At 42.6% G+C, this 143,585-nt stretch overlaps 6 protein-coding genes across 13 annotated transcripts in view; all 6 read left to right on the top strand.

Annotated features, from left to right (window-relative positions):
- Positions 1 to 1,479, top strand: part of ap2a1 (adaptor related protein complex 2 subunit alpha 1) — a 38,392-nt gene extending 36,913 nt beyond the window's left edge. For both annotated transcript variants that reach the window (XM_076882810.1, XM_004573110.6), the window contains one exon: positions 1 to 1,479. This exon is cut by the window's left edge and continues 562 nt beyond it. The gene's annotated coding sequence lies outside the window, so the exon portion shown is untranslated.
- A 110-nt stretch (positions 1,480 to 1,589) lies between these two features.
- si:ch211-195b15.8 (uncharacterized) lies at positions 1,590 to 7,295 on the top strand. Of its 2 annotated transcripts, none has more exons than XM_004573104.5 (5): positions 1,590 to 3,965; positions 4,112 to 4,206; positions 4,685 to 4,844; positions 5,217 to 5,340; positions 6,220 to 7,295. In XM_004573104.5, the coding sequence occupies exons 2-5, from the start codon at positions 4,114 to 4,116 to the stop codon at positions 6,992 to 6,994; spliced, it is 1,152 nt and encodes a 383-aa protein (XP_004573161.1). In that variant the 5' UTR covers positions 1,590 to 3,965; positions 4,112 to 4,113; the 3' UTR covers positions 6,995 to 7,295. The 2 variants fall into 2 exon arrangements, with proteins under 2 accessions (XP_004573161.1, XP_004573160.1); XM_004573103.5 differs by having other exon boundaries at positions 4,047 to 4,206.
- A 660-nt stretch (positions 7,296 to 7,955) lies between these two features.
- On the top strand, positions 7,956 to 21,138 carry rras (RAS related). Of its 3 annotated transcripts, none has more exons than XM_076882811.1 (7): positions 7,956 to 8,252; positions 8,412 to 8,582; positions 9,711 to 9,798; positions 13,098 to 13,200; positions 14,625 to 14,733; positions 18,337 to 18,455; positions 20,088 to 21,138. In XM_076882811.1, the coding sequence occupies exons 2-7, from the start codon at positions 8,496 to 8,498 to the stop codon at positions 20,170 to 20,172; spliced, it is 591 nt and encodes a 196-aa protein (XP_076738926.1). In that variant the 5' UTR covers positions 7,956 to 8,252; positions 8,412 to 8,495; the 3' UTR covers positions 20,173 to 21,138. The 3 variants fall into 3 exon arrangements, with proteins under 3 accessions (XP_076738926.1, XP_012780739.1, XP_004573164.2); XM_012925285.3 differs by having other exon boundaries at positions 7,956 to 8,337; XM_004573107.3 differs by lacking the exons at positions 7,956 to 8,252; positions 8,412 to 8,582 and adding an exon at positions 8,614 to 9,353.
- A 2,134-nt stretch (positions 21,139 to 23,272) lies between these two features.
- On the top strand, positions 23,273 to 30,012 carry prrg2 (proline rich Gla (G-carboxyglutamic acid) 2). 2 transcript variants are annotated; one of them, XM_076882806.1, is made up of 7 exons: positions 23,273 to 23,644; positions 23,727 to 23,823; positions 25,658 to 25,853; positions 26,077 to 26,107; positions 26,410 to 26,542; positions 27,923 to 28,069; positions 29,731 to 30,012. In XM_076882806.1, exons 1-7 carry the CDS (start codon positions 23,623 to 23,625, stop codon positions 29,771 to 29,773), a joined length of 669 nt encoding a protein of 222 aa, XP_076738921.1. In that variant the 5' UTR covers positions 23,273 to 23,622; the 3' UTR covers positions 29,774 to 30,012. The 2 variants fall into 2 exon arrangements, with proteins under 2 accessions (XP_076738921.1, XP_076738922.1); XM_076882807.1 differs by having other exon boundaries at positions 23,289 to 23,644; positions 25,681 to 25,853.
- A 143-nt stretch (positions 30,013 to 30,155) lies between these two features.
- On the top strand, positions 30,156 to 92,332 carry prr12b (proline rich 12b). 2 transcript variants are annotated; one of them, XM_076882804.1, is made up of 16 exons: positions 30,156 to 30,677; positions 54,393 to 54,541; positions 57,250 to 57,411; positions 57,683 to 62,079; positions 62,181 to 62,393; positions 65,062 to 65,145; positions 66,606 to 67,419; positions 70,510 to 71,111; positions 71,203 to 71,319; positions 71,581 to 71,714; positions 71,969 to 72,771; positions 72,880 to 72,999; positions 85,365 to 85,462; positions 85,677 to 85,808; positions 90,325 to 90,420; positions 90,930 to 92,332. In XM_076882804.1, the coding sequence occupies exons 1-16, from the start codon at positions 30,595 to 30,597 to the stop codon at positions 91,062 to 91,064; spliced, it is 8,139 nt and encodes a 2,712-aa protein (XP_076738919.1). In that variant the 5' UTR covers positions 30,156 to 30,594; the 3' UTR covers positions 91,065 to 92,332. The 2 variants fall into 2 exon arrangements, with proteins under 2 accessions (XP_076738919.1, XP_076738920.1); XM_076882805.1 differs by lacking the exon at positions 65,062 to 65,145.
- A 308-nt stretch (positions 92,333 to 92,640) lies between these two features.
- On the top strand, positions 92,641 to 115,881 carry si:ch211-195b15.7 (chaperone Ric-8A). Of its 2 annotated transcripts, none has more exons than XM_014411574.3 (14): positions 92,641 to 92,727; positions 93,091 to 93,189; positions 94,016 to 94,063; positions 94,784 to 94,801; positions 95,999 to 96,088; positions 96,274 to 96,824; positions 97,172 to 97,307; positions 97,934 to 98,122; positions 100,080 to 100,174; positions 100,300 to 100,450; positions 107,061 to 107,156; positions 107,235 to 107,379; positions 111,246 to 111,516; positions 111,602 to 115,881. In XM_014411574.3, exons 2-14 carry the CDS (start codon positions 93,100 to 93,102, stop codon positions 111,747 to 111,749), a joined length of 2,028 nt encoding a protein of 675 aa, XP_014267060.1. In that variant the 5' UTR covers positions 92,641 to 92,727; positions 93,091 to 93,099; the 3' UTR covers positions 111,750 to 115,881. The 2 variants fall into 2 exon arrangements, with proteins under 2 accessions (XP_014267060.1, XP_004573157.1); XM_004573100.5 differs by having other exon boundaries at positions 92,650 to 92,727; positions 93,047 to 93,189.
- Positions 115,882 to 143,585: the final 27,704 nt, after the last annotated feature.

Below are 143,585 nucleotides of genomic sequence, written 5' to 3'. Positions count from 1 at the left end.
AGAAGCACTTGAAGTGTTGGGGATGGCCTTTGAGGCACAGGCTCCTCCCCTCCGATTCCTCCCCCGTTCGTTTTCCACACACAATGTTCTCATTGAACTTATGTGTCGGTAAATGAATTGAATGCTTCCCAGACATTCCCATCAGCTTGTTTAGATGCTGATCATTTCATCCATCGTGAACAAAGTGAAGACTGCAGATAATCGGTGACCAGACCAGCAGCGACCCATCCATCGCCTTGAACGTGGTTCAGGTTTTGATTGAAAGCTTGGGGAGGCCAGCAGCCTGCCAGGTGTGCACAGTTTTCATTTGACTCCTGTACGACTGAAGCTTGTTTTTTCAAAGCTCGTCTCAAAGTAAAATCACGCCCCCACAGATGAGACCAAATCTTTTTCAAAAGGTGTTTGAACACCACGCTTTAGTTTTCCAAGACAGAACTGGCTACCTGTCTCCCCACCGCTGAAGAAGCGCCGTGCAACGGTGGGCTTATGGATAAGACCAGTCCAAACAGGGACTGTGGTGTGGGCTGCTGCAGCCGTGCCGCTTTGGCTTTCTTTTGTTTTATTCTCCAGAGAAATGCACCGCCTTAATTGGGATTGAAGTAAACATACATGGTTGCATCAAATTTACCTCGTGGATCCCAAAGTTTGTGCTGGGACAGAGAAGCTCTCTACACACCTAGCAACATCCCAGCTGTGACACAGATTTCAGTCTGGTCAGCCTAACGTTACAGAATAAATCTGGTGTTTACACAAACAGCTGATATTCAGAAGTTGCTCATATCCAGCTGTGGATCTGAAATTTATCCACAACTCGTCCTGGCTGTTGTGTCATAATCAGCACTGATGTTCCCGGAGTACAGAATGTTAGACACCCAGATGTCCAACACAACTGGTGTGTGTGTGCGTGTGTGTGTGCGTGCGTGTGTGTGCGTGTGTGTGTGTGTGCGTGCGCGTGCGTGTGTGTGTGTGTGTGTGTGTGTGCGTGCGTGTGTGTGCGCGTGTGTGCGTGTGTGTGTGCGTGCATGTGTGTGTGTGTGTGTGTGTGTGCGCGTGTGTGTGCGTGCGCGTGTGTGTGCGTGCGCGTGTGTGTGCGTGCGTGTGTGTGTGCGCGCGCGTGCGTGTGTGTGTGTGTGTGTGTGTGTGCGTGCGTGTGTGTGCGTGTGTGTGTGTGTGTGCGTGCGTGCGTGTGTGTGTAACCAGGTAAGAAAAAGAGCCTGCAGACATTTCTAATACATGGTCACATAATCTTCTGTGGCTGCGCAGCAATCACAGGACATAGAACTTTGTAGTGGAAAACGTAGTGATTTTGTCATTCTGTGCGTGTGTGTACATGAGTTTGTGTGCGTGTCTATGCAGTATCCACTAGCTAATGCAGCCTCATATATTGGTGTTAGGAACCTGTCCAATACCTGTGTTAGATTACAAGATTTACTCTGTAATGAAAAAATGTGAAGTAAAATTATGCCATATATATCCAAACTGATGCTTCCTGTCTCGTCACACTGACACAGTCTTCCTATATGAATGGCAGCCAGGCACAGGGGGCCACAAGCCAGTGCACTGCTAGTGTCTGCACATGCCCGGATAAATGGGGAGGGTCCTGATGTAACATGCAGATCAGCTTGTTTTGTTTTTTAAACGCCTGAACGCTCTCTAGCATTCACACTCTGCATCAGAAAGCAACCTGGGATTCAGACTGGAGTGGGATTAAAGTGATGATGAGATCACCTGATCTACCTGCCTGAGCTGCAGCCAATCAACAATCACCTGTGGTGCTGCTGGCCAACAGTGCACATGCAGAGATGGGACAAAGTACTGACGGCTGTATGAGACTGGACACTGAGGTGGGAGAGAAGGACGTATCTTTATACACTGATTGCAGACATGATGGAAATGTCAAGAAAACGGAAGGATTACTTCATCTTCTTCATGCTCATTCATCCAGCTAAGTAAATCCCCAACAGCTGATTCTGGCTGTGAGCTCAGTTCCTTGATCATTAACATGCAAAGGAACTGAGCTCACATTGTTCAGTGGGCTGGTTTCAGTCATTGTGCAAATGTCCCGTTTCTAAGGTTGAAACCTGCAGTCAGCTGAGACTGAAGAAGCCACCTGATGATGATGATGATGAAATGTTTCTCCACTGAAAGCGTCCAGATGAACAGAATCAACTTTTGGGGATTACTTCCATCATCTTCCTCCGTTCATGAGGAGCAGCTCATGAATGGACGTCCAGAGTAAGCAAGAAGTCTGGGTGGAAAGCCAACTGGTCCAAATCCATATGGAGGTAGAGGGATTTCTGAGTGAGAAGGCAGTGGGCTTTGTAGCCAGACTCATCCCTGAGACTGAAGCCATACCCAAGCCATGGAGAAGGAACCAGGGCATTTGTGTGATTGTCTCAGTCCTCAGGAATGTTTTCCCTAAATTCTTGGGGATCAACATATTTATTCTTTTTATTTTTTGGCAGATGTGAGAGAAGCTTTTGCATCGATTTTGGTCAGCAGTGATTTTCACCTTGAACCTCTCCTGTCGATGGTAGAAAGTTCCACAAGTCACCCGTAACTGCTATTCTGCAAAGGTGTCAGTCCCCTCATCACACAATCACGATTATTGGCCAGGTGTATGCGCAAACACAAGGAGTTTGGTTCTGATCGATGGTGTCTCTCAAGCACAACAATGTAAAACAATATGTAAACGACACGGTACACACACGCAAATATACAGGATTACAGAAATGAATACCACGGAGTCTGCATTAAGTGCAGTTGCAGTCTAGCAGTGTGACAGTTTAACTGTTTAGGAGGGAGATGGTGAGGGGAAAGAAACTTCCTGTGTCGGGGGGTCCTGGTCTGCAGGCTTCTGCACCGTCTGCCAGCAGGTCAAAGAGTCTGTGTCCAGGGTGTGAGGGGTCTGTGATGGTCTGCCCGTTTCCTGGTTACTGAGAGGTCACCCCAAAGAGCTGATAAACCTACTCTGTACATGTTTGACATCGAGCTCATTAACAGCAGTAACTTACTTACCCTGGGTCTACGTGCAGAAATGTTCGGCAAAGCAAGGAAATGGGATCCAGGCTGGAGGATTAGAGTTGCCAGAAGCAAAAGTAAGTGGGTATACAGGACAGCTACAAGTACCCGAGTATCTTGCAGGGCAATCACGATGAAGATGATGACAGACGGGAGAAGTGCCTGACATCAAGAAATCTTATCAGTAGCTAGAAAAGGTAGATCTACAGCACGGAGGCTGTCAACAGGATCCACGTTTCAGGCTGGTTGTGCAAAGGATGCTCCAGAGACGGTTCAGTGTAGTAATAGGATGCAAGCTGGGATACCTTTCACAACGTGAGGAGATCTTAGGTCTTAGTAGTATTAGGAACCTGCACATCTTCAGGGCACAGAGTGCAGACCAGGAACAGCTAAGATGCTGTGCAGAACCATCAAATGCTGCAAACCAATCCGCATGGTTTAAATTAGCATAGAAAGGTGGTAAAGAGTAGAAGAATGCAGGTTAACACCAGAGGGGGAGCAGTTAGCAGCATGCGGACAGGCAAACCTCGGCTGGTTATCCGCCATCAAAGCCTCTCAGTCTCATGTGCAGTGAGATGTTGGACTGTCAGGATACTTTGTTCATCCTCAGGGACATCATGTGGGTCACGGTTGCTCCACTACAGCAGCAGTAACACAAACAGGAGGTCAAAGCCGCTACTGCAGTAAGTACACAGGCCAGATGTGACTGGAGTGAACGTCATGTGCTGCAGCACTCACACTGGTGTCTGTACTGCTGAGGCGGCCCCACGGACAGCTGCGTCTGCGCGTGTGAAAGTGCGGCGGCGCAGTGATTGGCTGAAAATGACATCATCCAGTCCAGATCTATTGTTGGAAAGTTGATGAGCTCATCGTTGAGAATCCAGTGTGAGGAACACAGTGAGGAGGAAGGAGGACCTCGCTGCAGCGCAGCAGCTGACACCTCAGTAAGTACGGCGTGGATACAGCACGGATGCACCGTCGTGCAAAAGAGGAAACGCACACTGTTTGAATGTTTGTCTTCTAAGAACTGGTCACAGGACGTTTCACGCAGCGGAATTCTTTCCTACGGGTGTCGCCTGTGGTGCTGCAGGTATGGTCTTGTCTCGGGACAGAGAAATGGAGCGGCCCCCGCTGTCCGTCATCCTACCGCAGCTCTACCTCGGAGCAGAGAGCGACGTGACGCAGGTAGGAAGAGGACCCGTGCTGTCGCTATCAAAGACATAATAATGTCGCAATAACAGCTCCTGTGCAATGCTCTCACACAGCACAGCAGCACACGCGTGGCTGATGTGGACATTAAATAACATGAACTTACAGCTGCGCATGCTCACGTAAATCTGTTGCCTACTGAGCAGATCATTACTTCATGTGCAATATTATTATATTACCTTATTTTTAAACAATTCAAATATTTCACAAATTACGTGTGAAATATTTTTCTTGAGCACTTTGAGTGATTCTTTAATTTGTAACAAATAAAAAAATAGTGAAGTATAAAGTTAAAAGTGCTCTAAACAATTACCAACATAAATATGTACACAGAGACGATCACAGTTTATATGTGAGGTAGAGCACAGACAGCCAAGTTTCACTGTGAACTCTTGTACAGCAGAAACAAAGCGTGTGTGTGTGTGTGTGTGTGTGTGTGTGTGTGTGTGTGTAGGACCAGCTGGCCTCGCTGGGTATCTCCTATGTGCTGAGTGTGAGTCGCTGTAGCCCCCAGCCCTCCTTCCTGCCTGGTTCCAGGTATCTCCGCATTCCTATTGATGACTCTCTGTGGGATAACCTGCTGCCCTGGATCCCACAGGCTCTGCATTTCATTGGTAAGGCCTCACTCTCACATTACAGCAATAGAACAAGATTACCTCAGATTTCTAATGTACATGATCACTAAACACTCACCATGTTGTCATCATTGTGTTTGAACAATGCTTTACTTCTGTGACAGTGCAAGACGTTTGCATTCACGGCTCTATGCAGTCGGTTGAGTTAGCAGTGGCAATACGATAGAAGCTGCAGGCTATGAACCCTCATGCACAAGTCATGACGTTGTTTTTTAGATTTATTTTCAATTTTTAAATATTTATTATTGAATTTTTGTTTTCAAAAATGTAATTTGCAGTGTGGTTAGCTTTAGCCAATACAGCAGCTCTGTGTCCCGCTCGGCTGACTGTCACTATGCACTGTGTGTTCAGACGTAGCCATGTCGTCGGGGGCTTCGGTGCTGGTGCACTGTGCAGCAGGAATCTCTCGCTCCCCAGCTCTGGCTGTTGCCTATGTCATGTACAGTCTGGAAATGGACCTGGACCATGCTTACAGGTATGGCTAGTAGCACAAATTCATCCTGCAGAGGGGACTGAGCTCGACTTTGTCAAATAACATAAGAACACTGAAGAAGCCTTATTGATTTCCTTTCTAAAGCTGAGCATGAGTTGTTTAACTTACAGCTATCAGAGGTTTTCTGGCACTTTCACCACTCCGGTGAAATGAAGTTAACTCTGCTTATGAGTTTAAATATTTGTGGTCTTGACAGTTGGAGACTTTTACCCATGAAAGACTTTCTCTAAACAGTCCACAGCACATGGTATTCACACTTTTCTCTACAACAGTCAACAACTCCAGAGAACAATGGATGCACACCTTTGTAAAGGAACCAGTATACATAAGTCATGTTTTAGGACTTCTCCTCTCAAAGACCCATGTTTTGATATACATCAGAGGATCCAGATATTCCTGCCTTAACAAAGTATTTACATGCAGTTGTTGGAAATGTTTATCTTGCAGGCTGCAGTTGTTTCCTTCCCAGCTGTGTAAATCTGCACCTGTCTTAATCTTGACAGATCTCCTTTGTCCCACTGTTCTGAGTCTCGATGCATTTAGGCTTGTCAGAGGAAACGAGCAGATGTAGTCAGTCCTGATCAATAACAAGAAGGCTTTGTGAAGTTACAAGACATTATAGCAGCTTGAACACTTGCTAAACCTCTCAGTTAGTGTATGTATGCACTCTATATAAGCATTATCGAGACATTCAGTACACTCCAATGAGCATCTATTCACCTGTTATTCCTGTTTATTGTCGTACAGCCTGTAATACTGTGGTAACTGTCCCTGTAGCTCATTGCAGAGTACTACCTAGACTCAGTGTGACGTGTGAAATACTAGCAACAATAACCCACATCCTTTCTGTCCCCTTATAAGGTTTGTGAAAGAGCGTCGGCCCTCCATTTCCCCAAACTTCAACTTCCTGGGTCAGCTGCAGCACTTGCAGGGTGCTCTGAGCCAAAAGTCGCGTGGCCACGACCTCCTCATCCAGCAGCTGGCCAGTTGCCTGCCACCTGCTAACGACAGTGTGAACCTCTCTCACAGCAGTCAGAACAGTAACTGTCAAGCTAAGAGCGTCACCGCAGACTCAGCTCAGCACAAAGACAAAGCCCAGCAGAGACGCTGGCTGTCAGAGAGCGCTGACAACAAGCAGCAGCAACTGCGGACTCCTGAGTTGCCTCCCCGTCGTGACCTGCAGCCTGTGCAGAAACCATCGGAGGTTTCAGCTTCCCGTCCCTGTGAGCCCATCAACCCAACGCTAAAGGCCACCCAACTACAACTCCCATCAGGCTCTGCTTCTCTCTTAGAGAAACGTAAAAGCCTTACCCTCTCTTTGACCCCTTTGGGAATATGCCCTTCCTCCACAGCAAACGAGAGGCAACAAGAAAAAATGGTCGAGAGCAGGAAGACTGGCGAGCGCGCCGAGGTGAAGAGTTACCCTGACTCCTACAGACAGGCAGAGGCTATCCACAGGAAGCAGCGTCTCTCTGTCAGCCAGCACAGCAGAGCTGAGGTCAAGGAAAAGGGCCTGCTCTCACCTTTCAGCGTCACTCTCAACAAGCTGCTGGGTTGGGGGGAAAGGATACTGCTAGGAGGTGTTTTTGTGCACCCTGTGCAGATGGGACAGCCCGCACTGCCTTACAGGTGCTGAGGATACAAGGAAGCAGGTGGAAGGAGTTATCTGTGCATGTTTGTCAGAAGAAACCAAACTACACAGCTGATGTGCACGTGTAGTGAAAGAACCAATGTCTATTTATTTATTTATTTGTTGCAGAGTTTAATCTAAATGAGCTGAAAAGACAAAAAGCACCCGTTTATCATATTGTTGTTTATCATATTGTTTATCATTGCACAGCGATCCCTGTTTCTGTTGTTTTTAAATGTAGTTGTTGAAAGGCTTTTGCCACAATGGTTTGTAATGTATTTACTGACGAATAAAGAGGACATTTTAACCATGTGTGTTTGCCTGTTTCTCAGTGTGAAGGGACTCGCCAGCCTCTCCACCCAGTAAGCAGAGGGTTGCATAGAAACACAAGCATGCAGTGCTTTGAAGTGCCACAGTGAGCCAAGACTGGAGGTTTGCTAAAAAACTATTTGGACAAATATTCGTGTCAAAGCAGATCGGACCACAGTGGGTTTAAAAGCAAGTATGTGGATAAAGGGCAGACTTTCAGCTTGCATTCGAGGGCTTTAACAAAAGTGTAGTGTGAACAGGAACTGCATCCACTTTTATACAAGTTCCCACTTTGAGAGGCTCACAAATAACTGGGCGAACTAACATAGTGCAAATCCGTTTCCTGCCAGGTCTTTACCTCAGCTGTTGCTTCTTTGTGCATCTTTAACAACACTGCAACCATTGAGCATGTCCTATTTAGTTGTGTTGCTGCTTTGCTTCAGGCCGTTTTCATTGTGAGGCTGCAGCAGTATCACTTCACTGCGTGTTTACTTTGCCGTAACACACCTTCGGGATTTCTGAAGTATTCCACGCTGGAATTTCAGACGCTTCATTGTGTTATTAAAGCAGTTTGGTTCCGTTTCAAAGGGCGAATAACATCTTGTACAAAGTTTCACATCCGTTTAATCAGTGTCGTAAGTTCTCACGCTGCACGGGCACGTCCGTAGGAATGATGATGTCACGGATGCTCCGGTGACCGAATAAGGAAGCTGACACCCGAAAGATTAGTTTCAGAGTAGTTTTTAATTTGCAGCAGACGAAGGCTGCCGTGTGTTTGTCCTCGCGTGGGGAAAGTCACCGCCGCCTCTGACATCAGTGTGATGTAGTTGCTGCTGTAGTTTCTTGAGGAAAGAGAAAAGAGGAAGCAGTTCCGCCCAGAAGCTGACTGGAGGCCGACGAGAAAAGAGGCGAAAGAAGAAAAGAAAAGGCGACGGCGATCTGCTACAGTCCCGCTGTAAGGCCCAACTCAAAGCAGACCCGTCGGTGCGTGTTATTGTGCTGCGTGGACAGTGGGACTCCGTCAGGACTTTGCTTTACAGGTGTGGCCCCGAGTCCGTCGTTCGCACACCAAACTTCAGTTTTGAAAACCGTCCATGTTGGTGTCTCCTTACAGTTAGCAGGCTTGCTGCGAGACCGGGATTTAACGCGCCCCTGAGGTCCTGCGGTGAGCTCGGAGAGGTTCTGGTCCGGACTGAAAATGAGTGGAGACGAGGAAAGATTCAAACTGGTGGTTGTGGGGGGAGGAGGAGTGGGAAAGAGCGCCCTTACCATCCAGTTCATCCAGGTACTGACTCCACGACACGTGTAGAACACACTGTGGACCTGTCTGTAGGTTAATGCGTCGATCCACTGGTGGTCGATCCACTGGTGGGTCGTTATTGAGCGGTTATTTCCACGAACTCAACCTTGTCAAGGTTCAACAAGTGACCTGCATTTGGAACAGATGAGCTGTTGGTTAATGGTTCACCACTAAAGTCTTATTCAGCTGTTGAACAGCAGTCAAACTAAAACAAACACCAGCAGGCTTCTCCCTCCAGATGAAGTCATTCATTGTTAGAATCACAATAAAAGCAGTCAAGAGCTTAGTTACGCATCTGAAACCACCTCGGCCCAGCTGCTCATATTTAACTTGTATATCTATACTTGATGGTGCTTGACTGCTGCAACAGTGTTTAGCCTGGTGTTGGTAAACTGATGTACTGAGGGAGGAAACAGAAGGATGTAAACTTTCCTGGGTATAAACGACAGGTTACTGTTAGATGACTGCTGGGGAACATCGTGATGTCACAACCTCCAGGGACAAAGTTGAGCAGGAGTGCCAAGTTTAGGTTGCTCAGTTCCTGATCATACAGGAGAGTAGGTGGAGAAAGAAACAGGGGTTATCTATGAAACACAGTATAGTGTGACAGTAGATTTCCATTTGAAATATTTTTAAATACTTAAACTCTAAACATGTTAGCAGTGCACTTCAGTAAGTTGGGTACCTTCCACCCCGGTTCTGTTAATGTGTCGCTGGGAATTGTTCCGTTCTGAGTCGGTGCTTCCACACTGTATGGTAAGTTTCTTCATTACCTCGGGCAAGCTTTTGTTGCACTCTGTTTAACACAGAAAGGTCTGCATTAAACTGGCTGCCTAATGAACGGCTGTAGTACAGTCACCGAGCACTGTAGCAGTAAATAGTGGATTATAGAACACTGAAGGAGAAGTACTGACGTGGTTACATATTCAGTCTAAACGTAATAATTCTCTGGGCACTTTTCATCATTTTTGCTGCCTCACTTTTGTTCTCGCCAGCTGTGAGTAATATAAATAAATGCCTGTTAGGCACTGGGCTTGGTTATGAGAGGTGTAAAACAAGCCAAGCTGTTCACAGTGTAGTGTTGATGTTAATAACTCGGAGTGTGTTCCACAGTCGTACTTTGTGTCCGACTACGACCCCACCATTGAAGACTCCTACACCAAGATCTGTACCGTGGATGGAAAGGAGACCCGGCTTGACAGTAAGACATTACACTGGAGATATACATGTCCTAATTCACACAGTGTCAGAGTAATTGCAGGGTTTGGAAAAAGCTTTGTGTGAAAACAAAGGGTGTGTTACATTGTGATGTGATACAGGCAGTGTGTTTGCTCTCTGGATGTTTCATTTCCCTTGTTAGGACTTGTTAGTGGGCTGGTGCTGTCAGGGTGGTGTGCTGGGCCACACTGTTCTTTCACCACTTATTTGTGAATCATCAGACGCAGCAGAGGTGCTGTTTGTAAGACTCTTCCTCACCCTTCACAAACATCACACTTACCCTAATTGATACAGTTTAGTGATTTTTTTTGGTGAATGCAACAGTAGAGAATCGGTTTTAGTGAAACCACTAAGAAAAACACTTGTTTCCTTAGTGGGTGATTTTTATGACACAGAACAAGTGAAACTTCAGCTTAATGTTACAGATGTTCTGTTAGCAGTACAGGTCACCATGTATACACTATATTTGGAAAAGGTTGATTCTGTTCATCTGGACGTTTTCAGTGGTGGTTTTCATCCAGGTGTTTATAAGGTTGGAAACCTGCCGTCAGCTGGATGATGACGAAACGTTTCTCACACTGAAAACATCCAGATGAACAGAATCAACCTTTTCAGACTTATTTACCTGGATGATTGAGCGTGCATCAAGACATGTGTACACTATATTAGCAAAATTATTTGCTAGTCTGTCTACATATGTGTACGAAGTTGGGTGACATCCTATTCCTAATCCATGGCTTTAATATGATGTCGGCTCACCGTTAGCGGCTACAGGAAGGCTTTCCACAAGGGTTAGGAGTGTGTTCATGGGAATCTTTGACCGTTGCTCCTGAAGCACATTTGTGAGGTCAGACACTGATGTTGGCTCACAGTCTCTGCTAATTCATCCCAAAGGTGTTCCCTCGCATTGAGGTCAGGACTCTTTGCAGGCCAGTCACGTTCTTCCATCCGTGTAATGCAATAACTTGCTTTGTGACTGGTGCATAGTCATCTTGGAATGGGGAGGGGCTAGGGCTGTTCGATATGACGATATATATCTGACGATATAAAAACATCTATCCTTTCATTTTACGCTATCGTTTGTTTCGTGGTGTCGCAAAATAAACTGTTTACGGCAATATTCATGGTTCTGATGGTCACTGTAGTTATTATTAATTTTCTCTCTCTCTTATATTTAATATAACCACACTACGGACGGACAAGCGCCTGTTTTTATGCGTTGTCGTTAGCAACAATGACGGTAAAACCATCGCATGTCCGCTTGTTTATTTTCTACATAAACCTTTCACAATAAAGCTCAAGATCCTGTTGAGACTTTTCAAAATAAACGCAATCACATGAAAAAGTATGCAGAGTGTTTACGGATGAGAAGTAAAAAAAGAGTCGCCAGGTGCTAAAAAGTAAACCTTAGACTCAAACGTTAGAACAGGCTTTTCCCCGCAGCACGCCGTGTAATGAATACAAAGAAAACGGCGCCGTTACAACCTGTGTCTAAAAATGTGTCGCTTCATGCATCGGTTAAAACACTCGACTCCGGGTACACGGCGCCCAGCTGGAAACACTTCACCTACCCGAAATTCACAGAATTTACAGAAAATATTATTTTTTTGTGATTTATATCGTTACCGGGACGATGGAGGTTTTATATCGGGATATGAGATTTTGGTCATGTCGCACAGCCCTGGGAGGGGCCATTGTCACCTGTTCCCACAAAGTTGCGAGCATGAAGTTGTCCAAAATGTCTTGGTATGCTGAAGGATTAAGATCACTGGAACGAAGGGGCTGAGCCCAGCTTCTAAAAACAACCCTACACTATAGTCCACCGAACTTTGCATGTGGCACAATGCAGTCTAAGTAATGCTCTCCTGGTAACCACCAAACCAGGACTTATTCATACGTTTGCCAGATTAGTCATTGCAGAGAACATGTCTCCGCTGCTCTAGAGTCCAGTAGTGGCGTGCTTTAATACCACTGCATCCCACGTTTTGTAATGTGCTTGGTGATGTAAGGCTTGGATGCAGTTGCTCACCCGTTCCATGAAGCTCTGTATGTGCTGTTCTTGAGCTAATCTGAAGGCCACATGAAGTTTGGAGGTCTGTAGCAGTTGGGCCTCATCTGCTGACCCTGCTCTGACTCACCACTTTGTGTGAGTTGCTGACCTTCCTAAATGAGACACAGGTGAAACTTAAATAGTGGCTGATCAGCCCACAAAACGCAAAAAGGGGTAGAACACACAAATACCCAACTGAAACTAACATAACAAATCTCATCCCCCCCCATGAGGGGGGCAGGTCAGCCACTTATCAGAAGGTCGGTGGTTCGATCCCAGGCTGCCTCCTGGCTGCATGCCAAATATCCTTGGGCAAGATACTAACCCCGTGTTTGCCTACTGGTGGTGGTCAGAGGGCCCGGTGGCGCCTGTGTCCGGCAGCCTCGCCTCTGTCAGTGCGCCCCAGGGCAGCTGTGGCTACAATGTAGCTGCCATCACCAGTGTGTGAATGTGTGTGTGTGAATGGGTGTGTGAATGGGTGAATGACTGAATGTAGTGTGAAGCGCTTTGGGGTCCTTAGGGACTAGAAAAGCGCTATACAAATGCAGGCCATTTACCATTTTCCACCTATTAGCTCATCACTGAGGGACTGGGAGCAGCTGAGGTAACTGAGCAAACAAAGACAGATTAAATCATAAAGACACAACAGTGTAAACTAGACTGTGCACACTTGTTTTAGAATGCAGTGTTCTGTATGTACATTAGTTCTAAATCAAAACAAATTCTTTATTATCCTGTAAATTAAATCCTGTATTTAAAGAAAGAAAAGTGTAGGTGTAGTGTTACGTGTAAGCCTCTACACTGTTTGGCAGATATTCCCACGTGTGGCTGTAACTGCAGCATCACACTATAATACCACGTCACTGTAGAACATTTAGCAGCCAGAAAGTTTCACCACTGCAGTTCAGTTCAATGTCTTTTCTATAGCGCCATATATATATATATATATATATATATATATATATATATATATAAAATAAATAACAGTTGCTTCAAAGTGCTTAAATCACGGTGAAATTCAGTGAACTCCTGAGAGCAACCCATCCTTTCACAAAGTGTCCGTAGAAGTGCTCAGCATGTTGGGTTTTATACACCTGAGGCTGTAGAAGTGATTGTACCAATGATTTGGATGGGTGAGTGAATACTTTTGGCAATAATATAGTGTATGTCTGTGAATACTATGTATGTTTTGTATTTATGTGCATATGTGATCATGTCTCTGTGTGCATCAGTCTTGGATACAGCAGGTCAGGAGGAGTTTGGTGCAATGAGGGAGCAGTACATGCGGTCTGGAGAAGGCTTTTTACTGGTGTTTGCACTCAATGACCGTGGCAGGTACGTGTGTGATGTTTGTTTGTATGTCGCTTGTATAGAGTGCTATAAAGTTATACTCTAAAGCTATGTACACACGATGTAGCGATGTGGCAGCTAGAGACCACAGGAAGCAAGTGACTGAAGTGACTGCGAGTCAGCATTAACAATAGAATAGCCTTTTATTGTCATTGTACATGTACAAAGAAATTATGGGTGCGCCACAAACCCGCCGGGGCCGCGCGCCTGGGAGTGGAAAAAAAAATAGTAGAGATATCAGGAATAAAGCGCAACCAAAAGACGTATATACAGTCTAGAGAAATACAGTATATAGCCAACAACAGAAAGGGACATGTTGGAGAGCAAAGTGCTTGATTGGAGGTAGCACAAAGGAAAGACTTGGTCTGCATAGAGTCCGTCTGTGGTTGGCCTGAAACATGAGGGTAACTGAGACCATGGCCCAGGGTACGCAGCTGTTAGTGAGTCTGGGGCTGTGGGACCCAGACTGAAGACCACTGAATACCATCGATTGAGATGTGACCTGGTAGGAAATATCTTAGAGGCTCAACTGGAACCTGGAATCTCTTCAACCAGTCATCATCTTCAAAGTGATGTGCGATGAGCAGGCTGGTTCCTGTGTAGATGCAGTTTCATTTCTAGTAATATTTCCTTAGAGAAGGATGTATAACATGACAAGTCCAGCTCTGTGAAACCAATTCTTGTGTACAGAAAGGTCCTGGTTTCCATTAGTAAGTTGTTCCTGGGTCAGGTTTCACTTCATCTTTTTTCTTCTGTTTTGGGTGCTTTTCCTCCTGGGCACTCTTATGGTCCAGCTTTTGGTTTCTAATGTATTACTTCATATAAAAGACTGTCCCCATTCTCAGGAGGAGGAGAGAACCACAACTTTAGAGTGTGATGTAAAAGCCACATTTTATTCATCTGAAACTCAATTATGGACAAGAAAGACACAAATGTAATCTTTTTGTAATAATCTGGTCCTGTGTTATCTTTTGCCCATTTACTCTCAGAGCACCTGCACACTACACTGCAGAACAGGGGGGCGTGGAGTCCTCCAGCCTGCATGTCAAAGTATCTTTGAGCAGATGGTGCACACAGTTGCCGCCAGTGCGTCACAGTGTGTGTGAATGTTATATGACTTGTAATAGAAAGTGCTTCAAGTACTTAATTAGAACAGAAAAGCTGCATCTGTAAGTCCAACACTTCAGAAGAAACTCACCGTAGCCTCTGCTGTTTGGTAATGAATCTTTTTCAGCTTCAGCCGAGGGTTGAACCAGGAACAACCACACAGTAACAAAAACAGACTATTTAACAACACAGTATGTTAATATATAAGGAATAAGGAAGACTTTGTCTGGAACTATTAAAATGGATATGAAGGGCTATTTTAATCTGTGACTGGTAATGATTTCTGTCCTTCCAACTCTCAGCTATCATGAAGTCCAGAAGTTCCACACCCAGATCCTGAGAGTGAAAGACAGAGATGATTTTCCCATGGTGCTGGTTGGAAACAAGGCAGACCTGGAACAGCAAAGAGTGGTAACTAACAACAACCGATACTCCTCTATAATGTCATTTTTCTTCTATTCCAGATCTACTGCAGAAGGGAAGTTCTGGAATCTCAACAGTTTAGGAGATATCTGCAGTTTTATAAACAACTTTTCTGGCTTAGTCTCATTTATTCCACAAATTATTATACAAGCAGAATCAACTCCTGTAACTCAGGAGCTCCAGGCATCCACTTATCAAATGTCCAAGGTTCCAATTCCTGTAATCTGACAGTTAAAGTGTGCCTGTGACAGATGAACCTGCACCCCAAATTACTAAAAATAATATAGAGGAAGATTGGAAAATACAGATGCCAGTCCATTTACTCTATTAATAATTGGACCACTGGTTCAGAGACAGGTCCTGAAAGGACTGGAAAACCACAGCTCAACAACGTACAGACGTGGACAAAACTGTTGGGACCCTTCAGTCAATGAAAGAAAAACTCATAATGCTCTCACAGAAATAACGTTAATCTGACAAAAGTACAAATAAATACAAATTCGATGAATGTTAACCAATGAAAGTCAGACCATGCTTCAACAGAATTATTTAAAAAATAAATGCAGGGAGCTAGGGCTGCCACAAACAATTATTTTTGCGATTAGTCGACTAATCGGATCATCATCCATTGGACGTAAAAGTACAGCTTATTGCACCAGCAGCATCTGCTCGTATATAACTATCATTATCTTACAGCTTTAAGTGTTTCAGGTTTGTGCTAACTAAAAGTAAAGACAAGATGATGGTTTGTTGAATTTAAATGAAATCTGCAGATTGTTTCGGTGAAGTTTAATAAACTCCTTGCTATCTAAAATATAACAGGACACCGGAGTAAATTCTCCAGCATCTCACACTTCTGATAATCAGCTGTCTGCTTGACGTTTATTCAGCTGTGTAAAAACTTTAATCTCAGCCAAACCGATTTACTCAGGAACAAATAAAACACTGAAAAAAGCCAAACAACAACATTTTTAAGTTATCTAAGTGACTCATATATCATGTTTAACCTGAGTAGCGAAAGACGGCGGTGGGTTTGAAAACGATTGGCCGGGAGTCCGGTGTTCTCACGGCGCTACTGAGCCTAGCCCCCGGCTAGCTATCGAGCTAGTGGGTGAGAGAGAGAGAGAGAGAGAGAGAGAGGGGGAGAGAGAGGGGGAGAGATGTGCGTGAAGTGTCTTTTTTTTTTTTTTTATAATCCTGGTGGAAGCAAAACAGCGACAGTCAGAGTGAATTCATGACGATGTTTACGTGAAGCGTAGTTTGGATCTTCTTTTGCTGCTGGTTTACTCAATATTGTTTAGAGAGATAAAACTAACAGCTGTAGAATCGGCGCAAAAAGGGCATGAACACAAAGCGTGGAGCCGCCGAAACATCAGAATCAGCGAGCTGTCGGCTTTCAGCCCCGACCGTGTCCGTGCCGTCGGGTGAGAAAGCCACATCTGACTGATTCTGATCCATCGGTGGGTCCACGCTTTGTGTTTACATCTTTGTGCAGAGGCCGTGTTGCTGCTCTCATTTACTGTTTTACTGTTTGGTGGTTGTTGAAATTTTGTGAGGTTTCACCTGAGATTCTGGCGTTTAGGGCAAAATACATTTATATAAAAAAATCGATTCAGGATCTTAATCAGAATCAGAATACTTTATTGATCCCTGGGGGAAATTATTTTTTGTTACAGTGCTCCATTATAAACCAACATTAAGACAAGACAGACAATACGCTAACTAAGAATAGTACAATATATACATATATATACATACATACATACATAAGTCACTTATAAATAAATAGTTGGAAAAGAAACATGTGTAGTTGTAGCAGCAAACAGTGTGTTAAGTGGATGCGTTGTACAGGGAGATGGCCACAGGCAGGAAAGATTTCCTGTGTCGTTCAGTGGTGCTTTTCGGTAATCTCAGTCTCTCACTGAACGAGCTCCTGTGACTGACCAACATGTCATGGAGTGGGTGGGAGGTGTTATCCAACATTGTCTTTATCTTGGACAGCATCCGCCTCTCCGACACCACCTTGAGGGAGTCCAGCTCCATCCCCACAACATTGCTGGCCTTACGGATCAGTTTATTAAGTCTGTTGGCATCTGCGACCCTCAGCCTGCTCCCCCAGCATGCAACAGCATAGAGGATCGCACTGGCCACCACAGACTCATAGAAAATCCTCAGCATTTTCTGGCAGATGTTGAAGGACCTCAGTCGCCTCAAAAAATAGAGACGAATCTGGCCCTTCCTGTAAAGTGCTGTGGTGTTTTTAGCCCAGTCCAGTTTATTGTCAATGTGTACTCCAAGGTATTTATAGTCCTCCACAATGTCAACACTGACCCCCTGGATTGAAACAGGGGTCAAGTGTTTCCTGGTCTTCCTGAAGTCCACGATCAGTTCCTTGGTCTTTGCCACGTTGAGCTGCAGATGATTCTGCTCACACCACGTGACAAAGGAGTCGACCACAGCCCGGTACTCTGTCTCATCATCCCTGCTGATGCATCCAACCACCGCAGAGTCATCAGAAAACTTCTGAAGATGGCGGTCTCTGTGCAGTGGCTGAAGTCTGTGGTGTAGAGGGTGAAGAGGAAGGGGGAGAGGACAGTCCCCTGTGGTGCCCCTGTGTTGCTGATCACCTTGTCAGACACACACTGTGGGAGACGTACATATTGTGGTCTTCCTGTCAGGTAATCAACAATCCAGGACACCAGAGAAGCATCCACCTGCATCGCTGCTAACTTATCACCCAGGAGGGTCGGCCTGATGGTGTTGAAAGCACTGGAAAAGTCAAAAAACATGACCCTCACAGTGCTCGCCGGCTGGTCCAGATGGGTGTAGACACGATTGAGCAGGTAGATGATGGCGTCCTCTGTTCCGAGACGAGGCTGATAAGCGAACTGAAGGGGATCCAGATGTGGTCTTACTATGGGTCGCAGCTGGTCCAGGATGAGCCTTTCCAGGGTCTTCATGATGTGGGAGGTCAGTGCCACAGGCCTGTAATCCTGGGGGCCACGGGGACGTGGCGTCTTTGGTACAGGGACGAGGCATGATGTCTTCCACATCACCGGGACCCTCTGCAGACTCAGACTCAGCATAAACAGTTTATGAAAGACTCCACACAGCTGGGGGGCACAGGTCTTGAGGACGAGGGGACTCACTCCGTCTGGTCCAGCAGACTTGCCTGAGTGAAGTCTCCTCATTTGCATCTCAACCTGGTATTGAGTGAAGGTGATGGGTGGGGGAGGGGTGTCAGGACTCTCACAGGAGGCAACAGCGCCATGTGAATCGATATCACGTTATCCAAGCCAGAATCGATTTTAATCGATGAATCGATTATTAAAACCCACCCCTCTGTTCAGATACTTCCAACAGGTGTATCTACTAAAAATCTCAGAATCTGTGACCTTGACCTCAGTGTCCCCAGTGTTTTGGGTTTTTTGTCTTGTCCCACAGGATTTTTAAGTCTTCTGCTTGTTGAGATTCCTTACCTTCATTTTTTTCAGGACAAAGTGACAACAGTGACAAGTTTTCTGCATATTTTTACAGGATGACAAGAACAGCACTGGATCTCAGACGTGATATTGTTTATTGTGTCTGCAGATACCCAAGGAGGACGCACAGGCGTTTGCCAGAGAGAACAGGATCCACTACATGGAGGCCTCGGCGAAGAATCGCTTCAATGTTGATGAAGCCTTCTTGGAGCTTGTGCATATTATTAGGTACAGCCCTTATTTATGAAAGTTTGTTTTAGTTCACGTCCCTGCTGGGACTAACGTCGTTTGAAGCTTTGTAAGATCACAAAAGACGCAGGAATAAGTAGCAGGATTTAAGAGTGTAATAACGGACTGAAACAGAAGATGGCAGCACTGCATGTACAGCTCAGTTTCCAACAATGGCGGCAGCTAGCTAGTTTTAATGTTACTCTTATTATTCTTTCTGGGTCACAAAATAAACGTTTAACATATTTTCAGGCGAGAATGTAGCTGTGTAAACATCAAATATCTGCTCAGTTTATCAAGACACCGCATATTTTCAAAAGCGCTCCGACGTTTTCGGAGACGTCTGTTACCCACTAGCTCGATAGTTAGCTGGGGGCTAGGCTCACTAGCACCGTGAGAACACCGGACTCCCGGCCAATCGTTTTCAAACCCACCGCCGTCTTTCTCTCAGGTTAAACATGATATATGAGTCACTTAGATAACTTAAAATGTTATTGTTTGGCTTTTTTCAGTGTTTTATTTGTTCCTGAGTAAATCGGTTTGGCTGAGATTAAAGTTTTTACACAGCTGAATAAACGTCAAGCAGACAGCTGATTATCAGAAGTGTGAGATGCTCCAGAATTTACTCCGGTGTCCTGTTATATTTTAGAAAGCAAGGAGTTTATTAAACTTCACCGAAACAATCTGCAAACTTCATTTAAATTCAATAAACTATCATCTTGTCTTTATTTTTAGTTAGCACCTGAAACACTTAAAGCTGTAAGCTAATGATAGTTCTATAAGAGCAGATGCTGCTGGTGCAACAAGCTGTACCTGTACGTCCAATGGATGATTATCTGATTAGTTGACTAATCATAAAAATAATCGGTGACTATGCTGTAGGAAGTAGTGGTCACTCTTATTACAGCAGTGTTTCCCAGGACTAATCAGGTGGAACCAGATAATCTAACACGGCACACCGAAGCCACCGGCGTGCGTAACGGGTAGCAATGACATTCTCTTCCACTAGAGGGCAGTACAACCACCTGCTCTAATAAATGTGTTGCCAACTAAGTAAAACAGAAGAGGACAAAGAAGAACTTAAATAACAGTCATGCTGTGAGACTATGCAGCGCATAACAGCAATAGATAAATTTAAAAAGAAAAAGTGTTCAGTCTGACCTGGTCCTGGAGAAAACGCGACCCAGATGAAGGCCCTAGCATGAGTAGTGGTCAGAAGGAAGCAACAAAGGTATACTGGGACAAACCGAGCCAGTTCTGCTATATTTGGTGGAAGAATGATCCGTATGGTTTTTGACATTTCTGTTTAGTGGAGTGCTGCGGGATTTTTCTAATGTGAAATATGAACTGTGCCTCTAAAGCCTGAGAAACACTGTATTACAGCACCATTACCAACTTGGGTTTAGTATTCATATTTTGGCACTGGGCAAATGTTGGCATGGCATTTTATAACCAAAGCTAACAAATTGTGTCAAAACCTGTGACAACAGATACATCGTTGGATTTCGTGACCAAGAATTTTTCTTACATTATTCAAGCCAGCATCATATATGGTTGATACTGAATCGCCTCTGTGAATAGGAGCAAAGTGTGAGGATGATTAATCCCTTTATCTGTTCTCCTGCTTTACAGACAGTTTCAGGAGATGGAGAGCCCTCCTCCAACTCATCACACAGGGAAGGAGAAAAGTCGTGGCTGTCCCTGTGTCATCCTTTAAGCACTATTATTACGAATACCAAAGCCTCATTCCTCTGCAGAAAGGTGTTTTTGTGTGTACATATGAGTGTGTATGTGCGCAAGAGAGAAGGTGGATCAGTTTCTTTCCAGATGATTACATTTGCACTTTTGTTAAAAGCAACATTTAATTTGGTTTAATTTTAAATAGAGAACTGAAAGGAAGAGGTGTGATCAGCAGCAGGGCGGCACTTGTGACGCAGATTAATAATAACGTTACAACACAAATCATAATTTGTGTCCACAAATAGAAATATCACCAAAAAATGTAGTATATAATTCACTCTTCAGTGATGCTATTTTAAACAAATCCAGATACCAGCATCTGCAACACCACGGCATCCATAACTGTCTGAAGAAATGACATTAAATGTGCTATGTGCAAAAATTAGCATGTCATAAATGGACAAGTGCTGATTTTCCCCTTAGCATGGTTAAGTCGTAAGGGCCAAAGCGATGCCATTTTCCATGCCCTCCTGCAAAGGGGCAGGAGAGCTCCAAAGAAGTATTATTATTCAAGACAAAAAGAAGAATCATAGCAGAAGCTGGAGTCAGTCTCAAAAGACGAACAATATTGAATACATCCATGAATAACATGTCATTTAAGATCCTGATCAAATGACAGTATTGGCCATGTGTTGTGCGATGGCTGCATCGTTGCATCGTGGTACTCTATACTATGTATTTGGGGGGTTTTGTACTTTTTCTTTGTATTTCTCTACTTTATCATCGTAATTGTGAAAATGCAGTATAAGCGTTTTGAGTGCTCCAGTGTAGTAGAAAGTGCTACAGAAGAACCTGTCCATATACTGGAAGGGTGTGGTCACAACTTCGTGGGTCTCCAGGTGGCGAGAAGCTTGATGTCCTAAGAACAGTTAAGATACTGAACAGAACCCGAAAATATATTGAATTAAGTCACTTTTATAAACTATTAAAACATTTATCTGAACTTTATTTTTCTTTTGTCTTTTCTCATAAATGTCTCACTGTAAACTTTGTTGTGTCACCTTTTACTGTCAGTCTATGAATTTCAGAGAATTTACACCACCATCTACGAACTGTTGTGTCTGTGTGCTGACACACAACAGTAGCAGTGTGTCTGTGAAGGTGCTCATCCAGGTCATTGTAATCTAAGGAGCTTGAAAAGAAAAGCGTCTGGACTTCTTTAAGTTGCTTGAAGACGATTCCCCTCTCATCCGAGAAGCTTCTTCAGTTCTAAGGTCAAATGGTGGAGAGTCCCAGATATAAACCTAGTGGGAGTGTCCCCCCACAGAGGGACAAAAGGACCCCCTGATGATCCTCTAATCGCCTGAGCCAAGGTGTGAAACTGGGTGTGGGTCCCAATCAGCCAGAGTTTCGGGTGTGTTCATTGTGAAACCTGGCCCCACCTTATCATGCGAATTCCTGAGGTCAGATGGCCCAGGATGTGAGTGGGCGTTAAGGCGTCTGGGAAGGATCTCAAAACTGGATTATAGATGGCAGAGAGTTGGTGTCGTAAACCCCGCCTCTGTTCAAAGATGGTCGCTCACAGTGGACATAGATGGCTTCTTTCACTCCTCTTTCAAACCATCTGTCCTCTCTGTCCAAAATGTGAACATTGGCATCCTCAAAGAGTGTCCTTTATCCTTAAGATACAGATGGACTGCTGAGTCTTGTCCTGTGGAGGTGGCTCTTCTGTGTTGTGCCATGCGCTTGTGAAGTGGCTGTTTGGTCTCTCCGATGTAGAGGTCTGGGCATTCCTCGCTGCACTGTACAGCATACACCACATTGTTAAGTCTGTGTTTTGGCGTTTTGTCTTTCGGGTGAACCAGTTTCTGTCTGAGGTATTGTTGTCACTGAGGAGTGTAGTGATCTTTGTGTGGTAATCTGTTGTGTTTGGAACAACAGTGCACCTTCCCTTGCCAGCTGGTAATATGGTGATGTTGTGGTCTTTGCTCAGGGAAGCGATGGCCTTCTTCTCTTGTATTGTGAGGTTACATGGAGGGACTTTAGCACTGGGGAGGGAGGCTGAAACTTTCAGCTCTGTTTCTGTTTGTGACCATTTATTAATCCTTGTGGTGGTTTCTGTGGCTGTGATGAGGTCCACTATGGGCAACTGTTGAGGAGAAATGGCAAAATTAAGTCCTTTGTCTAACACTTTCTTTTCAGGTTCAGTGAGATTCCTGAAGAGGATCATTAAGGGGTCCTTTGTCCCTCTTGGGGGGACACTCTCATAGGGCTTAAATTTGGGACTTTCCACCATTTGACCTTAGAACTGAAGAAGCTTCTCGGATGAGAGGTGAAATGTCTTCAAGCAACTTAAAGAAGTCCAGACGCTTTTCCCTCCAAGCTCCTTAGACCAGCGCTGCCCAACCCCCGGGCCACGGACTGGTACCGGGCCGCGAGAGTTGAGGCTCTGGTGTGAAATGTATGGTTTTCAGGGTTTTTATCGTTAACTCTGTTCCCCTGGGTTTTTCCGTGTTGTAGTTGTGTGTCTTATTTTGAAAGAAATATGCACGCGTTACCATAGCGACCAGAGAGCATTAAGGGGCAGAGAGGAGGACGTTACTCAGTGTTGTTGACGCATTTCAGGAGGAAGCTGCTAATAAAGTTACACAATTACACAGTGAATTCACGTCTATTATGATATTTACAAAATACCAGAGTTTTTGTCTCGGTCGTATCATTTTGTTGTATTTATCCGCCTTAAAGGCCGGTCCGTGAAAATATTGTCTGACATTATTTGGTATTTAAAATATTTATATGGTTGTTAATTAATCTAACGCCCATAGACAGGTGACGTCACCCTGTGGTTTTTGCCGTGGCGTTTTGGAGCTGATGTTACAAGCGATGACTGGAGCTGCATGTTGTTGGTTAACAACTTAAGTGATGATCACATATGTAAAATATGGACAAACAAGACGCGTTTCTATAGACGAACACGGGGGTTTACTCGCTGAGAGTCCACGCAGACGTCCGTCCTCGGTTTGTTGAAATGATCCACATGAAAACAATAAATGTATCATTTCCTGCCGTGACGTACCGACACTAGTGTTTCACTGTTTCAGTAAAACTTCACACTTCGTGTGGATCCGCGCTCCCTGCCCTGTGCGCACTCCCGACGCAGGGGATGGGGGGATACCCTAGCTTGGCACGGCAGGTTAAAGGCTGTTTCTACACTCGCTTCTATAGTTACAAGGCAGACGTGTGTTGCTTGTGTATTGGACATGTTGACATAGACAGCATATTGTGAGTAAACAGTGAAACCAGTTTGTGGAGGTTCCTCCCTTCAGGTGCAATGCTGTCCGACAGGTTTGTTGTTTCCTGATCGTCTCAGCGCAATAAAGTGCGCAATGAAGTGGAGTAACTATTAGCTCTGTTTTTGGTGAAACCAAGAGAAATACGTTTGTTTTTCTTCAAGAAAGCTTTGACAGATGGAACAAACTGGAGCCAAATGGAGCAGCTGTGTTGGACAGGTCAGTGTTGGAGGAGCATCTTCATACTCGGGCTTCTAACTACAAGTGTTCTCACAGGTGCTCTTGCACTTTTTCTGTGTAGCTTTGTGCTTCGACAGCCGCGTTATTGTTGCTGTGGATGAACGGACTGTCCCTCGTGCAGATGGCCCACTGCTCCGTCACGTACAGACACCAACCAGGTAACCCACACCTGTCTCCTGTCACTTCATAAAAATTAGCTTTATAATTTGTGGTAATGCTTCAGTTACACAAACGTGCCTTGCAACAACAGCACGACTAGAGGAAAACCAAACTGCTCTTCTGTGAATCTGAGTAGTTTATTGCCATTAAACATCAGATGTTAAGTGAAATTAGAAGCAGCTCCTTGGTAGCAGGATTTAGAATAAATAACAATAAAAACAAATTCTATATAGCACCACTGGCTTTCCTATGAAGGAGTATTAGGGTGCCATTAAGAAAAAAGCAAAACAAAACATTGTTGTGAGAATAAAGTCAAAATTTTGAAATGTGTAGATTACAGCTGTTTCAAGACAAACGGCCACGGCTGCTATACCATCTACAAACATATATATATATATATGGTGTATATACATTCTGCTTTGTGTAGATGAGCTGGTGAAGTTGTACTTCAGAATCAGTTTTCATTACAAGGAAGTGATTTCTCTTTAAGCACATAAACACAGTGGTGATGAGCAGGGCGCCATGAGGAGGAGAAAGGCAACCAGTCCTAATGCTCCATCCTACCTCTCTGTATGACCCACGTTAGGTTGATCTTTCTAGTACGCTGGGCCTGCACAGCTCACTTGGATTGTTTGTGGTACAGATTGAAAAAAGTACTGGAAACATTAGCATCACACAGTTGTTCATCCACATATACACAATACAAATGTCTCATTCCCCCACATCGCTAAGATGCTCCTCTGGAGTGAGATGTGACTGTGGTTGTCAGCATGAATCTCCAGGTAGGCTGTGCGTGAAACTAAACGTTGGTCAGCTGGAACTAACAGTCCCACAGCACCGAGCACCACAGGAAGCAGAATCCTGAAAGGATCTTTCACAGATACCTTAATACCACGCTACCATCTGAATGTTGCAGCAGAAATCAAGACTTATCACAGCAGGCAGCATTTTCTAATCTTCTGTGGTCTAATTTTGGTGAGCGTGTGTGTGAATTATACCTTCATTAGATCAGAAGTGTCAGAAATACTCAGCAACAACAACGTTATTATTAATAACAATAATTACAATTATAATTCATAATATACATTTTTAGAAGTTGATAGGGAGACTGCTACCACACTGAAAATCTCCCGTTGGCATTAAAGCAGGTCCATGATGGACCTCCACAGAAAATTAGCATTCAAATGTAAATAATCCAGTTTTGTCCAGTTTCAGCCACCAGACACTCTCAGCTTTCACAGTTTGTTTTTTGTGATTTTGTGTGAAATCATAACACAACGTTGTTGCTGACGGATATTTTTTTTAACATTTACATATGTGTGTGCAAGAAAATGCCGCTTCACTGTAAATGTGTTGGAACCGATTGTCAGAGATGTGAATTTGGGAGCTCCGGAAATGCACTTATAAGTACTTGTTTACTGAAGTCAAAGCTTTGTTTGTGGAGAGCACAAGAGTTTTTAAGGATTACAATTTGAATCACCATTACTAGACTAAGCACGCACAGGAATACAAGAACTAACGAAGAGCAGAAATGGACATCTGAGCTCGAAAGCAACAAGGACTTTTTGCCAAGTTACTCATCCAGCGATGGAGCAGTCAAAACCAGCTTTGTGATTTTAAACAGAATCACAGAAAACCCCAGTATCCCACTGTCTGAGGAGGTTTTAGTGGGGTCTGATGGCTGAAGCTCCCTGAGTACATTTGAGAATGCATCCCTCGCCACATGAACCATAAAAAGAGGGGTCAGAGATACTACGGGAAATCTGGAGCTTAGACAACAGACTAGAGAGTTTGACTTTTGATGTCCGTATGAGTTATGTTTTTGATTATCAGTGACAGTGAACTACACCCTGTAGGAGATCCAGTGTTGGTGGATGAGACAGAAGCTGCATCCTTCCTGTCCCGTTCACTGCTCTATAACAGCTGGGACTTTGAGCTGGTTGTGCCTGGTGATGTGGAGAGGGAGTGCATGGAAGAGATTTGCAACTACGAGGAAGCCAGAGAGATTTTTGAGGACACTGCGAAGACGGTGACTCTTCTTTGACTGTAGAACCTGTTTTTAATCTGGAGTCTTAGAATGAAAAACTATCAGTTTAATTTAACAATTATTTACACGTTTATCACCTAAATATACATGTTTTTTTTATTTTAATATTTAAAATACAAAACCTTTTCTCTTAGTATTTGAGCAATTTGACTTAACTTATTCAAGGTGACCTCTTCATTTAATCTTCATTTGCTTCCATTTCTAGGAAAATTTTTGGAAAACGTACACCAATCAAGGTAATACTTTAGCATCACTATGCTAACCTTTTCATTTCATTGTTCAAATGTGCATACTAATGACGAATGTATTTTTTGTAGTAGTTGGGATGACACTTTCTTTTTTCCATATTGCTATTTTTTGTCGATTGTATATTTTGTATATTTTCTAATTTTGCTGTTTTATCTACGTCTTCAAACCTCCAACAGTATCACGACTGAAGTCATTGCTGTAGTGATTGGCTACAGATTGTCTGACTGAGTAACAGGAGAACTATTGAAGAAACATTTTTTGAGTGGGGTGATGATGTTTGTCTTTGAAGGTAGTGCAAACAGACTGGACGTGTCAGGTCTGGTGGCAGGGATCCTGGCTGTACTAGTGTCTGCTGTAATTGCCACGGTGCTGGGAGTGTACTGCTACAAAGCCAAGAAAAAGGGTGCACGGAGGTCTGGCCGGTACGTTTGCTCCGATGTGGATCATCTGGTAACAGAGAAATGTGGAACAAAGTGACACCCTAACCGACACCAGTAACATTTCCCAGTAATGTCTTTTAAAAACCAGTAGACCATTAAAAAAAATACAAAGTAGACAAGAAGACAATATTAATCCCTTAATCTTAATCCATAGTTTGTGCAAATTTATAATTCTTTATTGTTATTTTTCCCTTAAAGGTCCAGGGGATGTGGGAAAGTAACACAAAGTGTCCGGGTTGAAAAAAGGAGACATGAGGGCAGAATTGTTTATTAAAGTTTATTAATATTTTTATTAGTAATTAAACCAAAAGAGACGGACAAACCACTGTCACCTTAAAAAATGAAAGAACAAAACCCAGGTATGGCTCACTAAAAATTGAAGCAAGTCAAAAAACTTTAAATGACAGAAAAATACAGAACTCACAGTCGTAGCATGGATGCATCAGAGAGCAACTTGGGGTTAGTATCTTGTCCAAGGATATGTGGCTATGTGTCGACCAGAGAAACCAGGGCTTGAACCACCAACCTTCTGATTACTAGATGACTTGCTCTACCGCCTGAGCCACAGTCACCCCATCAAGGCTCACTGGGACTAGAACTCTCCTTTTTTGGACCTAAGTACTTTTGCTTTAATGGTGAGTAGAGTCAGCTGTACCAGAATCACAGCAAAGATTTCTGGCACAACTTCATCTGCTTCCAAGGTGCATGGAGAAGATGAAAGAATTCACAAAGCAGGAACTCCAGCAACACTTAAGGGAAGATGAACAACTTTAATAATTGACCAACGCGTTTTGGCTTGTGGCCTTCATCAGGGTCACAAGCTGAAACGCGTCGGTCAATTATTAAAGTTGTTCATCTTCCATCCAGAATCAGAAAACTTTATTGATCACTAAGGAAATGATGTAGGTTACAGTTGCTCCAAGACACTAACAGACTAAAAAATTAAACAATACAATTTGTCACAGATTTTACAAATTTAAGAAATAGCACTAATTTATGCAAATCACTCAGTTATACCTATAAGGATTAGGAATAGGTGGCACCTAAGGCAGGGCACATGCTTAGTGTCTGACCTCACAGATGTGCTTCAGGAAAAATGGTCGAAACCTCCTGAACCTTCTCTGGAAAACCTTCCCAGAAGAGTTGAAGCTGTTATAGCTGCTAACGGTGGGCCGACATCATATTAAACCCATGGATTAGAAATGGGATTTTAGCCCAGTTTACATGACCAAATACAGGCAGACGACTAAATACTTTTGGCAATATAGTGTATAAACATTTTCACGTTTTTATGTTTGTTTATTAGCAATACAGCAACTAAAGGGGTTTAAAATTGGCGTGTTGTGCTGTGTGCTGTTCCAGACCTCCAGTACAAATTGCAGTAGATGGGCATACATCAGCTCCGGAGACGGTGCCCCTAGGTGGGATCACTGCACCCGGTCTGCCTAGCTACAACGATGCCCTGAACCACAGTGGGCAGCACGATGCTCCACCACCACCATATTCAGGGTAAGTGGAAGGCAAAGCGTGCACACACAAGGAACACTGGAAAGACTGACTACCAAGAGTACTAAGACATTCTGGTGAGAGAAGCACAACACATGTTGTGTATTTATACACGGGAAGGTGACTAATTGGAAACAGGTGTAACAAATTCAACACAAGTGAAACTGATTGAGTAAAGACACAATTACAAAGAAGGGAAAGCAAGCAGGTTGCAGATGAGTGTTTAATTTAACTGTCAAATGTACTCATGTTTGCAGTAAATGAAATGGCATACAAATTTGAAATATTTGTATAGATATTGGCACTCGGTGTCCCAGGCAATGTCTAAATAACTTTGGTCCACTTATCTAGAAGATGAAGAACATGGAACCATCCATATATGCACTACACTGATTATAGTATGATAATCAATGACAATCATGATGCGAGAAAGTCTATATGAGTGGTGTAAAGTGGTGTATGCAGTGGTGTTTGCAAGTGTATGGTATGTGTTGTATGTGCACATCGAAAATGAAATGATACTTCAAACAATACCAAATGTGTGTGATGGCATGAAGAAAGCAATCACACATTCAATTCAATTCAATCCAATTTTATTTATACAGCTCAAAATCACAACAACAGTCATATTGTGCAGTAGATCGTACAATAATACATAGAGAAAAACCCAAAAATCATATGACCCCCTATGAGCAAGCACTTTGGCGACAGTGGGAAGGAAAAACTCCCTCTTAACAGGAAGAAACCTCCAGCAGAACCAGGCTCAGGGAGGGGCGGGGCCATCTGCTTTGATTGGTTGGGGTGAGAGAAGGAAGACAGGATAAAGACATGCTGTGGAAGAGAGACAGAGATTAATAACAGATATGATTCAATGCAGAGAGGTCTGTTAACACATAGTGAGTGAGAAAGGTGACTGGAAAGGAAAAACTCAATGCATCATGGGAATCCCCGGCAGCCTACGTCTATTGCAGCATAACTAAGGGAGGATTCAGGGTCACCTGGTCCATCCCTAACTATATGCTTTAGCAAAAAGGAAAGTTTGAAGCCTAATCTTGAAAGTAGAGATAGTGTCTGTCTCCTGAATCCAAACTGGAAGCTGGTTCCACAGAAGAGGGGCCTGAAAACTGAAGGCTCTGCCTCCCATTCTACTTTTAAATACTCTAGGAACAACAAGTAGGCCTGCAGAGTGAGAGCGAAGTGCTCTAATAGGGTGATATGGTACTACAAGGTCATTAAGATAAGATGGGGCCTGATTATTTAAGACCTTGTATGTGAGGAGCAGGATTTTGAATTCTGGATTTAACAGGAAGCCAAAACAGGAGAAATCTGCTCTCTCTTTCTAGTCCCTGTCAGGACTCTTGCTGCAGCATTTTGGATCAGCTGAAGGCTTTTCAGGGAGTTTTTAGGACTTCCTGATAATAATGAATTACAGTCGTCCAGCCTGGAAGTAATAAATGCATGAACTAGTTTTTCAGCGTCACTCTGAGACAGGATATTTCTAACTTTAGAGATGTTGCACAAATAGTTCAGTTCTCTTATTTGCTTTCAAACTAACTGCACCCCCGTCTTTCTAAAAACCTTTTTTTAAATAGGAACGGAAACAGCTGGACGTTCATTGATCATGCTGCTATTCACAAAGTTTTTCTTCCTGTCTTTGACCACAGGGGTGCGCCGTCGGTATCTGCTGATCCAGGTGACAATGAATGAAAGCCCTGCAGGTCACTGTGTGAAACCTTGACACTGATGGTTTGGGGAAAATTTCTGGTTGTTTTTTAAAATATACATATTTTCCTTAGGAGTGCAGTTCAAAGACAGTCCCAAAGTGGACCGTAGCTAATCATTTGTCACTAGTCTGATCACTTAAGACTTCGTTTTTGTGCTGTGTTTGTGCATTTGTGTTCAAGAAAAACCAAGATGCATTTTATATAATAAATCATGTAACAATTTCACACGCCTCCAGTCATTGTATAACTTGTTGTGACTTGCAAAGCCAGCAAATAAGCATGCAAGTAGTAGATTAAATTAGAATCAAGAGGAAGTTCTTCTGGACATGTTTGCAGCCTTTGTGCTGTTTGTCATAGAAAGGTAAAACTGCTGTAGAAGCTTAGTTTTTGTTTTGTGTTTACAATGGTCTACAGCACACTGCGAAGGCGTGCATGCTTGTAAGAGAGAAGGCGATCACGCCAGCCAAGTCATTCTTCTTAAAAATGGCGTCATGTGAACAAAACGCAAAAAGAGCGAGTAAGCTGCAGCTATCGGAGCAGCGTGAATATAATTTCTCTTACTAAAGCTGCGACGTGGAGCATCTGTTCGGCTTAACACGAGAGACAATAGACAGTTAAATATACGGGGAGAGGAGGGGGGAGGAGGTGCTCCTGTCCGCCGCGGCTCCCCACACCGCCCCCGATCCCCACTCAGTCTACAGGCTTGTCAAGCAGAGGAATAAACAGAATCGGGCGCTGGAAGTGAAGATATCCCTCCCTCCCTCCCGCTCACTATCTGTGCATCTTCATCCAGCTCTTTCTTTCATGGAGAGGAATTATCCCGCTTCGGGCTTCGGAGATCTGGGGACTGGGACGGGATGGAGTTACGAGAGATCGGCCAAAGCAAGGTAAGCTTCGGTGGCCGAAGCATGGGGAGCGCTGTTTTCTGACTGCCGGTAAGCTTAAGAGGCTCTGACAATGCCGTGGCATAGCGCTGACTGCGCCGAGTATTTAGCCCGGCTGCACGGCCACCAGGCTCAGGTACAGCCAGCCGTCATTTCATTGGGGGGAAGGTTAACAGTGATGCGAAGACGGACAGGGGTGAACCGCGGGTTGGTAGAGGACGGTTTCGTTATTGAACAAACCAAAACAGTCCCCCCACATACACACACATGTATGAGTACATCAGTGTTCATTACTGCATTGTCTCCGCTGCACACGAACACAAGCATGACAGCCACGGTCACCGGGCATAGTCCACACATGAAAGCGTGTATGCAAACGAAACACTGTGCCAAACACAGCGCAGTCATGGATACACGAGCCTTTATTCAGTGAAACTAACGCACTATTGCCAGTTCTCTGTAAAAGAGAAACTAATTCATTAACAATAGAACCCAGTGCGGTTGTTTGACTACAACACACAGGCTGGCAGCTACTATTAAGCTGACATTAGCCGCTATCATTAGGCATCTTGAGCATTACCCAGTGTCTGACAGCACATTTCTCCGGAGCAGACAGCCTGTCCCCGTCATAGACACATTACCAACCTGCCCAATAAGGCGGTGACTTCAATCGTAAATAAGAAAAAGCAAAGAAATTCCGCTGCAGGCAGTGATCAGCTGATTCCTTATATGGCTGTGCTGTTGTATAAAACAGGTCTTATTAAAGTTAGCAAGCTCCTGTTAGCCTAGCTGCACATTAGTGGTTGCCTTGGCAACAACAACAGTCTCAGAGCGCTTCTCTGTTAGCAACGGCTCTTATTAAGTCTGGCAGTATGACTGTGATTCCAATAGATTAGTTACAGATTTATAAAAACAAGGCAAAGACTGATTCTTATGCCATCATGTGTATAATATTTGTCTTCATATTTTAAATGTAACGACATGAAGTCAGAAGTAAAGTCTTGGTCAGATGTTCATGTAACGTACACAGCAGCCTTTCAGTGTCTCGCAGTGTAAACATTACATCAGACAACTCTTGTTCCCAGTGTCTTTTCAGTGAATCCCTTCAGTGAAATTAAAAAAAATCACTCTCCGTTGAAAAGCACTTATTCTTGATTCCCCCGAGATGCTGCATTTGACTCCTCTCTCAGTGTTAGTCTCCTCCTGGGACTAGAGTGAAATGGGTGCATGCAGCACCTCCTTGTTTGCCTGCCACTCATAATAGACACGTAATAAGACATCTGTTGACTGGAGCTCATGACTAATGTTTCTTCACTAGTCTGTAAATGGACTGCTTCTTATAGAGCATAATAGACACATTTTTACTCTGAGCATACAACTAATTCATTCACCCAAGAACTTTTTCTAACATTCATACACATTCACACTCCAAAGGATGCATTGCTCAAGGACACTTGACATGCAGATTGGTGGAGCCTGGGATCGAACCACCAACCTTCCAGTTAGTAGCTGACCTGCTCTACCACCTGAGTTACAGCCACCCACCCCGCAAGTCTGTATTGGGCTGAGCTGTGTTTTAGCTCAGTGAGATGAGCAGCCGTTCTGAGACTGGGAGGCTGGAGTTCAAATCCCGCTTATGGCAACATTTCTTTCAGTTCACAGTTAAACTTTTTAAACTATTTTCAGCACAAATCCCAGCTTTTTCAGCTGTTTTCAGCAAAAACCTCTTTCCAGCAAAAATTCTGCTGATTCACCTCTTTTCAGCAGAATTTTAAATCTGGGACTCTCCACCATTTGACCCTTAGAACTGAAGAAGCTTCTCGGATGAGAGGTGAAACGTCTTCAAGCAACTCAAAGAAGTCCAGACGCTTTTCTTTCCAAGCTCCTTAGTCTCTCATTCCTTATATCAAGACTGGAGATCACACTACTGATTTCAGTTCATTTAATATGTGAGTGCACAGATTCATTCTCAACTGGACATAAACGATGATCAAAGGTTGTATATACTGTATGATGAAGTCATCCAATCCCAGCCTCCAACACAGTGCGCTGAATCTTAGCTTTGAATGTCCAGTATATTCCAATCAGTGCAATTTCAGCATTCACTGAACCTACAGTATCTACACCTGTGTGGCAAATGTCTGGTAAAGACACAGATAATGAAATTTAATTATTAATACAATATACATCATGAAAAATGAAAGCTGAAATTGATTCAGTTTAGTACTTTTCTCTGTGTGCTCTGTGATTATATTCAGCACTTTCCACTTCTCCCCCAAAACATGCCTTCCTTCTAAAGTTGTCATTTCAAGAATATTTTCTGTGTTGAGCTGTGCATGACTTGATGTTTGTCACACGAGTCACGGTCATCCTAGTGGGCCCTGGTACTGTCATTATTATGTTCTCTGCAGACAGTTTTGGCTGATGCATATTTGTGCCATGATACGCTGTGTCCAGGCAGGAATTGGACCCAAATGCCTGTGTCTGCCACCGGCTCACTCCTTGGTGGCTGCTTATCGGGGCCTGGAGCCTGGGGCTCGCTCGGGCACCTTCGGAGGTGGGGTGCCCCCGGCCTCTCGGCCTGGGGCTCGGTCACTCAGGCACGGCTGGCTGCCAGCGGAGCTCACGGGCGCGTCACTGCAACTCCCCCTGGCTTCTGCTCCGCGGCTGCTGAGTGAGCCCTCATCTGGGACTCTCCTCAGCTCTTTCTGGGACAGTGGCGCGGCTGCCCCTCTGTTGGTCTTCCTTGGTCTCTTGTGTTCTGGGGGCCTCTGGATGTCTGGAGTTTTGATCTCCTCCATACCTGCTTCATGCCCTGGAGGACGGGGCTGTGGCCCCCCCACACCCTCTAGCAGATCATTACATGAAGGAACCTTTTAAATACAAGCGCGTCCATGCTCACAGGTGTGCACACGGGTGATCACACCCACAAACTACACCCTTTTTGGCTCCTACCTCAAAGCACACTGTGTTCTGTTGATCTTATGAGCTGCACAATAATGTTTAATATTTAGTATTTACTGTTACATTCCCATAGATCATCGTGATGTTGTTTATTGTATTGCTCTCTTTTTCTTCTTTCTTTCTCAACAGGTGATCCAGGTGATTGATAGATGCATTTTTTGTCTGCTTATTTTGTTGGTTTTTGTTTTTTGCCCTTTATCCCCATCCCTCTTCCCCGCTGTTTTTCTTTCCCTTTCTTTCTCCCCTTTGTTTTCCCCACTCAAGTCTGTCCCGTATTTAACAAGTGGAATAAAAAAAAAGGTGAATCAAATAGACCATTACGGCAAGGCCGGGATGGTCCATTTGGTAAAGTAAATCCGTTGGGCATCTTTCTTCGCCTTTAGACAATAATTCTGATGCAAAAGAACCAAACGGGACAGGCAAGAAAAAAAAAAAAAAGGAATTGGACCCAAATGCAAGCTCACGGAGCTGGGAAATACTAACTCGGAGAGACACAGGGAAAGTCACACAGTTTGAGGAAGGACGTGACACAGAACTGAGGGAGACACAGACATAAATACACAGAAGGATAACGAGGGACGTGGGAGCACATGGGGAGCACAGGTGACACTGATAATCTTAATGAGACAGGGCAGGCGCAAACACAACGTGACGTACACTGACGGGAGACTATCAAAGTAAAACAGGAAGTACACAGAGACACAGACAGGAAGGGAAGAGAGAACACAGGGAGAGCACAGACATAGCAGGCTGGGGAAAACACAAGGAGGAGAAATGAGGCATGGGAACTCACAGATACACGGAGGGGGGACACAGGGGGTAAGGAAACGAGGGGCAATCTAATATGCAACATCTAAACAGAATAACCTAGTGACTCAGCTACGCTCCAATCCCTCCATATTGTGGCCAATCAGATGCCAGGATATAGGATAATATCATTATGTGAAAAACAGAGAGGGTGAGAGACGCGACAGTCAAGTGGAGCGTGCGTCTGTCCTCTCAGTGAATGAGTGAGACAGTAGACAGCGGTGAGGAGGGCTGTGCGAGAGCAAAAACACATAAATGTGCCTGACACCCGTAAACGAAGCAGCAGCTGGCTGCAGTTTAAAGACTTTTTTTGTCTCTGTCTTGGTCTCGATACCCTCTGGTCTTGGTATTGTCCTGGTCTTGGTTTAGGCGGTCTTGACTACAGGTCTAAAGTGAAGACATGGCTGTGCATTGCAAAGTCATTAATTGCACATGAGTTCCAGCGCGTCATGGACTAAAGTAAAACAGTATGTTGGATGTGCCACGCAATGCTCAATTACTTTGGTGGGAACTAGTGTGTTAGCGCAGTTAGCTCGTTAACGTGTTGGCCATCTAGCCCCATGCACGGGGCGATCAGGGGTAGCTCGTTAACGGAGATTTGCCGTGTTGTGGCGTTAACGTCATTTCAACGAGATTTACGCTGACAGCACTAGTGGGAACACAACGAATATGACTGCACATTTACTCCGACATCATCCTAGTGCAAAGACAAAAACAACAAGCATGCTACTAACTTTAGCCGAGTCATTTAGACAGCTGTTAGCACATGATTCTCCTTATGCTGCTGAGAATATAGCCCAGAAGAAGCGGATAGTATAGCTTTTATTTTGGAAAGAGCCATTTCTCTGTAATAAACTCTCTTTTCCAAAGATGAGTGATTCCTCAATCAGATACAGGGCTTGCAATATCGCTAGCCCGACGTCCCGGGGCTAGTGATTTTTCCAGTCGGGCTACCAAAATCTATCTCTTCCCTGCCCGTCGGCCTATCGTAGGAAGGAAAAATATATGTCAATGCTTTTGCATTCTTTCGGAAATGTAGCTGGGTAATTATGTCATTGGCATTGGTGAGCCACTGTCAATATGTGACATATTGAAGTCGCGTTTGAATTTGCGCTTGTTTTTTGCTTTCACTTTGCAATCGCGTGAACTGTGTATAGAGAGCGACAGCACTGATCTGTGAGTGATGATAATTTGTGCACCAATTCCTCTGACATCGTCTTATTAATCGTTAGCTTACTATGCAAACATGACAAGTGAAATCTCCCACAGCTTAAACATGTGAGAGGTTGATCGCGCAGAGAATCGCTGAGCTTATGTGAGTCCGTGTGTAAAAGCAGCAGGATATATATTTCAGTTCTGCTGAGCCAAATAAGACAGGTCAGGGTGAAGAAGTGACAGCCAAAGAAAAGCTTACCACAAAACGGAGAAGTTATGACAAATCAGACTACAAGGTAGACCCTACAATAATACATAGAGAAAAAAGAAGAAAAATGTTTTGATTTTCTTCACTGACCTGGGTGACACTTTTAGAGAATTGACCCTGTAGCGAGATCTGGTCAGCAGCAAGTGGCTAAATTCCAACGATTCAAAGGGAATTGCAATTCCCGGTGTAGAATTTCAACCAGAGACAAGAGGATGTCGCCAATGTCTTCACCGGGTGGTGATGTTGTTTTCGGGGAGTCTTCTGGGCAATTTCTCTGAACATGGTGTCTCGTTCTTGGAAAGAGGAACTCTGTGCCTTCTTAACATCGAAGCACTAGTCAGTGTATTCCTGGAGAGCATCCAAATTGTCCTCGCTGGCCTTCAGAGTGTTGGAAATGATTATGCAGATGTGTTATCTGTCAATTGTTTGGTGTATTTTAAGCTTGAAAAATATGTGTTTAATTCTGAGCCACCATTCATTTTTTCCCCCACCATGTCTCTGCTTACTCTGGATGGCATTATATTGGGCTCCAGTAATACTTTGTGGAGTCTTCCTGTTTTTATCTTGGTAATTCTTGTTCACTGTGTCTTATGTTTAGTTTTACTTCAGCGACACAAGGACACGTACACATACACAGTGTTGCGGAGTTGGAGATGTTTCATTTAGAGCTTTCTTTAGTGAGATTACTGGTGCAGCTTTTCTGCTATCCAACTCCTGGGACGGCTTTCCCTCCTGTGCCACTGACTTCCTGATAAAGGGAGTGTCTGATTGTCCGATCACCACCAGCTGCCCTGCCAGCCTTTGAGTTTATCTTTTGTCTTCCGAGCCCTGCATTTGGGTCCAGATCCTGCCTGCCACACAATGGTACCATGACTGGTGTCCTCTGTTAAGAGTATTCAAGTACTAAGACTGAGCTTGAAATGAAAACAGTTTTCTGTGATCCAAGCTTTCCAATCTGTTAATGAACTTTGTTTTTCCAAACTAGCTGTGTTTTGTGTTCACAGCCTGGTGACTGTGAAAACGAGCTGGGTATCTTTGAGTCCAACATGAAAATTCAGGCTTTATTTTCTAAGCCAGTCTGTGTTAATTCTGAGTTTTGTTGTTAAAAACTGTTTTCTGCTCCTGAGCTGGCGAAATCAGAGACTGTTTCTCTGTGTTGGGGTCTCGATAAAAACTGTACCTCAACTGGTATCTCCAGCGACCTCCAAGTGTACTTGGAGTATCCCGTTTGCTTGAGTTGGCTGCATGTCCTGCTCCAGCACCCTTGAGTATCTTGAGTATCCTGCATCCTCAGAGTGTCCCGAGTATCCAGAGCCCACGTTGCCAGAACCTGTGGTTTCAACACTGCCAGAGCACAAGGATTTGCGCCTCAATGACAGGCCATTTACCAAGATTCTGGAGGGGTTCTGCCTCCTCCATCATCACCACACTCCTTCCAAATCATCTGTTTCCTTGTCGCCGTCATCAGCTGCCAGCTAAGGCACGGTGCCCCATCACCTCTGCTGATGTCAGTCCCTAGCCAAGCCTCCAGAGGGTCTTCTTTGACATAGTTCCTGGTCTCCAGAGGTCCTGGACCAGAGGGTCTTTTATGATGCAGTTGCTCGACCATCAGATGAGTTCCACCTCAGCCTCTCCTCTCTGGTCTATCCTCCTGAGGGGTCCCATCTTTGGTGCTGGCCTCTTTCACACTGCCCGCCAGCCAAGCCTTCTGAGGGGGTCCATCTCTGCTTTTGCCAGTGTCCCGTCTGGCTTCCACTTTCACTGGCCTCCTAAGCATCCCCTTCACTCCTGGGGCACCCTGTGAGGATCCAGCTTCCTGTCAACCTCAGACTTCAGACGTTTTGTCAAGATAGTGTAGATAGTTTGTCTACTTTACTTGAAGAACTTCTGAAAGGGAAGACTTTGCTGAAAGGAAGTCTTCAGTAAGATCTCCGATCTGTGCCACACAAGTTGATGGCTGAAAAGTTTGCTACATGTTTCGTAGTAGACTGGAAGGTACGGGAATAGTTGACTCACCCTTTTAATCTTATTTGCCTTTCTATTGTTTTGTATATATTCCTCTAGACTGTATATATTGCTTTTGTTGGCTATTTATTTTTGATGTCTTTTTAAAAAAATATTATTCTTGCACCGTTGGTGTGGAGCACCTATAATTTTGTTATACATGTACAGTCACATTAAAGGGCTATTCTATTCTATTCTATTCTATTCTTTGTTATCATTACCATTATTTTTTGTTCTTCTGATTTTTTTTTAAAGATAAACACTGTGTGGATTTGTTGACTGTGTAGTAGGCCTCATGGGTGGGCAGGTAGGGATGGGAACATTCTTTGTACAACAACTTTCATATAGCCATTCTGAATACCTGGTCCATGCTTGAATTACTTATAAGCTTGCAATTCGTTATTACCAAACTATTTAAAAAGCCCCCTGAAAAGTATTTTGAAGAAGACATTTTGAAATGAAGAAATTTTATATTTCGAGAATATACTTTTTTTTAAAAAGTATATTATATATACAGATTAAATGTAGCAATTTTATGAATTTTACTGATGTAATCAAATGTTTTGGTGTACAACAATAGAATCAAATTAAACTGTTAATACACTTATACTTGTCATGTCATGAATATTATTGGGGTCTTTACTAAAACAAACAAACAAACAGTAATTTCATTCACATTACTTGTTAGTTTTCCTAAAAGTAATGCAGCATGTTACTGAATTTCTCACTGGAGAAAGTAGTGTACTTATTACATTACTTATTACATTACTTTCACGTTATTTTGTAAGATAACCTGCAGTGCATTATCACATAATAGACCTTTTTCACATTTTTTTTTTATCGGAAGTTGCTCATAACAAGCAGCAGGACATCCTAATATGTAGTGATAAGTAGATAGTAGATTTCTTCTTTGCAGGTCAGAAGAAATGGCACCGTGTAAATATCAAAGTTTTGCAGCATGCCAGGCTGTTCTTGTTGTACACAAAAACAGCCCTACTTATCTTTTCATTCATTCCTGGTTGGGACAGCCGTTAAGAAGAAATAGATACAAGTGATCAGAAGACAGGAGGTGCTGAATTTGCACTTATGCAATAGACATAAATGCAATAAGCAAAGAAGATTATTTCAGTGGCTGCACAATCAGTTGTCAAAAAAGCAGTGTTGTCCCAAGCCTTTTCTCTTAAAAAAGTTCTACTCCACCACTGAAAAGCAGTCATTATATGAAATGACGAATAAACGTCAATCTGCGTCATCTTAGCCTGGTGAAGGTAGCGATATGGCTGCTACTGCTGTGAAGCTGGATCATGACTGCGTGATACACCCATCCGCTGGTAAGCTTTTGCCTCATGGATATTAGGTTGTTCAATGTGTATGGTAATGTTATATGTACTGTTAAATAATTTACTGTTAAATGCCTCTCAGCCCAAACAACAACTCATCTGTTACATAACTTGTTCACAAAATTCACGTAGCAGTATCTAGCAGTACGTTTGTAACTAGCCTGTTCGGAGTCTTCCATGTTAATTAGGTAATATGCATGCACTCACAGATTTTAATCAATCCACATACATATTTCAGTGACATTCACTTGTCAAGTATTGTAAATATGTTATCTTAGTAGTATTTTAGGATCTTTATCTTGCAATATAAAGTGCCTTGAAGCAACTGTTGGGATTTGGCGCTAGCTGAAAAAAACAAACAAACCCAAACTGAATTGAAGTGAATTATCAGTTTCATCAGTTTACTGCATTGTAACAGCTGCTTTCTAGCTGTTGGGGATTCTGGGAGTGGAATCTGCAGGCATGTTGTTAACGAGATGTTTTGGTTATGATTGCTCTTCTGTGGTCTGTTCACAGGTAGTGGAAATATGCCAAGACTATTATTTTATTGTATTTAATTTCTTTATCTCCACAGGTGCGGATGAGGCTGGGAATCTAAGACCTGGAAACCAGGTTGGAAGACGTAGTTCTGCCATCTCCTGCCCTGTTCAGCCAATAGTATGCATCAGATGGACAAATAAAACTCTGCACTAAATTTCCATCCAAGTGTCTTTAGGATCTTTTGCATAATCTACTTCTCAACTAGTGTACTGGACCAAAACAAAGAAGGTAGGTGAGAAAGCCTGCCTGACCCTAACCCTTCCCCAAAGCATAACATGAACCGATGAGTTTCTGATATACTCCATGAAGGGTACTGCTGATATTAAGGAGCAACTCCTTGTTTACATGTTTAAACTGTGCATTGCCACAGTCAGGAGAAATACCATTACCTGGGCCAATTATCTTTGCATTGTGTTCATTCTCACTTCATATCTAGAGAAGCAGGGAAAAAGTCAAGCCCGCCATGTCCCTGAAATTCTAGGTGTGCCAATGTCAGGTTCATGTTGGACTGCACAGAGATCACCCTGGAGACAACCTCTTCCCTGACCTTACAGTGACGAGCATTCTTTAATTTACAAAAACAGGACAACATTGAAATGGCTGATTGTAGTGTCTTTAGCAAATAACCACATGGGAAAAGGTGAGAGGTTATAAAGGCAAGAGCTTAGTTCAATTTAGTGCAAAGTACAAATGCATGAGTGTGTTATAATAGTACAGGTCTAAGTTAGCCTTCAATTCAACAATAAATACTTCATCAAACTCTTTCCACAGTTAAGCTTGTTTCGGGTATCAGTGACAAGGTTGTGTCATACCAGTCCTATAATTGCCATTCTGGCCTGAACTCGCCAGTAGTGGTCAAGTAGAGGATCCAAATGCAAACTCTTGGAGACAAAGGCAGACTGACATAATATATACACAGGAGGGTGATTACGTGAGTGGAGTCAGCTGGGAGTTAGACAAAACGACAGATGGGAAGCAAACTGAACATAAAGCACACATGACAAGAGACTATCAAAATAAAACAGCAAACAGAAACACTGACAGACTAAGAAACATAAGCTTGACACAGACAACAGGTAAACAAAGAAAGAGATGACGGACTTGGAAGATACGAAATGACAAAATACAGAGGTCACTGTAAGAGGACAGGAGGGAGACACTAAAGCAGTGGTTCTTAAGCTGGGTTCGATCGAACCCTAGGGGTTCGGTGAGTCGGTCTCAGGGGTTCGGCAGAGCCTCCGCTGTGACATGCACGGCTCATTTTGCGCACCAGTAAAAAGCATGAATGTCTTGAATTTGAAAAAAATCATATTTTATTTTTCACTAAAGAGGGGTTCAGTGGCTGCATGAAACTGGTGGGGTTCAGTACCTCCAACTAGGGCTGGGCCATATTATACCGTTCACGGTAATACCGGTATAATGTTAGGCAACGATAGGAAAATGAAATATCGCGATAGAATGGGAGTAAAACGCGCATGTGCAGTGCCTTTGTTTTCATACGCACATGGCCGATTGTTGAGTGAAACAGATGAACCAGAATTGGTTTGTAAAAATGGTGCAACTTCAGTGATGTGGAACTGGTTTGGTGTTTGTCCGTCAGATACACAACAAAGCACATTTTTTTGCAGAACATGCAAGCGGCCGTTGTCATTGTCATATTTGTCGGACTAAGATGCTCTTAAATCTGGGAGTAATCTGGGTCCTAAACTCCGTATGCTTCAGGTCAAACAACACTGCAGCATCACTTAGAGTTAAAAACTGTCTAAATTCTTTCATCTTTAATAAAACGATCAGCATTGCTGCTTTACCAGGTGTAACTATAAAGTTTAACTTCCAGGCATCCATGAAAACAAAAGTTATTACATTTAACGGAGTTAGAAGTTAGCAGGAAGCTAGCGGAAGTTAGCTCGCTAGTTTCGCTAGTTACCTAAGCATGATATTGCATGTTCTGACGGAGAGATTTCTGAAAAAAATCAAACGTACAGCTCTGCTATCACTTCCAACATAAATGAAGACAGGAAACTAAACAGCAGTGACGTTTGTAGGGTTACTGAAGTTGGGCTAGCTGGTATATAATGATGTGCTACGTAATCGCTAGCGACACAGCTATGTTAGCATAACATAAACAGTGAAGCTGGAGGACGAACACTAACACTTTTCCACTTATAAAAGTTAACGTGAAGGTTCTTCATGGTTAGAGACAAATGCAATCGCATGGCAGGATACTGTAAACGGACCAAACTTCAGTCAGGAGAACAACTGAGATAATCCATCCACAATACGAGGTTAGTCATTAATATACTGCAACAACATGGGAATAGAGCAGCTGCCAGAGAATTCAACATTAATGAATCAATGGTACAGAAGTGGAGGAAGCAAGAAGAATGAGTTTAATAAAGTTTGATTTATCTGACTGCTTTGTTTCGCTTAATGTGCCTTATAATCCCGTGCACCTTATGGTGCGAAAAATACGTACTGCACACTGCAGTTTAATGTTGCAAAGCACCTCTTTTTAACTTCAGTGGATATTATACATGGTTATGCTCAGGATATGTCAGCCCATTTCTACTGGAAATGCCTTTTGGTTAAACTTTCAGCAAGGAATTTGCATTTGCACTGTTACATTTTTATAAAGCTTTAATGTACATAAAAACCAGCTTCTTGTTTAAGTGAAAATAAATGGAAGGTTGTCTTTTTGCGCTAGTAATGTTGTGGAGTTGTATTTTGTCTCGCATCAATTATATCGTCGGTTATATCGTTATCGCAAATTTTCAAATATATATCGTGATAAATATTTTTGGCCATATCGCCCTGCTCTACCTCCAACAAGGTTAAGAACCACTGCGCTAAAGGGAACTGATAAATGTAAGACATTTAAACTAGACATACATAATACACAGCGAAAACAATATGGAATAAGCATAACTCATAAACACAGGGAAACCAAGGTATAAAACTAAAACCAAGGAACATAAATAATTTTTTCAAAACTCAGAACAATAAAGAATTAACAAGGTTTAAAAGCTCTAAACACAAAGCAGTGGGTCAAAGACCCAGAACCATGACAGTAGTCCTTGTGTGAATGGCACAGAGTGGCATAGCCATTCTGTATGTTGACGTGAGCTTCCTGGACACGTCATGTTTTAAATACTGCTCTTCACCTCAACAAGCCCAAACAGAGGCGACTATAAAGGAATTTAACACGCTAAAGCTGGTGGGCCTGAATGTCACACCAGAAGGTCTGAATCAGAGCCCAGGGCAAAGACACTGAGCAAGTCTAATCAAACAAATTTATTCCCATTTTAAAAAATTAAACAATAAAACAAATGTTCTTTTAAAACTAAAATCCAACACAAACCCTCAATAAAATTGTCCTGAAAAACCCCTGGCCTGGCTAATCTCCATAGGAGCCCTCACCACCAATAGGGCTGCAGCCAGCGAATGACAAACAGTACTCACAGACACAGGTACAGGTTTACCTCTGCCCTGGTGTCGATCGTTGTTTCCCACTGCTCGATGGCTGTGCCGTGTTGGTGGCCTTTTCACCTGGTGATCAGGCAGCATGTCCTTCTCTCTCTCTCACCTGGCTTATACGTGCTCCTACTTTCTAGAGTCTGGGCCCTCATCCCTTTTTTGTGCTCGGACAGTTTTTTTAACAGGTCCTTTCAGCAGCTGATAGGCCACCTCAGGGCACACCCACACCTCAACAGGTGTTAACCAGTTTGTCCGTTGTCCACCCAGTCCACAGTGGATTAAAACACTACAAAACAAATATTAAAAATACAAATCATGCAAATAAAATCAAAACACACATCTCAGCAGCTGGGGTCTTTACTGCAGAATCCTGCTCCTCATACCCCTTGTGGCAACAGCATAGCTCCTGAAAATGACTGGAAGTCAGCCATGCTTTGCGTTGCCGTGCCCATACAAGACATACAGACTGCTGCCTGGTTCCCTTCTGAATTTCCCAGGACATTTGTAGTCAAACTTGAAGGGAGTAGAGAAGCATAAACAGATGTAAACTTGGGCAAAATGGACCTCTGAAAAAGTGCTGCATCAAAGAAAAGTCTAGGAACTGTGGAGCCATGTGGTACAGGATGAGGTCACTGGACATATGGATGGACAGTGGTACGTCATGGGGGAACCACGTGGGACAGTCCCAGGATGAGACAGAATCAGTTCCTTCTCAGACTGGCTTAATTTGGTTCCAGATACCATCATCTCAGGGTCAGAAATCTGTCCTAGAACAAAAGAGTGAAGACATATACAAGGCATATGTAGTTCATATTTAGTTACTGATCACACAGAGGGAATGTTCTAACACTTCACACACAATAGTGAAAATATTAGTGTTAAACATTACTAGTGGTTAGTCACAACCATATGAACCTCTTTAAACAATAATGAAGCTTATGATTAAGTTCAATAAGGAAGATCTGTAATCACTCATCTACCTGCTTTCCTGGGTGTTTGACTGCTTTTCGGTTTACACCTCTACTGCTTTCCCACACTGTCGATCTCAATACTGACATCATCACTCTGGTCCAATCATCAATCAAACTCGCTTTGCAAGGTTTAAATCTGGGCTCCGCACATTCTCCCCTTCAAACACCTCAGCTAGAGCTCTATTCAAGCCTCTATCTTCTTCGTCTCAAACAACAGCGTTCTTGACTCCGGAGGGTCCTGTACTAAATCACTGCTGGGATTCCATCCATCTTCATCCATCTTCATCCGCTTTGTCCGGGGCCGGGTCGCGGGGGCAGCAGCCTAAGCAAAGAGGCCCAGACCTCCCTCTCCCCAGCCACCTCCTCCAGCTTATCCGGGGGAATACCAAGGCGTTCCCAGGCCAGCCGAGAGATATAATCTCTCCAGCGTGTCCTGGGTCTTGCCCGGGGCCTCCTCCCGGTGGGACATGCCTGGAACACCTCACCCAGGAGGCGCCCAGGGGGCATCCTTGTCAGATGCCCGAACCACCTCAGCTGGCTCCTTTCCATGTGGAGCAGCAGCTGCTCTACTCTGAGCCCCTCCCAGATGGCCGAACTTCTCACCCTATCTCTAAGGGAGAGGCCAGCAACCCTTCGGAGGAAGCTCATTTCTGCCGCTTGTATCCGCGATCTCGTTCTTTCGGTCACTACCCACAGCTCGTGGCCATAGGTGAGGGTAGGGACGTAGATCGACCGGTAAATTGAGAGCTTCGCTTTTACACTCAGCTCCCTCTTCACCACGACGGACCGGTGCAGCGTCCGCATTACTGCAGCTGCAGCCCCAATCCGTCTGTCGATCTTCGGCTCCCTTCTCCCATCACTCGCGAACAAGACCCCGAGATACTTGAACTCCTCCACTTGGGGCAGGAACTCATCCCCGACCCGGAGTGGGCACTCCACCCTTTTCCGGCTGAGAACCATGGCCTCAGATTTGGAGGGGCTGATCCTCATTCCCGCTGCTTCACACTTGGCTGCGAACCGTTCCAGTGCGAGCTGGAGGCCCTCACCCGATGAAGCCAACAGAACCACATCATCTGCAAAAATCAGAGATGAGATTCTGAGGCCACCAAAGCGAAAGCCCTCCGCCACTTGGCTGCGCCTAGAAATCCTGTCCATAAAAATTATGAACAGAACCGGAGACAAAGGGCAGCCCTGGCGAAGCCCATCACCCACCGGGAACGAGTCCGACTTATTGCCGGCAATGCGAACCAAGCTCTTGCAACGGTTGTATAGGGATCAAATGGCCCGTAGCAATGGGCCAGACACCCCATATTCCCGCAACACCTCCCACAGGACACCCCGAGGGACACTGTCGAATGCCTTCTCCAAGTCCACAAAACACATGTAGACTGGTTGGGCAAACTCCCATGCACCCTCAAGTATCCTGGAGAGGATAAAGAGCTGGTCCAGTGTTCCGCGACCAGGATGAAAACCGCATTGCTCCTCCTGTATCCGAGGTTCGACTAACGGACGAACTCTCCTTTCCAGCACCCTGGCATAGACTTTCCCAGGGAGGCTGAGGAGTGTGATCCCCCTGTAGTTGGAACACACCCTCCGGTCCCCTTTCTTGAAGATGGGGACCACCACCCCGGTCTGCCAGTCCACAGGTACTGCCCCTGATCTCCACGCAACATTGCAGAGGCGTGTCAACCAGGACAGCCCTACAACGTCCAGAGCCTTCAGGAACTCGGGGCGGACCTCATCAACACCAGGGGCTCTGCCACCAAGGAGTTGTTTAACTGCCTCAGTGACCTCGCCCCCGGAAATTGGCGGGTCATTCCCCTCATCCCCAGACTCTGCTTCCTCCTCAGAAGACGTGTCAGTGGGATTAAGGAGGTCCTCGAAGTATTCCTTCCACCGCCTGACAATTTTCTCAGTCGACGTCAGCAGCGCTCCGCCAGCACTATACACAGTGCAGGTAGAGCACCGCTTTCCCCTCCTGAGACGTCTGACGGTTTGCCAGAATCTCTTCGAGGCAGTCCGAAAGTCTTTTTCCATGGCCTCTCCGAACTCCTCCCACACCCGAGTTTTTGCTTCAGCCACTGCCCGAGCCGCATTCCGCTTGGCCTGTCGATACCTATCGGCTGCCTCCGGAGTCCCACAGGCTAACCAAGCCCGATAGGACTCCTTCTTCAGCCTGGTGGCTCCCTTCACCTCTGGTGTCCACCATTTGGTTCGGGGATTACCACCACGGCAGGCACCAACCACCTTGCGGCCGCAGCTCAATGCAGCAGCTTCGGCAATGGAGACGCTGAACATGGTCCATTCGGACTCAATGTCCCCAGTCTCCCTTGGAATGCTGTTGAAGCTCTGCCGGAGGTGTGCGTTGAAGATCTCGCGGACTGGGGCCTCTGCTAGACGTTCCCAGCACACCCTCACTACGCGTTTAGGTGCACCAGGTCTGTACAGCGTCCTCCCCCGCCACCTGATCCAACTCACCACCAGGTGGTGATCAGTTGACAGCTCAGCCCCTCTCTTTACCTGAGTGTCCAGAACATGGTCGCAGGTCTGCTGATACGATTACAAAATCGATCATCGACCTACGGCCTAGAGTGTCCTGGTGCCACGTGCACTTATGGACACTCTTATGTTCGAACAGGGTGTTCGTTATGGCCAAACTGTGATTAGCACAGAAGTCCAATAACAGAGCACCGCTCGGGTTCAGATCAGGGAGGCCGTTCCTCCCAATCACGCCCCTCCAGGTCTCGCCGTCATTACCCACGTGAGCATTGAAGTCTCCCAGCAGGACAACAGAGTCTCCAGGTGGAGCACCCTCCAGCACCCCCCCCCCCCCCCCCCCCCCAGGGACTCTAAGAAGGCTGGGTACTCTGAACTGCCACTCGGCGCATAAGCGCAGATGACAGTCAGGACCCGTTCCCCGACCCTAAGGCGCAGGGAACAAACCCTCTTGTCCACCGGGAAAAACCCCAACGTACCGGCAGCAAGCCGAGGGGATATTAGAATACCCACCCCAGCCCGCCGCCTCTCACCAGGGGCAACTCCAGACTGAGACAGAGTCCAGCCCCTCTCCAGGAGACTGGTTCCAGAGCCCAAGCCATGTGTAGAGGTGAGCCCGACTATATCTAGCCGGTACCGCTCAACCTCACGCACTAACTCAGGCTCCTTCCCCACCAGAGAGGTGACATTCCATGTCCCTATTGCCAGTCTTGGCAGCCGGGGGTCAGTCCGCCAGGGCCTCCGCTCCTGGCCGCCACCCGGCACACAATGCACCCGACCCCTATGGCGCCTCCTGCGGGTGGTGGGCCTGCGGGAGGATGGGCCCATGTCTCCTCTTCGGGCTGTGCCCGGCCGGGCCCCATTGCTGGGATTCCGTCTAAATGAATTTCTCAATCTCAATAAATCACATTAAATTCTTCCAAGTGATCTTTCCTTTTACAGTGTAAACCTCAGACTGTTTTTGGCCACTGTTTGGTTTTTGCACCATAAACTCACCGACAGGTTCAGGATGGATTTTATTAAAAAGTGAAGAAAAAAGCAGGTAGTCTCCAATCCATTGTAGCTGTAGGTATGCATGTGTCCCTCAGTAATGCTGACATTCTAATTGTAAATTGTAACTATCATTGTTAGAATTTTACTCTGATATGTTTTAACCTTGCCAACCTGTGTTCTTAGTCAGTGTCATCTTTGTAAGCCACTTGTGCAAGGTGGAGGTGGTGAAACACATGGAACTGGGAATAATGTATGATCTGCTACAGGAGTGCAACTATGTGGTCGCGAAACCCGTTAATGGGTACACAGCTTCATGACATGTGACATCAAGGCAAGTAGTCTGAAGTTATTAAGGCCGGAAGGGATGGCTTTCTTTGGTGCCAGCACTAAACATGATGTCTTCCGTAGCATTGGTACCTTTTCCAGCAGCAGACTCGGGGGGGGGGGGGGGGGGTTCAGTACTAAACCTATTGAAAACCTATTGTTGCATATTAAATACGCGATGCTTGACTGGGTTGCTATGACAATAACTATGTACATTAGGTGGTACTTAACTGTAATAGAAAACCAGTCGATCTAAGTCGAGTCGTGGTGAGCCGTGGTGAGTCGATTCGAGTAAGAACTAATAAAGAAGGGGCTATACAGAGGTGTTGACAGGACCAGGTTGTGATCTCATCTACCTAGTGGGGAGAAGGGTAGTGGCTCTGTATGGATCCTGCATGTTTACATACACAAGGTCCAGATATTCACTAGAGATGGACCGATCCGATATTACGTATCGGTATCGGTCCGATACTGACCTAAATTACTGGATCGGATATCGGAGAAAAATAAAAAATGTAATCCGATCCATTAAATATCACGAAAGCACCTCACAAAACTTGCAACACGCCGTAACTCACCTCAGAACGTATGCATCACGTGATAGAGCAGCTGTGGCATGCAGGACCTGTCGGTGGTCTGGATAGCATGTGGAGCTTCGCTAGCAACCTGGCATTTCATCTCCGACAAAGTTATCCCCGAGAGAAGTAAAGCAAGTGTGTAAGTCCATCTCTGAATGTTTGTAAAGCATTCCCACGTTAAGCTTAACAAGCGACTGCCTCTCGCTCTCCGGCTGCTACTTCAATCGTGAAACTGCTTAAATCAGCTGATCGGCTTTTCTGTCGCGAGTCTGTCTCTCGTTTGTTTTTGGTCCACTTTGCGCCAGAAAGAGCAAACCAGCGGCTGAACAACAGCAGCACGTTTAAGCTTGATAAGCTGTTGTTAGAATTTATTTAATATTAATTTCTACACCAGGATCTTTTTCTAAGTAGCTGACGGCTGGTAACTGTGCAGGGGCGGATCTAGCAAAGTTTAGCCAGGGGGGCCGATAGGGCATTAACTGGGAAAAGGGGGCACAAAGACATACTTTTCTTTCTTATTCTCATTTAAAATGTCTAGCTTTTAATAAATAATTATCTGACACCCAAAGTTTTAATTTGATGTAAAATGAATAGAAGTCAATTACTGTATATAGTGACTATTAAGTCTAATATATATACCCTAGTAAGCTATAGTACTTTTTACTTTGGGAAGGTACCATCTGTGCAGTCTGCAATTTTGTTGAAGAAAGATGTTGAATCTATTTAATATTTCTTGAAAAATAATTGATTTCTGTGCATTTTTTTTCACACTGCATCAAATTAAGGTTGATTACGTCGATTAAGCATCATGAGGTGGCGCGTGAGGGGTGGTTCCCTATTTTTTATTTATTTAATTTTGTTGTTGCTGGGAGTTGGAACCCTATTAGTTAGGTTGCTTAATATTTACGCTAAGTACTCTTTAAAATACCAGAATAGGGAGGATGGTGTAGGTCTAAGTTTATTAGATTGATCAGTATTGCTGAACTATGAAATATTTTTTTTGTATACAGGTATAACAGAATAGCTTTAGTGTAGTTGTTGTTTTAAACTTGAGTATGAACTTGCAGACTTGCAAAATGCAGCAAGATATTTTAAAAAACAGTTTTGTTGATTAAAAAACACTATATCGGATTCATATCGGTATCGGCAGATATCCAAATTTATGATATCGGTATCGGTATCGGACATAAAAAAGTGGTATCGCGCCATCTCTAATATTCACTTATAATTATGACACATTAACAATTGTAGTTGCATGTCTTAGTGCTCCTGGTACACTGCACAACTTGGATCTCACGCTTATCTTAGTTGTAGCTATGTGGCAGCATAGCTAGAATCAAACAGCATTTATAAACTTTAAAAAAAAATTGCAATGCAACAATGTGATAGTGACTGGATGCTATAATTGTACTTCAGGCACACATTCAGCTGCCACCCCAGTACAGACTGCAGGGCTGTTTAAACTTAGGTAATGGAAACAACATCTTTATCTTTTTAGACAAAGCAGTGTGATCATGACTGGGTACACCTCGGCCACACTAGAGTCACTGTGGCTCCCTCTGACCGTTGTCAGCGGAGATCAAAGACACTACAAACTCCTGTACCTGCTGCTGTACTAGTCCACGAAGTGTTGTAATGAAACGTGCCAAAATAAATGACATAAAACGACTTCACGTCTGATGGACTTTTATTTTTACCATTCATAATGAAATAACAAGGTAGAGCATGTCCACAAGTGTCCCAGGAGGAAGGAAACTGAATTCCTCAGAAGGAAGGATATTTTGGGTCTTATATAAAACTCTGGGTCAGGACCGGGACAAAGTCTCTTTTACACTGCTGGAATTGCAGCCACTGGAAAACAGAGCACACATCACTATCTATCAGTCAATAAAAATTATTCACTGAAATCTGCCAACATACTAAAGTGCATAATATTTAGTGTTTAAACAAATCCAACTTAAAGTTTCAGAGCTGTTTGATCACTTTGAAATAAACAGCAACACAGAGAGTGCACTCAGCTGAAATGATTAACTTGAAATAAAATGCGTAATTTTTTTTATTATTATTTTTTTAAATTGACATTTAGGAATCACTGTACCATACCATCAACTTCAACAATTTGTCACTACATGTATTTTTCTTTTTTCTGTATTTAAACAACTAAAATATCCATACAAAAGGAATGAAAGAAAGAAAGAAAGAAAGAAAGAAAGAAAGAAAGAAAGAAAGAAGCAAAGCAAAAAGCAAGTAGGGAGTGTGTTTTTGTTTCCATTAATATAACTAATATTTCCTCTAGTGTTCTAGTAGTTAACACCGTCAAAATCAAAAACTGGCCTGCGTTTTCTAATGTAGTCCATCCATTTCTTCCATCATGATACAAACAGGTCGCTCTTGTAGTTCACATCTGCTGTCATTTTCTCCATTCTGTAAATGTCCAGTGTGATGTTCATCCACGTGTTCATAGTTGGGCTCTCTGAAGAAAGCCATTTTTTGTGATGGCTTTTTTTCCTGCTGCCAGTAAAATATTAAACAAGTATTTATCGTTCTTTGTCCATCCTGCTGGCATAAGTCCAAAACATAGTTTTACTTTCCAAAAGTAAATATCTTCCAAATGTCTCGTGTATCGCTGCATGTATTCCCTTCCAATAAGTTTTAATAACATGACAGTCCCAGAAAATATGATAGTGATTTGCATTTGTATTTCCACAATTTCTCCAGCAAGCGGGAGGGTTGCCTTCATAGTGAGATTTTTGGTGAGGTGTAATAAAATATCTTATCAGGCATTTCCACCCAAATTCCCGCCAGCTCTGTGAGCTGCTACATTTCCATTGATATGCCCATATTGTTGTCCACTCTTCCTCCTTTATCTCTATTCCTCCCTTCATTTCCCATTTTGTTTTAATATATAAAGTCAAGTGTAATTTCATATTTGTCAATCCTTTATAGAGGTCACCTATAATACCTCTGTTTTTATTTGAACTGCCCTTTTAAATACGTCTAGCAGCTGTTTACTTAGTTCAGCCTTAGCTTTTATCTTTTTGTTCACAAAATGCCTCATCTGTAGACATCTATAAAAATCCTGTGTTTCTAATGAATATTTATCTTTCATTTGATCAAAACTAATTAGTCTGCCTTCCTCCATTACCATACATAAAGCTGTTAATCCTTTATTTGTCCAATCTTTGAATCTGGTGTCCAATTTATTTGGAGCGAAATGTGTGTCATATGCACACCACTTAAGAACTGCTATATCCTCTTCTAGTTTATATTCTTTTATTACTGTTTCCCAAATTTTAAAAGTCAACTTGATCCATGGATTTTCAATAGTTTTTATTAAATCTTGCAGGCTGCTGTCTGCTATAATAGCTTGTATGGGGATGGAGGTCAGATTCTCCTCAATAACTTTCCATTGAGCGTCATATGAAGGATTACATCAGCATATCATAGGCCTTAATTGTGCTGCCCAATAATAATCCCTAAGAGAAGGTAAGCCCCACCCCCCTTTTCCTTTGTTAAGTTGTAAGGTTTTGAATCTAATTCGGGGCCTTTTTCCTTGCCATATGTATCTTGACAAAGTTTTATCCCATTCATTAACCAGTAGCACTGCCAGGCTTCTACCTTTCTACCTTTAAAACCCGGAGAGCAGCCAAATGGCTGGTAGGCTTTTAGCTAAGCTTTAGCTTCAGCCAAGTGGAAGCTAAATTGGCTAGTCATTCATATGTATATTAGGTTGTTACCTGGGAATTCTGGAGGGAGGGGAGTGGGGGTGTGTCAATGAGGGGGTGGGGGAGCTGCTAAAAGCTGTGAACTTCCTTTTGTGTTCGTCTGATGCATTCTCAATCATCCAGGGAAATAAATCTCCAAAAGTCACCAACTTGGAGTGTTTCAGTTTGCCATCTTAGGGAGAAATCAACACACATGGGTGTAGGTCCTTTGTTGCTGAGATTTATTGATAAAAACAGTACAAAAAACCAACCATTTGTACACATATTTACAAATGGCCTGCTGAGTGGTGCACGGAGCATGTTCATTGGTTCATGGACCTCCCTGAACTAATGGCATTTATTGCAATTGTCATCTTGCGGGGGGTTAACAGGGTTCCATCTCTAAATGACTGCTGGTCAGCAAACCTGGGAAACCCACAGATAATTGGAACTATGGCACGAAACCGCTTCCAAGACATCATGCAACACCTACGCTTTGATGACAAGTCCACCCGCAGTGATCGAGCAAAGACTGATAAGTTCGCTGCAATTTCCAGTGTGTGGGGATCATTTGTCACCAACTGCATCACGTGCTACAACCCTGGTCTACATATCACCGTTGATGAACAGCTTTTCCCATCAAAGACTCGGTGCTGTTTCCTGCAGTATATTGCAAGTAAACCTGACAAGTTTGGGATCAAGTTTTGGGTGGCTTGCGACCTAAAATCCAAGTACATTTGGAGGATGGTGGTTTTCCGTCTAAGAAGTTTTTGCGCAAGTGAAAGCGATGTGAAGAAATTGTCCGTGGTAACATTTCTGCCCTTGTCTAGGAATGGTTCCATCAGCCTCATTACTACATTTTCAGAAAGTCTCTCCCCAGTAGGACGATTGGGGTCCTTGCCAAGATATGGGAAGACATTGCAAATGTACTTGGATTTTAGGTCGCAAGCCACCCAAAACTTGATCCCAAACTTGTCAGGTTTACTTGCAATATACTGCAGGAAACAGCACCGAGTCTTTGATGGGAAAAGCTGTTCATCAACGGTGATATGTAGACCAGGGTTGTAGCACGTGATGCAGTTGGTGACAAATGATCCCCACACACTGGAAATTGCAGCGAACTTATCAGTCTTTGCTCGATCACTGCGGGTGGACTTGTCATCAAAGCGTAGGTGTTGCATGATGTCTTGGAAGCGGTTTCGTGCCATAGTTCCAATTATCTGTGGGTTTCCCAGGTTTGCTGACCAGCAGTCATTTAGAGATGGAACCCTGTTAACCCCCCGCAAGATGACAATTGCAATAAATGCCATTAGTTCAGGGAGGTCCATAAACCAATGAACATGCTCCGTGCACCACTCAGCAGGCCATTTGTAAATATGTGTACAAATGGTTGGTTTTTTGTACTGTTTTTATCAATAAATCTCAGCAACAGAGGACATACACCCATGTGTGTTGATTTCTCCCTAAGATGGCAAACTGAAACACTCCAAGTTGGTGACTTTTGGAGATTTATTTCCCTGGATGATTTAGAATGCATCAGACGAACACAAAAGGAAGTTCACAGCTTTTAGCAGCTCCCCCACCCCCTCATTGACACACTCCCCTCCCTCCAGAATTCCCAGGTAACAACCTAATATACATATGAATGACTAGCCAATTTAGCTTCCACTTGGCTGAAGCTAAAGCTTAGCTAAAAGCCATTTGGCTGCTCTCCGGGTTTTAAAGGTAGAAAAGCCAAATGGCTGCTCTCCGGGGATTTAATTAAATTGTTTCTGGTTAATTTCTGTTGGTAATGTTTGAAATAAATATAACAATTTAGGAAGTATATTAATTTTAATTGAATCTATTCTCGAATATAAACTTAAATATGGAATTAGATTCCATCTCGCTATATCTTCCTTAATTGTCTTTTGTATTGGTGAGTAATTTCGTTCTAATAGTTCTGCAAGATCCTTAGGTATTATGACTCCAAGATATTTAAAGCACTCTGTTTGCCATGCTAATTGGTACTTACTTTTAATTTCTTCTGATGGAATATAGTTGTACTTAAGCAATTGTGTTTAAGTTTTAAGTCAAATTCAGTAACCATGTGCTCCCCAGCCTCGTGTATGGGAGCCGCTCATACCACCCAGAGTCAGAACTACTCCACCGTCAAACCTATGGCACCCCACACCCACTTCAAGGCTATGCAGCAAGTCATCACCCAGGGAGCTCAAGACGGGGTGGAGCTTGGGGTGGACGAACACTAGGTAAGGATTTGGTTGTGCATTGTATAAATGCAAGTTTTAAATATTATATTCGAGTGAACTATACAGTGTTATTTCTATCATCATATGAACAAAACTGTAAATAGAAATAACCCACACAAAAAGAAACGTGAAATAAATGTCTGAACTGGAAAGGGAGGGGAAGTAATTATAGGATATTGTAGGAGGGAAGTGTGTATTGTAGGATCTTTACCTTATAATATAACATGCATTGAGGTGACCATTGTTGTGATTTTGCACTATATAAATAAAATTGAATTGAAAATTGAAATATATTGAACTGATATGCAAACCATAACGTACAAATGCAGAGTGGTTTATATAAATAAATCTTAGTATTTTATGGTATGTTACAGTTTTGATATGACTCCTATATTTTGACTACCATATTGGATTTATTGTTTTGATTCCGTCCATAGGGTATAGTGTTTTTTTTTCAGCACACAGATGGTAGGCACTAAGAAGGTAGACTACTAGACAGATTGGACTAGGACTATAAGGAACAAAGGAGTACAAATGTACATGCCAAACGGAAAAGGAGAAAAAAATCAAACTGTTTTCTTTCTTTGGAATAAAAAACAAAACTCAAGGGCAAAAGATGGAGATAGAGAAGTAGTATTATTTTCTAAAAGGTGAAGAAAAGCAGGCTATGTATGGAAATACAAATTCATAACCATATCTGTGTAATGCTTCTCAGTTTTATTTTACAACAGCTAAGCTCCATGGCCTATGTTGTATATCCCACAAAAATCAGTAATCAGTACACTGTTTTTGATATTTTTCGGTTTTAAATCTCGCTGCAATTAGCCGTAAATTGTATCTCACAAACACTGTATGCTTGTGTCACAAACACAAGAAATTCAAATCAGTTTGGGTGTTTAAATAGTCTCTGATAGGTTTGTAGCTTGAACCTATTCGCTGGAACGTTAAGGACAATCTGCTACGCAGCAAAAAGCAAGACCCAAGGCACCAAAGTTCTTTCTGTTACTCATACATGAGGGAGACCTGCCTGGAGCCAAGTGTCGTTCCACCACTTGACCTCTGTCAGACTCTCAGCCAGGCTCCCCATAGCACTCCTTTTATTGTGGTTACATGAATATGCATAGGGTCATTAACATATAACATCTTACATAGGTACACATGTGAACAAAGAATACTGTGTGTGTGTGTGTGTGTGTGTGTGTGTGTGTGTGTGTGTGTGTGTGTGTGTGATTTGTGTGAGGTCAAGATGTGACCCTGTGAAGACTCCCCAAAGCTGGTGCCAGGAGTCCAATGGGTCCATCTAAACAAAAGGCTCTTCTACTTAAAGAAATATACGTGTGTTTGCTATACCATAAATCAATAAAGAGAAGATAGGATCTCTCCCATGTTTCCAGGCTGTGGGTGTGCATTCTAGTATGGAATACACACCAAGGCTTTGTAGTCTGTTAAAGATCACACAGCCTACCACTACACAACTGATTATAAACCTCTAAGCATACATGGTTAAATATTTCTAAGCATAAATGACAATCAACAATACAAAACCTATCAGTCTCCTCCTTGTATTTTGGGCCTTGAGAAAGACAGTTTTCTGCAGAGTTCTCACATCTTCAAACATAGCATAATTGGTATGGCCCGGATCTGACCCACACAATGTGCTTACACATGGCCCACATACCGCAAAGAATGATGGTCCTTTGGTCGCCCAGATCTGGTCTGCCAGAGGTGGCCCACACATGAGCCAGCACAAGGCCAGTTGCAGAACAGTTTCAGCTCTGGCCCCAGATGTCAGCCTAATGTGTACCTTAATCAAGCCATGTAATAACAACATGTGCTGGAACATAATAGTGCAAAAGTAACATGACGAAACTCTGCTCAGACAGTGAATGGGCTGATTCTTCTATAGCACTTTTCTACTCTCCCAGATTACTCAAAGTGCTCTATACAAAATGCCACATTCACCCAACCACACACTTTATCTAAACTGAGTGCTTCCTAACTTTATTCATAGTCTTGACTTGCAGACTGGAGGAGCCAGGGATCAAACCACTAACCTTCCGATCAGTAGGTGACCTGCTCTGCCTCCTGAGCTACAGCCACCCAGTGGTAAACATGAGTCAACCCTCACTAGGTTTTGGATAAAGTGTACACTCACAAACCTGTCAAACCTGCATTTGAAACATTGGCTACCGTAGCAGTATAGTATTGCAACAAGGCATTTGGGTCTTCTAACTAAAATGGGAAAATAGGAACATAAATAGTGCCATCATTGCCAGACCTGGCCCACATCTGGTTGACATACACCCTACCATGACATCAGTCAGTCAGAAGTGCCAGTGTGACGCCAGATCTGGGCCAGACCTGTTTTCTATAAGCCTTGGCCACATAAACCAAACCACAATCAAGACAGATGTGGCAAGCCATCACATAGACAGTGGCATCATTGCCAGGCCTGGCCCATATCTGGATGACATATGTCTTTACATGCCAGAAGTCAGCCAGCAGTGCCGACTTGACACCAGATCCGGGCCAGACCTGCTTTCTGTGTGGGTTTTTGTAAATACCATCAGTATTTTTATTTTTATTTTTTTATGCCAAAACCCAGTTTGCTCTTGTGCGATACGTTGGTAGCTCAAAGTCTGAAGATTTTCTAAACTGTTTATATCATCTATGATATCAAGTAACTGAGGTTTGTATTTTGTTGCAAGGTCTGTCAGGGCTGTTTGACTCCAGTCTCCATCATGCCAGCCCCTCAGGTCCCGACCCCTCTGTCATGAATCTGATTTCAGTTCTGGATTCACGGCCTCCACAGCCCTCACCCTCTGCTTCCTCCCTTCTCTCTCAGTTCCGCACATCCTCTTGGCAGACTGGTGAGTGTCAGCCTGTTGTAGGAACAACATTTAAAAAAAAAATAAAAACAAACTATTGTCAGTCCCAGTTCTTAAACTTAAAATAAAACGAAGTCAAATTTCAGTCCTAAAAGTATTTTCTCTGATTCTATAAGCAAAAAGTAAAATTTCTGTAGTCTCAAAATAAAAGTAAAACAAATGACAATTTTTCAAAAATGAACTTTTGAAAGAAGTTCATTTTTTCAATGACTTAGACTGACCAACACTTTCTATGTAATATTGTGTCCTGTAGCCATGCATACACCGGCCCCAACGGACCTCTTTATTTCAGGGGCACTTCCAGGTTCAAGCTCCTTTCCCTCCTCCTCAGCCCTTTCTGCATACCAGAATCCTAGCATTTTTTCTGGACGATCATTCACTCCCTCATTATCCCTGCAGGATACAACTACATTTAGCCGAACTTCTAACGGCTTGATATCCCCACATGATCCCTTGGTACATATCAAAAGATCCTCTCAGTCCAGCTTGGGCTTTGATCACTTGCTGTCTTCCCAGAGCACTGCCTTCCGGGGCTCCCAGGAATCTGCAACTCCCCAGACCCAAGACCCTTCCACTTCCTCCAATTGCCACCTGTCCCCTCCCCACTTTAATCTGTTGCCCTCTCAGCTTCATAACTCATCCTCTCAACTATATAATGCTTCGATGTCCTCATCGATGGCAGCCCTGCCACCTGCAGTTCTTCCTGAACCTCAGCCACTTCCACAGACAGCAATTTCCCGCCATGATAGTGTGATCAAGCATTACCCTCGCTCATCTTCAGCCCACACCACAACCCTACAATCACAATCCTATGCCAGCTCTGGTGGTTCATCTGGCTACCACCAGCTAGTCAGCCATTATCAGCATTCTGGTGTGTCCTGCAGTCCACTGGGGAAACTGAGCCTATCCTCTGACCCCAAGACCTCACCACAGATGGAATCCCAGATATATCAACCTGTCATCCAAACAGCCTATACCTCATCATTATCCAGCTCCTCAACTCCCTCCTCCTCTTCAGCTACTACTAAAGGTGCCAAAAGTTCCTGCTCCACAAGTAACTATTCGTCTTCTTCCTATACCCCACAAACTCCACCATTAACCTCCTCCACCACCTCCTTATCCTCTTCTAGCTCAAAGACCAGAACTATTTCTCTGTCTGCTCCCTCTCTTCAGCAACCCACACCTCAGTCAGCACTAGTACCACCTCTTCTCCCAGTGGTGTCATCATCCCTTGTACAACAAGCAGCAGCCAGTCAATATCTGTCCACCTATGGCTCTCAATCTGTGACCAAACCTAGCACGAGCTTGCCAAACCAGACCCCTCCCCAGAAACACATTCAGTCGTATTCCCCCAACCTGCCACCATCTACACACATGAATGTGCATTATGATGGCTTCAACTCACCCCATGTCCGGGATTTGAGCACTGGAGCAAGGAGCAGTGGGGGGAAAGACTTCATGGGTGTAGGCTCTGGTGAACGCTCCTTCTCTGCAGAGATAATTGCTCAAGACTCAAGTTTTGTCTCAACATCTCTCAGAAAACCACACACTCCATCCACTGAATATGGGAGTGGATCAGCTGGGAGTGGACCTAGTATTCACAGTGTAGTAGGCTCTGCGGTAACTGGGAACGGGGCTGCTGGTAATGAAGGCAGTAGCGCCTATCACCTGACTGAGTCTAGTACATCACCTTCAACCAATTCTACTATCAGTTATTCAGGATTGCACTCTCCTGTAGCTGCTCGACCTGTACAGTCCCCTGGAGGCTCAGGGGCAAATAAATACTTTTCTTCGATCCCAGCTCCTACTTTTATGTCCTCACCACAAGGTTTCCCTGATAACCGACAAGCTCGGAACCAGTTGTACCAGTCAACACCCCCGAACGCCAAAACAGAGGCCACAAACATGCTGGGGGCTGAGGAATCCCAAGACGAAGGAAACAGTGAAGATTTCCTTATCCACCACTTACTACGTCCCCAAAGCTCAAATTCCCACTTTTCCCAACATCACCCACATTCTGAGCAACTGTCTCAACCAATCCTTCATGGGGAGAGCAAGGGAATGACACACGATCTTAACAAGACATCAGAAGAGCTCTACCAGCTTCAGAGTGTCATTTGTACCAATAACATTACCAGCAATTCTGGTCTTGGAATGGCAATTAATGATACAGTGAGCTTAGACAGACCGTTAGAAATATCACAGAAGAAACAGCAGGCCAGGTCAGACACGATCATGTCAAAGTCAAATACTTCAGGGGTGCGAAGAATATCTGATTCTCATTCTCATGCCATCCACTCGCATCATCAGCAAAATGAGTTAATGGGTTCTGCGGTCCATTATGGAAGAGGTGATCCCTACATACAGCACCCAAACTCCCAGCATCCTCATAGCACTTCACATGTGTCCACACACTCTCAGCACTACACTCAGCACTCTCAAATCTCCCAGCACTCTCTGCACACTCAGCATACACATCACTCTCAACATTCTCAGCATAGTCATCGTAATTCCCTCCCACAAAGCCATTCTCATATAGAGATTAAGAAGCCTTCAGATGCAAATGACAATGCCTACTATGCACCAGATGTACAGCAAACTCGACAAAGCCATGTCTCTGTCACTCTGATGAATATGTCACCAGACCATCCCAAGCAAACTCACATGTTACAGTCTGTCCCTTCTCACACTATCCAAAACAAGCTGGATTCCCAACAAGCCCCACAGCAGCAACAGAAGCACCACCACCAACAGCAGCAACACCAGCAAGCTATGATGGGTTCAGTTAGAAGAGCAGGGTCTGCTGGGTTGGAATCCCATGTACAGAACCGGTCCTCACAGAGTCTAGATACCCACTACAGTGGAACCCATCCAACATATCAAACACGAGCCAGTCAGAGTTCAGTATCTCCACTACAGATGCTAGATCAATCACTTTCTCAGGCCAATGGTACAGACAGTGGAAAATCTCTGGACAGAAGTGGAGCTGATATGACTGTGACAGGACAGGAAAGAGATAGAGGAGACAGACATACACAACAGCACAGACTTAACACCCACCAGCATCCTCAACAAACAAAATCGGATCTTCATGACTTCCTTTCTGAACAAGATTTGGACTTATACACCCCTTCACACTTGAGCCATCTCAACCAACCTCAGACCCACCCCCACACCCATGCTCTGCAACACACTCAGCACACTCATCATCAACTGTCTGTTACCACTCAGATAACTCATTCACACTTGCAACAGATGACAATACATTTAGCAACACCCCAACAACAGCAATCCCAGGTCACAGATCCTGAAACACAACTCTCACACTCACAGTTAGAGCAGCTCAAACAGCATCAATTTGAGACAGTAAGCCAGACAGATAAAGTAGGACAGACTCAAGCTCAACTGCAGCAATGTGCACCTTTGACCTCAATCTGCTTTCCAGACTGTGTTTTTCCTGAGATGGAGGATCTGTTTTGTTCATCTGAATACAAATCAAGCTGTGCGGGGGCAGGACACAGTGCTCAAGAAAACCTCAGCCAGGGTCACGGACCGACACAAGAGGATATGGAGGCTTTAAAATCAGGAGATGCTGCAGAGGGCTATAATATGGTTGGTCATCAAAGCAATCAAGGATTTGGACAGTACTGCCAAAGACTTTCAAGAACAGGAAATGGTGATCTGCACTTAGACCATGACTGTCTGAAGACTCATGAGCTTCCTTCCACTGTGAATACTGACCAGCTTGGCCTCATCCAATCCCAAACTCCCATTATGGGATTGAATTCAGCAGTTCAAGAGGATAGCTTAGTCAACAAGATGATAGCAACTGTGGGAGTGGATGAAAATTCCAACAGCACTGGTGTAACCTCTCCTATCTTCTGTTCCTCTCGGCCCAAAAAACTGCTGAGGACCAGCTCATTTCACTTGCTTAAACAGCGACGTGAGCCACAACCTCAAACAAAGAAAAACTATGCGCAGGAGTATGAATTTTGGGATGACGAAGATAAAGCTGATGTTCCAGCAGATATTCGCCTTAACAATCGCCGGCTTCCTGACTTGCTGCCTGACTTGGTGTCCAGTTGTAGAAAACCTGGTGGGGTTTCTGGAATAAGTGGACTAAGCCCACAAATAGGTGATATGGCCTTTTGCCACCCCTCCAGCTACTCTTCTCTTGGACACCCTTCGCAACCCCCCCCTCACGATGGTCCTAAGAAAAGGGGCAGGAAACCAACTAAACCAAAACGTGAAGGACCTCCTCGGCCACGAGGTCGCCCACGTATACGTCCTCTTCCAGAACCTCCTTACTGTAGGTGCCTGATGGGCTCTGCAGCTGGAGAAAATAGAAGGGGGCGTAGCCGAGGTCGAGGGCGAGGCAGACGGGAAGAAGGAAAAGTGCAAATGCATCGGGATATGAACAAAACACAAACCCTTTCATATAATCACCAGCAACAGTACCAACAGCAACAGTGCAGCCAACATCATCAACAGCAACATCACAGGCAGCAGGCGGATCTCCATCAGCAGCTCCAACAACATCACCACCATCACCAGCAAGAACATGTTTCCTGTCCCCACCCTCAACTGCATCATCAGCAACAACAGCATACATCTCACCAGCCACAGCAAGATCCAGTCAGAAATTTTAAGGTAATGCAGAAAATCTGGTATGTAAATCTGGAATCATGATCCTAAGCAGGGTAAAACCTGTCTTAGCTTGGATTCTTCTTAATAACCTATCTTTTTCTCAGATCAAACTGCCCCTTGCCACTATGTCTCCACCAGAGTCCTTGTTGAGGACAGACTCGCTATCCAGCAGTGAGCCTGTTCTCTCTGAGGGATCGGTGGGGTCGGCACCATCTCTGGGCTTGAGTCCTGGTCCCACTACCACTGTTGACTACAACAGAAATGAGGGGAATCAGACAAAAGACGAGATGATGATACATCAGCAGAGAGCTAAGGAGGTAAAGAAAACTAAGAAGAAAAGAGGCTTCTCATAAAAGCTGCAATAGAAATGTCTGATAAAAGTGTATTTTATCTGCTACACTATAACATTTTGGAAACAGATGTCTAAAGGTGTCATTCTGCAAATTTGAATGGAAGTTCGCAGTGCGAGGCAGGCCGGAGGTGAAAGTTTTCTCCCCTGAGTCAGATTATATTTTAAGAATGGGGGGACTTTTTTTTTATGGGAAAGCCAGATGACTAATTCTGTAAACAAAAGAAATTACTGTTTAAGTGAAAACATAATTATCTGAAGAGTGGATTTTGTTTTAGTGAACAAGAAAATAGTTTAAAAAAAAAGAGCTCAGAGACATAGGGAGAATAAAATCTGCCATCCTCTGCTTTAAAAAAATAATCACATAACCAGTATGAACCTTTTGTGATTTTTTTGTCGTTTAATTGGTCCATAAATACTTACTGATAGGTTTAGTAGAATAAGCAGGTAACAATATTTTTAAAGAAATGAAGTAGTGGGTAACTTTGAGGTGTTTTACAGAAATGAGACATTCATAACACTGTAAGTAATTTTAATTAGTGTCTAACTTTCTCCATCTTACACTGTAAATATGCTGTATTTGTAGATACAAACGACCTTATGTGTGTACATTTTTATATATCAATTTGTTATTGAGTCATTTAATGTTTTCACAGCTTTATTTAATATTCATTTTCTTTGTGTGCTGACGGCTGTTTGACTATTCCACTATCCTTTTATAATACAACATATATGTTTTATATATAAAAATGTGATGAAGGCCTTTGCCTGTCTAATGAGAGACAGAGAGAGTGAGAACAATAGAGCAAAATTAATTTTTTAAATAAATATTGTTCAACTTCAACTTTCAAAAGCACCATAAGAAAACTACAAAAACCGAACGTTTGTGAATGAAGAAAGACTTCAATAGAAGAATTTTTTTATTTAAATAAAAAAACAAAACTGATTAACATAATAATAAACAGTACTTTTATTTATATTTCTCTTTATTTGTACATTTATGTTATTGTCTGCTTCTTTGCTTTTCTTTTTTATACCCATTCTTTTCTTCTTTGTTTCTTTTTGTCATGAAAATGAATCTGAGGGAGAAAATTCTCTGGCTCTTCTCAACAATGTTGCTCATTATTCTACTAAAATGCATGGAAATCAAACACTACTTATAATTACTGACAGTATAATTTCTTTCTTCATTCATTGTCACGGTCTGGCTGGCAGACCGTGGGGATGTGGGGAAAGGAGGACCCAAAACGCAGACTCTGCGATGCAAACAGTGCTCTTTATTCACAGTGAAAAACTGTAAACACAATAACTCCCCGTTGCTCCCTTGAACCCCGTGTGCGTGCTTCCCTCCGACGTCTGTGCTCGTGCTCGTGCTCCCCGCTGTTGTGTTTCCGCACACCCCGTGCGTGCTGCCTTTCTGGACCAGTCTTCCTCCTGCAGGGAAACCATAGAGGCAGCCGTCAACACTAACCCTCGGCGGGCATATACGAACAACACAGACATATGCTGACACACTAACTTGGTACGATAACTCAATGATCCCGCGCCGGTGGGAGCTCCAACACTCTCCTAAGTAGCTCCCCCGACGAGCCCTGATCACCAACAGGTGTGGCAGGAACTTCAGGTGTGGCCAGTCCTTCGCAGGGCCACACCTATCAGGCCTGCAGGTGGCTGTGCTCCATCCTCCAGCCACACCCGCAGACATACACACGTATACACCCACACCCTGCCTATACATACGAGTGGGACACAGACTAACACAGCATTGTGGAGAAAACACACATCACCAAATAATAATAATACTAACAACAATAACAACAGTCAAAACTGGTCACGGACCCCCGAGTCCTCCAGAGCCGGGTCCGTGACATTCATATAAAAACTGGAATTGTAACTCTTTATTCTAGTATGCCCATTAGTAAGTCTTTGCAGGTAAATTAAATGGCCTACATTAAAAATGTTTTTTTAAAAACACATTAAAAACTACTTTAAGATGGGGGAATGAGACCTTCAGTTATGAGCCATGTTATAAAGTGAAGTTCAGAATAAACAATGAGCAGAAACAGATTTATCCTTGTAGTCATGTAATATCATTTGTGCTGAGGTTTCAGTGTTGTCTGTGAATGTGTGGGAGAAACAACTGTCACCATGAGTGGAAGCTGACTGATTTTACATGGCAGTTTCAACTTTGAGTTTCATGCTAGAGTGAAACGAAAGCTAGTTGCCATGGCAACGGGAAGATGCTCTGTATGTACAATCAATATTCTCAGTATAAGGGACGCCTGAAATCTCCCCCAAAATGAAAGTAATTGCACATTTAAGCAACACTCTTATTATTTAGTAAATGTTGTTAGCACTGCAAGTAAAAAAACAGACTAAGTGTTAAAGTGCCGACTTGGCGTCTGTAGGACTCCACCTTCAAAATGGGTGAAAGACAACGACGTTGCAGGACAGTACAGCAAAAACATTGCTGTTTTTCTCGTGTTTAATTTCCTGAGACAATAAGTATTGGTTCAATAACAATACTCATTATAGCTAAACTAGGTATCAAGTTTAACCTTTCTCTGTAATGGTTTGACCTATCCTTTGTTATATATTTATTTACCCTTGTCATTACGGTTTTAACTGTAAAACAGCTGGTGGTGGATGGTTGGAAGAAAGAAACTGACAATTCACTGAATCCTGAAGCCTGGACTGCTATGCAGAAACTCTCAAATTCAGTAAGTTCCTTTAGTCCATTGCATAAATGAGGAAAGCCAGGAGCTTCATATATAATTCATATGTCATCTATTCAAATTCAAGCCTCTGGAAGAAGCATTTCTTCATAAATCAGGTAGTTATAGGCATTTAGACAATACCTGTGAAATAATGTGGCACTGATCCCTGGTAGAGTCTGCAGTGGAACAAAAGAACAACAACATCAACTCTATTTTAATTTGTATAATTTGGAAAGAAAGTGGATGAGGCTGATTGACAGCCAGCTTTTTCTGGCTTACAAAACGGAGAGGAGAGCGATGCCTGCCACCAAGGCAGCTGTTGCCACAGTTACTGCATTTTTCAGCACAAGACCTTAGTGCCATCTGCTGGCTGTTAAGCTGTACTACCAAGATCTGTATTTACTGCTAAAGTGGAAAACTCCTTCACAGCTCTTACAAACTTTATTATAATGGAAAAGTTAGATTGTTGTTTAGTCCACATGTAAAAAATTCAGCACAAAGGGTGTCTCTTTATTTGCTATGAGCTATATACGCAATACATGGACAAACGTATCGGGTCAATACAATGATTTGAATTCAGCTGTTGTCAGTTACCTGGCCAGTTTGTTTCAGTTGTGAAAGAATGAATTGTTCGAAAGAGTGCAGTGTGCTACAGTAATGGGATGCCACACCTGCAACAGCTTAGCTTGTAAAATGTTCTTCTAGATATTTGATAAGCATATGAAGTTGCAGAGTGGGTTCACTGTTTGCTGAAGGGCATATTGTGTAAAAGTCACTCACTGAGGCCTACGCAGCTCTGCCCATGAAAGTAAACTTTGACACAAAATACTCTGTTTTATGACATCATAGCAAACTTGGAGGGTTTGGACTTTATGGATCAAATTACAAATCTGTCATTTACCTTAAAATAAGATAAGATAACCTTTATTAGTCCCACACGTGGGAAATTTGTTGTGTCACAGCAGAAAGTGGACAGTGCAAAGTTACAGTAGCAAAAATTAAGAAAAATAATGGAATTGGATAAGATAATAAGAATAGGATACTATATACAACTGCATTAAACATTTTAAACAACTGCATTAAACACTATATACAACTGAATTAAATAGTAGGTTGTCAGAAAAAAGTAAAATTGCACTGTATTTCACATGTGTGGATGTGTGTGTTTGGTCATCTGCAAAGTCTTTGTTCTGGAGTCTGACAGCAGTGGGGAGCAAAGATCTGCAGAATCAGATCTGCAGAATCTCTCAAGTTGAAAATGCAGCCACTTAGGTGAACAACTGATGTGTATGGAGGGACACATCAGTGTCCAAAGTAGTGGTTTATGTGCAAGTATACCATCCACACTGACACAAATACAAGAAAACAGCCTTTGAATAGATGTCCACTGTAGTCTTTCTAAGTGAATGCTGGCAATTATTATGTCATAACACCATCAGTTATTAGCTTCTGCTTTTTTACAGATTGACGAGAAGGTCTTGGACTTCAAACCAAGCTTCATGGCCTCTTTTTTGGATTTTCTGAAGACAGGTAAAGTACAGCCAGCCCTTGAACCAAGACATGATGGAGGCAACCAAGAAACCTGTTCCTCTATGAGGGGAGGAATTAAATGCTTATCCTCACCATCTCCTCCCCTACCACCAACTTCTCCCCAGCAGCCTCCAGGACAGTTCAGCGATGGCAGCCCGGGTGAAGGGCCAGACCTAACCCTCAGTAGCTGCCAAAGTCCCTGCAAACCTCTGGATGATGAACTGAAAAGAAACCTGGAGACTCTCCCCTCTTTCTCCTCTGATGAGGAGGATTCAGTAAATAAGAACCAGGACTTGCAGAAGAGCATCTCATCTGCAATCTCTGCCCTCTATGACACTCCACACTCACTGGCTGCTGCAGTGGCTTCTGCAGTAGTCAAAGCACAACCCATGCTTTCTCCACCCACGCCACAGGAGCCGTCGCTCAGCCCGCCTCTCAAGACCAATTCTCCCCTCATTCCTAGTATGGAGAGCATAAAAGATGGGGCACTTGCACACACTCAGCATAACACACAAAGTAAACAAAACACACGTGAGGAACAAAAAATGATTTCCACACTGTCGGACATGGAGGGGGTAGGATCTCAGCATGAAAGAGAAGAAGAAAACAGCAAGAAGGAGGAAGGCGAGGAGATGGCAAGCAAAGAAGAAAACATCAGGCATTCACACAATATGTTGCAGGGACCAGCGGAAAAACAGGAGAGGGAGGATACAGCAACTGACACGCAGATTATGGAGGGCCATGATGGTATTTATATTTGTCCTCTTATTTCCTCTTTAACAGCTTCAGTTTGTAGTTACGTTCTGTGGTGCTCATCTGTGAGATGGCCTCCATTTAACACATGTGTAACTTCAGCTTGGTTGTAGATGTTAGTGTCTCGCTGTTAAAACATTGTCTCCACTGTCAAATTTCTAAAAATGTGTCGTGTCCAAATTCATGGGCTGCATCCTCCTGAGGCCGCATTTGTAGACCAATTATGTCACAAGGCCGTCCAAATTCATACTCTTCCAAATACAGCCGACTAATGTGTCCTCCTTTTCCCCGAATTTGAAGGATGGGTCGGGTGTGTCCTTCGTGGCCCACCATATCCCAGAATTCATAGCACTGCTCAGCCAATTCCAGTTTTCAACAATGGCGGCCACTACTAAGTTTTAAAATTACTCTTATTATTCTTTCTGGGTCACAAAATAAACTTTAAAGATATTTTCAGGCGAGCATGTAGCCGTGTAAACTCCAAATATCTGCTCGGTTTATCAAGACATCACATATTTGCAAAAGTGCTCCGACGTTTTCGGAGACGTCTGCTACCCACCAGCTCGATAGCTGACCAGGAGGTCGAGGGTCACTACAGCTGCCGAGAATGGCAAACTCCCTGCACATCATTTTCAGATCACCGCGGTCTTTCACTACTGAGGTTAAACGTAAGTCACTTATATAACCTAAAATGTTATTTTTTGGCTTTTTCGTGTTTTATTTGTTCCTGAGTAAATCCGTTTGGCTGAGACTAAAGTTATAGTTTTCACACAGCTGAATAAACGTCACACAGAAAACTGAAACAGAAGTGTGAGATGGTCGATAGTTTACTCCAGTGTCCTGTTATATTTTAGATAGCAAGGAGCAGACGGCTGAGCTTATTAAAGTCCACCGAGACAGCGGTGACGCTAATCTGAAGGCTTCCGGTCTACCCGACCTTCTGAGGACCCGGCCCACATAGACCGCGAAGGCCGGGTCCTCAGGAGGATGCAGCCCATGAATTTGGACACGACAAAATTCTCTAGATCCGGGGTCGGCAATCTTTCTGATAATGAGTGCCATTTAAAATTTCCTCAGAAGTCAGTGTGCCATATGATTGCATTAGCAATAAATGTAATAACGCTCTGTATTAACAGTTACACACTATATAGAACAACTTTATAGAATTATATTTGTTGACAGATGTTGGCAGCTGTCAGCGAATAGTTATCAGCTATTTTGAAACAAAGAAAAAGACACTTTTTATCCATAACAGCAAATGAACTGTACAACAGAAAATGTAAATGCTATTTATGGTCTCCTCACAACAATGATAAGAATAATAAACTGGGCCAATATGGCATGTTTGTTAATACAGAGACATATGTTAATGTGATCTCTGGTCTCCCACTCAGAGACACAGGTCTCCCAGTGTTCAGCATTCAGAGGCTACCTGAGGACTCATATGAGAGAATCTGCTCACACAGACATGTAGAGCCAAACACTGTCAATAAGGCCTCTGCAATGTTCTGAAGACAGTTAAACTTGTCAGGTAGTGACGTCCAGCAGGTGAACATGCAGCTCCATGAACACGCACAGCTGTGGATTCCAGCTGCTTCGATGTTATATGTATGATTTCTATACATTTTACATCAGATAAAAACTTTGGTTGTAAGATTTAGATAATTATTTAATAAAAGCGAGACATTTTAAATGAGAATAAGAAAGAAAAGTATTTCTTTGTGCCCCCTCTCCCTGTCAATGCCCTACCTGCCCCCCTGGCAACACTTTGCTAGACCCGCCCCTGCACAGTTACCAGCTGTCAGCTGCTTAGAAAAGGATCCTGGTGTTATTTGTCTCTCAGAAACAGTTCATAACTTCAACTCATTCATGTGACCTAAAAGGTAAACCTGTTTCTCCATCACAGCCCTGATGATTCAGTAAGGACATCTCCTGGTTTCATCCTCATGTTTCCCTCTCACCACATATCTAAACCGATATCATGACCAGCAGCTTTACAGCTGTGGCTCCAGCAAACATCAGCTGATACTAGAAATTAATATTAAATAAATTCTAACAGCTGATCAAGCTTAAACGTGCTGCTGTTGTTTAGTGCGACAACCGCTGGTTTCCTCTTTCTGGCGCAAAGTGGGCGATAAACAAACAAGAGAGCCGATCAGCTGATCATTGATCAGTTTCATGATTGAAGTAGAAACAGGAGAGGGAGGGGGAGAGAATGAGAGAAGAAGAGGCAGCTGTGCAGCAAAGACACAGAATAACTCCAGCTTTGTGTCTTTTTCATTGTAGCTGAAGTCTGGGACAAACTGTGTTCCTTTTCACCTCAACACGAAACGCGTAATATTTTCTCTGAATACGAGACGATTCCGTCTTTTTACAGGACGGTTGGCAACTCTACTAACTAACCTTATGAATTAAATAAAGTTCACTATCAGTAACATCATAGCACCACCCAGCTGTATAGAAACTCCATCATGCTAGCTAGCACACAGTACGAGTTATTGTAACTGACTGTAAAAAGTCAGCACAACAAAAATAAACTCCACCTAAACTTGGTTTATATCTGAACCTGATAGACTGCAGGTCATAACTTCTTACCTGAAGTTCAGTTCACCTGACATCTTGGCCACCTCGGGTCTGTCCTCCTGCCTCCCCTTTCTCTCATCCACCTGCTGGCCTCCACCACTTGCTAATGTTACTGAATCTGAGGAAGTGAATCTGATATGGCAGCCTCGCTTCTGTCAGTCTGCCCCAGGGCAGCTGTGGCTACAACTGTAGCTGCTTCTACCAGTGTGTGAATGTGAGAGTGAATGAATAGTGGCATTTGTACAGTGCTTTGAGGGCCCCGAAAAGCGCTATATAAATGCAATCCATCATCATTATTATTATTATTGAGCACCGCCACAGCCACCACCAAACAACTGAGTTATTTTTACACACCGACCAGCATCTGGCCAATCCACCACCTTTCATTGTTTATGCCGTTACAAAGAAAAAAAAAAGTCACCGGGCCACCGAGCAAGTGCCCGGTATGCCCGAAGTCTTTTCAAGTAATATTATAAACTCACCCTGTGCCTTTTCTTTCAGATTCACCATCAGGACGTGTGCCTGCTCCTGCACCTCCATCACCATTCATCTCCTCCTCACCGCTCACATACTCATCACCATCGCCTCTCCCTCCCCCGTCAATCTCTGTACCTTCTCCACCACCAGTCCAACAGAATGAGGAAGAAGTCAGTCTAAGTGATCTTTCTTCTGATCAGCATATGCAGCAATCCTCCTACCAGCAGGCTTCAACTGCAGCCACCTCCCCACCCCCCTCCACCTCGCCACCAGTCATCCCATCGTCACCGCTGTTCAACCTTCCCTTCGGCCAATCGACCCCGCCCCCATCCACCACACCTCCCCCATCATCCTCTGATCAGGATCAGGAACCTGAAGCTGGGTTGCCTTACTTTTCCACTTTATCCTCCTCACCCTCTTCATTGTCCTCTCACCCACCATCACCTCCAACGCCAGAGGAGGCCCCACAATCCCAGCGTCTTACCTCCCTTCACCTGGCAAAGAAGCAGGCTGATGCTGCCATCGCTGGGGAGAGTGAAGAAGAAGACAGTGAGAGTGGAGGTGAGGGAATCTTCCGTGAGCGGGATGAGTTTGTGGTGCGAACTGAGGACATTGGTACTCTTAAGGTGAGTCATGCCACAGGCCTCAGGAAGTATGTGTTCTGAATAGATAACTTACCAGCCATAATATATGCTGACTGTCTGTCTGTATCACTAGATGGCCTTGCAGACAGGCCGAGAGCCTCCACCTATCTGGAGGGTGCAAAAAGCTTTGCTCCAGAAATTCAGCCCAGAGATCAAAGATGGTCAAAGGCAGTTCTGTGCAACAAGTAACGTGAGTTTTTCAAAAAGACGTAGTTTATGTTTAAGGACATAAACTGTTGGTGGACAGCTCTGGGTTCAAAACAGTTCAACACAGACCTGGTATTGTTCCCAGAGCCAGTCTCTTTGATGCTTGACGTTTTTCTCTTCTCAGCCTATTAAAACGTAACATTAAAGCAGTTTTCTGTAGAATGGATCATTATATTCTTTGCAACATTAGAATTTTTACAAATATATCTCTTTATGACATATTAATTGTTGTCTGTTCTCTCAGTATTTGGGTTACTTTGGTGATGCCAAAGTGCACTACCAGCGTTTATATGTGAAGTTCTTGGAGAATGTCAACAAAAAAGATTACGTCAGAGTGTGTTCACGAAAGCCATGGCACAGAGCTGGCCTGACTCTGAGGTAAGGCGAGAGAAAGACACTGAGTGGAAAGTGTAACCAGAACTGGCCTGCATCAAGGTTACCCTGGATTACCAGGCCCAAACTCCCCCCTCCCATAAAACTTGTTGATGAACTCTCAACACACATAGACTGTACCACACAAAAACAATTCAGTGACTAATTTCAACATTTTAATTAATCTATGTTTCATGTGCCTGTGCTTAAGACAAACACCAATTAAGTTAGTGTCTCTCCTCATGTCTACTGACTGACAGACGCCAGCCTCTACCTAAACAGCTGCTGACCATTCACAATCAGAGCCAACCTCGAATAGATAGTCGACACAAGGAGAGACGGAATGAAAGAGAGCTAATGGAGCAGAGAGAAAGAGAAAGAAGAGAGAGAGAAACAAGGAAAAAAGTAGAAACGGAACATAAGGAAAGAGAAAGGAAGGAGGAGAGAGATCGCAAAGAACAAGAAGAAGAGAGGCACAAGAAAGAAAAAGATGGTGGAGAACAAAATGAGAGGGGTCACAGAGATGTGAAAATGGAAAGTGAGAGTGAAAGAAGGGAGAAGGAGAAAAAAGAAAGGGAACTTAAAGAGAGGCAGCAAAGGAAAAAGGAAAAACAGGATAGGGAGCAGAGGGAAAGGATGAACCAAGAGAGAGGATGGAAAGAAAAGGAAAGATCACTGAGAGAACAAAAAGAGAGGGAGAGGATAGAAAAGGAGAAACAGGAGAGAGAGAGAGAACAAAAACTTAGGGAGAGGGAATGGGGAGAGAGGCACAGAGACCAGAAGGACAGACAGCAGAGGGACATGGAGACAGATGGTGAGCCGAAAGAAAAGGAGAAAGCTCAGGAAAAAGAAAGAAAGGAGAACATGGAGCAAGTCAACAGAGATTATACAATGGCATCAAAAGAAGAGAAGAACCGAGGAGACATAAAGATGGCATTTCAGGGAAGAGCCAAGACTTCAAAGGACAAGGCTGAGCCTCCACCCAAGAAAAGGAAGAAATGGTTGAAGGCGGTGCTGTCCTCTTCATCTGAGTCCGACTACTCCTTACTCAGTGATGATGAAGGTCAGCTGTTCTTTGAGTGCATATGATGCACACATTTATTTTTAACCCATTGCCTTCAACCAACGATTACTGTGTCCAGGCCTCTGTGCAGCTGGTTTTGTGTTTTAGGGCCTGCGCGGGGTGGAGTGAACAGTCGAGCCATGAGGGACATGTTCAGGAGCTATGTGGAGATGTTGGTCAGCACAGCACTTGACCCTGATATGATTCAAGCCCTAGAGGACACAGATGGTGAGCACTCAGTTCAAACTACACTGTAGTCTTAAGTCAGAGAAAAGCATTCTCCAAGAAAATGGAGAATGCATGCATGTCTGTCTGTATGATTCCAAGAATTTTTGTAATATGCAAAGAAAAACAGAATGCAGTATTTGGAAATTTCACATTTTTATTCAGCATTTCAACACAAATCAAATGTTTAAACTGAGCCATTTTAGTATTTGGTGAAATATATTAGCTCATTTTGCATTTGATGGCAAAAACAGTCGTTGAACTAAGTAGATGGAGTTGCTATATTATTGACAGAAGAACGTTGACCCATTCTCTTCGGTGTTGTCCACCCATCCACCCATCCATTCTCTTCCACTTATCCTTGTCAGGGTCGCGGGGGTGGGGTTGGGGTTGGAGCCTATCCCAGCTGTCTTAGGGCAAGAGGCGGGGTACACCTTGGACAGGTTGCCAGTCTGTTGCAGCGCTAACACATAGAGACAGACAACCATTCACACTCACATTTGCACCTATGGGCAATTTAGAGTTACCAATTAACCAATCCCCAATCAAATTAATTCAAATAAATCTTAAAGAGTACCTATGTGCAGAACAGTCCAAGGAAAACAATTAAAAGGGCAACTAAATCCAAGAGCCTGGAGAAACTACAGAAGGTGGAAAAAAAAGCATAAAACACAGGGCTGACAATATGTGACAAAGACTAAGAGAAAGACAGCAACTATAAATATACAGAAGGGTGACTGGAGCAGAGATGAATCACCTGGGGAGCAGAGCTGCAACAAGACAGTGCACTCAAGACTAACTGATAAAACAGGAAGTAAGAAAGAATGGATACACTAACATGTGAAAACTTAACAAGGCATGGGGAACACAGGGCAGCATCACCCTGTAAAATCTAATTAGTTCCCAGAAATCAAAAAAACTATGCAAACTCGTTGCCTTAAAAACACTAAGTAAAGCTTACTTATGACTGTTAGGACCACTCATTCATTGCAAGTATGCAGTACTAAGAATAACTTGATGTTTCTGACTGTGCAGTACTAATTGTTTACCCACTGACAAACATTTCAAGTTCAACTAAATTAAATAACAATTTGTGGTAACTTACTTAAAAAAAAATCACATTACAGGGCTCTAGACTAACTTTTTGCCACAGTTGCACTGGTGCGCCTAACTTTTTTTCTTAGGTGCACCAGCACAAAAGTTAGGCGCACCCAAATGTTTCAACAGCATCGCTTAAAACCAGTTTCACATGTGCACTTTTAAGGGGGCAAAATTGCTGTCCATACAGACAATATTCATTTGTAAATGATTAACTAACAATCTAACAAGACTAGAAAGGAGAAACTCAGTGCATCATGGGAATCCCCGGCAGCCTATGTCTATTGCAGCATAACTAAGGGAGGATTCAGGGTCACCTGGTCCAGCCCTAACTATATGCTTTAGCAAAAAGGAAAGTTTGAAGCCTAATCTTTAAAGTAGAGATAGTGTCTGTCTCCTGAATCCAAACTGGAAGCTGGTTCCACAGAAGAGGGGCCTGAAAACTGAAGGCTCTGCCTCCCATTCTACTTTTAAATACTCTAGGAACAACAAGTAGGCCTGCAGAGCGAGAGCGAAGTGCTCTAATAGGGTGATATGGTACTACAAGGTCATTAAGATAAGATGGGGCCTGATTATTTAAGACCTTGTATGTGAGGAGCAAGATTTTGAATTCTGGATTTAACAGGAAGCCAAAACAGGAGAAATCTGCTCTCTCTTTCTAGTCCCTGTCAGGACTCTTGCTGCAGCATTTTGGATCAGCTGAAGGCTTTTCAGGGAGTTTTTAGGACTTCCTGATAATAATGAATTACAGTCGTCCAGCCTGGAAGTAATAAATGCATGAACTAGTTTTTCAGCGTCACTCTGAGACAGGATATTTCTAACTTTAGAGATGTTGCACAAATGGAAGAAAGCAGTCTTACATATTTGTTTAATATGTGCGTTGAAGGACATGTCCTGGTCAAAAATGACTCCAAGGTTCCTCACAGCGTTACTGGAGGCCAAGGTAATGCCATCCAGAGTAAGAATCTGCTTAGATACCATCAGGGGCGGATCTAGAGAAATTTTCTTAGGGTGGCATGAGGGTGGCAAAGAAATCAAATGGGGTGGCAAAATCGAAGCCTTTTTTTTTCCAAACACATATGCAGGTGGTTACATATGGTTAGAATAATTCAAATGCAGTAAGTATACACGTTTTTCATATAAATATAGTCTAGAACTTAATTATTGTCTGTAGCCCACATAATTACACACTTTAGTTACATAAAACATGTGAGTTTTGATGTTATGTACTGTATAGCCTGTATAATAAATAAATATTTAGCACAACAATTATAAAATCCAGAAAGCTACACAACATGGGGCGGTTCATTTACAAACACAAGTCTAACTTATGTTTCACACTGTTAGAAAACAATCACATTGTTACAGCTTAAATTACACAAAATGTCAGAAATCTGCACTGTCATGAACAAAAATTTAAACCTAATTTTTCATGATTTGTTGGATTAACCCTCTGAGGTCTGAAATACAACCGGCCACTTTTGACTCCTTTTGAGTTTACGTTTGTATTTCACCCTCAGATTGTTTCATTTTATTTTTTCCCCCGTTGCCTTGTTTGGTATCTTTTCAGCTCAACTGAATTTAGTTGTTTTTTCGCTGACATACTGCATTAGTGTTACTGATCTGAAACCACACAAAGAACTTAAAATCCTACTAGTATTTTTTTACTGTAAAAAAAAAAAAAAACAGTAAATTTTTATAACTTGAAATGCAAATATAAATTGTACATTTTGTAAACATAAACAACTATTTATCTAAAAATGCAGCCAATACACCTGCCGTTTCTTTCATTTTCTACAACCATTTAAACATATTACGAAAATTAAAATAAGAGAACAATCAGGTGTTGCAATAAGATGCCCTACAAATGATGTGTGCCATTAAAAAAACAAGTTTGTCCACCAACAGACAGAAGAGCACAGGGACAAACCTGCAGGCCTGACAACAGCAAGTGTATCACTGGTTTTCTACTTAGTGACAGTGCTTACAAATGTGCCTCTGTGACATTCATTAGTGCCCTCACTGACACACAAAACAAAACGAATACACAACAGAACAACAACACAAAACACTAAGTAAACACTCCACACTAAACGTCACAAATCTCCCACATCTAAACTCTCTCTCTCTCACTCGCTCGCTCTCTCTCACTGCCGTTACCGTCCTTTTCCCTCTTCCTAAACAACCAAATCCTACGTGTTGACTGTTTTTTTTTTAATTGGTCGACATGGTGCATTTTTCCACCGATAGGAAAGAGGTGGCTTTTTTTCTTTCTTTACTGTTTTCGCGCTGTCCTTAGAAAACGCTTAAAACACACCCACACAAAAACGTGACGACAGTATTTAGAAAAAAGTGTGGCTTATATATATGATCATAACTCTGGATTTACTGGCCTGTAATTAAAATTTAAAAACTTTGAAGTCTGAATTTTCAATGTGGCTGAAACAGAGACTCAGCGTGGCTGCAGCTTGTTGCTGTATCAGCTTACATCAGTCATGTGATTTGGAGGTGCAGCGTGTCTGTGGACCACAGAGGGTTAATAACACTCACCTTCCTTCCATTTCCAGAGTGTAACATCCACCCACCTGTGTAAAAAGCGAAATTCCCATGGTGTTGTTCAGAATGTGCTCTGGCACAATCATAAGCATCGCTTGCTACTGAAAATAAGAAAAAAGCCGGTCCTGCTATGGGCTGAACCATTTGTTAATGGTGGAGGGGGAGACACTATCCAATATATTCAGTTTTAGTATTTATATTCACTGTTGACAGTAACTACGCTCAAACTCTTAATGCTATCTTATTTTAATAAACAACACTGTCATATGCAAAACTGGGGTGGCAAGGGATCATTTTAGGGTGGTACTTGCTACCCCATGCCACCCTTCTAGATCCGCCCCTGGATACCATATTTCTAAGATTTTCAGGGCCGAGTACAATAACCTCAGTTTGATCTGAGTTAAGAAGCAGAAAGTTAGCGGCCATCCAGGTCTTTATGTCTTTAAGACATTCCTGCACTTTAACTCATTGGTGTGTGTTATCTGGCTTCATGGACAGATAGAGCTGGGTGTCATCTGCATAGCAGTGAAAATGTATGCTATGTCTTCTAATGATGCTGCCTAAGGGAAGCATGTATAATGTAAACAGAATTGGTCCTAGCACTGAACCCTGTGGAACTCCATAATTAACCTCAGTGTGTGAAGAGGACTCTCCATTTCCATGCACAAACTGGAGTCTATTAGATAGATATGATACAAACCACTGCAGCACAGTACCTGTAATACCTACAGCATGTTCTAATCGCTCTAATAGGATATTATGGTCGACAGTATCGAACGCTGCACTGAGGTCTAGCAGGACAAGCACAGAGATGAGTCCACTGTCAGAGGCCATAAGAAGATCATTTGTAACCTTCACTAAAGCTGTTTCTGTGCTGTGATGAGCTCTGAAACCTGACTGAAACTCTTCAAATAAACCTCTGCAGATGATCTGTTAGCTGTTTGACAACTACTCTTTCAAGGATGTTTGATATAAAGGAAGGTTGGAGATTGGCCTATAATTAGCTAAGACTGCTGGGTCTAGAGATGCTTTTTGAGTAAAGGTTTAACTACAGCTAGCTTGAAGGCCTGTGGTACATAGCCGATCATTAGAGATAGGTTGATCATATTTAAGATCGAAGAATTAATTAATGGCAGGACTTCTTTGAGCAGTTTTGTAGGAATGGGGTCTAAAAGACATGTTGATGGTTTGGAGGAAGTAATTATTGAAGTTAACTCAGTTCAGTTCAGTTCAGTTCATTTTTATTTCAAACATTTCAAACATGTGCCTTCACAATCATTACAAAATATCATTCCATTATTTGTTTGAAAAGGAGTAGGCTGAAGTATTTACTTATTTGTCCCTACCCCCTCAAGTTTTACCTCTCATTCATTTAATTTTTTTTTGTCTTAAATTAAACAAACAACATATGAAACATATGAAGTAAAACAAAACATAACATACATAAATCAAAAACAAGAAATTAGCAAGCCCCACCACAGTATAGTTTCTTTCATATGAAAAATACAGAATGTGTATATTTGCAGATACACAAGTTATGGAAAAACAACAAACCAAAACAAAACAAAAAAACAAAAAAGAACCGCAACACCATTACCAGCAACATTACCGTCCTGGGTTAACCCCGTTTTCTTCATTCTTATACTTATTTAAAATTAGGTTTTTATATTTTACTTTAAACTGTTTTATGTTTTGACTGTCTTTTATTTCTTCTGTTAGACTGTTCCATAATTTAACTCCTGCAATTGAGATAGACATAGTTCTTAAAGTTGTTCTAGCACTTTGTATTTTTAAATTCCATTTCCCTCTAAGTTATACCCACCTTCTCTTTCTATGAACAATTTACAGATTTCTTTGGGAAGCAATTTATTTCTTACTTTATACATTATTTGTGCTGTTTTAAGCTTCACCAAGTCTTGGAATTTAATAGCTTGCATTTTGACAAAGAGTGCATTTGTATGGTCCCTGTACCCTACATTATTTATTAATCTAATGGCCCTTTTCTGTATTATAGTTATTGTTTGTGTGTTACTTTTGTATGTGTTTCCCCAGACCTCTACACAGTAGCTCATATATGGCAGTAGTAAAGCACAGTATAAAATGTGCAGTGCTTTCTGATCCAACATATGCTTTGCTTTCCCCAGGACGGCAATGCCCCGTGCCAATTTCCCCCGAACATAAGTAATGTGTGGCTTCCAACAGAGCTTGTGGTCAATAATCACCCCAAGAAATTTTATTTCATTTACTCTTTCTAAATATACATTGTCAACACATATTTCTACTTGGATGTTTTTCTTTTGGTTTCCAAACAACATAAATTTGGTTTTATCTAGATTCAATGATAATTTATTTATATCAAACCACTTCTTTAATATCGTTAATTCCTGTGTGATCATCCCCAAAACCTGTGGCAACTCCACACCTGAACATCTGCAAATATTACAAACTTTAAAATCTCCGATACTCTGCAGATATCATTTAAGTACATAATAAACATTTTTGGACCCAGTACTGAACCTTGAGGTACTCCACAAGCTATATCCATCAAATTAGATTTATATTCATTTATTTTCGTTGTTCTCATGACAATGACAATAAAGTTTCTGATTCTGATTCTGATTCTGATTGTACATATTGTTGCCTATTCCCTACATAGCTTTTTAACCATTCCAAAACTCAGAAAGATCAATTGGAGAAAAAGAGTCTAACTTAACATCAATGGTACTAAGAGTAGCTGTAGATAATATTACATCTGTGGGATGATTACTGGTAATTTTTTTCTCTAATGATTAAAATGTTATTTGTGAAGAAGTTCATGAAGTCATTACTAGTTAACGTTAAAGGGATGGTTGGCTCAACAGAGCTCTGACTGTTTGTCAGCCTGGCTACAGAGCTGAAGAGAAACCTGGGGTTGTTCTTATTTTCTTCAATCAGTGATGAATAGTAAGATGTTCTGGCTTTGTGGAGGGCTTTCTTATAACGCAACAAACTATTTCTCCAGGCTAAATTGATGATCCTCTCCAGCTTACGAGTCATCTGCTTTCACAGGAGCTACAGTGTCCAGAGTCGTACGTAGTGAGGAGGTGAAATTATTAACAAGATAATTGACCTCTGTTGGAGTAGCGTTCAGATAGCTGCTCTGCTCTGTGTTGGTACAGGGCATTGAAGATGATAACAGTGGGTGGATTATATTCTTAAACTTAGTTACAGCGCTTTCAGAAAGACATCTACTGTGATAAAGTCTACTCTCCACTGCTGTGTAATCAATTATTGTAAATGTAAATGTTATCAGGAAATGATCAGACAGGAGAGGGTTTTCAGGAAACACTGTTAAATGTTCAGTTTCTATGCCATATGTTAAAACAAGATCTAGAGTGTGATTAAAGTGGTGGGTGGGTTCTTTTACATTTTGAGAGAAGCCAATTGAGTCTAATAACAGATTAAATGCCATGTTGAGGCTGTCATTTTTAGCATCTACATGGATGTTAAAATCACCCACAATAATTATTTTATCTGAGCTCAGAACTAAATCAGATAAAAAGTCTGAGAAATCAGACAGAAACTCTGTGTAAGGCCCAGGTGGACGATAGATGATAACAAGTAAGACTGGTTTCTGATTTTCACAGCTGGGGTGGACGAGGCTAAGCATCAGGCTTTCAAATGAATTAAAAGTCTGTCTGGGTCTTTGGTTAATTAATAGGCTGGTGTGAAAAATTGCTGCCACACCTCCCCCCCGGCCTGTGCTTCGAGGTTTCTGGTAGTTAGAATGACTCGGGGGGTGTTGATTCATTTAAACTAACATAATCATCCTGCTGCAACCAGGTTTCTGTAAGGCAGAGTAAATCGATTTGTTGATCAATTATTAAGTCATGTTGTGGAGGTAAGCATATACGACACAGAGCTCTTAATTCTCACTCCTTCTTTATTCCTCTCCAACATCAACTGAACACATCGCGCCACAAAACACAGCAACACACACTTCCTCAACACTGGGTGTGAGTGGAGCCCTCTAGTGGTCCACCACACATGCCCTAACAACCAGCAGAACTCGTCCCTTTAAGCAAACGGCCTGAACGGCTGAACCGGGGGGGTGGGGAACTGGCTGAGGGAAACCCAGCCCGGGAGCAAGGCTGGCACTGGCGGTCAGAAAAAGCTGCAGACAACTCGGGCTCCATTGGTTGTGGGGCGCTCCTAGGGGAAAAGGCAGAATCCATCAGCCCGGTGGCAGGTGGGCGGCCGTGGAGAGGGGCCTGGGCCGGGACCACCTGATCATCTTGCAGAACATGTGCTGGCTTAAGTCTGTCAACAGAGACAACCTCCTGCCAAAGTCCAAAATGTCTCAGTTAAGAATTCCCCGAGGTCTTCGTTAACCGCGCTACGCAATCCCAGCAAAACCCAAGGAAGACGGTCGACCCAGTCGTCACCTGTTAAGGAAGCCGGAGTGTGGCCTTGAGTGACCGGTGAAACCGCTCGCACATCCCATTAGCTTGCGGGTGGAATGCTGTGTTTCGGTGGACCTTGACCCCCAGGCCGTCAGCCATGGCAGATCAGGAAGTGATACTCTACCGCAGAGCGAGACAATGCTAAACTTAATCATCATCTTGACCTCCTCTGACGACCTGTTTGCTGCTGCCTGCCACAGAAAGGCAGTGTTAGAGGGGACTCTTGAGCAGTGCATTTATCGCAGCATATATTGTGTTTTCTGGATACACTGCTGCTTTTTCAGCGCTCAGAGATTGATGGCTCTGTATCAGAGCTGGCTATGAATTTCTGACGGATCAGGCCTTAACTTAACAAAAAAGTTATCAATCGTTCTTTTCATCTTTTCTCATTACCCACAGCTACATCCATTCTGTCAGGCCTAGGCTACTCACTAGGGCTTGGTATCATCACTGATTTCTATAATCCATCTGATTCCGATTCACAAGGTCCCGGTTTGATTCAATTTTGCTTCTGATCATTTATCAGTACTTATACATGTGAGACTTTATCAGAGGTGTGAGCATCACAGCAGAGGCCTTTGTGTCAAAGTAACTGAGGATCTTGTTTTGCTGCTGGTTCAGTGAATTTTGGTTGGAGAGAGATAAAACCTGCAGCTCAGAATCCAGCACAAAAAAAGGCGTAAACACAAACCACGGACCCACCGACGCATCAGAATCAGTGAGCTGTCGGCTTTCAGCCCCGATGGCGTGTCCGTGTACGGGCCGTCGGGTGAGAAAGCCGACAGCTCACTGACTCTGATGCGTCAGGTCCGCTCTGTGTTTACGTCTTTGTGTGGAATCCGTTTACCTGCTCTCATTTACTGTTTGGTGGTTGTTGAAATAGTTTTTGAGCTTTACTGCTTTATTTAAGCTACCCACCTCTCTCTATCCACCTGCACTTTCAACAGGACCACAGCCAATCAGAGAGGTCCCGCTCCTGACTATCTCTGATTGGTTTAGATCACGATAGAGGCATAATGTGTGTCTGTTGTTGACCACATGGAGACTTTTCTTTTTTTACTCAAACAGTTGGTCGCACCGGTGTGACCTAGGGTTTTTTTTAGTCGCACCATTGAAAAATTTGGTCGCATTTGCGAACAAATTGGTCGCACTCTAGAGCCCTGCATTATGTTTTATCATATTTGACATCTCTAGTACAACACTTATATTAATATAACGCTGAATGCAAGTATGATTCAAAAGAATAATTAACATTTAACATCACTTCTTGTGATGGTGTTAAAATCAGCCCAACTTTTATTTTCAAATGTAAAAAGGTATATGAGCCAGCATGCTGGACACTGTTCTGCTGAACAACAAACAGTTATATTACCATCATTGTTATAATCTTACAATGAAACAAAGTCTCAGATTTAATTATTCTGAAACTAAGTTTAGGCCTACCACAACTTTGTTTTGAAAGTTATCTTACTGATATAATCAATATAAAATGTATTTATTGTCTGTAGTTTAAACAACACATTTGTTTTTCATTCCAACACAGGAGCTGGTATATTCTAATATTTTAAGGATGGCTTGTTTCCAGTCCAGGCATCACTGCCTGAATGACTATCATGGATCGAGGTGATCCAAATGTAGGTGCAGAAGAAAGTCTTTAACTTCCCTTCAGTACAGTGGCAGTGGATGTGGGTTGGAGATGCAATGAGCTTGAACCTGCAGGCGACCATCTTCACTGACAATCTTTGACGGAGGACTCATCTCTCCTGGTGTCCTGCAAGCAAACAAACATATTTTTTAGAACACCAACATATTTGCTTTCTTAAAACATTTTTTCTTCATTTACTATAGAATAGACCCCAATTTAGACAACCTCAGGCTCCGTCCCCACCGGAGAGCTGGCATTCAGTGTCCCACCTGTCAGTCTGGATAGCCGTGACCACCACCCCACACACATTAATGTTATGAAAGCATATTTTTAAAAAGGGCTCTGCAAACATGGCCAATAACTTTCATTCTGATGATCTGGAAAATAATTCGGGCACAAAACAGATTGCACTGTTCAAAAACTTGCAGACTTCACTATATACAGTGCAGACAGTGTGGTCCCTCTAAACTAAGTCTATGGGATATGATCTTTGAATAAATGCAGACCAAACTCTCAGTGTTTGTATTTACTTACACAGCATGTCTTGTAGAATTTACTGGGGTCGTCAGCAACAGCATAGTGCAGTCATATCTCAAGTCTAATAAGAGAAGACAGGAAAAGATCATGTTCTGTCTGGGGCATTCAGGGGGATTTTCAAGATGAATGAAAATGTCCGGCTTTTCCTACAGAGGACCCATATGTGTGACTCCATCCCTGAGCTGCTGCTTTGTGAGTTGTTGTTCTGTGCTCACAGACGGGAGAGACAGCATGCAGCAGTGCCTAGTGGTGTTTAAAAGATGCCAAAGCACAACTGCAGCTTTGCAGACAAACTGCAAAAAACTTTCCCTCGTACCGTCCCGGTACTGGTAATCTTTCTTATACAGATGAGGCCTTATTTCTGTACCATTATTTAATTCCAGAGGTTTTTATGTTATTTTTTTGCCCCTGTTGACTTGTAAAAGCCTATATCACATTTTTTAATTTCACCATTAAAAAAATATGGTCACCCTATCTTATCAAGTAGCTGCTCACGTTTCTGTTTCAAACAGTCAACAGAAAATTTCACAGAGAGCTTTTCATATAACATTTTTAAAGCTGTGGGGTTAATTTTTAAGTAACATGAGCCCAGAGGCAGCAGCAATGCTAGGCTAACACCAGTTAGCTAGCAAGTTCATAAACCTGGTGCTAAACTGAGAGAAGCCACAAAAACAGTTTGAATAAGAGTAAACATTTACTCACCAAGTCAGAGTATCACGTAAAGAATCACAGCAATGACAACAATGATCTCTTGAGCTGAAGCTTCTCCAGGTTTGCTCAACATATTCCAGAAAAAAAGCAGGCATCATGAACATGTGGACTGAGCTGTGTGAGGGACGACATGGCATTTTCAAACCATATCGTTTTATTCTTCCTCACTGAGAAGCAACATTTCCTGCTTACTTAGTTTTCCTAATTTAAGACAACTCAAATAAACTTAGTTTATCAGCTTTTTGAATAAAAAGTACTGGTAACTTACTTAACCTCCTAAGACCCGAACTCTTCCACAGCATGCTTTCTTTGCTATTTGGGCTGATTGGCACCTGATGAATGTAAAAACAAAGAATTACCAGATTTTTTTTTTACCTAATTTTTGTTCCTGAGAAAAATGAGATTGACATATGAGGATATTTGTTTAAAATTTCGATAGAACAGTGGCAGTATAATGTCCTCGTAAGTGGATCAGGCCCTTGTAGAGCAAAATGTAGTATTTTGGTCTAGACAACCGAAAATGTGATGTCCACATATGTGGACGCAGGTCCTAGGAGTTTAAACTGAGTTCTAATAACAAATTGATAAAAATTGAGCTCAGTCTACTTGATATTTTTAATTAAACACAATATTATATTTTACAGTGCATAACTGAAATGAGGGATAGAGTAAAACAAACAATAACCCGTCATTGTCCTGGGTATTTTGAGTTTTTTGTGGGGTTTGGCTCCTTTTTTCAGAACTCTTGTGTTAAGCCTTTTTATTTGGTAATGTTAGTAGGTTGTTATTTTCCATTGTGATGTATTATTCTCTTTTTGTATTCTAAATTGTCTTGTTTTGTGATTCCTTTCTGTCTCCCCATTATGTCCCATTTATGTCCCATTTATGTCCCCGTGTCTGTGTGGTCTCCTTTGTCCTTTCTCCATTTTCATCTGGTTTCCATGTTTAATTATGTCAAGTCAGTATATCTTAGTCCTAGTCCTAGTGTTAGTTACTTCCTGTTTTATTTTGATAGGCCTTCATCTCGTATGCATTATGTTCAGTTTTGTTTCCCTTAAATAGATGGAATGACTCTATTTAACCACGTCCTCAGACTGTCCGAGGTCTTGGTGGTTATGATAGGGATGAACTGCTGACCCATGCAAATGATTTCAAGAATTTTAAGACCTTTTAATAATTAAAGATAAAATGGTGCAAATAAGTTGCTAAGACAAAGACAGCATGCTCCATCTTTATTGTTATTTTTAGTGTACCCAGTATGGAAAACTACTAATTAAATTACTTGGCATCATTTCAAGAGTCTTTTGAAAATTGCAGTGACATGAATTAAAATGTAAGGTTTAAAAGTAAATGAGTGTTCTACTACTTTAACACATCAGATGAATTATACCTCCCGCCCATGAGGAAAATTGATAGTATGCTCAGTGAACAGAAGAAGAAGTTGTTGAGGAGAGTCAACATGAGTGCTCAGCACCAGGTAAAGCTTCATATTCTTCTGTTTTGGTTTTGTTTGGCACTTCTTAAATCACTTTGTTTCAGAGATTTGTTGAAGATGATTCCCCATAGTCTAAGTGTTAAACCAGATACATTTTTGTTAACTGAAAACATTTCTTTGCAGAAATCTGATTCTTTGTGGCCTTAAGCTAAACGTGACCTTTGTCTCATGACGCCAATTTACTTTCATCATCCAGGAGGCTTTACATATATTCCCCAAAATGACAGCAGATCCTGTGGAATCTGGAGTTGTCAAAGTTCACCTTGGTGGGGAGGGCTACAACCGCAAGACTCTCAACCAAATCAAGAGGAGCATTCCTAAGCAGCAGGTGAGAAAAAGCTATGACGCTGCACATTTATGTAGTCAATACCCTGTGCCTGGTGTTACAAGCTGAAAGGCAATTTGTTGTTATCCAACAGCTGTCTAATCGCTCTGAAGGTTTTTCAAAGTTTTTCTTTTGACCTTGGCTGCTTTTTCACTAATTTTTAGTCCATTTTTAGAGGAAATATTTTTTTGGTTGTGGAACACTGACCTATGGATCATTCAAGTATAAAAAGGGATTTAAGCCAGTGGTTTGGGGGATCTTGTCAAAATTGACGAAATAATGAAACGATAAACCTACAGTCAGATTTTCATCCACCATACATTACCATCTGGAATGCAACTTATTGGCAACAGCTTTATTTTTCAGCATGACAGTGACTTCAACATTACTGAGGCAGTGTGTAATGGTCTTGAAAGAGACCTGAACAAAACGCAACCAACATCCAAAGAAGAACTTTGAAGGTCCTTCAAGAAGCCTGGAGAATCATTCCTGAAGACGACTTAAAAGAAATACAGGGTAGCTTGCCTGAGAGAGTTGTGTTGTGAGGCTGTGTTGAAGAATAAAGGTGGTCATAACCAAATATTTACAGACTGTCAAGCTCTTTAGAATTGTACAAACTCTGGTTTTACCTTATATAATGCATTTCCCATTTTCCTAACGATAAAGAAATAATGGACTCAAAACTTTTGCACACTACATGAGTACATCATCACACCAGTTAGTCTGAATCTTTTTAATAATTATTATGTGCAGGGCATATGTCAGAGGCAAGATTTAGAAAAATCCACACAGTTCAGTACAGTCAGTACAATTACAATCAGTAAAAGAAAAGCATATAACCTTTTGTAGACACTAAGGATATTTCTATTGACTTTTTCACAAACATTTTTTGTTAGTTTAAATCTATTTTAAAAATTATAGGTTTTATTTTTATTTTAACTAAATAAATAGTTTAACACGTTTAGGTTTAGTTTTTGTTAACTATAAAACCCTTCACCATCACCAGAGGGACCTTTTTTTAATTTTAATGAAAGAAACTGTTACATTTTTTGTAAAAAGGAAACATGAATCTTGTGTCCTGTCTTCCTCCCCTCACCCTCAGCTGGTAGCGGTAGCTCTCCCTCCCTGAGCCTGGTTTTGCCGGAGGTTTCTTTCTGCTAAAAGGGATTTTTCTTCCCACTGTCACCAAAGTGCTTGTCTACAGGAGTTCATACAATTGTTGGGGTTTTGTCTGTGGTATTATGGGCTGTTTACCTTACATTATAAAGCACCTTGAGTTTCACCTTCAGTTTTATTTCTTTGGTGCAATATAAATAAAACTGAATTGAATTGAATTAAACACAACATCACCTCAAGGGTTAAGAAACATCACAGTTTTGTTAAATACTTAGGTTACCTACTATGTGTACAACTTTCTTTAATTCAGTTCAGTTCAATTCAATTTTATTTATACAGCTCCAAATCAAAACAATAGTCGCCTCAAGGCGCTTTATATTGTACAGTAGACCCCAGAGGTGTGGACTCGAGTCACATGACTTGGACTCGAGTCAGACTCGAGTCATTAATTTTATGACTTTAGACTTGACTTGAAAAAATGTTCTAAGACTTGTGACTTGACTTGGACTTTTACACCAATGACTTGGGACTTGAATTGGACTTGAACCGGTTTACTTGAAAAGACTTGATATTTCACCCCAAATATAAAATTTAACATGCATATTATATAGAGATTGAAAATGTGACGTCATTCACGGGTAGAACCGCAAAGGATTCTGGGAACTCGTGGCAAGTGGTACTAGCGCACGCAGGCTTTCAATTAAAATCAGTTATACAGCGATAAAAAGAAACACAAAAATGTCAAGAAGCCGTTGTATTATTAACTGCAATAGCCGGTCGCATGACAGCCACAGGAAGCCGACGGGTAAAGAGATCGGTTGTTATCGGATTACGTCGTTGAAGAGAAATTGTTCGAGCCATGTTTCCAAAGTAACAAAGACGCGACGGATGGTCTGGATTGCAGCCATTCAAAGATCAAATATAACGTCCCAGAACACTCCAGCTCACAGGTTAGTCTGCTCCAAGCATTTACACAAAGGTCAGTGTCTTTTAGTACTTAATACGTCATTTTCATAACATAATTGGTGATATAGGTTACAAGCAAGTCTGGCGCTGAACAGATATTGTCGCGCTATGCTCCTTTGTTTATTGTGCATAAATAGTGAATTGTCCTGACACAATATTGCGTTTCGCTTCTGTTATTATGGTACATTGACAAAAACATATACTTTTATTCACAGGATAAAACAGGTTTTTTGTATCACTAATTGCCCAGTACGATTACAGCATACAGTATTATTGTCACTGCTACATTTCTGTGATGGGTACCAGAAATTATTTCCACTACTAATTAATTACCGTTGAGCTCAAAGGTCCTATTAATAAATGGTTAACGAATGTGTATTTATGAAGACGATTTGTGAGACTGGTAAACTTATGATAAGTACGATGGTCTTTCGTTCTACACGGTGCATTTCAAGGTCCTGCACCCATCCGTCGGTAAACTGTACCTGGGCTTGTTGCAGTGACCAGAAGTTACTAAACTTCATGAGTGTGTGCACTCACTCCAAGAACCATATGATTATAAATATGCATATAAATATGCTAAGATGAGATAGCTGACTTCATCTAACTAGCAAATGTTTTCCAGGCTACGTTGGTGATTCAGTTTTTTTTAATATGTATGATATTTTTGTCATGCGATTTTAAAGCCGGTCCTACAACCGCATCCAAGAATAACATGCAGCTTATCTCAGAACTGTCGGTGAAAATTATTCTTGGAGCTAGGTTTAATTGAGCTGCATTCTAAAGAGGTGCAATTTCACAATTTGTGTATATTTTCTAAGTTCACTATTTTGTCATGTGTTGAGAAAAACACAGATTAAAAAATTACATGGTCTAATATTTACATTTAGCATAACTGCAACATTATTTTTTCGTTGTTTTTTTTTTAAAGACTCGAAAGGACTTGAAATTCAAAGTTTCAGACTTGTGACTTGACTCGGACTTTTACACCAGTGACTTGAGACTCGACTCTGACTTGCCTGACATTACTTGAGACTTGACTTGAGACTTGAGGATAAAGACTTGAGACTTACTTGAGACTTGCAAAACAATGACTTGGTCCCACCTCTGGTAGACCCTACAAGCATACATACAGAGAAAAACCCAACAATCATATGACCCCCTATGAGCAAGCACTTTGGCGACAGTGGGAAGGAAAAACTCCCTTTTAACAGGAAGAAACCTCCAGCAGAACCAGGCTCAGGGAGGGGCGGGGCCATCTGCTGTGATTGGTTGGGGTGAGAGAAGGAAGACAGGATAAAGACATGCTGTGGAAGAGAGACAGAGGTTAATAACAGATATGATTCAATGCAGAGAGGTCTGTTAACACATAGTGAGTGAGAAAGGTGACTGGAAGGGAAAAACCCAATGCATCATGGGAATCCCCCGGCAGCCTACGTCTATTGCAGCATAACTAAGGGAGGATTCAGGGTCACCTGGTCCAGCCCTAACTATATGCTTTAGCAAAAAGGAAAGTTTGAAGCCTAATCTTGAAAGTAGAGATAGTGTCTGTCTCCTGAATCCAAACTGGAAGCTGGTTCCACAGAAGAGGGGCCTGAAAACTGAAGGCTCTGCCTCCCATTCTACTTTTAAATACTCTAGGAACAACAAGTAAGCCTGCAGAGCGAGAGCGAAGTGCTCTAATAGGGTGATATGGTACTACAAGGTCATTAAGATAAGATGGGGCCTGATTATTTAAGACCTTGTATGTGAGGAGCAGGATTTTGAATCCTGGATTTAACAGGAAGCCAAAACAGGAGAAATCTGCTCTCTCTTTCTAGTCCCTGTCAGGACTCTTGCTGCAGCATTTTGGATTAACTGAAGGCTTTTCAGGGAGTTTTTAGGGAGTCAGGTACTTCTGATTAGAGACCTTAGTTTTCACAGGAGCTACAGTATCCAGAGTCGTACGTAGTGAGGAGGTGAAATTATTAACAAGATAATCGACCTCTGTTGGGGTAGCGTTCAGGTAGCTGCTCTGCTCTGTGTTGGTACAGGGCATTGAAGATGATAACAGTGGGTGGATTATATTCTTAAACTTAGTTACAGCGCTTTCAGAAAGACATCTACTGTGATAAAGTCTACTCTCCACCGCTGTGTAATCAATTATTGTAAATGTAAATGTTATCAGGAAATGATCAGACAGGAGAGGGTTTTCAGGAAACACTGTTAAATGTTCAGTTTCTATGCCATATGTTAAAACAAGATCTAGAGTGTGATTAAAGTGGTGGGTGGGTTCTTTTACATTTTGAGAGAAGCCAATTGAGTCTAATAATAATATCTAATAATAATCTTGTGTTGCTTTGATCATTAGTTGTACTTTTTCAAATAATACTGTAATTACTAAGATGAAAGACTTTAGTAGAAAGAAACTCAATTCTTTTTCTATCACCATTTTCAGGATATGAAACTTTCGATTGACATTTGCCGGATATACAGTCTGTATCATTCTCTTCACCACTACAAATATCACACCTTCCTGCATTGCAAGAAGGAGGTAAGGATTTTGCTGCACTTTTGCTATAATACCCAGTGTGTATTATATTAGGGATACAATAAATGATATAACATAAACCACCTATATGGCTGGTTTAACAAAGTTACTGAAGTTCCTGTTGGTCCCACGTGCACATGGGGATCGGGGCTTTCAGGCACCAAGCCTGTGGACCTCTCTGTCTTTACACTGTCCAGACTCCGTTGACTCTTAAAAAGCAGCTGAAGACATTTCTATACAAACAAACGTTTATTTAATTTGATCATTGTGTTATATTATTATTTGTATTTCTGATTTGACTGTTGAGCACTTTGTGATCTTTATCTGTGAAAAGTGCTATATAAATAAATTTGACTTACTTACTAACCGCATAAATTTAAAAGCTCCCCAGTCCTTTGTAGCTTCTTTGGAACTACAGAGTGACAACACTGATGTATAAGTGTGAACACACACACTGTATAGACATTATCATTAGCCATGATACTGTAACATAACTGTTGTTTTCTGACTAGACAGACAATATAGAGCAGGCAGCGGAGGACCCTGGCCAGGAGGAGGTGGTGCAGCAGTGTATGGCGAACCAAGGCTGGCTTGAGAGCCTCTTCAGTTCTTTCATGGAACTGCTTACTCTTAGTGCAAAGACCTAAAGGACGATCACAACCTCTGCCTCCAAAAACAAACATCCACCTGCAGCATTAAGTAGGTGGAGGTGTTCAGAATGTGTGAAACAAAGCAATCAGAAACTGGACGCCAGAAATGCAACGAGAGTGGCCCCTATTTTTTTTTAAAGGGAAGGTTACCATTGTAAGTATTTGCTTTATTGCTGTGTCCAACTATTGTACCAATTTATGAAGGCTAGTGAACTATTGGAAAGCAATGGATTTCCCCAAAAGTCAATGAAAGATTATTTGATTAGAACTACAAAGCTGACTTTTGTCAGGACTTACACAGCATGGATATATATGTGCAAGCTGTCTTTTATGTAAGTATGTAAGTAAAATATGTATTTAATGTGGTTTGTATAATTTACACAAATCCATTTTTTAAATGTACTTTTCTCAGATGGAATTGTTTGCAGTTCACATTTTTGAAAAATGTTTTATAGGTGTAAAACCAAATGGCCCGTATGCAAAGCTAAGCTAAAACGAATGGTTTAGTGAGATGAAAGTGAGGTTTAAAAAGACAGTGTGAATGTCTTTTCTTTCTATCTGCATCAGAAAAAAGCAGGACGATAATATATTTAAAACCAAATCATGATGTTTCTGTTTGTTCTTCAGGAGATAATGAATGATTGGGATTAATTCCCTTAATGAAGAAGAATACAAAAAGAATGAAGTACTGCTTTCTTAAAGGAAGTATGAGTTAAAATGATGATAAACCCTTAATATCAGTATTTAATGTCATATTTTTTTTCTGTTTGCTGCTGAGTTTTCCTATAAGTTGAACTCTCTGAGGATATTCTTGCAGAGTCTGATTTGTAAATATTGTACAGCTACTTCATCCTCTAGTTTCCAGTGGCTCTTCAGTACATGCAATTGCTGTATTGGACATACTGCATTAAAACTCTGAAAATAACAAATGCCCCAATGAATCAATAGCCTTGAGCTGAAGTCTTTTCAAGAATGTTTGCATCATAGCTAAGTGGATTTTAGCTAATGCAAAGGCACTGCCCAAACGTTTGAATTGATGTATTTAAGTTTACTGTAGATAGCATCACTTTAAAACAACTGTTCAGTTGTGCTGTACAAGGCAGCAGTGTTCCTTCTTTTTCTGTAATTTAGCCTTACTCTTTGTTGAGAGCTCTAACAATAGTTCATCCATCAGACATTCGAAAGCATGGGGTGGAGTACAGTTTATTTATCTTCCTCTCAGGAACTTTGTATCTCAAGCAGGAATCGTGTGATGCAAATCCAATTCAGCATAGAGTCCTAGTAAGGATTATTTTGTAATCTGTTTCTCTAAACATGATACACAAGGACATTAAACCTAAGCAGTCCACAATATGCAAATGAATACTGACAAAGCTCCAGGTCAGTGAGAGAAAAGGATATGGCAAACCTTTTTGGGAACACCGACCGAATCAAGCACTCATGGGAAGACCGAACTGTGGGGTGTAAGTGTGCAGTAGAGAGAGAATGACACAGTTCATCAGTGTGCTGTGTGGTTGTAGTGCTGTAAATCCAAAGCTTATAGAAATTAGGGGTGGGGCTAGGACAGAGAGAAGAGAAAGAAGATTAGCTGCTTCAAAGGTTTCTTCGGTGATAAGAAGCTGCCAGTGGTTGTGTGTCCTTCTCTTTATTACACCAGCAGGTGAGTGAAAGATGTCTGGGTTACTGTTGTAAAACTCAGAGGAAACTTCAGTGTCGTTCAGCACTTCATAGATACAACAACAACAACAAAAAAAATCCAGTATATGGTTATCGTGCAAATGTATTTATACAAGCACTGAATTTTTTATTAGATATTGTTCTGTCAAATTTGACATGTGCTTTAATGATTGTACTTTATCTCAGATCATATTTGAATGAAGTTAGTTCATTATCAAAGTTCATTAAAATACTTAGTTAAAACTTTTTATTTGAAACTTATTTTTGGTGATAAATTTCTGTCCTGTCTGATCGTCTTTTAGTTGTATTTGCATTTGGCTTTGATTTCATCCTGTTTTGTGCTGAGGCTTGAAGCATGGTTCCAGACATAGAGAGAATTATTGAGAGCATCGTCCGCAGAGACCAGGACAGCGTGCAGCTTCTGCTCAACAGCTACAACACACAGGTCACTATTCTCTGTTACAATTACTGTGTTGCTATAGAAGTATTTATTTATGCAACAATGGAAACAGTTTTTCTGTACCTTCGACACTGTAAGCTAAAAATTTTAAATATTACTTATCATCATATAATCATTACAGCACTTCAGCAAAAAAATCAGGTTTCTTCTTATTTAAAAGTGACTTTGCATTAATATATTAGACACAATTAATTAGCATTATAAATTGGACGTTGCACAAATTTAGAATCTGGTGGCTTCTAGCGGTTTTCCCAGAGACTGAGTCAGTGTTGATTGTCACAGCAGCTAGTTTTCTTGGCCTGGCTAGTCCAGAACCAGAGCTGACCCCTCTAGTTCCTGTCATGGTGCCCGTGTTGGTCTGAGTGGCCTCGCCAGCTCCGGTCTTTGAGCCAGAGCCAACACCTTAGTCCCTATTTTTGCTCTGCCTCCAGCAGGATCCACCTGTATGATGCTGCATTGCTGAAGGAATTCTGGTTCAATCATTCAACCTTTGACAAAAAACAGTTTTTCCAGTTGCTCTTTTAAGAGTGTATGTCATTATTAAAAATATGTATTATCTATATATATATCTATGTTGTGAACCTGCTATTCTCTGAAAAAAGAAAGAAAAAAATGAATATGAATGAATAAGAAATGATATGAAAAACGAGTATCCTTAAAATATTGTTTTTCTGAAATTAAATTGGCACTGTCGTTATCAAATCGCAGTTTGATTGATGTTCCTATATTCTAGGACACTTTGTCAGTGCAAATCTGTGATCTGGCTTTTCTCCGTTTTCCTAACTGCTTGTGTTCTTTCATTTCTCCACAGTATGCAGAGTGCTTCTTTTTCAACACTGAGGCACAGGAGAGGCAAAAGGTCAGCTCTGTGTGCTTCTCTCCAGTAGTTTCATTCTTTTCGTCTATATTTCCTTTGCCATAGCCTTCAGCCACTCTCATGTCAGCACCCTGTCAGTTGTGTTTTGACTCTTAGCGTGATCTCTAAATGTATATTATAAAGCATGCTTATAGCAGTCACTGGAGTATTCTGATTCTTTGCTATTTGTTTTTAGAAAAGTTTTCCTATCTTCATAGCACATGATTTTCCAAGTGCTCAGTGATTATCCCAACCCACCAACAAACAGAGGCTCAGGAATACGTTAGATGATCTGGAATAGACAAAAAAAGTCTTCTTGGATTATTTCTGCTGATTTTCAGTTTGCTTGAATTTCTCTTGCTGCTTCTGTGAGGGGTTCTGCTGCCAAACTAAAAAACAAGAAAAGGGCAAAAAACCAGACTATTAACTGCTGGGAATTCTGGTCTGTTGTGTACCCTTTGACAAAGTTCCTCTTTATTATTTTCATTTTGTTTTTCATCCTCACGTTTTAGCAGCCCTCAATTTTTATGAACTGCAGTTAATAAAGGTAAAATTTGAACCTGAATGATTAACAGTCCCATCTCAAATGAATTTCTTTCCAGCTCATCTGTGCTGATTCTGCTGTCCTCCTCCACCTCAGTCTTCATCTGTTTCTAATGCTTAAATATCAATTCTACTTTTTACATGTATTTCTGTCACTGTTCATGGACTATCTGGCTGCAGCAGCAACAACTGGAAGAGGTTTGGGGCATTGATTTTTTTTAATTAGCAAACATGTACACTAGATAGAAAATTGATAGGATATGCATGTTGGTGTGATCTTAAAACTGGACGCAAACAAACTGATTTCTTTATCTAGATACAAGGAGTTTCTGACTTCCAAATTCCAATTAAAATATATTGGCCATTGCACTGTATGGTAGCCGATCATGGGGTTCCCTCTACATGCAGTATGCACAGTGCAAACCACCAACCAGGCATATACCCACTGATAATGATAGTTCAAAAGAAAGCACTTCATTTTTTAAAATCACCTTAAATCCAGCCTCCTTGCTTTCCCCCAAAGGCGTCCTGTATATCAGCTGGTGCCAACACTAACTGGCTCCTTTCAAACACACCCGATCAAGCTTAGAACAGCACTGTATTATACATCACTAGTATACTACTACCACACGAGTATATATCAACATACCTTTAACATTTATTAAAAAAATTATATTTTGACGTTTTGACAATATTGTTTTTAGGAACTCTTGTGCGAATAAAGCACCTTTAAAGTTAATTATAATTAGATAGAGAGACAGAGAGAGTGAGTGAGCGAGTGCTGACTCAGTATAACAGTAATCCAAAATAATACCAGTGTGTGCATGTGAGTTCCAAAAGCGATTGCTAATTATATTTAGAGCAGCATGTTCTCAAAGCTGCTTGAACACCTCATGACTAAGCATTAGCAGCGCTGACCTTCACTGTGCAGACATGCTAGAGCTACACAAACTATTCTTTTTCCTCTACACTCTCTGTACGCTGCGAATTAATGTCATCGAGATATTTGCTTAAATGATCTTGTAGTTTTCAGTGAAACCACTAAACTTACATACAACTACCACAATAAAAGGATGTGGTATTTGTCTTAAGTACTTCAGTGCTTTTTGGTATTATAACTTTAGTGTAGTACTGTAGTGCAAGTGCTGCAGGATATAAAGTGAAGAGGATGTAAATATCCAAATACAGCATGACTAAAAAAGTGGTCATGTGTACTTGTCTTTATTATCATGCAGCCATGTCATAATCATCACTCAGTCAGCACTGCTCCCTCAGCAGTGAATCTCAGATGAAGCCTGAATGAATGTTCAAACTATAAACATGCTGAGCTTCTTGTGTTGCATTAAACAGACTTTGCAGTGATTCGTGCTATCTCTCTCTCTCTTGGGTAATTAGTTCAGGAAGAAAAAATTCAGGGACTGTGCTCCTGCTTCCGACTCTGACATTGACTCAGATGATGAGAATGCAGAGCTTCTGCTCCGGCAGGTAGGCCAGTGATTATATACCCCTGTGTGTCTACTCTTATGGCTACATGTCCCTGTGTATGCTAACACAAGTCTGCCACACTCATCCCTGTATTTGCACATTTTGCATTCTTTGTCTTTTCTCCTTGCAGTTCATCATTCTAAACCTTCTTCACTGTAACATCTCCCCCCCGACTACTTTTTCAGGATCTGTCTGCAGCCCTGTTGTGCTTCATTGGTAGTCAGCTACAGCCGGCGGTTTTACGGGTTTGCCTGCATACACTGCGTATCCTGTCCCGTGACCGTAGGGCCCTGGGGCACATGGTCACTGATAGTGCCCTTCTCACATTAGCACACATGGGAGGCATCGCCATACCACAGACATGCCTACAGCAAGAAAATCAGGAAGCTGAAGGTGACGTGGGCAGATCATGCAGCACAACCCATATTAGAGCTGTGAGTAGTTGTGAGCAGGGTGCAGAAGCCGGCACTGCCCCGTCTGGGTGCTTTGTGGTTTCATTTTCTGTTCTTGCTGAAGGAGCTGTCTCTCCAGCCACACGTGGTTCAGTGAATCACTGCTATCAGCAGAAACATGATGGAGTGCATGTGGCGCTCTCCCGTGGCAAAAAAGACACCCAACAAGATAACAGTGAGGAACAAGAGGAGGATGGAGAGGTGTGCAGGAAGGAAGCCTTGAAAGTCTTGTGTAATGTCATCTACAACAGCCCCCGGGCACAGGAGAGAGCCAGTGCACTAAGGTGACATTTTTAAAAATGTGTCGACTTGGTCGTAAAGTTGCCTTCCAAGCTACAAGTTTCATTCTCTGCTAAGAAAACGATTGGCAATAAAGTCTCAATAAAAATGTCAAATGAAGGCAAACAAAAACATCAGAATGATACATTTGAGACATCTTACAGGATGCAATGTCAAAATACTCATATGAAAACCATTCTTGGCTGTCACTTATTTTCTCCTAAATCATTTACAATCTTTGCAACTATTTTTTCTAGTTATATTCAAATACTGTTTATTCTTTATATACAAGGATGTGACGCTAATCAGCTCAACTGCTTGCCTGAAAATGTGATTCCTATATTCATGAAAGGCTATTGCAAGGTTTGTGGGAGAGTCTGAAGGAGGAGATCTGGAGTAAAGTGCCACTCAGCTGCCACTTTTACAAGCTGAGGCTACTCTTCTTACTCACAGCCCTGAGACCTGAACTCAGGCTGCAGCTGCAACAGGTAAATGATTTCTAACCTATCAAGGATGGAATTACATGGTATCATTGCTTTCTAGCAATAAAAAAGGTGATCTTGAGAAACTAAATGCAGTCACACTTTCTTTATCCTGGGTGTGTATGGTATTCATTTATGAGCAACAAGCTATGAGTTGACAAAGGACATCTGTGACAGGCTTTTCATGTTGGACAATCTAAAGTGACCATGATTGCTTCAAACACATGAAGTCTCTCAAAATGTCCTTTGACATTGTTAGATATGATACTGTTATTTACAGGAGCCATTTAATATTCCAGTTATACTGAAAGTGGACCAAAACTTTAGCATTTTATTTAGAAATCATTTCACAATAGAGTGACAGAGCAGTGGATGTCAGCTGACTGTAGATTGTTGTCACATTAAAATCTTAGGAATAATAAAATTAAGATTTGATTAAGTATTTCTTCATCATAACTAAACCTACAAAGCCTATTAGACAAACAGACAGTCACACCACCTCCAAGCCCTTATAGGCCTTATATGCTGATCAGGACAAACATGCATGTTTTCTGGTCTCCTGAAATCAAGAGTGTCAAAGAACCGTGCTTCACATCTGCCTTAAAGCTCAGTGGTTTGTTTGTTCTTGTCAGGAGCGGGGAGTGTCACTGCTGACCAAAGCCTTGGAGCAGTGCCTGGCTGTGAGCTGGGGTGTGGAATATGAGGTGCTTACCGACAGTAAACAACCTCCCATTTCCATGGAGGTGTCCCAGAAGGTCATTGAGATCCTCAAGACACTCTTCAACATCACTCACATGTTCCACAGGCAGGAGCCTGATGAGGTGATTAGCTGGGGGATTCCTCCAATTTAGCTGGAGCTTAATAACTAAATCAAAGAAACTAACATCATATTGCTAACATCTGAATGTTTGTTCAGGTATTATCACTAAATTATTTTGTTTACAATACCGTGTCCACTTTAAGATAATCCTATATTTTTTTTCAGAGGTGACCAATGTCTAGGTTTTGTCTCTTAATGGGATTTTAAAAAATGTGTAATACATTATTATTGCTGCCATTTACGTTGCTGTTAGTTGATTTGCAAATCACTCAAAGCTTTAATTGAAAGCCATGCCAAAAAAATAAGTTGGGCAGGGGCACGTGTTGTATCCTTTTCTTTTGCCGTCACTGATAAATAAGCTTTGAACGTCCAGTAGCAGAGCTTCAGTTTGGTCAGGGAGGTAGACCAAGGCAACAGGCTGCAACTGAATCATATTTAACTGATCAGCAGTTCAACATAAGTTGAGCCCAGGCAGGACACGCCCCAAATCTCCAGCCTTGTTCCTCAGTCTGTCAACTCTGCCTCAACTCTGCCTTCCTGTAATGTATTCAGTAATCTTTCATTGAGCTTATTTATATATATTTCCGGAGTATTACACATCTACTCTTTGCAGTTGTTCTTGATCGATTTGTCCTCAGCAGGAATGTAATTCTCACCACTCTTTATACAAATTTTACAACAGTTCAGGCATTTTTCCTAATGCAGACTCATCTGTGCAAAGACAACCAAAAAAATCAAGATCTTTTTCACATATGTCAAAATGTGTAAAGTCAGTCAATCATTTCAACCTTGTGTAAAACTTTTTACCACCATTTCAGGACGTTGATACTGAGTTGCTTTTTCCTTTTATTAAAGCCTCACTGACTTTGAAAATAGTGCTAATGTGGGTTAAAAATTGTTCAGAAAAAAAGAAATGTGAAGGATTTATTTGAAACTTTACAAAATTGATGCTTGTGAAACTATATGGATCAGGAAACAGAGAAATATGCACAATCTGAGAATATAGTCAGAGTGTTCTGGTCCTTCAACACCTGACGCCGACCTTGTTAAGCCGGTATGGCTTCAGTTACATATCTCACACTGCAGTTTTAATGTGTTGTGAGATTTAAGTGAGAGGTGCATCAACACAGTGAAAATGTCTTTGGTAGTGAAGTGTGTGTGGAAATGTGTTATTGATTTGAGAACTGCATTTAGAGTGGTGAGAATTACGTTTCTGCTGTGTGATTTGTGCTTCAGCCATCGAAAAAACTTATAACAGGCTTTAGATAGAAATTTCTTGTCCTACGCTGAAGCCTGATGATGCCACTTTCACATTATCAGGGTTGTTTATTCAAAGTTCTTGCAGAGGCAACAAAAGCATACAGTGTGTTAACTATGGCAAGTAAACTCTGTTTAAGCCGTCTATATCTGACAAACAGAAAATACAAAGGTGTTGCTACTCTGCCTCTATGGTTCCCTTTGAAACTGTTGGCCTTTACAAATTCAATATACATTTTTCTTCTTGTTTATCACATAGACTAAACCTGTCTGAAATAAATAAAGTATATAAATATTAAGAGCAAATGTGAAAGTAAATTTGAGAATGTTCCCCAAACGATCTCACTGTAACTTTGGGCATTTTGACATCTGTGCCATTTAGCAGTAAGCCTTGCTGCTCTAGGTCTGTTACCCCTGGTTTAGTCATCAGAAGGGAAAATCAGAAAAAACATAAATCCTGCTAAAAACAAAACAAAATAAATATTTTCAGTCCTATATTATCTGTAAATCCAGTGGAAAAGGAAGATATGATAAAAGTATATTAACAAATTCATTGCAGGAAACATTTTTTTTCCAATTAAAAAACATTAGATTAGCACACAGAAAAAAAGATGCACATGCTTCAGGTTCAGAGAGGAGGAGGTGTGACCAATGCCCAGTTGTTATAAACTTTGCATCTTATACATGTTTAACTGTTTTAGGAAGATGCTGCCCTGTATCGACACCTAGTGGCTGTGCTGCGCCATTGCCTGCTCCTGTCATGTGAAGGAGAAGACACATTAGAAGAACTCCAAGGGTCAGACTAGTATTTCTGAAGCTTTAGATGGTTTTGGCTAAAATAATAGATACTGGAGTGATTATTGATAACCTAGATGACATTCTTACAGTTGATCTAAAAAGTGTTATGACTTCTGTCCACAGGCACACGGTGAATGTCCTGTCAGCATTGCCACTGACATGTCTGGATGTCCTGGTGTCTGTCCAGGTGGACCAAGCATCCCATAAGTGCGAAGGGGTCAACATGGACTGTGTCCACAAATTGTTGCTCTTTATGAACCGACGGCTAAACAGGGCAAGTGAATATGTGGTGAAGGAAACACATGTTGTGACTGCATAGGTTAGTTTGACAACATGACTGATACGGATATCAGTGCTGGTATGTTTTGTCTGATGAGCTTTACAGATGAAAATGAAAAATCAGGATCAACTTTAAGATTTCCTGAAGTAACAAATAATTAAACCTTAACTAAACCATACCAGGAAAGCCTTCTTTTCTATAACCGAGGATTATAGAAACGATGGCTTACCAGAATTCTTATCATCTACTAAAACCTAAATACAGAATGGTTGAACCATTATGCAAAGTAGGTATTTTTCGTGATACACAAAATATCTACTTCACTGACTTTAAAATAAAATGATTCTGAAAAGCAGAAGCTGTATCTCCTTGTATTACACCTGCAAGGAATCTTTTGTTTGCCTACAACAGCTTGACAGTGAAGGATTTTCATTATTTCATCAGAATGATGTCATCCCTATAGCATGGTTATGGTTACAGTGGTTATTGACAGATTATATTGCTTATTTATTTAATAGATAATAAAAAGTAACTAACCGATCCAAATTGGATCTCTTACTTTACCAAATAAAGTAAGCGATGATGGCATTAACATATAACATGTTAATGCCATCATTTATAAAGTCTAAGTAAATAATTAAAGTATTTAAATGCAAATATATATATATAGAATGACTAAGATATGACCTCAGTGCTTTTGAGTTTTATAAATACTCCTTTCATAGTGGGTGTCCAAATTCATGGGCCGCATCCTCCTGAGGCCGCATGTCACAGCGACACGACGAAGGCTGTCCAAAATTCGTAGACTCCTCCGAATGCAGCCGACTAATGTGCCCTCCTATTCCCCGAATTTGAAGGATGGGTCGGGTGTGTCCTTCGTGTCCCACCATATCCCAGAATTCATAGCGTGGCCCAGCCAATTCCGGTTTCCAACAATGGAGGCCACTACTAAGTTTTAATATTACTGTTATTAATCTTTCTGGGTCACAAAATAAACTTTAAAGATATTTTCAGGTGAGAAAGCAGCCGTGTAAACTTCAAATATCTGCTCGGTTTATCAAGATATCACATATTTGCAAAAGTGCTCCCACATTTTCGGAGACGTCTGTTACCCACCAGCTCGATAGCTAGCTGGGGTGAGAACAGCGAACTCCCTGCACATCGTTTTAAAAGCCCCCCTGGTCTTTCGCTACTCAGGTTAAAAATGATATTTACAGTGACTTGCAAAAGTATTTTGCCCCCTTGAACTTTCCCACATTTTGTCACATTACAGCCACAAACATGAATCACTTTTATTGGAATTCCACATGAAAGACCAACACAAAGTGGTGCACACGTGAGAAGTGGAACGAAAATCAGACATGACTCCAAACATTTTTTACAAATAAATAGCTGTAAAGTGGGATGTGTGTAATTATTCAGCCCCCTTTGGTCTGAGTGCAGTCAGTTGCACATAGACGTTGCCTGATGAGTGCTAATGACTAAACAGAGTGCACCTGTGTGTGATCTAATGTCAGTACAAATACAGCTGCTCTGTGACGCCTCAGAGGTTGTCTAAGAGAATATTGGGAGCAACAACACCATGAAGTCCAAAGAACAAAGCAGACAGGTCAGGGATAAAGTTATTGAGACATTTAAAGCAGGCTTAGGCTACAAAAAGATTTCCCAAGCCTTGAACATCCCACGGAGCACTGTTCAAGCCATCATTCAGAAATGGAAGGAGTATGGCACAACTGTAAACCTACCAAGACAAGGCCGTCCACCTAAACTCAGGCCGAACAAGGAGAGCGCTGATCAGAAATGCAGCCAAGAGGCCCACGGTGACTCTGGACGAGCTGCAGAGATCTACAGCTCAGGTGGGGGAATCTGTCCATAGGACAACTATTAGTCGTGCACTGCACAAAGTTGGCCTTAATGGAAGAGTGGCAAGAAGAAAGCCATTGTTAACAGAAAACCATAAGAAGTCCCGTTTGCAGTTTGCCACAAGCCATGTGGGGGACACAGCAAACATGTGGAAGAAGCTGCTCTGGTCAGACGAGACCAAAATGGAACTTTTTGGCCAAAATGCAAAACGCTATGTGTGGCGGAAAACTAACACTGCATATCACTCTGAACACACCATCCCCACTGTCAAATGTGGTGGTGGCAGCATCATGCTCTGGGGGGGGGGGGGGGCTTCTGTTCAGCAGGGACAGGGAAGCTGGTCAGAGTTGATGGGAAGATGGATGGAGCCAAATACAGAGCAGTCTTGGAAGAAAACCTCTTGGAGTCTGCAAAAGACTTGAGACTGAGGCGGAGGTTCACCTTCCAGCAGGACGACGACCCTAAACATAAAGCCAGGGCAACAATGGGATGGTTTAAAACAAAACATATCCATGTGTTAGAACGGCCCAGTCAAAGTCCAGATCTGAATCCAATCCAGAATCTGTGGCAAGATCTGAAAACTGCTGTTCACAAACGCTGCCCATCTAATCTGACTGAGCTGGAGCTGTTTTGCAAAGAAGAATGGGCAAAGATTTCAGTCTGTAGATGTGCAAAGCTGGTAGAGACAGACCCTAAAAGTCTGGCAGCTGGAACTGCAGCAAAAGCTGGTTCTACAAAGTATTGACTCAGGGGGCTGAATAATTACGCACACCCCACTTTGCAGTTATTTATTTGTAAAAATGTTTGGAATCATGTCTGATTTTCGTTCCACTTCTCACGTGTGCACCACTTTGTGTTGGTCTTTCACCTGGAATTCCAATAACATTGATTCATGTTTGTGGCTGTAATGTGATAAAATGTGGGAAAGTTCAAGGGGGCAAAATACTTTTGCAAGCCGCTGTAAGTCACTCAGATAACTTAAAAATGTTATTGTTTGGCTTTTTTCAGTGTTTTATTTGTTCCTGAGTAAATCAGTTTGGCTGAGATTAAAGTTGTAGTTTTCACACAGCTGAATAAACGTCAAACAGAAAACTGATTAAACAGAAGTGTGAAATGGTCGAGAGTTTACTCCAGTGTCCTGTTATATTTTAGATAGCAAGGAGCAGACGTCCGAGTTTATTAAACTCCAACGAGACAGCTGGTGACGCAGATCTGAAGGCTAGACCGTCTAATTTCACATTTCCGGCCTACCATCTATATATATATATATATATATATATATATATATACACAGTGAGCTGGGAGGGGGGACCAGGGCTCCAGGGGAGAGAGGGGGTAATCCACACACACGTTTCCTCTTCTGCACAGTCACCGCCACAGCTCCTCCGCACACACTCACTCCTCTTCAGCCGCACTCGCTCCAAAACTCCACTCACGCCGCCACACCCAGGAAGGGTCCGTGATTTGGTCCAGAAGGGGGATATCTACACACAGAATTCACTGTTAGTTACACAGCAACATACACACAGGGAACTCTTTTGAGAATGCCGAGAGCACGAACTCAGGAGGTTCAACGTTCCAGCGGTGAGCTGCTCTGTGCCACTGCCTTAAATAGCAGCTGGGGAAATCAGCCAGATCAGCAGCAGGTGGAGACAATCACACAGGTGCGTGGGCAAAGAACGAGAGCCCGTAACGAGCTCCACCCAGGCAGAGAGGAGGAGAAAAGGCATAAAAAACAACAACAAAACCCGTAGCCAGCGTGAGCCAGCCAGAGAGACATGGGGACCATGAAACTATGAATTTGGACATCTCTATAGTGTACTTCACAGTTACTTCAGACAGTTAGTAGCTGTTAGGTAGATATTTGGTGTGACCTCATCTAAAGTGAGGAATGCTTTTGCCTTATAAAGCATTTATAAATAAAATAAAAGTAACTCAAGACTTGAATAAGTATCAGCTCATCTTCATAACAGAAAAATGAAGAGATAAAGAATAAACAAATATTTATTTGCAGATTCAAACATAATCCACTATAATCTGAGGTAATACAGCTGAACCAGAGTTTTTAAGAGTGGTTTAAGTGACAAAGATACACTAAGCAGTTGAAGCGACGTAGCTAGAAGTAGCTTAACTTCAATATACTGAAGTTTATTTATTTAAAATAAAATATGAATAAAGTTATCAAAATCAGTAGTGAGTAACTGACAGAGCTTCACAAACAAGTCCAAATGTCATTAAAGTAGTTTCCATTACATTCTCATGACACAGATAATTCTCCTTGATGATGGAGAACCACCTCTTAACTTGATCACATCCTTACCCCGAGAAGAACGAGACAGAGACCATCCACTACTTCTTTCATTTAAGCTGAGCTCAGACACCCTAACTATTCTGCTTAATTCAGGAGCACTTTGGAACTGAACCTGACGCTGACTTGACTAAAACTAGCTAACAAAACACGAACCAGAGGAACGTTGAACCTCAGGAATGAACTCTTAAACATCCCAGAGACATTTTCCTGCATTATCAGTTTAATAAGATGAACGCTTTGTTTATGGTTTTTACACCTGTTTGTGAAACTCTGTCAAATTTTCACTACTGATTTGTAATAACCTTATTCCTATTTTAGCTTAAATGAACAAGTTGTAGTATATTTAAGTTTCACTGCTGCGGCTCCAGCTCAGTGTAGCTTTCTCTCTTAAACACCTCTTACAAACTGATTCAGACTCTGGTCCTTTCTACATTTCAGTATTCTGCAAACCTCAGGTGGGTCACGTTTGCATCTGGCAATATATATTTGTATAATTTGTATCTCTTTGTGCTTTGTCTGTGTCATTTTGTGTTGTGAAGACAGCTGAGACTTGTTTGAATCTTGAGGTACTTTCATTTTCATTTAAAAATAAGCCAAAAACAGTCCTCACTTTACATGAGGTCACACAAAATACTAACCTAACAACTACATATTTTTTTATAGATAATATTTATAAAACATCTATTAACACACTGAACAACAATGAGCTCATGTCATTAATCATTGTATATATATAAATGTGCCTCTGTTAATTATTTACTTGAACATGAACATGTTATATATGAGCTTATTAATCAAGAAAAAACATTTATATCTGTTTATAAATGATACACTGAGAAGGACTAATGCTTTATAAAGGATGAATTTAAATGAAAAGAAAACAGAAGTGTTGGTGTTTGGACCCAGTGGTTCCTGCGAGTCCTCCTCTGTTGATTTGGGACCCCTGGAAGTCTATTTTAAACCTGTTGTTATCGACCTTGGTTTTAAGTTGGACAGTGATTTTAAATTGGACAACCAAATCAGAGCAGTGGTAAAGTCCAGTTTTTATCATTTAAGGCAAATGGCAGGAGTAAAATCCTTTCTTTCGAGGCAGCACTTTGAAACGGTGATACATGCTTTTATTTCTTCCTGCCTGGACTACTGTAACTCACTCTATGTGGGGGTCAGTCAGTCGTTGCTCTCACTGTACAGCACTTTGTGTCAGCTGTGGTTGTTTAAAAGTGCTTTATAAATAAAGGTAATGATGATGAGGTGATGATAAGCACTTACTAGTAGGGATGGGTATTGATAAGATTTTTACGATTCCGATTCCAGTTTCGATTCTGTTTAACGATTCGATTCTTTTTCGATTCTCTTATCGATTCTTTTTTTTAAAAAAGGAGGACACTAAGGTCGATTAGCTTAGAACTTTGTTTTATATCTTCTCTTTGAACAAGATAGAAATTTAGGAGTTACATGGCCTTACAAACCCAACAGGGAGATCTTAAGAGATCCAGCCTACGGCTCTTCAGTGGGGTGTCACAGGGTCCCCAGGAAACAAAAATTGTAAATGTAAAATAATAAAATAAATATTCTTCTGTAGCAATAACAAAGTATAACATAAATGATTCTGTAGCAATTACACAAGAATATCCAGTAATGTCCCTGCCTACAATTAAACGCATTCACTTACCGAAAATCATCTGCTGTGACAAATGTGTGCAAGCCTTTGACCACAAACTGAGTCACTGCTCGGTGACATTCGTCTATCCCGGCCTGAAAGGAGACGCTACCGGTAGACTGCAGCGAGAACTGCCAGCATCTGAGCCAGACTCTGTCTCATCATGGTCACCTAAATGCACAGTGATGGCAGGTTTTGTAATAAGGCAGATCACGCTAACATAATATGCACTGTTGTTGATTATTTACCTGCCGCATTAACGGGAGAGGACGTGCAAACGTTACCGCTGCTGCTGGGTTGAGATTCACGAGTCCGGAGCGGAATTAAAAACACGACATTCATTTCAGGTCATCGCGTGTTTTGTGAGCAAATGCTTTTGCATATTCGTCGTGTTTCCTCCCTTAAATGAAACATCTACTTTGCAAGTATTGCAAGTTGCCCTGTTGTCATCCGTTCTCGTAAAGTATAACCAAACTTTTGAGCCGCCATGTTTCCTGCCAGGTAAATGACGCTCCGCAACGTGGTGACGTCATTCGGGGCGACTGGAATCGATAAGGGAATCGTTTGCAAAAATGGCAAACGATTCCAAGGAATTGAAACAGTGGGAACCGGTTCTCAACAAGAACCGGTTTTTGATACCCATCCCTACTTACTAATTCCTTACTATTGCTTAATAGTGTTATCACACTATTAACACTATATTATTATATAGTGTTACCCAGTTTTTATTCATCTTTAGTGACATATGTAAGCTGTTTAATTGTACACAGGGCCAAAAGCTGAAGGAGAAACTAACACCTGTACTGAATCTACTGACTGAGAGTTCTCGGGTACACAGGGAGACGCGTCACTACATACGGCAAAAGGTAAAAAAAAAAGAAAAAAAAAGTACAAAATGGAAACTGTATCAGCAATTTTTTATCTAACCTCAACATTTGGAATAGATCCTACCTCCACTGAGGGATGTTGCCATCAGACCTGAGCAGGACAGCTCCCTCAGAGGCCAGCTGGTCCGCCTAATGACCCACGTTGACACAGATGTGAAGGATTGTGCTGCTGAACTGCTGTTTGTGCTCTGCAAAGAAAATGGTATAGTTGCAGTTTGCAAGACTAACTGTAGTGATGGGAAAAGTCAAGTTTTCAAAGGACTCTATACAGTCAGGTGCGAGTTAACACAGTGCCAAGAAGAACAAACATCAGCAGTAATCTTAGAGCAGATTATTATTATTATTATTTATTGTACAATCTACTGTACAATATAAAGCGCCTTGAGGCGACTGTTGTTGTGATTTGGCGCTATATAAATAAAATTGAATTGAATTGAATTATTCTTCCCAAGAGCTGACATTCTATCCAATTTACCCCAAGGTCAGACAAGCTTTGAGAAATTCCAGAAAAACCGAGGAGCTACATCTCAGATCTTACAGGCCTCAGTTAACATGTTAAATGTTAAAATTAGCAGTACAATAACAGCAGACAATACTATTAGATGTAAGCAGTTATGTATGGAATGGTTGGCAGGTGAAAGTGTCTTCTCTGGAAAAAAAAAAAAGAGCCCCTGGTATTTCTCCAGCTTCTTGTGTTTCTTCTTCCTGATATTGCTGTCATTCTGAACCGCTACATCCATCACTACGGCCATTTTCTTCTGTCTTCCACCACTATGTCCGGTTGGTTAGCCATCACCATTTTTTTCTGTCTGTTTCTGAAAGTCCAACAGGATCTTAGCTCGACCATTCTCCACCACCCTTTTGTCCTCAGGACTTCCAGGCCATATTCGGCACAGATGTTTCTGTACACTATGCCGGCCACTTGGTTATGGCGTTCCATGTATGCCCTGCCTGCTAGCTTCTTGCACCCTGCTGTTATGTGCTGGATTGTCTGACGGGCAAACTCAGAGACGTGGCAAGAATGAACTCAGAACTAACTCGTTAAACTTAAATCATCCTAATAATATCAAAACACTCGGAAAAGTACAAAATTAAATAAATAACTAAATAAAGTTGAAATGCGGGGATTCATGTGTGGGCCATTGAGTCATAGGCTGTCTTGTAGTCGGTCCAGGCAGTGCACATTTCAGTCTGGTACTGCAGTCTAGGACGACTGCTCGGTCTACCAGCAGCTCATGTTTGGCCCCTCTGGTGTTTCTGCCTATCCCTTTCTATGCCATGCTTATGTATTGAGAGCCATGTGCCTGTTCATCTTAGCCTCTATGGTGCCCGACAGGAGCTTCCATGTGGTACTGAGGCAGGCTATTGGTATTTGGTCCCTTCTGGTCGCTTCTGGAGGTCCTTGGGTAACAGAACTGTGGCCTTCAGTTAGCCATTCTGGGTGTCTCATCCATTAGCAGCTGGGTCATTTGTGCTGCCAGATGCTCATGGAGTACCTGAACATCTGGGGCCTGGTTATGTCTAACTCTTTTTACTGGAGACCTGTTCTTGGATGCCTATCACTGTGATATATATATATTTTCTTTCTTTAATTCCTGTCTCGCCCCTGCGGGCAGTCTATCCTTCAAGCTTGTGTCCTCTACCAGAAGCCTGGGAGGCCGAGGGTCCTGTGCAGTAGGTTAGCTGTTCCTAGGACTGCGCTCTTCTGGACAGAGATCTCCAAACTTGTTCCTGGGATCTGCTGGATCCGCTCACCTAGCTCCAAGTGCTCCGATTACCACTGGGACCACTGTTACCTTCACCCTCCACATCTTCTTGAGGTCTTCTCTAAGACCTTGGTGCTCCTCTTAAGTACAGGGTGGGCCATTTTCCTCGAGATGGGTGGTGACCATGGTGGCCATTTAGAAGTCATCCATCTTGGATACAACTTTTGTTTTTTCAATAGGAAGAGGGCCATGTGACACATCAAACTTATTGGTAATGTCACAAGAAAAACAATGGTGTGCTTGGTTTCAACGTAACTTTATTCTTTCATGAGTTATTTACAAGTTTCTCTTTGTTCACAGCCATTGACATGTCGAAGAGGTTAACACGTGAGGAACTTGAACGCGAAATTGTGTTGATATCTGGTGAATGCAGTAACCGGGTCATTGCAGCAGATTTCAGTGCAAGACACCCTACGAGACCACCCATCTCCCATGCTACAGTCAGCAAACTGCTTGCTAAGTTTCGTGAAACTGGTTCAGTGTTGGATTTGCCAAAATGTGGACGCAAGAAAACTGTCACTAATGAAGAAACATCAGTGTCTGTCCTAGCTTCATTCAGCAAGAGCCCACAGCGTAGCACTCGCTGCATGTCACTGGAGAGTGGCATCAGTCAAACATCCCTTCGGCAGATATTAGCTACTCACAAATGGCACCCTTACAAACTCCAGCTACTGCAGCATCTCAGCGAGGATGACCCAGATCGGCGCACAGAGTTTGCAGAATGGGCAAAACAAAAATTGGAACAGGACCCTCAGTTCACGCAGAAGATTTTGTTCAGTGATGAGGCAAACTTTTATGTGAATGGTGAAGTTAACAAACAAAACCACCGCTGTTGGTCTGACACTAACCCACATTGGATGGATCCCTCCAAGACTGTGGGAACAACAAAAGTGATGGTTTGGTGTGGTATATGGGGCACAACGATAGTGGGTCCATTCTTCATCAATGGAAACCTCAAGGCCACTGGATATTTGAAATTGCTACATGATGATGTGTTTCCCTCTTTATGCACTGAAGCTGGCACGTTCCCTGAGGTTTTCCAGCAAGATGGTGCACCACCACATTATGGTTGCCAGGTCCGAGCATTCCTAGATGAACAGTTTCCTGGAAAGTGGATTGGTCGTCGTGGGCCAGTTGAATCGCCCCCAAGGTCTCCCAATCTGACCCCCTTAGACTTTTATCTTTGGGGTCATCTGAAGGCAATTGTCTATGGTGTGAAGATACGAGATGTGCAGCACCTGAAACTACAGATACTGGATGCCTGTGCTGGCATTTCTCCTGCGGTGTTGCTATCAGTGTGTGAAGAGTGGGAGAAGAGGGTTGCATTGACAATCCAACACAATGGGCAGCACATTGAACACATTTTATAAGTGGTCAGAAACTTGTAAATAACTCATGAAAGAATAAAGTTACGTTGAAACCAAGCACACCATTGTTTTTCTTGTGACATTACCAATAAGTTTGATGTGTCACATGGCCCTCTTCCTATTGAAAAAACAAAAGTTGTATCCAAGATGGCCGGCTTCTAAATGGCCACCATGGTCACCACCCATCTTGAGGAGTTTGCCCCTCATATATACTAATGTGCCACAAACAGGACTTTAATATCACCAACCATTCCCATTTTATTACGGTGTATCCATATAAATGGTCCACCCTGTACTTTTGGTCTAATCCACCAACTTTCTCATGGAGCAAGCTCTTGCACCAGACTGAGGGTAATTGATGGTCTTTAATATTTCTCCCATTTCCATTTAATTGCACCAGCAGTTGTTACCTCCTCACCAAGCTTCTTGCTAATGGTCTTGTATCCGATTCCAGCCTTGTGCAGATCTATAATCTTGTCCCTGATATCCTGATCCAAACAAACAAACAAACAAACAAACAAACAAACAAACAAACAAACAAACAAACAAACAAACAAACAAACAAACCATGAAAACTGTAATAACTTTAATTTTTCAATCACTTCCACTCTTCTGTTAATACCTATTAACACCTATTAAAGCATACTGACGGGCAGGTTTAGGACTGAATATAAAGGAAGTAGCTCAAAGGGCAGCTTTATTGTTGGCACTCACAGGTAAAACCAATAGAAATACTAACAAGGCTGGAAAGGAGCCAGGAATGCAAACACAAACACACAAAACAAGGGAACACTTTAGAATTGAAAGTGAATTAAAAATAAATAAATAAATATGACAAAAGATAAAACACATTTCAGAAACTTACATGGAAACACTCACTGCACAGTAGGAAATTATTTCATATGGAAACACTTTCTTCTGTGTTCCCTTCACAGTCAGCCGATTTGTCAAATATACTGGATATGGCAATGCTGCAGGGCTGTTGGCAGCTCGGGGACTGCTTAATGGTAGAATGAGTTCTAGTAACAGCCAGTACTCCAGCGACTCAGACTCAGACACAGAAGAGTACCGAGAGGCCAAAGCCAAGATTAACCTGGTGACTGGCCGGGTAGAAGCAGACCAGCCTGATCCAATGGAGGGCATGACGGACGAAGAGAAAGAAGAGGAGGCACGTCACCTCATCAGTATGATCAACAGACTGTCACGGTGAGTGTGTTAATAATGCAGAACACACAGTATGGTTAAAGAGAAGCTTTCATTTATAATGATGTATATGCTGTTTCTTACTCAGTGAACAAATCATTCAGCCAATGGGTGTGACAGCAGAGGGCAGACTGGCTCCACTTTGGGGCCAAATGAGTGACTGCACGCTGGAAGAAGAGGAAGAGGAAGAATTGAATCTCATGCCAGAGGGGGGCAAAGACAGTCAGATGGAATAGGATGATGTAAACAAAGAGCGAGGCAGAGATGCTAACACACGTATATCCAGTGTTGGGAAGGTTACTTTTGAAATGTACTCCACTACAGATTACAGGATACATGCCCCAAAATGTTGTTTGCAATGTATTCTATTAAGTTACTCAGTGTGAGTAATGTATTCTAAGTACTTTGGATTACATAATATTGTCATGCTTTTTACAACTACGTAAATATACTATTACTGAAGGCTACTCGCAAACGCGCTAACATTGCTAGCTGGCATTAGCTGGGGTTAGTTCATAGACTGCATTCAGAAGTGCACATTTGCAGCTAGCAGGTTGTTAATGCTATCCAGCAAGTCTAACTGTCTATGAACTAACCTCAGCTAACGCCAGCTAACAATGTTAGCTTGGTGACGAGTAGCCTTCAGTAATAGTAGTAAATCACACATAATCCAGGTAGCTACCAGAACTAAAACAAGCTAGCTGCAGTAGGCTAATGTTAGTTTTTTTTAAAAAAAACAACTTACTTCCAGATAGGGTTGCCACAAACAATTATTTTGATAGTCGACTAGTCACCGATTATTTTTGCGATTAGTCGACCAATCAGATCATCATCCATTGGACGTAAAACGTACAGCTTATTGCACCAGCAGCATCTGCTCTTATATAACTATCATTAGCTTACAGCTTTAAGTGTTTAAGGTATGTGCAAACTAAAAATAAAGACAAGATGATAGTTTATTAAATTTTATTGAAATTTGCAGATTGTTTCGGTGAAGTTTAATAATCTCCTTGCTATCTAAAATATAACAGGACACCGGAGTAAATTCTCGAGCATCTCACACTTCTGATAATCAGCTGTCTGCTATAACTTTAGTCTCAGCCAAACCGATTTACTCAGGAACAAATAAAATACTAAAAAAAGCCAAACGATAACATTTTAAGTTATCTCAGTGACTCATATGTCATGTTTAACCTGAGAGAGAAAGCTGGCGGTGGGTTTGAAAACTATTAGCCGGGAGTCCGGTGTTCTCGCGGCTCTAGTTAGCCTAGCCCCCGGCTAGCTATCGAGCTAGTGGGTAACAGGCGTCTCCGAAAACGTCGGAGCGCTTTTGAAAATACGTGGTGTCTTGATAAACTGAGCAGATATTTGAGGTTTACACAGCTACATTCTCGCCTGAAATATGTTAAACGTTTATTTTGTGACCCAGAACGAATAATAAGAGTAATATTAAAACTAACTAGCTGCCGCCATTGTTGGAAACTGAGCTGGGCTGCGCTATGAATTCTGGGACACAGCTTCTTCTTCTTCGGGGTTTAACGGCAGCTGGCATCCTTGTACATGCAGTGCTGCCATCTTCTGTTTGTCCGTTATTACACTCTTAAATCCTACTACTTATTCCTGCGTCTTTTGTGATCTTACAAAACTTCAAACGACGCGTCGACTATTAAATCAGTCGTCGACGATTTTGATAGTCGACATAATCGTGACTAGTCGACTAATCGTGGCAGCCCTACTTCCAGATATTTCTTTAGGTTGGAGTCTTTTGACGCTGAGAGCAGATTGGTTGCTGGCAAACAAAGTTTGCATTGCACGCTCAGATTTCACCCATCCCTTTCTTCTCTAAATGTAAATTGGTGATTGCGCTGGCTCCGGGTCCATTGTGTAACTGAGGCCACCAACATTAACAGGACACTTACATTAGAGCCTCTAATTGTGTGTTTTGTTGGAGAATTAGAGAGGGGATAGCCTAACATATTAAACAGGAAAAGACTGCCATGTAATCCATTTATTTCAACAAAGGAACTGCATTCTAATTATCACCTTTTAAACGGTAACTGTAATGGAATACAGTTACTCATATTTTGTATTTTAAATACGTAACGCCGGTACATGTATTCCATTACTCCCCAGCACTCCCCAACACTGCACATATCTGTGTTGAAGATCATTGTTAAAGAGAGATAATCCATAAAGTGAAGGGTATCAGTCACTAGATGGCGAGTGAGCTGAATTTGTTTCCCATGTTACTTTGTATTTTACTATTTTATAGTAACCCTGTTAGCAGCTTTGTAAAAATATAGTTTTTTCAATATGTGTTATTGAATGTGGAAATTGTGTAATGTAAGCTTATAAAATGAAAGCATTTTCTGTATCATTCTATAATACTGTAGAAATCATTACAGTTAGTACACATGCAGAACTGCAGCATCTGATCCATTTATAGAAGGCTTGCATCCTAACAGATGAAGTATTGCTTGAATTCTAAAAGGCACATGAAGTATCTTAGATTAGCTGTACTCAAAGACGAGTGTATAAACATACAATGCTGTCATGTCTTTTTTCTTTCTTCGTCTTTTTTTGGCTATTCCCTTTAGGGGTTGTTAAGGTTCAAAATTGAGGAAGGAGAGTACAAACCACTCTTGGTCCAGAAGCTCTTGGTCAAACAATGATTTTAATGAACACATGTGTGGGAAGACACTCTGTACGCAGACAGCCAGTAGTCCTCAACTTAATCAAAGCATGAACAGATATTTTATAGCATCAGGGTTTGATTTACTGACGCCCCTTCATGCGTCACAGATACATTTTATACATAGATCAGATCAACACCAGAATGACTTTTCACCTAGAAGATCATCTTCTATTTTCATGGCTGGTACTTTCCGTTATCTTAAAGTGAATTGTTCCTCTTTCTTGTCGAGACATAACTAATCTCTCCTCTAAATAAATCTGACTAATGTGTGTGTATGTGTTGACCTCACATGCTCTTTGTGTCACCTCTTAACTGTCTGTGTCTCGTCCTCAAATGCTCTTTCTCAATTCACCTGTTGCACTTCTGAGCTTTCACTAGACCAGAGGCTCACTGAGACTATGTGTATGTCTTCTATTAAATAAATGTTTTAACCAAGAACCTCTACTTAAAAGCTTAATATAAAATGATCTGATATATAAGTGTTTTGTAAGCATGTATTGCAATTCCTTCTATGGCTCCAAGTCACTTGCACAATAGATTGTCCGAACATCGCGCCGAACAAAGCTTCCGACCCCCAATTAATTGACCGAGCTCCAACTCTTTAATAAGCACAGATATGCATTGTGTATAAAATAGTCATAACTGCTTAAGGCCTTCTTAAAGCTATCTGTTACATTGTTAAAGCCTCGTCTTAGCCTGCTGCTCAAAATAACTTCCACTTCTGCAAAACTCTCCAAACCTGTTTCCTGTCAGCCTGTGACTTTTAGCTTTTCTGAAAGACACACACTGTTCAACCCCTGAATGCAATATAAACTCCAGATTATATTATTAATGCAATGGTAATGATGACAATTATTTAACAATAGCAGTAAAATAATTTCCCTGCTCCACAGGGTTGACGCAGTAGATCATCTCCCTTTATGCCACCCGATCCCTAGCATACTTTTCTGTCACACAAACCCTTTGCCTGTCCTCCTACATCCACTACATCCCTAACCTCCTATGAAGGCTTTCTCTTTGCTTCCTGCATGAATCTTTTGTCCAATATATCCACTATCCCTCCTCTGAACATATCCAGACAATCTCAGTTTTGCTTCTCTTACTTTGTCACCAAACCCCTCAACCTGAGCTGTCCATTTGATATACTGATTTTGTCCTCCTGATCACTCTCAACGAAAATTTTAACATCTTCAGCTCTTCTATACTCTATTTTACTTGTTAAGCACCTTGGCATACCCTGGGTTTTTAAGTGTGCTTTATAAATAAAGTTTATTATTTATTATTATTATTCCACCTCCAGCACCTCCTTTGGTCAGTGTCACAATCTCCAAACCATACATTGTAGCAGGTCCTGAATGCCCCTGATGTCATCTCCACCCACTCAACCCTGCATGCCTGCGTCTCTCCTTCACCACTCTTGGGCACAGTCCCTTGCTTTGGATGGGAGACCAGGAATTTAAACTCATCTACCATAACTGCCACTACTCAAAACAAACATTGCATCTGTAGTGCTCATTACTCACTATAAGCCTTCTCCTTTGCTGTACACCCAGCATTACAACACTCCTGTCCACTTTTTTCATCTCCCTGACTCCCCCACATTTGTTTGCTAACCTCTTCCTTTGAATACTTTGCTGAAATACAAAATAAATAATAATAAATACATAAACAAATGGCCATAGTTTTGTGATTCTGCTGCACTGCTGACACATCTAATATTGAATTTAAAATCTTTTTCTTCAAACATGTGATGGACCTGCAAGAGCAGGAGTCGTCACAGGAATTATTACAAAAATTATATTTACAAAACTAATAAATTTGAGCTCATAAAAGAGGTCAAGGAAACAAAACTGAACTGCAAACTTAACAAACCAAATGACTGCCCAAACAAACATAACTCACCTGACAGGTGGATGACTTAATCTAAGTCATCCACCTGTCAACTTGACCCTCTCCCTACTGTGTTAGTTAAAGCCTGTCTTCCCTCGTTAGCTCCTCTCATAACCAATATTATTCATTCCTCCCTGAACACTGGGATTGTTCCTGAAGCACCGAAAAAGGCTTCTGTTTTCCCAAATCTCAAAAAGCCTGGTGCAGACCCCAATAACTTTGATCATCTTCGCCCTATATCAAATCTCCCCTTTATTTCAAAAATTCTTGAAAAAGTTGTCGCCGCCCAGCTTCATTTACATCTCAATGACCATAATCTCTATGAACAATTTCAATCTGGTTTCTGCCCCAATCATAGCACAGAAACTGCTCTGTTAAGGATTACCAATGACCTTCTGATGGCAGCTGATTCTGGTCTCCTATCCATCCTCATCCTTCTTGATCTTAGTGCGGCGTTTGATACCATTTCTCACAATATTCTCCTGAACCGGTGAGCTTCCATTGGCATTAGTCATACCCCCCTTGCCTGGTTTACCTCCTATCTCTCAGACCGCACTCAGTTTATCCAACTTAAATCCCATTCTTCAGCTCTCTTTCCTGTTTCTGCTGGTGTGCCCCAGGGTTCAGTATTGGGGCCTCTTTTATTCATTATTTATATGCTTCCTCTTGGTCATATATTCCGAAAATATAATATAAATTTTCACTGTTATGCCGATGACACCCAGCTCTACATTCTTTCTAAACCCAATTCATCCCTCCCACCTTCCTCCCTCTCGGACTGTCTTATGGAGATTAGATCCTGGTTCTCCTCCAATTTCCTCAAACTAAACAGTAATAAAACTGAAGTTTTACTTGTTGGTTCACCATCTATCTTAACCAAATCCCACAGCTTTTCCATTAACATTGAAAGTTCTCCCACCCTTCCCTCCCCTCAGGTTAAGAGTTTGGGTGTCATACTTGATAATACTCTTTCATTCCAGTCTCACATTAATTACATAACACGGTCTGCTTACTTCCATTTACGTAATATTCACCAACTCCGCCCCTTCCTTACCCCCCATGCTGCTGCCATCCTTGTCCATAGTCTTATTACGTCCCGTATTGATTACTGTAATTCCCTCCTATTTGGTCTCCCTAAAAGGTCCCTTCATAAACTCCAACTTCTTCAAAATTCTGCAGCTCGGGTCATAACTTGCACTCCGTTAAGTGCTCATATTACCCCAGTTCTTCAGCAGCTTCACTGGTTGCCCGTAGAAGCCAGGATAAATTTTAAAATCTTACTTCTTACATACAAGTGTATCCATAAATCTGCTCCTTCATATTTGTGTGACCTGCTCCATATCACCACTGTTTCCCGCCCTCTCAGATCATCATCTGCTATTCATCTTACTGTTCCGTCCTCACACCTCATCACTGTGAGGAACAGAGCTTTCAGTCGCTCTGCTCCTTGGCTCTGGAACTCTCTTCCTCCTGCACTCAGAAATATTGACTCCCTCTCCGTATTTAAGACACAGCTCAAAACACATCTGTTTAAACTGCCTTATTCGCTTTAATGCTGATTTTATCTGTTGTCACGCTCTGTTTTGTAATTTTAACTTATTTTATGTATTTTATGACTACTGTTCCTTTTATTAATTGTGTTTTTTGTAAGGTGACCTTGGGTTTCTGAAAGGCGCCCTCAAATAAAATGTATTATTATTATTATTATTATTATTATTATTATTATTATTATTATTATTAAACATGAAATGACACACAAGGCTGATCAGACCACTATGACACACGAGGGGTAACTAAACAAAACACAATTGTAAACAACAAACAATGCAGTATAGTCTGGTTTGTTAATAAACTAAACACCAAAGAAAAAAAATCAAAACTACTGAACCCTAATCTCAAATATTTAATTAAGTACAAATACTTTGTTGTTAATTAAAGAAAACACACATTCTCCCATTCAACAGGAAGTGGTAGTGCGGTCCAGTTATCCCTTTTTGTATTTAACAGCTTCAAAACCTGTCGACCACCTTTTGTCTGGCAACTTCCAGGGATCATGGCAGGTAAGAAGTAAAAGAAACAAAGGTTAGTCAAAAATCAAGTTAATGAAATAGTATGAATACATAAGTAAACTAAATGTGCACGCTTACAAATAGAACAAATGTATCCAAACCAGTCATAAAACTTATTGGAAAGTAAAGTGTGTTATTGTGTTCAAATAAAGGAATGAAAATACACAAGAGCTAGCGACTTTAGAGTGTAGCCATGGGTTTGGCCATCACAAAATACAAGGTCAAAATCAGGCCCCAAATAAAAAAACTAACAAAAAACAAACAGTCCTAGTCCGAAAAGGGTTTGGACACAGTGTAAAATGCTTTAATACAGATGATGTCTTTTTCAGGGAAGACTGTGGTGTGTCTGCATCATGTTTACATATAAGGAGCTTTGCATGATAGAGCTTCAGCTTGGATTGGTGGATGTCACGGTGAACTGTGTTCCCAGACATTTTATTTCCAAAAGTGTTCCTGAGGCTGTGCAGTGCAGTTCTTGGTCCTTGCACACAGATATTTCACCAGATTCTCAGAAATGATATTATTAGCTGAGGGAGGTGAGAACAGAGCCGACGAGTTGAATCTGTTTTTCAATAGATTCGACACCACAGTGTCTGCTCCTACCCCCACAACCTCACCTGCAGTCAGCCTGGAATCCAGAGCCACACCACTGTGCCAGCCTCTCTCTTCACATGTTGCCTCCTGTGAGATTCCTGACACCCCTCCCCCACCCATCACCTTCACTCAATACCAGGTTGAGATGCAAATGAGGAGACTTCACTCAGGCAAGTCTGCTGGACCAGACGGAGTGAGTCCCCTTGTCCTCAAGGCCTGTGCCCCCCAGCTGTGTGGAGTCTTTCATAAACTGTTTATGCTGAGTCTGAGTCTGCAGAGGGTCCCGGTGATGTGGAAGACATCATGCCTCGTCCCTGTACCAAAGACGCCTCGTCCCAGTGGCCCCCAGGATTACAGGCCCGTGGCACTGACCTCCCACATCATGAAGACCCTGGAAAGGCTCATCCTGGACCAGCTGCGACCCATAGTAAGACCACACCTGGATCCCCTTCAGTTCGCTTATCAGCCTCGTCTCGGAACAGAGGACGCCATCATCTACCTGCTCAATCGTGTCTACACCCATCTGGACCAGCCGGCGAGCACTGTGAGGGTCATGTTTTTTGACTTTTCCAGTGCTTTCAACACCATCAGGCCGACCCTCCTGGGTGATAAGTTAGCAGCGATGCAGGTGGATGCTTCTCTGGTGTCCTGGATTGTTGATTACCTGACAGGATGACCACAATATGTACGTCTCCCACAGTGTGTGTCTGACAAGGTGATTAGCAACACAGGGGCACCACAGGGGACTGTCCTCTCCCCCTTCCTCTTCACCCTCTACACCACAGACTTCAGCCACTGCACAGAGACCTGCCATCTTCAGAAGTTTTCTGATGACTCTGCGGTGGTTGGATGCATCAGCAGGGATGATGAGACAGAGTACCGGGCTGTGGTCGACTCCTTTGTCACGTGGTGTGAGCAGAATCATCTGCAGCTCAACGTGGCAAAGACCAAGGAACTGATTGTGGACTTCAGGAAGACCAGGAAACACTTGACCCCTGTTTCAATCCAGGGGGTCAGTGTTGACATTGTGGAGGACTATAAATACCTTGGAGTACACATTGACAATAAACTGGACTGGGCTAAAAACACCACAGCACTTTACAGGAAGGGCCAGAGTCGTCTCTATTTTTTGAGGCGACTGAGGTCCTTCAACATCTGCCAGAAAATGCTGAGGATTTTCTATGAGTCTGTGGTGGCCAGTGCGATCCTCTATGCTGTTGCATGCTGGGGGAGCAGGCTGAGGGTCGCAGATGCCAACAGACTTAATAAACTGATCCGTAAGCCCAGCAATGTGGTGGGGATGGAGCTGGACTCCCTCAAGGTGGTGTCGGAGAGGCGGATGCTGTCCAAGATAAAGACAATGTTGGATAACACCTCCCACCCACTCCATGACATGCTGGTCAGTCACAGGAGCTCGTTCAGTGAGAGACTGAGATTACCGAAAAGCACCACTGAACGACACAGGAAATCATTCCTGCCTGTGGCCATCTCCCTGTACAACGCATCCACTTAACACACTGTTTGCTGCTACAACTACACATGTTTCTTTTCCAAATATTTATTTGTAAGTGACTTATGTATGTATGTATGTATATATATGTATATATTGTACTATTCTTAGTTAGCGTATTGTCTGTCTTGTCTTAATGTTGGTTTAAAATGGAGCACTGTAACAAAAAATAATTTCCCCCAGGGATCAATAAAGTATTCTGATTCTGATTCTGATTCTGATGTGATGTACCCGATAAGATATTGTCTTGGCAATTTTAGATTGAGGAATATGTTACTGAAATTGTTTCACAATTTCTAGATGCAGTTTTCTTGCAGACTGATAAATCCCTGCTCATCTTTACTTCCAAGAAAAACATTCCCACAGTTACTCGGTCACATAGACACCAGTCTGATAATGAAGGGACACAAAGTGGTTCATGACCTTGAACACAGCTTACAGTCTGTGTTCCTATCTTCATACACCAGGGCTATGTACATACCATCCACTAATTGTTACGTACTTTGTGTGACCTTAACTAAAGCAACGACCAGGTATACCTTACAAAGGATTTATAAAGTAAATTTTTTCACACCAGCCTATTAATCAACCAAAGACCCAGACAGACTTTTAATTCATTTGAAAGCCTGATGCTTAGCCTCGTCCACCCCAGCTGTAAAACTCAGAAACCAGTCTTACTTGTTATCATCTATCGTCCACCTGGGCCTTACACAGAGTTTCTGTCTGATTTCTCGGACTTTTTATCTGATTTAGTTCTGAGCTCAGATAAGATAATTATTGTGGGTGATTTTAACATCCATGTAGATGCTAAAAATGACAGCCTCAACATGGCATTGAATCTGTTATTAGACTCAATTGGCTTCTCTCAAAATGTAAAAGAACCCACCCACCACTTTAATGGTAAATGGCCTGCATTTGTATAGCGCTTTACTCAGTCCCTAAGGACCCCAAAGCACTTTACACTACATTCAGCCATTCACACACACATTGGTAATGGCAAGCTACATTGTAGCCACAGTTACCCTGGGGCGCACTGACAGAGGCGAGGCTGCCGGACACTGGCGCCACCGGGCCCTCTGACCACCACCAGCAGGCCAACACGGGGTTAGTATCTTGCCCAAGGATATTTGGCATGCAGCCAGGAGACAGCCTGGGATTGAACCACCGACCTTCTGATTAGTGGCTGACCTGCTCTGCCACCTGAGCTACAGCCACCCCACTTTAATCACACTCTAGATCTTGTTTTAACATATGGCATAGAAACTGAACATTTAACAGTGTTTCCTGAAAACCCTCTCCTGTCTGATCATTTCCTGATAACATTTACATTTACAATAATTGATTACACAGCAGTGGAGAGTAGACTTTATCACAGTAGATGTCTTTCTGAAAGCGCTGTAACTAAGTTTAAGAATATAATCCACCCACTGTTATCATCTTCAATGCCCTGTACCAACATAGAGCAGAGCAGCTATCTGAACGCTACTCCAACAGAGGTCGATTATCTTGTTAATAATTTCACCTCCTCACTACGTACGACTCTGGATACTGTAGCTCCTTGAAAACTAAGGTCTCTAATCAGAAGTACCTGACTCCATGGTATAATTCTCAAACACGTAGCCTAAAGCAGATGACTCGTAAGCTGGAGAGGAAATGGCGTGTCACAAATTTAGAGGATCATCATTTAGCCTGGAGAAATAGTTTGCTGCTTTATAAGAAAGCCCTCCGCAAAGCCAGAACATCTTACTATTCATCACTGATTGAAGAAAATAAGAACAACCCCAGGTTTCTCTTCAGCTCTGTAGCCAGGCAAACAGTCAGAGCTCTGTTGAGCCAACCATCCCTTTAACGTTAACTAGTAATGACTTCATGAACTTCTTCACAAATAAAATTTTTATCATTAGAGAAAAAATTACCAGTAATCATCCCACAGATGTAATATTATCTACAGCTACTCTTAGTACCATTGATGTTAAGTTAGACTCTTTTTCTCTAATTGATCTTTCTGAGTTAACTTCAATAATTACTTCCTCCAAACCATCAACGTGTCTTTTAGACCCCATTCCTACAAAGCTGCTCAAAGAAGTCCTGCCATTAATTAATTCTTCGATCTTAAATATGATCAACCTATCTCTAATGATCGGCTATGTACCACAGGCCTTCAAGCTGGCTGTAGTTAAACCTTTACTCAAAAAGCATCTCTAGACCCAGCAGTCTTAGCTAATTATAGGCCAATCTCCAACCTTCCTTTATATCAAACATCCTTGAAAGAGTAGTTGTCAAACAGCTAACAGATCATCTGCAGAGGAATGGTTTATTTGAAGAGTTTCAGTCAGGTTTCAGAGCTCATCACAGCACAGAAACAGCTTTAGTGAAGGTTACTGTGATGGCATGCCACACATGGTAAGCTCCACACCTCACCACCAGTTGATTCACCTTAGTTTAATTTAATTAGTTTTGTATTAGTTTGAATCCGTCAAAGTGTGTTTTCGCCGCTGCTGAGACAGAATACCTGGGCCATGTCATCGGCAAGGGGGTTATCAGGCCACAGGTCAGCAAAATCGAGGCCATGGAATCATCCCCCCTGCCCCAAACAAGGAAGCAGCTGAGATCCTTTTTGGGCATGGCAGGTTTCTATCGTCGTTTCATCCCTCAGTTCTCCAACAGGGCAGCTCTGCTCACAGACCTGACGGGATCACGCTCTCCCAATTACATCCAGTGGACAGAGGAGGCAGTGGCAGCATTTCATGACATCCAACAGTCACTAAGTAAGCAACCGGTTTTGTACAGTCCCAACTTTGATGAACCGTTCATATTACAGACTGATGCTTCAGATCGGGGCCTGGGAGCTGTCCTCCTTCAGGAAACCATGGAAGGCCGCCATCCAGTGGCTTACATCAGCCGGAAACTGTTTCCACGAGAAGTTCGGTATTCCACAGTAGAGAAGGAGACCTTAGCGATCAAGTGGGCCCTGGACTCCTTCCGCTACTATCTACTGGGAAGAGACTTCACCTTGGAAACTGATCACAAAGCACTCCAGTGGCTTGAGCAGATGAAGGACACAAATGGGCGAATTACCCGCTGGTACCTGGCCTTACAGCCATTCCGATTCACTGTCCACCACGTATCAGGCAAGGAGAACCTTACTGCTGACTATCTCTCTCGCTGTTCCAGCGAGAGCTCTGAAGAGGGGAGGTGTGTGATGGCATGCCACACATGGTAAGCTCCACACCTCACCACCAGTTGATTCACCTTAGTTTAATTTACAGTCACTACTTTAAAATATTCTATTTATTGTTCAATATCGTTTCTTTATTAAATGTATTTATTTTTCCATCACACCTTCCAATGTTTATATGGCGTGCACACATATTAACCTTGCAAGGTCAAAGTTCTGTTTTATGTTATATTAATACATCTATCTTTGTTTGAGTTACCTGGGGGTTGGCTTCTCCTGTCTGGCAAAAGGTGTGGCAAAGGGCTGCGAGACCTGAAGTACCACTGACAGCCTAATTGGATTGCACCACATGCTTCATTGCCTGGGGGGTGTTTCATGTTTGTTTCATTGTTTTGTATTAGTTGGTTATATGGCAGCCATCTTGTTTTCCCCCGTGTGTGTCATTTGGTTTAGCTAAACCAGTATTTAAGTTTCCCCCGTGTGTCATTTCAGCAGGTCAGTTTGTTATATGTTTGTTTGAGGTTTTGTTAATTATTATCTTGAGTTTAGTCTATTGAGTTGACCTCTTTTATTGGTCTGCCTGTTTAAGTTTTGGCTTTGTTAAATATATTTTTGGGTCAATAAAACTCCTTTTTTGAATTAAAACCACCTGTGTCCTTTATGCTTTACTGCTTGGTCCCTGACAGTTACAAATGATCTTCTTATGGCCTCTGACAGTGGACTCATCTCTGTGCTTGTCCTGCTAGACCTCAGTGCAGCATTCGATACTGTTGACCATAATATCCTATTAGAGCAATTAGAACATGCTGTAGGTATTACAGGTACTGCACTGCAGTGGTTTCTATCATATCTATCTAACAGACTCCAGTATGTTCATGGAAATGGAGAGTCCTCTTCACACACTGAGGTTAATTATGGAGTTCCACAGGGTTCAGTGCTAGGACCAATTCTGTTTACATTATACATGCTTCCCTTAGGCAGCATCATTAGAAGACATAGCATACATTTACACTGCTATGCTGATGACACCCAGCTCTATCTGTCCATGAAGCCAGATAACACACACCAATGAGTTAAACTGCAGGAATGTCTTAAAGACATAAAGACATGGATGGCCGCTAACTTTCTGCTTCTTAATTCAGATAAAACTGAGGTTATTGTACTCGGCCCTGAAAATCTTAGAAATATGGTATCTAAGCAGATTCTTACTCTGGATGGCATTACCTTGGCCTCCAGTAACACTGTGAGGAACCTTGGAGTCATTTTTGACCAGGACATGTCCTTCAATGCACATATTAAACAAATATGTAAGACTCCTTTCTTCCATTTGTGCAACATCTCTAAAGTTAGAAATATCCTGTCTCAGAGTGACGCTGAAAAGCTAGTTCATGCATTTATTACTTCCAGGCTGGACGACTGTAATTCATTATTATCAGGAAGTCCTAAAAACTCCCTGAAAAGCCTTCAGCTAATCCAAAATGCTGCAGCAAGAGTCCTGACAGGGACTAGAAAGAGAGAGCAGATTTCTCCTGTTTTGGCTTCCTGTTAAATCTAGAATTCAAAATCCTGCTCCTCACATACAAGGTCTTAAATAATCAGGCCCCATCTTATCTTAATGACCTTGTAGTACCATATCACCCTATTAGAGCTCTTTGCTCTCGCTCTGCAGGCCTACTTGTTGTTCTTAGAGTATTTAAACGTAGAATGGGAGGCAGAGCCTTCAGTTTTCAGGCCCCTCTTCTGTGGAACCAGCTTCCAGTTTGGATTCAGGAGACAGACACTATCTCTACTTTCAAGATTAGGCTTCAAACTTTCCTTTTTGCTAAAGCATATAGTTAGGGCTGGACCAGGTGATCCTGAATCCTCCCTTAGTTATGCTGCAATAGACGTAGGCTGCCGGGGGATTCCCATGATGCATTGAGTTTTTCCTTTCCAGTCACCTTTCTCACTCAATATCTATTAATAGACCTCTCTGCATTGAATCATATCTGTTATTAACCTCTGTCTCTCTTCCACAGCATGTCTTTATCCTGTCGTCCTTCTCTCACCCCAACCAGTCGCAGCAGATGGCCCCGCCCCTCCCTGAGCCTGGTTCTGCTGGAGGTTTCTTCCTGTTAAAAGGGAGTTTTTACTTCCCACTGTCGCCAAAGTGCTGCTCATAGGGGGTCATATGATTGTTGGGTTTTTCTCTGTATCTATGAAGCGCCTTGAGGCGACTTTTGTTGTGATTTGGCGCTATATAAATAAAATTGAATTGAATTGAATTGAACAAGTGAGGCTGAGGGAGATCACCTTTGAAACTCGGTCCCTCAGTATTGGTGCCCCTCAAGGATGTGTCCTCTCACCACTACTGTTCTCCCTCTACACTAACGACTGCACCTCCAAGAACTCGGCTGTTAAACTCCTAAAGTTTGCAGATGACACCACTGTCATTGGCCTCATTCAGGATGGTGATGAGTCTGCATACCGGCAGGAAGTTGAGCGGCTGGTACTCTGGTGCAGTCAGCACAATCTGGAGCTGAACACTCTTAAAACTGTAGAGATGACAGTGGACTTCAGGAGACATCCCTCAACTCTGCTCCCCCTCACCATATCAGACAGCCCTGTGTCGACTGTGAAGATCTTCAAGTTCCTGGGTACCACCATCTCCCAGGACCTGAAGTGGGAGACCAACATCAACTCCATCCTCACAAAGACCCAGCAGAGGATGTACTTCCTGAGACAACTGGGGAAGTACAGTCTTCCACAGGAGCTGCTGATCCAGTTCTACACTGCAGTCATTGAGTCTGTCCTGTGCTCCTCCATCACAGTCTGGTATGGTGCAGCCACTAAACAGGACGCGCAGACTGCAGTGGACTGTACGGCAGCAGAAAGGATCATCGGCGCCCCCCTGCCCTCCATCCAGGACCTGTACCTCTCAAGAACCAGGAAACGGGCAGGGAAAATCATCACAGACCCCTCACACCCTGGACACAGACTTTTTGATCTGCTGCCCTCTGGCAGACGGTACAGAAGCCTGCAGACCAGGACCCCCTGACACAGGAACAGTTTCTTTCCCCTCGCCATCTCCCTTCTAAACAGTTGACCTGTCACACTGCTCCCACTGCCAGACTGCAGCTGCACCTTATGTACATTCTGTAGTATTCATTCCACCTCATTTCATTTCTGTATTTTATGTATATAAGTTTAGATTAGTTATTTATAGTTGGTTTACACAGCTTTGTGTATGTATGTATGTGTACGTATGTGTAATGTGTATATATAGACACGTGTGTGTGTGTGTGAGATTTACATTGCTGTGCTTGAGAGCCACTATCTACCGGTACCAAATTCCTTGTATGTGTCTGCACATATACTTGGCCAATAAACACGATTCTGATTCTGAAAGGAAATTTCCTGTTATGTTGTGGAGTATATGCGAGAATTCAATAAAAAACACACGAGTGAAAGATGATGCCCTACGTGTGTTTGGGTACTGGTTTTTATTTGGTGGTTTTGCCTTGGGCTTGTTTATGTGTCCCTCGTTTCCATGTTTGTGTGAGTTGGTGGGTGTATTGGTATCCTGCAACTGATCAACCTCACCAGGGGAGCTACTTAGCAGAGTTGCTGAGCTCCCATCAACACTGGATTGTCGTGTGGGACTTCAGTTTCCCAGCACAACTGTGGCTAGAAGTGTGAGTTTATTGCTGTGGTGGATGTACCAATGGCTGCCTCTGTATTTTCCAAAAGGATTGCGGAAATGAGGGGGCAGCGAGCACCGGGTACATGAACACTAGGAAGCAGAGATGAAGAGCACGGGAGTCGGGGACGCATGGGGATCAATTGTTGTGTACTATTTACCTCACTGTAATTAAACACACTGCATTCATCAGAGTCCTGTATTTGGGTCATACTTTCCCCGCAACCCCACGCTCTGCCACGGCAGACTGTGACAAAATGACAGATCTGATACTCTATATTGACATTTATTGCTGGTCTACAGTTTATTAGTGAGATACATACCAATGGAGACAAAATGTCACAAGTTCTGACTAAGGGACCATCGACGTTAGAACCTGAAAATGCTAAACCAAATTTGTCAATTGTGTTACACAATGGAAGTGACTGGGACACAATATTACATGTATGCAGGAAGTCAAAGAAATGGGGGCAAAGAGAAGTCTGCCCCACTTGTTGATTAGATGGGGATAGAACTGATGCAACAGGATCCTGAAACACGGCATCAACTGCTTCATCAACAGGCAGCTCATCTATAACTAGCTTTAAAAGTCTTCTCACACAGGTCACATTGATAAGGTCTCTCCTCAGTGTGGGTAAACATGTGTCGTTGTAAGTGTTGTAACTGATGCACTCCATGCTGCATTAACTCACCTGGAAGAGCATGGTAGCTATGTGCGGATGCTCTTCGTGGATTACTGCTCAGCTTTTAACACCATCCTTCCACACAAACTGGTGGCCAAGCTACAAGACCTGGGGCTTCCATACAGCACCTGCATGTGGATCAATAGCTTCCTCTCGGGCCGTAGACAGAGAGTCAGAGTTGGCCATCACACATCCTCAGCCCTGAGTCTCAGCACTGGCTCACCCCAGGGCTGTGTGCTCAGTCCACTGCTCTACTCTCTCTACACACACGACTGCACTCCTCGCCACCACAGCAACATCTTTGTGAAATTTGCAGATGACACCACAGTGGCGGGGCTCATTTCCAAGGGAGACGAGTCTACGTACAGAGACGAGGTGGAGCAGCTGACGTCATGGTGTAAGGCCAATAACCTCCTCCTCAACACTTCAAAAACCAAAGAACTCATAATAGACTTCAGAAGGAAAAAGGCAGAGATCCAACCACTATTCATAAATGGGGACTGTGTAGAAAGGGTGGCAAGCTTCCGCTTCCTGGGAGTCAATATAGAGGAGAACCTTTCCTGGAGTGTGAACACCTCCGAGCTGCTGAAAAAGGCCCAACAGAGACTGTACTTCCTGAGAATTCTCAGGAGGAATAACATCACACAGAGACTGCTGGTGTCCTTCTACAGAGCCACCATTGAGAGTGTTCTAACTTACTGCATATGCATCTGGTACACTAGCTGCACAGGGGCTCAGAGGAAAGCACTCCAAGGGATCATTAACACCGCCCAAAAGATCACTGGCTGCCCTCTCCCCACACTGGAAGTTCTACACAACGCCCACTGTTTTAAAAAGGCCCAAAACATCATAAAAGACACCTCACATCCTGGCCACTCCCTGTTCGAACTGTTGCCCTCAGGCAGACGGTACAGGGCAATCAGAGCAAGGACTAATAGACTCAAACACAGCTGTTATCCAACTGCAATAACACATCTGAATACTACAAAAAAATGTCCATCACGCCACTCTTGTGTTAATCTATGCACGGTCTGAAGCATGTGTGTGGGAATGTATGTGAATGTTTTACTGTTATATCTTATTAGTATTTTAAGTATTCTATCTATTTTATTTATTGAATTTTATTGTTTTATTTATATTTTGATATTGCTAGGGATGATGCAATGATCGGGGACCATTCTTAATTTCGTTGTTCTCATGACAATGACAATAAAGTTTCTGATTCTGATTCTGATTCTGATTCTGAGAATCTCATTCATTTCAGAGAAAACAAGTTAAAGAGTGTCAAACATTTCATGTATCTTAGGTACATTATTTCAAACTCTGAACTTACCTCATCCCCATGAACTGAGGGAATATTTGAGAAATGGAAGGAATTAAAACATTCAATTTTAGCTAACAGTGTATTAGCTGGAGCTTAAAGCTAGCTAATACACAACTACAGGAGATAACCAACCATTCCCAATTGATGACTTCTGTTATTTACAACATCTGAAATACAGTGGTCACATATGCTGACTGGAAAATAAAGCTATGGAATGCAGTGGAAAAACTGTTGAGCACTGATACGCAGCAGAAATGAAGGAATATGATGAATAGAGTCAAGTTTATGTAACTGCTGGATAATATATTCAATCATGAGCACAAGTACAAGTGAAATGTGTATAGAGTGAAAAGATCAAGATGATGATGCACATTTGTTGAAGGTACGATGATCTAAAGTCACATGAGAGAGTAGCAGCTGATCTTTGACCTGTGAGCTGCAGATTCAGACTCTTTTATAGTTTGTTTGAAGTGTTTAATGTTTAAATTGTTTAAGCTTGCAGACACACCCACATTCAGGCTGTACACTTTTGAAAATTATTAGCGAATTGCTATAAACAGTGTAGGTTATATATCAGAGTGTGGTAGCTGATCTTTGACCTGTGAGCCAGATCATAAGACTCTTTGATGGTGTGAAGTGTTTAATGTGATGCAGCCTGCAGACACAGAGGACTGGTGACGGAGAAGAAGCAGAGGAATTTCTCTGTTTCTACACAGACCTGGTCCAAACAGCTGAAAGTTGCAGATTGAAGAAGTTCATGGGAAAAAGCTGAGTAAGTGCAACTTTGATTCATTCCAGTCTCTGAGGTTTTTTAAGGAGATTGGAAAGAAAAGCGTCTGGACTTCTTTAGGTTGCTTGAAGACGTTTCACCTCTCATCCGAGAAGCTTCTTCAGTTCTAGGGTAAAATGGTGGAGAGTCCCAGATTTAAACCCCGTGGGAGTTTCCCCCCAAAGAGGGACAAAGGACCCCTGATGATCCTCTACCTAATCACATGAGCCAAGGTGTGAAAATGTGTGGGTCAAAATCAGCCAGGGTTTCGGGTGAGCTCATCATCTCTGAGGTTTCCTCTTTGTCACAGAGCAGCTGCTCTTTGTTTGTTAGCGTGTTTCTGCAGAGAACACACAAAGACTTGTTTTTTCTCTGACGTCTGGTGTTTGATAAAGACTCCAAAGCAACAACAAAGTCTCCAACATCCAGCTCAGAGCCTTTCAAACAGAGTGTGCAGGTTTGTTCTCCTCACATCATCACATCAGACTATCAGTCTGTGTGGGCGTCTTCATCAGACTGTGCTGAAGAAAATGTTCCTCACACATCTGCCACTGTTTGATCCTCTTTAACAGAGGAAGTGTGACTGTGCTGTGATGTTTAGTCACACTCAGTGTTCATGTGGACTCTGAACAGGCTCGCAGTAAAACCATCAAACTGGAGTCCTGATATGAGAACCTGCTTCAAATGCTGGACTCCAGTTTGACTCTGAAGTTTTTTTTTATGAAGGATCAGAGTTCATGTTTGTCTGTTAAATATTCTCCCGAATTCATGGAGAATATTTAACAGGACTCAGCGCCCCCTGCTGGTTCCCTCTGAGTGCTGCTGTCAGTCTCCAATAATCCTGTAGGATGGATTTATGCAGTCCTGTTTTTGCTTGGTTTTTCACTTCCGGCTTCAAGTGTTGTCTGCAGCAACATTTCTTCATCAGATCTATTTGATCTTCTAGTTTCAGATCTTTTCAAATGGAAGACATCAGCAGTAAATATTGAACACAAATAGAATGGGTGGCAATGTTATGTGGTGGAACACATAATGGTTTACATTAAAATAACTTCCTGTTCCCTTAAATAAGCCTCTCACTGAGTCCTGACGGTGTGCAGTGATAACAAATAAAAAGTGCAAATAACAACAGTAGGAAGTTGTCATTGATGTGTTGTGTTAGTCAAAAAGCTGCTGAAATCTGGAACCTCATTGGCTCAAATCCTTCTAAACGGATGTCCAGTAGCATGGCAGACATTGTAGAACTCCTTTGGGTGCTTATTTGGGCATTTTTTATGAAGTATGATTAAACTGAAAGTGTGTATCACTTCCTGACATGATGTCTGACCAGCTGGAAGCTTTTTTTCATCCCACTCTAACTCCTCCCCTGCTGATGATCCTGAAGAGATTGTTACATAAATAAAGCTGCTCTCTGCAGCCATGTTTGACCTGCTGCTTTGTAGGACTACAGTAATGGAGGATTTGGAGGCTGAACGCGGCTCTGTGACACTTTTTGTAGTGAACTGATGAAAGCTGTGTCTCAGATGGATGTTAGTCCAACACATCAGACACGACCTCTGCAGCTCTCAGTTGATGTGCACATGAATGATTTGTGTTTCCTCTGCAGGTGAAGGTAGAAAGTGTGTGTGAGCTGATGTGAATTCAGCAGCATGGATCAGTGTGAGGACAGAGAGGAGGGAGCCCCTCCCTCTAAAACCACTCTGTGTGGGGAACATGAGAGCCAGACCAAAGCTCAGAGGTGAGATGACCATCTCTAACTGTCATCTCTAACTGTCCATGACTCTTCTCCATGTCACAGCTCAGCACTCACATCACTGCTCCATCTTAATTATCAGAAACCCACCTGGACCTCCACCCAGCTCTGTGTCCTTACAGAGTGATGCGTCTAAAGATGAGTTCATTGATTTTAAAGTCCAGCCACTGTCTGCTGCAGAGAGGTGAGCTGTTAGTAACATGAACTCTTTGATGTCAGTTTGGCGTCTGATTTAAATTAACTGTTTGATGTTGTTTCCTGGTCTGCAAATTCTTTTTTCTTCTTCTTTTTTTTGCTTATTCATCACACCTAAATGATTATGTCATTTATTCAGGTCCAAACCTACCAGGCACTGTGTGGAAAAGTAGCAATAACACCACTTCACAAATGACAGACCTTTTTCCATTCTGCCAGAAAAAAAACCCAAAATACTTTTTATCATCAGACCAGAAACATTCATAGACAAATAGAAACTTCTCTCTGACATGTATGGACTTAGAAAAAACTGATTAACAGAGAGGGAGTAGAAGAAACTACAAATTTCATGAACAATAAGAAATTCGTTGTTCTAATAGACAACAGTTAGTGAAGAAGGATGAGCATGAAGCTGAACTGTCTTGTATTATTAACAAGCATATCAGTGATGCAAAATGTAACTCACATCAGCACTAGTAAAATGAAAGGAAAAATGTGCAGCCAGAAACTAACCAGTTTAAAAAAAAATGTATTTTCTGTAATAGAAAGTTATATTAGTTATATTAACTGTAAAGATCGGACTTTACAGCAGCTGAATTTATTCTGTATCCATGTTTTTAGTAAAATGTGGAATTGTTGAATTAAAACAAGTTCCAAATGAAACTCAGTTTACAAACAAATATAACATTTTTACAGGATTTAGAGGAGTTTAGATCACAGGGTGTATTGTACGATGGTGTCCTTCAATGTATCCTGTCTGCTTATGTGTTACATCGATGAACACTGATTTGTAAGTTAATAAATATCATTAAATTGGGAAGGATTGAATAAGTTTAAGCTTCATGCTGTAATGAGAAGTTGGTACAGTTCTCTCCTTCCTTTCTTCTCCATGGAGAACAAAACCAGAGCTTTAAGATGAGCGGTGTTGCTGAGGAAAATCTGAATCCTCTTCAGAGGAGAAAAGCACGTCTCAGGTTCAGCTGTTTCCTGCCATAGTGACGGGGATCTTAAAGACAGAGAGTCTCTGTCAGAGTGGTCTATAGCTTTGTTTCTGTACGAGGTCAAAAAAAACAAAAAAAAAAAACGGAACAATTTAAGATTAAAATTCATGAAATTAACATTTTAAATTTACAATTTTAATATGAAGGACACTTTCTTGGTTTCAGCCCTGTTGTACTGCTAAGGAAACATTTTGAGGGACTTAATCAGAGTTTAATGGACACAGAAGTATCTGTTCAAACATTTGAACACAACCGCCGTTAGAGGAAAGCCTTACTACAGCTCTGTTTATTTTGTATGAATTCGTCATCATCAGAGTGTAAAAAAAACATCTTTTATTTATAATTTGGGACAACATCATCCAGCTTTGTGTTGGTGCTGATCCTGGTACTGAGTTAAATACCAGTTTTCAGTTATTAATAAGCAGTGTTGGGCAAGTAACTTTGAAAAAGTAATTAATTATAGTTACTAGTTACTTCTTTAAAAAGTATCTGAGTTAGTAACTGAGTTACAACATTCTAAAAGTAATTAATTACTTGAAAAGTAACTATTGCATCTGAAGATGAGTCCTCCAAAATCCCATCTGTTTTCACCTGCAGCTGGAAGGGAGAGGTAACTCACTGACATGTCTACAGTACAGATGATTCCTCAGAGTAACTCATACAGTATCTCTGAGAGCAGGAAAATGAATATTTGCAGTTCTGGCCCAGCTCTTGATCATTGAGGCAGTACGCTTAACCTACCCTGACAGAGCCTCAGTATCAGAGGAAGACCTTTATTCTTCTCTTCTCTGTCTAACAGGATCTTTGGGAGACGTGCTGAACCTGGACCTGAACCCAGCTGTGTGTCCTTAAAGAGTGATGAGTCTAAAGATGCAGACCTTCATTTTAAAGTCAAACAGGCGTCTGCTGCAGAGAGGTGAGCTGTTAAACTCCTTCATGAACTCTTTCAGAGCTGATTTAACTGCTCGATGTTGTTGAATTTAAACTGCAGTGCAAACACGTCATTCCCTCAATCCCATGTCTCTTAAAAACAAGCCTTTGGCTTCTAAACAATATGAACTGGTGGTTGTTCCCATTCTTAATTTACAGTGTTTAATATGATGTCAGCCCTCCTTTTGCATTGTGCTGTTACGGAATAAATAAATATTCTTAGTGCTTATTTTGTCTTTATATTGTTTTAGGTAGGCCAGCAGATTAAAGATGCTACTTTTCAGTTAAAAAGTGTGTGAAAGGTCACAAGTGGTGAGCAAGACTGAAATACTGGGCAAAAATAGGAAACTGTGCAGAGAGAAAAACATAACTAAGTAACACACACACAAATCAAGTCAGGCCAGAAGAAGTTGTTTTGTTCACAAACTATGTGTGACGTTTCAGTACCAAAAACAGCAGACTATATTATATATATATATATATCCGGCCTGTAAGGCTTCAGATCTGCAGAGGGTTTAGCCTTGTGCACATCCCTTTCCAGAAAGTAATGATTGAATAAAATAATTATAAATAATTGACCACACTGAGTCGTGTTTTCTCTGTCAAGTAAAAGAATAAAAGATAAAAGAACAGAATTTAATACTTGGTGCCGTGAACCCGGATTCTTTTATGGCTGAGAGGACAAATTTGGCCCAAGGTGGAATCATGAAATAAGGCAAACAGAGGACCAGTCTAATAGAATTTAAAGGTAAGCACCACCTGTCAGGATGCAAGTCTTGGAGTCAGCTAGTTGCCATGGAAACACATTCCATCAAACTCTCCACGCTCTGTTCTTGAGTTAATCTGAAGGCCACTTGACATTCGGAGGTCTGTAGTGATTGGCTCTACAGAAAGTTGCACATCAGCATCCACAGACCACTTCACGGCTAAGCTGTTGTCTTTCACAATCACTTCAGAATCAGAATCAGAATACTTTATTGATCCCTGGGGGAAATAATTTTTTTGTTACAGTGCTCCATTATAAACCAACATAAACCAACATTAACAAGACAGACAATACACTAACTAAGAATAGTACAATATATACATACATACATACATACATACATACATAAGTCACTCATAAATAAATAGCTGGAAAAGAAACATGTGTAGCTGTAGCAGCAAACAGTGTGTTAAGTGGATGCGTTGTACAGGGAGCCACAGGCAGGAAAGATTTCCTGTGTCGTTCAGTGGTGCTTTTCGGTAATCTCAGTCTTTCACTGAACGTGCTCCTGTGACTGACCAGCATGTCATGGAGTGGGTGGGAGGTGTTATCCAACATTGTCTTTATCTTGGACAGCATCTGCCTCTCCGACACCACCTTGAGGGAGTCCAGCTCCATCCCCACAACATTACTGGCCTTACCGATTCGTTTATTAAGTCTGTTGGCATCTGCGACCCTCAGCCTGCTCCCCCAGCATGCAACAGCATAGAGGATCGCACTGGCCACAACAGACTCGTAGAAAATCCTCAGCATTTTCTGGCAGATGTTGAAGGACCTCAGTCGCCTCAAAAAATAGAGACCACTCTGGCCCTTCCTGTAAAGTGCTGTGGTGTTTTTAGCCCAGTCCAGTTTATTGTCAATGTGTACTCCAAGGTATTTATAGTCCTCCACAATGTCAACACTGACCCCCTGGATTGAAAAAGGGGTCAAGTGTTTCCTGGTCTTCCTGAAGTCCACGATCAGTTCCTTGGTCTTTGCCACGTTGAGCTGCAGATGATTCTGCTCACACCACGTGACAAAGGAGTCGACCACAGCCCGGTACTCTGTCTCATCATCCCTGCTGATACATCCAACCACCGCAGAGTCATCAGAAAACTTCTGAAGATGGAGGTCTCTGTGCAGTGGCTGAAGTCTGTGGTGTAGAGGGTGAAGAGGAAGGGGGAGAGGACAGTCCCCTGTGGTGCCCCTATGTTGCTGATTACCTTGTCAGACACACACTGTGGGAGACGTACATATTGTGGTCTTCCTGTCAGGTAATCAACAATCCAGGACACCAGAGAAGCATCCACCTGCATCGCTGCTAACTTATCACCCAGGAGCGTCGGCCTGATGGTGTTGAAAGCACTGGAAAAGTCAAAAAACATGACTCTCACAGTGCTCGCCGGCTGGTCCAGATGGGTGTAGACATGATTGAGCAGGTAGATGATGGCGTTCTCAGTTCCGAGACGAGGCTGATAAGCGAACTGAAGGGGATCCAGATGTGGTCTTACTATGGGTCGCAGCTGGTCCAGGATGAGCCTTTCCAGGGTCTTCATGATGTGGGAGGTCAGTGCCACGGGCCTGTAATCCTGGGGGCCACTGGGACGTGGCGTCTTTGGTACAGGGACGAGGCATGATGTCTTCCACATCACCGGGACCCTCTGCAGACTCAGACTCAGCATAAACAGTTTATGAAAGACTCCACACAGCTGGGGGGCACAGGTCTTGAGGACGAGGGGACTCACTCCGTCTGGTCCAGCAGACTTGCCTGAGTGAAGTCTCCTCATTTGCATCTCAACCTGGTATTGAGTGAAGGTGATGGGTGGGGGAGGGGTGTCAGGAATCTCACAGGAGGCAACAGCGCCATGTGAAGAGAGAGGCTGGCACAGTGGTGTGGCTCTGGATTCCAGGCTGACTACAGGTGAGGTTGTGGGGGTGGGAGCAGACACTGTGGTGTCGAATCTATTGAAAAACAGATTCAACTCGTTGGCTCTATTCTCACCTCCCTCAGCTCCCCTGCTGTTGGTTGGCCTGAATCCAGTGATGGTCTTCATGCCCCTCCACACCTCTCTCACGCTGTTCTGCTGGAGTTTCCACTCCAGCTTCCTCCTGTAATTGTCCTTAGCCTCTCTGATCTTGTCCTTTAGTAACACCTGGATCTTCCTCACCTCCTCTTTGTTGCCCCCTCTGAAAGCCCTCTTCTTGTTGTTGAGGAGGGCTTTGATGTCCTTAGTCACCCACGGCTTGTTATTGGGGTAACAATGAAAAGTCTGAGCTGGAACAATGGAGTCGGTGCAGAAAGTTATGTAGTCTGTGATACACTCAGTAAGCCCATTGATGTCCTCGGCATGAGGCTCACAGAGTGTTTCCCAGTTGGTCACCTCGAAACAGCCCTGTAGTTCCGCTATTGCCTCCTCTGACCACCTCCTAACAGTCCTGGTGGTCACAGGTTCCCTCCTCACAATGGGCACATAGCGGGGGATGAGGTGAATCAGGTTATGATCTGACCTACCAAGTGGGGGGAGGGAGGAGGAGCTGTATGCATCCTTGACGTTAGCATACAGTAAGTAAATGGTAAATGGTAAATGGCCTGTATTTATATAGCGCTTTACTAGTCCCTAAGGACCCCAAAGCGCTTTACATATCCAGTCATCCACCCATTCACGCACTGGTGATGGCAAGCTACATTGTAGCCACAGCCACCCTGGGGCGCACTGACAGAGGCGAGGCTGCCGGACACTGGCGCCACCGGGCCCTCTGACCACCACCAGTAGGCAACGGGTGAAGTGTCTTGCCCAAGGACACAACGACCGAGACTGTCCAAGCCGGGGCTCGAACCGGCAACCTTCCGATTACAAGGCGACCTCCCAACTCTTGAGCCACGATCGCCCCATAAGTCTAAAATTTTCTCTCCCCTGGTGGGACAGTCCACATATTGTCTGAATGTTGTTAGTGTATTGTCCAGTGATACATGGTTGAAGTCACCCGAGATCACAATAAAGGCACTCGGGTGCTGAGTCTGTAGCCGAGCTATGGCAGAGTGGATAGTGTCACATGCAGCTGTGGGGTTAGCAGAGGGAGGAACATAAACAGCCACCAAGATGACGTGAGAGAATTCCCTGGGTAAATAATATGGCCTGAGTCCAACAGCACACAGTTCAGTGTCCGGGCAACAAATCCTTTCTTTTATTGTTATGTTGGCAGGGTTACACCACCGGTTGTTAACTAAAACAGCAAGCCCACCTCCTTTCCGCTTACCGCTAGCGATGCTGTCCCTGTTGCCCGAAAAGTGTGGAAGCCTTCCACAGAAGCATTCTCATCGGGAATGTCCTGGTGCATCCATGATTCGGTGAAACACATCAGGCTACACTCTCGGTATTCCCTCTGACTCCGTACCAGTGCTGAGAGCTCGTCGATTTTATTCGATAACGATCGCACATTTCCCATCACGATAGACGGCAGACACGGTTTATACCTCCTCCTCCTCCTCGCTTCGAGCCTCCGCTGTCTCACTGTCTCCTTCTTTCTTCTCTTCTGTCCTTGACCTCTGCATCCCCGATGTGTTTTCCTCCAAATTTCAGCTGGTACTTCTGCGGGCCTGGCCAGCGAGCCGGCCGGCATCAGGGCGATCAGCTGATCTCTGGAGTAAACAGTCCGTGAGTGTAGGAGATGTGCCGCGGTCCCGTTCCTTGATAAAAGTAACAGTTCCACGGCCACCAGAAGAACAAAAACTCTCTCAATCCACATGATTGAGTAAAAGATAATAAACGGATGAAAATACAAGTCAGAAAAAAAAGAATACCTAGGAAAAAAGAGCTAAACTAAGAGAAAAAGCAGGAGCGACTATAACAGGCTGCACGCTGGTTGGCGCATGCGCACTCTATTATAATCCCACTAACCCTGACTGTGCAATAGTTAGCAATGTGGACATGTCACACCTGAACTCAATGCGCAGGTAACATCCTGTCACGGCACCACACTGGAGTTCACTGAATGAGCGGCTTGAGAGCAAGCCACTCATTCACAGCTGTTTGAAGAAGCAGTCTGCATGTGATGGCTGTCTACACTTTATGTCATTAGGGCTGCAACTAAGGGTTACTTTGGTTGTTAACTGATTTACCAACTTTTCTCTGATTAGTTAACAATTATTTCAACAACTCTTATCTGTGCTTCCTGTGGGCAAATCTCCTCTTCAGGCTCCAGTACCTCACCTGCTCAAGTCAAAACCAAATCTATTTTTAATATTACTCAGTAGAACTGTCAGAATAAAACTGAAATCAATCAAAAATATTAGTTCATATAAGTGCTAATAGTATTTAAAATATAAATGTTGTCAAGGAAACAAGAATGGTTGTAATGATTTCCTATTGCATTATATCATTAGCTAACAAACTGAAATGGTGTTTGTTTAGCAAGCATCATTCTGAGAAGTTTCCAGCAGGTAAACTAACATAAAGATTACTGTACAAACATTAACAAGTGCATCTATAATTGAGAATTTGTGTGTGTGTGTTTTTGTAAAAAAATATTTATACAAGTTACACATTTTTTTGTTAAGGTCTGGTTACAGATACAAAGAAAAAAAACTGCGTAAAACTCTGCGCTCAAGTTTCCTGGCTGTGTGTGCGTTTCAAATTGCAAGTATGAATTTTGATCCAATTTTTCTTCCTTTGTCAATGTCATGTGTTATGTGCGTGTGTTGGTGGGTTATTTGTTTCTTAATGCGTGTATGCAAATTCACCTGTGCAGTCGCTGTGATTGGTGGCCCTAAAGAACGGCCTGATGTAACTGGTTCCTGCTGTGGACGTGAACTATAAAAGGGCGACTGAAGAGCTGCGGTGCAGGGGGTGTGGCAGACTTCCCGTGCACTTGCCTCAGGTCCAGACGGAGCGGCCTTAGCCATAGTATTTAGTTAAAAGGTCGGGCATGTGTGTGAAGTGCGGAGCAAGTAGGGGTGAGCTGCCAATTATTTTGGGAAGCCTTCTTTTCTCCTGTGTTTTTAGACCAGGGAGGTCAGACTGTGTTATTTCTTTCTTTTCTTTTCCTTGAACAGGTCAGAGGGTAACCAAAGCCTAGGTTGAGTTTTGTTTGTTGTGTTGGCCTTAGCTGACCCCGAAATTATACACTCCCACTACCTTGAGTGCCATTGTTGTGAATAAACCATTGTTAAAAGTCCGATGCTGTGGCTGTGTCTGTTTGGGCGTGGGAAGTCACGGGACACCCCGCTCTTGTTACGGTCATTTTGAGCCGGGTTGTAATATGATTTGGGGGCTCATCCGTTTTGTCTCGTTTTTGTGATCTGTGGTTTGTTCGGTCGGCTTTTCTTTTGTGTGTGGGGAGGAGTGAGGTGTGTGGGGGAGGATGGGGTTTTCTTTAGATGACTTTGTTACCTCGCCTTCCTGGGATAAGATAGAGTTGTGTAGAAAGGCGGATTTGCTTATTATAGCAAGTTTTTTGATATTAAAGTGTCCTACAATGCCCGTAAAGCGGAGGTGAAGGTTGCTTTGTGTGCAGGTTTGGTGGAGCGGGGCATTCTCCCTTCCCCGCAGGCAGCTGTAAAGCGGCCTGGTAGGGGCGGCGTGGAGGTGGCTCTGGAGGCTGAGCCGGAGCCAGATGCCAAAGGACCCGTTAGCGTGTCTCCAGCTGAGGTGGAGCCCGATGCGGATGAGGCGGGGTCGGATGTGGCCGAGGTGGGGTCTGGGGCGGCTGAGGAGCCTCAGGCAGTAGGGTCTACGGAGGACCTCCGTTTGACCCTCCGTATTAGGGAGATAGAGGTTTGCGCTAAAGAGCTTGAGGTGCAAGCTATGCACCTCCGGGTCACAGCGTTGGAGTTGGAGCGTAAGCCCGCCGCTGTCTCGACACCTGTTTCCGCTGCCTCCACACCTGTCTCGAGTCGCCCTGACACATCCACAGTTACTTCACCAAGTTTTGACATCACCAAACATGTTAAACTAGTACCTCCGTTTCGGGAGGCTGAGGTTGATTCCTATTTTGATGCTTTTGAGCGTATAGCAGCTGCATTGAGTTGGCCTAAGGAGTTTTGGGCACTGCTACTCCAGTGTAAGTTAATCGGCAAGGCTCAGGAAGTATGTACTAGCCTTTCCGTTAATGACAGCCTCCAATATGATATTGTAAAAAAATCAATTCTGCACGCGTATGAATTAGTTCCTGAGGCTTACTGTCAGAAATTTCGTAAAAGTGAAAAGACCGCTGAACAAACCTTTGTGGAGTTTGCCCTTGAGAAACATCGCTTGTTTGAACGCTGGATGCAAGCCAGCAAAGTGAAGGATATTGAGGGATTGAAGGAGTTGGTTCTTTTAGAAGAATTTAAAAAGTGTCTCCCGGATCAGTTGGTAGTTTATTTAAATGAGCAGAAGGTGATGTCCCTGGCAAAAGCAGCAGTTTTAGCAGATGAATTCACCCTCACACATAAAGTCATTTTTCCAACCGGGGCAGCACGAGAACAGACCCGAAGGGCGAGACAGGAGGAAACTGAAAGGCGGGAATGTTTTTATTGCCGGGAGTCTGGTCACCTGATTGCCAGTTGTCCTGCACTGTGGAAGAAAGAGGCGCAGAGGGTCTAAGGGACCCGTGGGGCTCATTAAAGTAGTTTCCCCACCTATCTGTCCTGACCAGATGCAGGGGTGTGACCCAGAAATGGAGGTAGAGTCACATTTTAATCCCTTCCTTTCCCAAGGCTTCGTTTCGGTGGCAGGAGAAGAGAAGGACAGGGTTACTATCACCATTCTCCGAGACACCGGGGCACATCAATCTTTTATGTTAGATGATGTGTTGCCACTGTCGGATAAAACCGCCTGCCACACGGATGTGTTGGTGTGGGGAATTGAAATGAGTGTTCTTCGGGTGCCCCTTCACAGAGTATATCTACACTACCTATCACAACTGGACCTGTGAAGGTTGCCATAAGATGACAGTTGCCGTTTAAAGGTGTGTCGTTTATCTTGGGCAACGATTTGGCCAGGGGGAAAGTGCTTCCACCGCCTGAAGTGATGGATACACCTGTTGCTGCTGATCCAAAAGCGACAGTTTTTCCCGTTTGCGCTGTTACGCGGGCGCAAGCGCACAAATTTGCTGATGTGGTTAGTATCGCAGATACGTTTGCGGCTGGGGAGCAAAAATCTTCTGTACGGGAGAAAGACAGTGTGGGGGATAAATGCAGTGTGCTAAAATTAATACTGGCATTGAGCGGCGATGTGAATAAAGAAGCTTTGGTAAGCACTCAGGAAAATGACAAGTCTTTGAGTTCCTGTTTTGCAGCCGTTGTCACGGCTGGGGAAAGCACCCTTCCCTGTTTTTTCCTGCAGGATGGCGTGTTAATGAAGCGGTGGTCTTCTGATCAGAGTGGAACATCAAGTGTTGCACAGGTGGTGGTACCATCTCAGCATCGTGATCTGGTGCTAAGCTTAGCACATGATGCCGGCATGGCTGGGCACCTCGGAATAAATAAAACTTATTACAGAGTGCTGGGCAATTTCTTTTGGCCTGGCTTAAAAAAACACGTAGCTGATTACTGTCGGTCTTGTGCCACCTGCCAGTTGGTGGGCAAACCCAATAAGCCCAATCCACCTGCGCAGTTATCTCCTATTCCATTAATGAGTGAACCTTTCGAAAAGGTAATACTAGACTGTGTGGGACCGTTGCCGAGAACAAAAGCCGGTCATCAGTATATTCTTACTGTAATGTGCTCAGCAATGAGATTTCCGGAAGCCATTCCGCTGTGTACGGTGAAAGCCAAAGCAGTAATTAAAGCTTTGATCAAATTCTTTTCTGTGTTTGGGTTGCCGAAAATCATTCAAACGGACCAAGGCGCCAACTTCATGTCCAGAGTCTTTGCACAGGTTGTTAAAGAACTACATGTTAAGCATGTTACATCCAGTCCATATCACCCCGAAAGTCAAGGTGCTTTGGAAAGGTTCCACCAAACTCTCAAAGTTATGTTACGTAAGTTCTGTTTGGAGTCTGGTAAAGAGTGGGATGAGGGGTTGCCCCTATTGTTGTTTGCCATTAGAGAGACTAAACAGGAGTCGCTGGGATTTAGCCCTGCGGAGTTGGTTTTCGGACATGTGGTCCGAGGCCCTCTCCGACTTTTGAGGGAAAAATGGCTGTCGGAGGCCCCGGAGGAGCCATGTAGTGTACCTGACTATGTGAGTCAGCTTCGAGACAGGCTTCACCTAGCGTGGAAAATAGCCGGGGAAAACCTAAAGCAAGTGCAAACTAAAATGAAGGCTCGTTTTGACAAAAAAGCTGTGGATAGAAGTTTTCAACCAGGGGAGAAGGTGTTGATGTTATTGCCTGTAGTAGGGTCCAGTTTACTAACGCAGTTTGCTGGTCCTTACAGTGTTGAATGTAAACTCGACAATAACCATTATGTGATTCGCACTCCAGATCGGCGGCAAAAAACCAGGGTTTGTCATGTGAATACGTTGAAACTGTTCTATCCCCGTGTGCGCTGTTGCCATCCTCCCCGCCTATAAACTGTCGGATGACGGATTATCTGGGAGGGATGATGCATTAGGTAGTGGGCTGAAAAATGCAGTAATTTTAAATGATCTTGAATCATTTGTTGCCGATTTACCTGAAACTGCTCAAACTGACACCATTACTCTGATAAAAAATAACGTGTCGCTTTTCTCTGATCACCCGCGCCAAACGACTGTCTTAAGTCATGACGTTGATGTGGAGGGCCAAAAGCCAATTAAACAACATGTGTACCGGGTGAATCCAGTAAAAAGGGAAATAATGCAGAGAGAAGTCAATTACCTCCTTGAGCATGGCTTAGCCGTTCCAAGTGCTAGCGCATGGAGCTCCCCATGTGTGTTAGTGCCCAAATCTGACAATACTCCTCGATTCTGCACAGATTATCGAAAGGTGAATGTGGCCACTAAAGCAGACTCTTTCCCATTACCTAGGATGGATGACTGTGTTGATCGGGTGGGATCCGTTACTTATGTGACCAAATTGGATTTATTAAAGGGATATTGGCAGGTTCCTTTAACTGCAAGAGCGTCTGAGATCTCTGCATTCGTTACCCCCGAT

This window comes from Maylandia zebra, linkage group LG4, assembly GCF_041146795.1.
Source record: "Maylandia zebra isolate NMK-2024a linkage group LG4, Mzebra_GT3a, whole genome shotgun sequence".
Classification (NCBI taxonomy): Eukaryota; Metazoa; Chordata; class Actinopteri; order Cichliformes; family Cichlidae; genus Maylandia; species Maylandia zebra.
This window is presented reverse-complemented; position numbering and strand designations above follow the sequence as displayed.

What these genes read in the sequence shown, in the direction of transcription:
- si:ch211-195b15.8 (XM_004573104.5), top strand. Translation starts at nt 4,114, where the DNA reads ATGGTCTTGTCTCGGGACAGAGAAATGGAGCGGCCCCCGCTGTCCGTC. An exon ending in CAGAGAGCGACGTGACGCAG is followed by an intron (nt 4,207 to 4,684) that starts GTAGGAAGAGGA and finishes GTGTGTGTGTAG; the next exon opens with GACCAGCTGGCCTCGCTGGG. An exon ending in GACCTGGACCATGCTTACAG is followed by an intron (nt 5,341 to 6,219) that starts GTATGGCTAGTA and finishes TCCCCTTATAAG; the next exon opens with GTTTGTGAAAGAGCGTCGGC.
- prr12b (XM_076882804.1), top strand. Translation starts at nt 30,595, where the DNA reads ATGGAGAGGAATTATCCCGCTTCGGGCTTCGGAGATCTGGGGACTGGG. An exon ending in TGCAGAAACTCTCAAATTCA is followed by an intron (nt 65,146 to 66,605) that starts GTAAGTTCCTTT and finishes GCTTTTTTACAG; the next exon opens with ATTGACGAGAAGGTCTTGGA. An exon ending in AGTTCTGTGCAACAAGTAAC is followed by an intron (nt 71,320 to 71,580) that starts GTGAGTTTTTCA and finishes CTGTTCTCTCAG; the next exon opens with TATTTGGGTTACTTTGGTGA.
- si:ch211-195b15.7 (XM_014411574.3), top strand. Translation starts at nt 93,100, where the DNA reads ATGGTTCCAGACATAGAGAGAATTATTGAGAGCATCGTCCGCAGAGAC. An exon ending in TCAACAGCTACAACACACAG is followed by an intron (nt 93,190 to 94,015) that starts GTCACTATTCTC and finishes ATTTCTCCACAG; the next exon opens with TATGCAGAGTGCTTCTTTTT. An exon ending in TCAGGCTGCAGCTGCAACAG is followed by an intron (nt 97,308 to 97,933) that starts GTAAATGATTTC and finishes TGTTCTTGTCAG; the next exon opens with GAGCGGGGAGTGTCACTGCT.
- prrg2 (XM_076882806.1), top strand. Translation starts at nt 23,623, where the DNA reads ATGGAGCAGCTGTGTTGGACAG. An exon ending in TTGAGGACACTGCGAAGACG is followed by an intron (nt 25,854 to 26,076) that starts GTGACTCTTCTT and finishes TTCCATTTCTAG; the next exon opens with GAAAATTTTTGGAAAACGTA. An exon ending in GGTGCACGGAGGTCTGGCCG is followed by an intron (nt 26,543 to 27,922) that starts GTACGTTTGCTC and finishes GTGCTGTTCCAG; the next exon opens with ACCTCCAGTACAAATTGCAG.
- rras (XM_076882811.1), top strand. Translation starts at nt 8,496, where the DNA reads ATGAGTGGAGACGAGGAAAGATTCAAACTGGTGGTTGTGGGGGGAGGA. An exon ending in GCACTCAATGACCGTGGCAG is followed by an intron (nt 13,201 to 14,624) that starts GTACGTGTGTGA and finishes TCCAACTCTCAG; the next exon opens with CTATCATGAAGTCCAGAAGT. An exon ending in ACCTGGAACAGCAAAGAGTG is followed by an intron (nt 14,734 to 18,336) that starts GTAACTAACAAC and finishes TTGTGTCTGCAG; the next exon opens with ATACCCAAGGAGGACGCACA.